At 45.1% G+C, this 136,507-nt stretch overlaps 4 protein-coding genes and 3 long non-coding RNA genes across 45 annotated transcripts; 4 read left to right on the top strand and 3 right to left on the bottom strand.

Annotated features, from left to right (window-relative positions):
* Nucleotides 1-17,653: 17,653 nt before the first annotated feature.
* On the top strand, nucleotides 17,654-24,373 carry NKX2-2 (NK2 homeobox 2). 2 transcript variants are annotated; one of them, XM_085542511.1, is made up of 3 exons: nucleotides 17,654-17,923; nucleotides 22,442-23,151; nucleotides 23,285-24,373. In XM_085542511.1, exons 2-3 carry the CDS (start codon nucleotides 22,893-22,895, stop codon nucleotides 23,842-23,844), a joined length of 819 nt encoding a protein of 272 aa, XP_085398637.1. In that variant the 5' UTR covers nucleotides 17,654-17,923; nucleotides 22,442-22,892; the 3' UTR covers nucleotides 23,845-24,373. The 2 variants fall into 2 exon arrangements, with proteins under 2 accessions (XP_085398637.1, XP_015705639.2); XM_015850153.3 differs by lacking the exon at nucleotides 17,654-17,923 and having other exon boundaries at nucleotides 22,385-23,151; nucleotides 23,285-23,593; nucleotides 23,736-24,373.
* A 3,437-nt stretch (nucleotides 24,374-27,810) lies between these two features.
* LOC116653216 (uncharacterized) lies at nucleotides 27,811-30,582 on the top strand. The gene is made up of 2 exons (XR_004306729.2): nucleotides 27,811-28,228; nucleotides 29,030-30,582. It is a non-coding gene; the product is annotated as an uncharacterized LOC116653216 (long non-coding RNA).
* A 2,465-nt stretch (nucleotides 30,583-33,047) lies between these two features.
* LOC116653217 (uncharacterized) lies at nucleotides 33,048-38,157 on the bottom strand. The gene is made up of 2 exons (XR_014944360.1): nucleotides 38,022-38,157; nucleotides 33,048-33,339 (listed from the first exon to the last, which is right to left on the bottom strand). It is a non-coding gene; the product is annotated as an uncharacterized LOC116653217 (long non-coding RNA).
* A 3,049-nt stretch (nucleotides 38,158-41,206) lies between these two features.
* On the top strand, nucleotides 41,207-43,248 carry NKX2-4 (NK2 homeobox 4). Its single transcript, XM_015856698.3, has 2 exons — nucleotides 41,207-41,699; nucleotides 41,792-43,248. Exons 1-2 carry the CDS (start codon nucleotides 41,333-41,335, stop codon nucleotides 42,436-42,438), a joined length of 1,014 nt encoding a protein of 337 aa, XP_015712184.2. The 5' UTR covers nucleotides 41,207-41,332; the 3' UTR covers nucleotides 42,439-43,248.
* Nucleotides 43,249-44,210: 962 nt separating this feature from the next.
* XRN2 (5'-3' exoribonuclease 2) lies at nucleotides 44,211-81,457 on the bottom strand. 5 transcript variants are annotated; one of them, XM_015856634.3, is made up of 30 exons: nucleotides 81,335-81,457; nucleotides 78,882-79,009; nucleotides 78,690-78,801; nucleotides 78,373-78,484; nucleotides 77,307-77,365; nucleotides 77,139-77,228; nucleotides 76,595-76,667; nucleotides 76,455-76,505; nucleotides 75,985-76,142; nucleotides 75,502-75,576; nucleotides 75,278-75,411; nucleotides 75,138-75,195; nucleotides 74,944-75,051; nucleotides 73,912-73,956; nucleotides 72,828-72,959; nucleotides 71,855-71,970; nucleotides 70,158-70,293; nucleotides 67,153-67,260; nucleotides 66,988-67,077; nucleotides 66,491-66,563; nucleotides 64,366-64,449; nucleotides 63,625-63,722; nucleotides 63,457-63,536; nucleotides 61,779-61,835; nucleotides 59,407-59,475; nucleotides 59,173-59,307; nucleotides 57,772-57,899; nucleotides 52,530-52,590; nucleotides 48,045-48,186; nucleotides 44,211-45,000 (listed from the first exon to the last, which is right to left on the bottom strand). In XM_015856634.3, exons 1-30 carry the CDS (start codon nucleotides 81,407-81,409, stop codon nucleotides 44,938-44,940), a joined length of 2,850 nt encoding a protein of 949 aa, XP_015712120.2. In that variant the 5' UTR covers nucleotides 81,410-81,457; the 3' UTR covers nucleotides 44,211-44,937. The 5 variants fall into 5 exon arrangements, with proteins under 5 accessions (XP_015712120.2, XP_085398597.1, XP_085398596.1 ...); XM_085542471.1 differs by lacking the exon at nucleotides 52,530-52,590; XM_085542470.1 differs by lacking the exon at nucleotides 73,912-73,956.
* A 4,574-nt stretch (nucleotides 81,458-86,031) lies between these two features.
* KIZ (kizuna centrosomal protein) lies at nucleotides 86,032-124,951 on the bottom strand. 34 transcript variants are annotated; one of them, XM_085542486.1, is made up of 13 exons: nucleotides 124,814-124,951; nucleotides 124,533-124,645; nucleotides 123,075-123,137; nucleotides 121,178-121,334; nucleotides 117,760-117,849; nucleotides 113,636-114,140; nucleotides 111,246-111,390; nucleotides 107,777-107,999; nucleotides 105,170-105,329; nucleotides 104,094-104,159; nucleotides 96,575-96,674; nucleotides 88,622-88,665; nucleotides 86,032-86,256 (listed from the first exon to the last, which is right to left on the bottom strand). In XM_085542486.1, the coding sequence occupies exons 3-13, from the start codon at nucleotides 123,101-123,103 to the stop codon at nucleotides 86,153-86,155; spliced, it is 1,623 nt and encodes a 540-aa protein (XP_085398612.1). In that variant the 5' UTR covers nucleotides 123,104-123,137; nucleotides 124,533-124,645; nucleotides 124,814-124,951; the 3' UTR covers nucleotides 86,032-86,152. The 34 variants fall into 34 exon arrangements, with proteins under 34 accessions (XP_085398612.1, XP_085398614.1, XP_085398620.1 ...); XM_085542488.1 differs by having other exon boundaries at nucleotides 96,575-96,671; XM_085542494.1 differs by lacking the exon at nucleotides 104,094-104,159.
* A 5,585-nt stretch (nucleotides 124,952-130,536) lies between these two features.
* On the top strand, nucleotides 130,537-135,424 carry LOC146761237 (uncharacterized). The gene is made up of 2 exons (XR_014944359.1): nucleotides 130,537-130,666; nucleotides 133,270-135,424. It is a non-coding gene; the product is annotated as an uncharacterized LOC146761237 (long non-coding RNA).
* Nucleotides 135,425-136,507: the final 1,083 nt, after the last annotated feature.

Below are 136,507 nucleotides of genomic sequence, written 5' to 3'. Positions count from 1 at the left end.
ATGATTTTATGATACAGACTCGTCTTAATCAGATGCTGTGTGAGATTCATTGCAACATGTTGGGTAAAAGCTGTGGGACTCCCAGGTCCATAGCTGAACACAGAGCCCCTTTCTTGCTCTATATCACCCAAGCAACCCTCAGAACATTGAGACTTGCTGATTTTTCCTAAAACACACCTAGGGATTTAACCTGTATTACTTTGCCCAGTCCGGAGGAACAGGGCCAGGATCTGTCTGGGACATGAAGCAGTGACAGTGCAGGGGAATCCCTGCATCTCTTGCTTTCAAACATCACCCAGTCTTGCCTTCTCATCCCTGGGTGATGCCCCCATAAATCAGACATTGATGTTACAGAGCGAATCTCCCTGATAGCTGGGGGCTGTGGGTCAGAAATTCAGATGCATTGTGAGAGACACCAAGTAAGATGAAACATCAGGACAATTTGTAAAGGCTGTACACAAACAATGCTTCCTGCTATTAATTCAAAGACATCAATAGCCGAGTGCTTTCAGGGCACAGTATCTATTCTGTTTTCCATTTAAATGCTAGAATTGTGGTAGATGTCAGGAGAATTTAATACACATGATGTAGGCATATGAATGAGCTAGATCCTTTTTCTGGGAACAAGTATTCATAAGTCTCCATGTGGTTCCACATCTACAAAGATGTGGGTATTTATTTCATGAGATCTGGACTCCATTTCAGGCAAGAAAATCCCACTAAAGCTGATGGGGAATCTCTCTGTTCACGTCAACAGATCTCAGAGCCCCAATTCAGGAATGCGCTTAAAACACATGCTCAGCTTTAAAGCCAGTCTTAAGTCTCACCGAAGGCCATTAGATGTAAGAGCACGCTTGTGCTGAAAGATGAGGAATTTAAATGAGAGTTTATGTGCTTACCTGAATCGGAGCTTGGCTCAAGCTCACAGCACAGCAAAGCTGGGGCTCGTAAAAGAAATAATGCAGAAAGAAAGAGCATTTGAAGTTTTATGGTTCCAGGTTGTTGGGCTGAGTTATCTGGTTGGTTGCAGGGGAAAGGCCCTGCTGCAGATGAAGTCATGGGTGGACACATGATGGCATCTGCTTCAACGTCAAAGAGCTGCAGTTCCCACCTGTATGGCCAGCACTGCATTGCTGGGTGCATGGCCCTGTAAAGCTTTGGTGATCCCTGAAATAAGGTGCTTCCCAAAATATCATGCCCTCTGACGAGCTGATAATGATGCTGTGGGGCTGAGAGCCATAGGTCAGTGGGGAATGCAGCCTGGACAATGGTCCTCTCCCAAAGCATCAGTGTTTGGGATCTGTTTGGTTTCTTTATCAGAAAAGGGTGATTCATCAAAATCAACAATATGAGGGAGGTGGAGGTCCTGCTGAGCTCAGCACGAGCTCTTGTGGCTGGGGAAATGGGAACAGCAGCTCCCAGTAGAGCTGGGCACCACCAGCCCCGTGCTGTCCCTGTCTGTTTTCTCTACCATGAGCCCCAGCTCTCTCTTTTCACAGCCTGCAATGAGAGGGTGACCGGTTCCAGCTCTGGGATCCAACATCTGCAGTGATTAATTTCCTCAGGATTAAGTTCCTCTGATTTAAAACAACTGATAATGGCTAATAAGGGGAAACATCCCTATCATAAACACTGCTTTGGCATTTACCATTTGAAATAATTTATATTCTCTGGTCTAGTGGGTTTGTATCACCAGACTTAATGACTGTTTCTGTTTAATTTTCAGATGCTTAATTGCAGTAGAACACTTCAACACCATTAAATTAAAACAAGCTACCAGCTTTTCCTTGCTTATGCTCCTGGCCTGGCTCCAAGTGAGATTTAAAGCGATCTCAGATGTTTTATCCCTGCCACACAGGCTGCTTGCTGATGAACAAAAATGCATGTGCAGAGCCACTGCCATGGGAGCAGTGACATTGACTTCTATCAGTAGGAGTGCTGGCATCGGCTAGTGTGCCACTGCTGTCCCTACTCCAGAGTGACCATCAGTGTGGCCACCTGAGTGATGCTCCATGGGGCTGTGCTGGCACCCAGTGGTCAGGGTGTAGAGGTGGAGGGCACAGAACGAACCCCAAATGGGACCCCAAAAAGGTGTCCTTCATAGAATCATAGAATATGTAAGGTGGGAAAAGACCTCTAAGATCATCATGTCCGACCATCAGCCCATCACCACCATAAATCCACACCATGGAGACCTTCCTCTTTGTCTTGACATGCACTTCACTGGGTCTTGGTGGGGAAAAACCCCATGAAGGGACTTTTGCATGGGCAGTATAAGATCTCAGAGCAGATTTTTCAATGTGGAAGTACTTTGGGTTTCAGGTATCTATTAAAAAGGAGCAAGAGGAAATTGAGTTCCTCTATAAGTTAATATTCTTTGGTAATGGATGTTTAGAGTTAGCATGTGTCTTTACAACATCATTCATTGGGGTATTGTTTGCTTCTGACAGTTTTTCTTTCAAGATTAATGTGCTTATGAAAACCTTGTGCACCACTCTACAAGGCAAGCTCGAAATCCATCAGCAATACCATCGCCATGACACAATGCCGGGAGAGCAAAGCAAATGACAAACAGAATCTGGTCGTTCAGAGACCAGAGTGTGTTGAAGAGAAATGATCTGAAGAGAAATTTGGCCTCCCTCCAGCCACCCTTCCTGCTCTGCTGTTGGCACTACCAGAGAAGAGAGAGAGAGAGTAAAAATATATGCGGGGGAGTGAATGAAAACAAAACTAATTGGTGGAAAAAAATAACTCAAACCTGCTAACGTTTGGCCTCTTTTTAGCAAACAACCATATGGAAAATTCACATAAAGCTTAAAGACTATTTCAGCCAAACACGCTTGTTGTACATATAAATAATTTCATCGAAGATCAGCGGAAACAATGCAATTAGACACGAGTTGCATATAGCATGTTGGGATCACATCCAGCTGACGTGCGTCCTTATGAAAATTCAAACATCATGCAGCATTCTGCTGAAGCTGTGTTGATTTTCTTTCTCATCCATGGTTGGTTTTCGTCAGTAAAGACAAGAGAAGCAGCAGCAGGCAGTGTGAGCAGGAAGCCAGCCTTTGGCCATTGGGCAATGGCTGGGCTGTGCCAATCCTGAGCCTTACATAGAATGAGGCTTGGAAGAAATTTAGAGGAATAAATGACCTTCAAAATGATTTTCATCCTCCCGAATTCTTTAGCAGGGCAAGGAGCAAATAGAGGAGAATCATACAGCCCTTGAGGTTGGAAAAGGCCACTGAGCCCACATCCACCATACCCAGGCTCAGACTTGGCATGGGCTCAGCTCCAGAAGTGTGGGCTTAGCAAAGCATGGGGATCCTTCCCAGTCTGGAGCTGCTTTCCCAATGAAAGCTTGTCAAACTGGATTTAATAAAACCTCTGATAAACCTGAAAATAAACTCTTTCACGGTTCTCTGCTGCTGCTTTGCATGGCATCAGCATTTCTCACTGCCTGGCAAAGGCCCTTCTGAAGAGGATACCTTTCACCTCTTTGTGACTTCTTCCCCAAACACATCATCCTTCAACACCTCAGTGCTGACAAGGATCTCTGTCAATAGAACCTGAGCCTCAAACTTGATACTATCTGTGTGCCCGGAGGAACCGGTTGCACCAGAAGTGCTTCCATGAGAGACATCTGCACAGGCACCCAAACACTGCTCTGTATCTGTGCTCCTACAGCAGGATGCTGAGCTGCTCCAGGAGGGGATTTCTGACATGAAATGCCTTGGAAATGCCCCATTTCTTTGGTAGCATGGACATAAGGCTTTGGAAATCCCCAGCTTATTGCCTCCGGGCTCTAGGATGGATGCTCCATAGCACTTGCTGCATTCATTGCAGAACTAGCAGCAAATACAGATGTGGTTGTGGAAAGGAGGAACCACCAGAAAGCTCATCCAGCTTCCAGAGTGCTGCAGTGCACTGAAAAACAGACTGCTGGAGATGCTTCTGCTATGAAAAATACCTGGATACAGTATATATGTATGTATATTTGTGCTGAAACTTTTTCCTTTGGGATTGAAGGTGAAACGAAAAGGCAGAGGTGCAGGAGGTAATTCATCTCATCAGCCATCATCTCTGTAAAAGGCAAAGATGTGACATTTGGAAATGAAGTTCAGCTGGCTTTGTCTGGTAAAAATTACAAACTTGTGATGCTCGGGGCTGCCCGCAGCTCCCTCTGGTGCCAGACCAGGCTGGGTGCCAGGGATGCTCAGCTCCTGTTGTGCCAACCTTTCAGCATGGGGTCTCTTTTTGAACCTGCTGATTCCAGATAGGAAAAAAGTACTAGAAATAAATAAACAAACAAACAAATAAATAAATAAATAAATAAAAATCTGTTTTAAATAGATCTACTTGTTTCAGCACTCCTGTCACTGCAGCCTGTTTGTTTGAAATTACTTTCCTGCGTTGGCAAATGAGAGTGTTGTCTGACATCTGGTGTCAGGAAAGCTGCCTGTCTCCATTAGGGCAGCCAGCAGAACTCAGCAGGGTAATGCAGACGTGGTCAGTGCCAAGAGCATACTCACCACCACTCTGCAGTACATTGAGGTATCAACATATTTGCCACCAATGGGATGAAAAGACCTGGACCTTACTCTGCAGGAAAGCCAGGGCCATCCCCTCTGTCCTGGTGACCCCAATTTTCAGGCTTCAGAAAGGTGTTCTGGCTCTTCCCAGGTGCATTGGACTGGCTCAGACTTTTGGATCTCTCAGCCAAGCCTACAGCTCCTACCATGCAGAGTCAGGAGTGACAAACACTGTGCATTTCACCCATTTCTGCTTTCTCTGCTCTTTGAGCTTTGCATCTATTTCAAGAAAGTGTTAAAAACCATAGGAAATGACAGGTCTGAGCCCTGGTTTACATACCTTATTATATACCTGCATGCTTGCCAACACACACAGAAGTGCTACATGTCAAATATTTGCCCAGAGAATCTGATTCATTTCATCTGCAAAGAGGCACTAGGACAAATGGGAGAGGTTCACGTGTGCGGCCCACACGAGCAGTAATAAATGCATCCACCAAAATTAATGCAGCTCTGCTGACCAGCTTCAAAACCCAAACCCACTCCAGAACAAGAGGAAATGGAGGTACTTTGCCCTGCTTCAGGCACGGCCTCATCAGCATGTGAAATCCTTTCCAATGAGGGATTCTATGATTCCACTTTTCCATGATTCCGTGATTATGTGATTTCATGTCTCCAAGATTCCATGGTTCCATGATGCCATGATGCCATGATTCCATGGTTCCATGATGCCATGATTCCATGATTCCGTGTTTCCATGATGCCATGATGCCATGATTCTGTGTTTCCATGATGTCATGATTCCATGGTTCCATGATGCCATGATGCCATGATGCCATGATTCTGTGTTTCCATGATGCCATGATGCCATGATTCCATGGCTCCATGATGCCATGATTCCATGGTTCCACGATGTCATGATTCCATGTTCCATGATGCCATGATTCCATGGTTCCCTGATGCCATGATGCCATGATGCCATGATTCCATGGTTCCCTGATGCCATGATGCCATGATTCTGTGTTTCCATGATGCCATGATTCCATGGTTCCATGATGCCATGATTCCATGGTTCCACGATGCCATGATTCCATGTTTCCATGATGCCATGATTCCATGGTTCCATGATGCCATGATGCCATGATTCTGTGGTTCCATGATGCCATGATTCCATGGTTCCATGATGCCATGATTCCATGGTTCCATGATGCCATGATGCCATGATTCTGTGTTTCCATGATGCCATGATGCCATGATTCTGTGGTTCCATGATGCCATGATTCCATGGCTCCATGATGCCATGATTCTGTGGTTCCATGATGCCATGATTCCATGGTTCCACGATGCCATGATGCCATGATTCCATAATTCTATGATGTCACATTTCCATGATTCCATGATTCTACAGTTCCATGATGCCACGTTTCCATTATTCTATAATCCCACAATGCCACAATTCCATGATTCTATGATGCCATGATTCCATGATCCCACAGAACCCATCCTTTTAGAGCAGACAATGGGGTGATACGGACTGGTGAGCCCTCCAAGATGGCCTCTGAAATGTTTTCAAATGACTGGGGATTATTTTTTCTTTTGTTTAAAGTAATAATATGTATTTGCCCTGCAGCGCATTATCTGCTTCTATATTCTCAAATAAACTACAGAAAATTAGAGTGTCTCTGTTATCTGTTTGCTATCTGAGGCAGGATTAGAGGCGTCATGAGCTAAGCTTTGAATCAACAACGTTTTATTGGCTCATGTTGCCAAAGGTTGGTTATGGTTACACTAAATAAGACATCAAGCTGTCCTCCTGCTGCAGTCTGCACTGCCAGTGCTCCTCATTTTGGAGAGAAGAGAAAAGGAAAAGCACCATTATTTCCAGAGCCACGCCCCTCCCTTGGGGCCACATGGAAATGAGGAAGGGGATGACCACAGCTTGTTTGCAAACAGAGTGATCAGGCTGTGAAAACTTTAGTTTGAATGTTACTTTATCGTTGTGTATAGAGAAAGAGACCTAAATACATGCTTGTGTGCACCTCTGTGCATTTATGTACAGATAAATGTATGTAAACAGAAGGGAGGGTGATGGTTGTGTGTGCTTGGCAAGCACAAACACAGACGAACATGTGTGTTTTGGGATATACATATGTTTATTTCAGATTAATTTTAACTCCTTGGGCTTAAAACAAAACCACTTCCAATGCTAAGCAGCTGAAAAAGCCATGCCCAGAACAGAATCAGCAGGGGGATCCTGCAGCAAACCTCAAACCCACAAGGAGTGACGGGGAAGAGACAGTGAAAGGGTTGTCTCTTTGGAGCACCAGAGCCAGACTGCACGAGGACAACACGCAGTCATGTTGCCTTCCTCCAGGAATAATGTCACATCAGGTTTCTGAACAACTCAGTGCCCAGAAATGGGGAAGTGGCCCAGAAATGGAGAGATGGACAAGAGACTGGGAGATGGCCCAGAAATGGGGAGGTGGCTCAGAGTTGAGGAGCGAGTTAAGAAATGGGGAGGCAGTCAAGACATGAGGAGCAGGCCCAGAAATGGGGAGATAGTCCAAACAATGGGGAGGTGGCCCAGAATTCAGGAGAAGGCTCATAAATGGCAAAATGTCTCAGAGATGGGAAGATGGCCCAAAAATGGGGAGATGGTTCAGAGACGACGAGGGAGCCTAGTAGTAGGAAGATAATCTAGAAACTGGAAGTGGGGAGATGGCCCAGAAATAGGTACATCTCTGCAACCACCTGGATATTAACGTTTGGATGTCTGTGCTCAGTGTGTCACACCAGAGAGGAGTGAGTTTTATTCCACATTAAATAACCTTTGGTTCTTCGCATATAAGAAATGCATCCAGGCTGTTTCCTCAATAAGATGTCCTTACTTCGTTTTTCTATTACTGTTATCAGAGAGGATCAAAATAGACAGATGCATTTACTGTTTTCCATCAAAAGATAATAAAAAGAAACAGTTTATAAAATCAGATTGTATGAAAAATTGCCTAATGATTATAATTTCTAAACCCATTGCTGAATAATGATGTATTCAAGAGTTGTCATCGAGTGATGAAAGAAACCTAATATGAAAGATTTTCCCTATGAAGAATGACTACAGATGAATTGCATAGAGATACAATCCTCCGATAAAGGACAATAAGAGCCTCTAGAACACTTAATAATAGACTACTCAGGATGAATTGAGTATTGCAATAAAGGCCCATAAATTAAAAAGTTTCAAAATGATTTCTGATAAAAGACATGCCAAGGTGAAAGAAAAGCAAAAAATAAAGCCTTGAAATCAACAGATAGACCGGTTGTGCCATGTTAGCTAATAGAAAATGCACTTTGCAAACTCAAAATAATTGATTTTCATGAGGATATTATCACAACCCACGCACAGTGAGCTTCTGCTCAGTGAATCTCCTACCATCCCAATGGGGACCCTGAACAACACCTTGGGGATTCACAGACCTGGGCATGGGGCTTCTGGGAGGAAGGAAGAAAAAGTGTTTTGAAGATGCTGGGAGGGGTATGTGGTGCAGATGGATGTACTCAGAATAGCTGCGTTTGCTCACTGGTGCACAGAGAACAGAGATGATTTATTATAAGCTGTGCCAGCATATATTATTCATGTTGGAGGCAAGAAAAGGGTTTTGATATGTATCTGAAAAAGCTTCAAATCCGTAAAAGAGATAAATCTGTATGAATAGTGTCACCCAGAGCGTAGATGAAACTCTCAGACACATCTTTGTATCACGTAATGTGGCGTAGCACTACTATACTTATACAATCTATGCATTAATTTCACTTAAAAGCAAAATTCATTACCATATCTCTACACAATGAGGGCTGACCCAGCCCTGGGCTTTTCAGGCACATGATGAAGCTTTTGTTTGCTTCTGATGCACACCGCAGACTGTGTTTGTATGCATAACCTGGGAGCCTGGTTTATTTACAAACTCTTGAGCTCATCATTTGGGGGCCAACATGACATTAGTCCACCCCAAATCCCACGTCATTTAACTTGTGAGTGAGGGAATGACAGTGTTTGCTAAGGGCCCCTGGCTCCTCGCAGGTCTCCCGTCAGCACTGGGATTAGGCTGAGACTAATCATGGCTTTATTTCCTTTAATAAAAAGACACCCAAGTGTTTGGCACAATTGCATTAGAAAACAATGATCATAAAGCCCCCCACTAAATGTCTGCAATTAGAGCATCCACTATCAATTGTGCTAATTAACCCCACACACAGAGCAGCTGGCAACAGGGAGAGGCGGCTGTGTGGTGGCTAATAGCATCCCTGCATCCCAACATCCCTGCATCCCTGTAACCCAGCATCCCTACATCCCTGCATCCCAGCACCCCAGCATCCCTGCATCCCAACATTCCAGTATCTCAACATCCCAGCATCCCTGCACACAGCATCCACGCAACCCTGCACTTCTACATCCCTGCATCCCAACATCTCAGCATCCCAGCAACCCAACATCCCAATGTCCTAAGCATTCCAGCATCTCTTCATCCCAGCATCCCAGCATCCTTGCTTTCTCTAAGGATGCATGGAGCTGACTGCAGCTGCAGTCATGGTTCCTCTCCAGAGCTTCACAGCAGCCAAAACCCAAGATAAAAGCCCCTTGTCCTTGCAAAATGAGCTCGCTTTTGAGCATGTGGCACTTGTGATGACTGCAACAAGGATGAAATACGAATATTTGGGAGGGGACAAGGTTATCCAGACAAGCCTTTTGTGGAAAATCCTGGATCCGATTCATTTCTAGCAAAATGGGAACAAATTGAAGCGATTTTCCTGGCAGCTGACGGGGTACAGGAGAAAAAACCGGGCCCCTCCCGGCGGAGACGCTGGGATACGGAGAAGCAGAGATGGAGAGATGCGGGGCCCGGCCACAAGATGTCAGCGGAGATCGCAGCATCGCGACCGTCCGAACGTCGCATCCCACGGTCTCGCAGCGCTCCGCCGGCGGCTGCGGATTGCAGGGCCGGGTCTTGCCCTGGGTTGGGTACTCCCCCGCTCAGCCCCACTGCTGAGCCGCCCCACACAGGGGCAGAAATTCGACAATAGGCATTTCAGCAACGTGCAGAGACAGTAGTGCCTCCCAGATGGTGGTTTCTTTTCCTTTCTCCCCTTCTCTGCACACTACTTGTTATTTATTCATTCTCCACTGTGCATCTTATCCCAGTAGTTTTCCTATGTTGACACCCCCAGAGCATCCCTTTCCATGCACCAGGAGCAACGTTACTAGTTTCAGTTTTAAGCTGCCTGCTCAGCCAGCCACTGTGTCAATAAAGTTTAGCAGCACTATGTTTGAACCATAGGTGCTACCAAAGTAAATCATTCATGTTTTGCTTTGGAACTCAGTGGAAATATAGACCTGAGATATAACACCCTTCTATTTATCCATGCCAACTCTATACTGGTAAAACGTCAGAGGCACCACTGAATGGGCAGAACTTTCCAAGCAGAGTGTTCCTATGATGCACTAGTGTTACCAAAGCAGCATTGATATGGAAGGCCACACAGTACAGCGATAGCCATTGCTGTGTGGAAGGGACTGCCTGGCTGGCAGCGTGACTTTCCATGGGTGTTTTCTTCCAACAAGACTTTACAGCACAGAGCAATGGCCAGCACAAGTGCTATCACCGCACCAGTGCACAGAAAGAGAGACAAACAGGCTATGACTATCTTTTTACCCCCAATTTTACCCAAACACGTCATAGAAAGCCCTGAAAAAAACAATGAGATTGGCTTCAAACATAACACCATTAAAAGAAATGCAGTTTTTCAGCACTCATCTTCAGGTGACCATGCCCTCTGCATGCACCTACTTCAGTTTCTCCACTGCGAGCAGCAATGTTGGCAGCTTTTCTCCCCCTTTAAACCAGAGCAGAGATCACACAAGAATGTAATTGCATGAATCCAGCAAACGAGGTCTAAATCTAGAAGTGTATTCTGAGTTCTCTGATAAAAGGGATCGATAAGCCTTATAATACATATATCCATTTTTCAGGTTGGAAAGGGCTCCCCTACACAACATTTCAGTGGGCTCAATTGGAATTTTCACACTGGAGAATCCAATATTGTGAAGCCGAGATGAGTGGAAAATGGGGCTGAGCCACAGCAGAGTAACCTTTTGGTGCATCCACTGGGACTCTCTCCTCTCCAACACGAGCATAAACACACTTCACATAATGCTATTCGCCGTCAGAAGATTGTCTGTGAACTCGTGCGGGCATAAAGAGGAGGTCTGCTCCACAATGAGACACCTTGAACAAACAACGTGATGAACCCTCACCTCCGTGCCGAAGGCTGCTGAGATGCAGGTCGGCACTGCTGCAGGCTCTGCCTACACACAAAAGTCATAATTCTGACACACAATTACTGACAAGGCAGCAGGAAAGCACTCACACCAGTAAAAGCAAGGATGAACTGCACCAGCACAAAGGAGGCTGCGCTGCTGGGGTAACAGTGATGGTACTGGGGCTGCTTTAGTTTGAAAATACTGCTTTTCAGATCCAGTTGGTTATAGCACTACAAAAACGACATCCTGAACAAACACCTGTTTATAGGGCACAGGAATTAAACCTAAGTGTGCTGCCTTCACCATGTAGAATGCTGCTGAGATGCTGGAATTAAACCCAAACCATCTCCCAGCTAGTAAAAGAGTATCTTCAGTTATTAAAGGAGAATAGAGCTTTATAAAACGCTTATGGTATGACACAGAACTGAGGACAGCAGACAGCCAGAGATCCATACCACCTTCCTGGACCACGGACAGCTACCCAAATAGCAGCTGTATGCATCCTAGGGAGGATCCAACACTCACTAGTAGTGCGACAAGTGTCCCATCCTTTGGCCCTATTTGAGCCCCCATATTGCGTCCTCCCTCCCTCCCCCCAGTGTGGCAGCAAAGCCTTACAGGAATGTGCCAAAGCCCATTTCAGAGCAATATGGCTGGAGAGCCACATTCAGACTGGCGTGCTGTAATGTGTCTGACAACATTATATTCTGATCCAGCTCTTCACGTAACCTTCAATTTATTTCTAAGCCCCTGTGTTTATTTAACCGAATCTGCCTTCCGTCGTGTGGAGCAGGAGCACTCAACCTTTAAACAGCCCAAGAGCCACTTCAGCATGGAACAGATGCAGAGAGCTCCTGTGACAGAGGCACAAAGGAGCCAGGCACATTGTGCACTGCATCCCATACACAGCCAGCTCCTATTCCTCACCCAGCCAGCTTCCATCCCACACCCAGCCCAGTCCCACCCCACACCCAGTCGGGTCCCATCCTGCACCCAGCTAGATCCCATTCCTCACCCAACTGCATTGCATCTTGTACTCAGCCAGGCTCCATCCTGCACCCAGTTGGCTCACGACTCACACCCAGCCAGGTCCCATGCCACATCCAGTAGGGTCCTATCCTTTGCACAGCTGAGTGACAGCCAGCACTCAGCTGGATCCCATTCTGCACTGAATCAGGTCCCATCCCACATTCCACCCAGGTACATACAGAACCAGCTAGGTTCCATCTCAGATCAAACCAGGGTGCATTGTGCACCCAGCCAAATGGCATCCAGCACCGTGTGAGGATATTCAGCATTTCCCCCCTTCCCTGGCCTTTGAGGTGAGGCTGGACAGGCTGTTCGTGGCTTTTCCAGATGGAGAATTTGGGGCTTTGGTGCCAGTGGCCATGGAGATCCCACCAGTTGCATTTGGGTGTACAAGTACATCCTTTTTCTGGTTGGGATTATGGATCTTTGGTGCCAGTGGCCATGGAGATCCCACCAGTTGCATTTGGGTGTGCCAGTGCATCCATTTTCTGGTTGGGATTTTGGTCCTTCATGCCATGTTCCCTAAGGGCACAGAGCCACCCAGCAGCTGAAGCTCCCCACTTTGAGCTATCCTCAGATGCTTTCCAAGGTTGTGGGATGAAGCATTGCTCCCCAAAGCCAGGAGCTGCAGGAGGCAAGAAAATCCAGGCCAAAAAAAGCATTTGTGACAAACCCATTTGCCCACCTCCATACTCTTGTCACCTTCAGAACAAAACACCAATGGTTTCCCATTGCTTTTCCTTTCAGTTCACCAGAGTTTTCTGTTGGCTTTGGGTTTGCCACACGTCGTTTAGAAACATAATGCAATTTACAGGAAAAAATCCTTGGCTTGCTTTTCTGTTTACCGTTCCCGAGCATAATGAAAATGTTAAAATGCTAAGTCACTTGACATCTGCAACCCCAGTAATGCACTTGCTTTACTTTTTTTTGTAGTTACAAGAGTTGGTGAATATATTCAAAGCTCTTCAATTCACTTAAGTCGAGAAAGACGTGCTGCATATTCAATGAAATGCCACAGTTGTGACATGTTCCATCTCCTCTGCTGTGTTAAGTCTCTTCATTTATTCTTTTACAGACAGTTGCAGAATTTATTCTGAGATGAATAAAATTATCTCTGATGTCCTTCAGAAAATAATGTGGGGCTTTCGACTGAATGCTGGAAGTTCAAGGAAAACATCCCAGGTGCCCAGGACATGAAGAACAAGTCATTGAACCTCTTCCATTGAGCTGTCATCTGTTCCTCCTGCCTGCGCACAGCACCCCCTGCTCCAGACAGCCTTCTGCTTTAGTGAATAATGATTAACAGCACTGGCCCTAATTTAACATGACCGGGCTTCTGTCCTTCTAAAAACAAGTTCTGAGAAGAAATAGCTCAAGCAAAAGTTGATTGTTGCATTAATTTGGATTGTGTATATACATAGGTGCTCCCTGAGCAGCAGAATAAAGCTTAGGGATATGGATTCATTTTTTTCTGTGCCGAGCAATGTAATTTTTTCCTCTATTGTCAGCATCATTGTTGATCCTGAAATTATAGTGTCTGAGGAGTTATTCAACAGGAGATGTTCGACATGAAAAGAGTCTCAGAAAATAACCTCAACAAGAACATTTAAATAAACCCAGAGATTACAGAGACAAAATACAAAAATCACTCCAAGAAGCTCATTTGGTTTCATTCCACTACATTTGAGTGTTATCTGAGAGCGGGAGAAAGAAATCCCCAATTGGTTGGTGCGATGGGAGGAAAACAGGCATTTCCCTACCCACATCACAGCCTATTAATTACCCTCAGATTACAGCATGGGTCAGGCATGGAGCATTCAGCTAAATCGCTAGTCAAAAGCTTGATCGCCTTCCCCTGTCTCTTCTCCAAGGAGGAGCTTGGCTTCTATAGAGGACTAGAGCAGAATTTACCTTCTGTGTCTCAGGGTATTTGTGCTGGGTTTGATATATTTTTCCCCTTTTTAGTTAATCCCCTCTTTTTCAAGGCCTGCCTGCTGACTTCCTTGGCACACTCATCACAGGGCACGATCTTCAGTTCCCCCCCTTACCCCAAATATCTCCAGCAGTGGGGTCTGACCCATGGGCTCCAAGGCCAGCATGTTGGTGAGCCTCAGCGCTGGGACCAAGCTTGCTGATGCTCAGAGAAAATCAGACCACCGCTATTTGTGGGAATCATATTTTGAGATAAGTAAATCTTCTAGGTTTACTTCCAATTATTTTTCTTTTAAACATCAGGGTTTTATCTTAAAAAGAATCAGTGTTTCTCTGCCTTTGAAGAGCAGAACCCTCCTGATATTCATTACTTGACTCAGCTGTTCGCTCAGGTCTTTTCCTTTGATGAGAAACTTGGATTTACAGGCAGTATTTAGCATTGTGATTAGTATATAATGTGACCTATTACTGGAATAAATGGGATGCATGGCGCTATCTCAAGCAAAAGAGTTGACTTAGTTGTACTGAGAGGGAAAAAAAAAAAAACACAACAGCTTGAGAACTATTATCTAGGATAACTGCTTAAAAAGGAAAGAAAGGAACAACACTGAAATGGGCATTTTCTTTTCCTTCAGAGCAAAGGAGGATCATATCACAACTTGTCATGCCAGCCAGTGGCATGTCCTACTTCCTCCATGGCTTTCCAACACATTAACCACCTAGGAAAAACAAAACACATATCTAAAAGGCATCTCAACACCAAAGAAAAGTGCTGACCAAGGCCTTCTGGGTCATTGTCGTGGCAACACCCATGACTAGCAATAGCTGAAGGAACATATTGATCCCAACATCTATAAGCCATAACTCCAGTCAGCCTCAGCACTCTATGGCAGCCACAGCACACATTCACTATGCTGTTCAATGCCAGCAGCTAAGTGGTTGGGATTCCACCCCAAAATTTTCCTCATGAACCTGGAATCAACAGGAACACTGCATCTGAGCATGCCTGGGAAACTCTGGTGTCTTGTCAATCGTGCTTCGGCTACAGGACAGCTCATTGTGAGCCAACTTCAATTCCCCAGCTCCCCAGAGGGAAACATTTAGGGCTGCTAGAAGAATATTTATTCATAGGGATCATCACCACCAAACATTCTCCCTATCCACCAACACGGAATCAGACCACCACTCTCTGAGCCATCCTGCCCATGGGACATCCCCGTAGATCAGAACAGGGAAGATATGGGGTTACACATTAGCCAGAGCAGCCACACGGAGGCCCCCAGTAATGGGGAGGGTTACGAGACAGCAGTCGGGCAAGCTGTTAATGTGTAACATCTGTGCCACCTTCCCCTCACCTTCTGCTTGCCTGCTTGGTGGTGTCAGCATTCTATCTTCCCACTGTCTTCTTCCTGTTCTATTCTTTCCTCTTTTCCATTATCTTTCTTCTTCTCACTCTATTTCTATCCTACTCTGCAGAGCACTGTCAGGCCATTGACCAGCTCCAGACTTCCAATGGTCCCCAACACTCCAGCACTGTGAGAACATATGGCTGACGTACCTGAACCCAGTGGGAATACTTTTTCCTGATAGAAAGGTAGGGGTGCCAGTACTCAGCTCGGAGATGCCAAACTGGATGGACTTGGATTTGTGGGGCAGCTTCCACCTGGAGTGAGGTGCACCAGGGACGCAGCTCAGAGGGTTTTGGATCCAGTTTCCATGGAAACTGAAGAAAACAGTCAGACTCCTCCAAAACCAACTTTGAACAAGTCTTCCAGTATTATCTGAATATGTCGCATTTTTTCCCAGATAGATCCTAGAAACACATCATTGTACTGGGGCAGCATTGGGTCAGATCTGCTCCTGGACCTCTGTAAAGGAGCCTGGCAGCTGCAACATCCCCACCATCACCAGCACATCCTCCCTGATCTCAGCTGACAGCGATGTTCCCACCCACTCAGTCTGGGCACCCAGAGATGGATGAATGATTGACGGGATGCCCGCGATACGCCGCCATTCGCTCCTTATCTGTGCCTTCCCAGTTGGCTCCCGTGTCGCTCACAGGGTTTACAGCATCAATGTCAGTGTCTTTCCCTGGGCTTTATTTAAAAATAAAAGCCTTCTTTGACTCTTCCGCACCTGATGGATCTGTTTCAGGATGAGTCAAGTGGGATGAGCTCATGGGGCACAAATAAAATGGAGCAAAACTTGCCTTTCCCATCTGCCCACATGAATGGGAACTGGTTGGCACCTATTTTTCGTGGCAGGTCATCAAGAGTTGAATCCTTTTGAAGTACTTTCCACAGCAATTCATGGCTAGATGTCACAACACCAAGCTTCCTACATGGAAGACCTGGGAAGGCCAATGTTATCTACAGAGAAAAAGAGGTGGACAAACAAACCTCCATAAGAGGAGAGCAGAATTTTTTTACTGGAGGGAAAATTGTGGGTACCACTTGGAAATGCCAACCTCTGCTCCTTCTTGTGTTGAACTGGGGATGCCACCATCCCAGTGAGAGAACTGGGAATCCCCTTAGGAGATACCTCCCTCTGTCCCTTCTTGGGTTGACATTGGGGTACCTACCTGCCCCTAGGACAGGTTTGGTGCCTCTCCTTCACAGAGCCCAACAACCAGTGCATCTCCAAATAGCTCTCCAAAAAAAGGTTTGGTTTTGCCAATGAGGCAAAAGCACTAGCTTGGGTTCATGCAGCTGTACCTAGGAGATGTAGTAAAACATGGCCTAGATATTCAGAGTGAATTTCTTGTTAGGAAAGCTAAGGATTTTGTGTGTATTCAAAGAAATAATGAACTATTTATGTTACTATTTTGATACAGGCAATGGATCATTTTTTCCCCAAAGTTCCCTCTCGCAGTCAGCACTGTGGGCACTTTGTTATCCAAGCAAAGCAAGTTTGGCAAAGTTATTAACTGCTCAGAACAAGATCTTTATTGATTTCCTTCTGAGGATCAATCTCCTTATCTGCGGGCTGCTCTGTTAGAGCTGCCTGTGACCAGGGTATTTAGCTAGGAGATATCTGTCCTGGGCCCTGGAGACTTTCACAGAGGAGTCCAAGGTCTCTCTAGAGTGGTTTTAAACATACGGCAGGTGGTTGGGAGAACTGAGCTGTGATGGAGAGGCATCCCCAGCTGGCTTCCCGCTGGCCCTGACCGGTGACACCTGTTGGGCTGGTGTCGGGCTTTGTGCCTATTGCACGAACAGGTATCGCTTTCCATCCCCACCGTCAGGAAATTCGGAAGGCACCATTCCTTCCCTTCCCTTCCCCTCCCCTCCTTCCCCCTTCCCAACCCCCCCAACCCCCCCGGCTGCTCCGTCAGCTTTGTCTTTAGCAGCATCCTAAAAATAAAGTAAATAAATAAATAGAAGAGGGTGGAGGGTGGGGGGTAGGGGTGGTGTGCGTGTGTGTGTGTGGGGGGGGGGGGGGGGGGTGGAATTGAAGTGTATAAACAGATATAATTAACATTAAAAGAAAAAGAAACCCAAAAAGGGGCAGCGGAGGGGGGCTGCAGCTGGAGCTGGCTATGGAAACCCAGCTCTAATCTCTCGCAAACCCCTGCTATCAAAGCTTGGATCAGCATATCTAATGTAAACGAGCTTTCACACATAAATAACGTGCCACATCTGGCTATTTGGTTTTTATAGCGTCTTAGCTACCGAGCGATTTATAGAGGGCAGGCTCGGCGCGGGGCAGCCCGGTCGAGTTGCGGAGCGGGCTGGGGCTGCGGGGAGCGAGGGCGGATCGGGGCAGCGTGGGGAGGGGGGCAAAGAACGGCTCCGCGCATCTTTGGGGAGGGGGCGGGAGGAGGGCTCTGCCCCCCGGGGGAAGAGGGCCGGCTCAGCAGCGGGGCCGGGGCCGGCTTAAAAGAGCCATCCAGGAACCGGCGTGTTTGCGCTTATAACCAATTTATTACCGCCGAACATATGGCCAGTATTTCGCCTGGCGTCACACGCCGGAGAGGAAAGCAAACAGAGCGGGCGATGTAAAGCCGGAGGAAGGAGCGGCCGCCCCGCACACGGCGGAGACAATGCGAGAGGCGCGGAGCCGCCGCCGCCGCCGCGCTCAACCCCCGCCCGCTTAGCACGGCCCGGCCCAGGTGAGCCCGCGGGGCCGGGGGCCGCCAGCCGGGAGGGGACGGATGTGGGAACGGGGAGGGCTGCGTCTGGGAGCGGCGAGCTCGGGGACGCGTGCTGGGGCGGGGGGGTGGGGGTGCGCAAAGCTGGAAGGTGAGGCCGCCCCGACGGCAGCGCGGCTCCCCTCGCCCCGACGGCGGGGGGCCCGTCCCGCCCCGGCTCACCTCGGGGCGGGGACCCCGGCCCGGCGGCGGGGCGACACTTCTCGGCTGCGACGGCAGAGTCCGCCAGAGGACCGGGAATGGCCCGGGTCGGGCCGGGCTGCTCGGCGGGGGCCGGCCCGGCTCTGCCCGCCGCCCCGCTCCTTCCCTCCCTATTGACGCTTTCCTTCTCGGTCGCCCCCCCACCCCCGTCCTGGCCGTTCTTCCCCTGCGTCCCCACACCTGTGACTGCGGCCCGACTCGTGCCCTGTGCGTTTCGCGTGGGAGAAACCCACGCAGATAAGAAAGTGCTGCCGGGGCCGCGTTTCATAAAGGGCTCTAAATCTCCCGCATTCAGATCGCCGTTATCGAAACGAGTTGGGTTTTTCTTCGCCGGCAGGAACATTTGTGACAAAGCTTAATCTCATTGGGACACGTTTCATCATTAGAGAGATGGGAACGAATGCAGCCGAGGGGTTTGCCGGGGGGGACGAGGCGTTCTGCTGGTGAATAAAACGCTTGGAATAGACTTGAACGGGAAGGGAGGCCTCGGGCTGGGCTTACAGCTCGGATTCGGCGGAAAAAATTAAATAAGAGAAACAAATAGAGGGGCCGGGGGCGGCGGGGCTCCCATCTCCGCTTTGTGCCGACACGCATCGCGTTGCCGAACCGGCGCTGCCGCAGACTCTCTCGGCAATATTTTCAAAGATCTCATTAAAGTGCATTTATCAAAGCCCTAACATGTGCCCTCCGGCACCGACATAACCTCATTAGCCTCCAGGGAGGAGAAGGAAAATCCCCATTTCTATTCCGATTCGCCACCTCGGGAGCTCGGTGGCGGGGCTGGCTCTATCTAGATCTCCAAATTTCGAAGGAAGAGAGCTGAATTGGAAGGATTTCTCCGGCTTTGAAGCTTCGGGGGAAAGGAGATAGAGTGAGCGAGAGAATAGGGGAGGCTCATTGAGATTCCTACGTCCTGGAGAAGGTTTCGTTGTCTGCGGGAAAAGGGCAGGCCGGAGCTGGAATTTTGGGGCTTTCGTAGGGAAGAATGCAGCCGGCTCCGTTTTCAGATGCAGGGAAATTTAGCCTCATTCCTTATTGCTGTAGTTTATTTCGGTTTTGGTTTTTTGGGGGGTTTGGGTTTTTTTTTCATCGCCCCTCCACCTAAACCCCATTAACGCCTTTGTTAACGCAATCATTTTTCCAGCCGCCAACAGCGAAGGGAATTTCCCCCTGCAGAAACTCCGAACCCCGCAGCTCACCATTAAGTTCCTGCAATGCACGGAGGATGCGGGGCAGCTCCCGCATTTCAGGCGATGCCAGTAGTGCCAGCTGCCCCCGTGCAGGGGCCGGAGCCGGGAGCGACCACGCAGGGGGAAATGCTCCTTAGAGCTCTGCCAGGGGACATTTCGGAGTAGTGGGGGACGTTGTTGTTGTTGTTGTTTTGATCCCTGACAAAAGATGTCCTCTCCTAATGACTCAGCTCTCCGTCCCTCGCCACCCTCTAACACAAAGCTGGGATTGCTTACGGGGAGGCTCCGAAGGTGAATTAATAACAATTATCGGGAGCCGCGTTTCCCTTGCCCTCTTTATTTCAAGCGTAGCTCGTTCCAAGGGATAAAGCCAACCTGTCCCCCTAACAAAGGCTTTGTACGGCTTCGCTAATCCTCGCCGAGCGGCAAGGTGAGGTGCTTTTTATTTGTTTCCTTGCTGTCTAGAGCGAAGGAAAACAATAAGCTCGCACCTTTGGTCCGATCAGACAATGAGCAGAGCAACTCGGAGGCTGTTATGGGCTCTGGGTGAGAAGGAGGTCGGGGAGAGAGAGTGAGCTGAAGGGAGAGGGATAGCGGGGAGACTCCTGGAAACACCTTAACATGCACTTGTTTGGGTGGTGTATTAGGAATAGGGTAGGGGTAATGCTGCTAAAACCCACCGCCGGTGCGGGGCTCCCCACAGCTCGAGCGGGGGGGGGGGGGGCGGCTGTTTGAGCTACCTGCGAAAGTAAACAGGTAAACACTCCTAGAGGGCACTTGTCCTGAAGTGCGGCCACTTAGCCTGTGTACACGCACCTCTCCTTCAGCCTCTTGTTCTCTTGTGCAAATAACCCTTCGGCTTAAATTCAGCACGGCCGGCCTGGAGCACCCAGCCTCTCGTCCCCCCCGTCGGGTTTTAAGCGGCTGCTCTCGGCCCCGAGGCCTCCCCTGACGTCAGAGGGCTCTGACGTCACCATGCATGTGACGTCACGACATCAGCTCCCCACGGCCCCTCACGCTCTGTGCCCCGCACCCCCCGCATTGCTGCGGGGCGCCGCCTCCGTTCCCAATCCCGGCCATCGGCTCTTTGGGGAGCCTGGGTACCCTCAAAGTATTCGAGTGGCTCTTTTTCTTTCTTTTTGTCTATGTATTCTTTTATTATTATTGTTATGCATATATAATTCTTATTACACCTTCTTTTTCCCCCTTTATTTTTTTTTGTCCCTTGCTTGCTTGGCTCCCATCGGCATAAAGCTGACTTTGGGACTTTTTCTCGCCATCACCGTTCTCTCTTCTATCCTTTTCCCTCTCGCCCTCCGCAGTGGGGAGGAATGAAAACCCCATTCCGACCCCATCCTACCCCATCCGAACTCCCCCGCTCCATCCAGGTGGGGCAGAGGGAACGCATCCATCTATAAGGCCGAGATTTGCCGGCCACGAAGCATCGAGATGGATGCGAACGACCCAGGCCCCTCCCCGCAGAGGAAAGGGAGAGGAGCCCGCACGAAGGGGTTCCCTTCGTATCGAGGAAGGACTCCGAAATGGATGAAGAGATAGCCATTGAGAGCGGTTGAATACCATGACAACTAGGAACAACCTCAGATTTATTCCCAACAGTTAGGACACATTGAAAGAGGGCGTCAATCACGTATTATTTCGCCACTGAAATAAATGCAAAAACTGCGCCGAGACAAAGGGTTCCAACAGAAGCCGGACATTTGTCTACATTGCGGACATTGTCTCCAGCTTAGCCATAGGGTTGTATTTGTGTTTGCGCGGCTCCGACCACCCAGGATGTGCTCAGGGGCTCGCTTTAAGAAAAAAAAATCCCTGGGCATTGTCAGCCACATCACATACTTTATGGGAGGCAGGCTGGGGGCTGGGGGAGCGGGCTGGGGGAGCGGGCTTGGGGGGGGGGGGGAAGGTGCGAATAAATCGATCGAGAGCATCGGAGGGACCGTTTTCCTCTTGGCTCCCTCCTGCGGGAAGGGGAACTCGGGCAACTTTTCTTAGCCTGGAATCGGAGAGGCGGAGGGCAAAAGGAGGCGGCTGTGCGCAGCTCCCTGCGCGGAGCGCAGCACCCGGGTCGGTGCGAGAACGGCCGAGCGGAGCCCTTCGGGGTGCGGGAGAGGGGGAGGACGGAGATGAGAGAAACGGAGGAGGAAAAGCCGGTGGGAGGCTGCTGGGGGCTGGGGAGGGGCTCCTCCCCGCGTCCTGCAAAAGCCATTTTAAAGATTAAAAAAAAAAAGAAATGAAACGAAGGCAGGAACGCTGAGAGTCCGCCGGGCTGCAGCCCGTTACATGAACCGAGCGGGCTGGTTCTCATTCCCCTGCAAGACAGAGGCAAAATCAATGAGACCTCTTCAAATAAAACCTCCCCCCGCCCTCCCCGCCTCCCTTCCCCCCCCTCTGCCCCCCCCCCCCCCCCCCCAGCTAATCACGTCCCGCATCTCTCCGGGTCGTGACTGCAGATCGCGTTTTGCCACTCCGCTTCATTTCGGAACGAACTAGAATCAATTACTTGCTGATTAATTTCCAGCGTTCATCCTTAAGCCTCTACCAAAATATTGACCCAGGCGGTTTAGATAAGTTGGGCTGCTGCCATCTGAGCTCCGTGCCACAGCCGCGCTGTCGCGGGTGGGGACACCGCGAGTGGGGCTGCACGACGAGCGGTTCTCCTTATCCTTCCCACCCCTCTATCTTATTATTATTATTATCTTGTTTTTTTTCTTTTTTCCTGCACTTGGAAAAAAAAAAGAACCACACTTTGGAGTGTGAGGAACGTCGGGTTCTTTGTATATAAATATAGCTTTTATAAAACCAAACCAAACCAAAACACGACAAGCCAGAAAATCACCCAGAGCCTCTCCCCGGCGCACACACACACACGCGAAGGGCCCTCCCCACGCCGGTAATTAACTGACACGTTATACCACTCATCACCAATGGTGGAAGCTCGGAGCTCGCCCAAAACCCGCAATTTCACATCTGCAAACACTGTCTTCATCCACTTGACTTCCAAGACCCGCCCACACGTGGCCAACCTTTCCCGGGTTTCATGTCTTTTTTTTCTCCCTCCTCTCGGCAGGTTCATGTGCGGGGACCAGCCTTATATGGACTGTTCGCTCCGGCAATGGCTCGTTTTTTTCACGCTGCAATCGCGGCTCCGGGCTGTGTCAGCCCCATCCAGAAGAACTGATCTTTTTTCCTTCTTTTTTGCTCTTTTTGATCTGTAATTTTCGCCTCGCCTTTTCCCCTTCCCCTGGAGTTACAAACTGTTTCCGAAGCGGCTGCCGCTCCGCTCCCCGAGTCAACCCCCCCCCCAACCCCCACCCCCCCCACCCCGGGCAGAAGGAGCCCGCAGAGATCCGGGGCTCCGCCGGGGCTCCGTTCGTCCCTCGGCACGAAGAGCTCCTCTCCTTTTTCTCCACGTTTTTCCCCGCCGCCCGCGCCCTCCCCTCGCGCTGTCGCCGCTGTCGCTCCGGGTGACAGCTCGGCGAGCTGCTCCTCCAACTTTCCGACCCCGATTTCCCCGGACCATGTCTCTGACCAACACAAAGACGGGTTTTTCCGTCAAGGACATCCTGGACCTCCCCGACACCAACGACGAGGACGGCTCCGCAGCGGAAGGAGGAGAGGAGGAAAGCGAAGCGCCGGAGCCTCCCAAGAAAACGGCGGTGTTGGGCCAAACCCCCTTGGACGCTGTTCAGACGCTGCCTTTGAAGCCCCCTTTCTATGATAATAGCGATAATCCCTACACGCGCTGGCTGGCGAGCGCCGAGGGCATCCAGTACTCCCGTGAGTGCGGGGCCGGGGCCGCGGGGCCGGGCGGGGGGCGCGGGGCCGCGGGGCCGGGAGGGGGCCGGGCGGGGGCCGCGGGGCCGGGCGGGAGGCGCCGTCGGGGCCGCGCTGACGGCACCGCTCTCCGCAGTGCACGGGCTGGCGGCCGGAGCGGGCGGCCCCGAGGCCGGCTCCAAGTCCCCGGAGCCGTCGGCCGACGAATCGCCCGACAACGAGAAGGAGGCGGCGGGCGGAGGGGACGCGGGGAAGAAGAGGAAGAGGAGGGTGCTCTTCTCCAAGGCGCAGACCTACGAGCTGGAGCGGCGGTTCCGGCAGCAGCGGTACCTGTCGGCGCCGGAGCGGGAGCACCTGGCCAGCCTGATCCGCCTGACCCCCACCCAGGTGAAGATCTGGTTCCAGAACCACCGCTACAAGATGAAGCGGGCCCGGGCAGAGAAAGGTATGGAAGTGACTCCTCTCCCCTCCCCGCGGCGGGTGGCCGTGCCGGTCCTGGTGCGGGACGGCAAGCCCTGCCACACGCTCAAAGCTCAGGACTTGGCGGCCGCCACCTTCCAGACGGGCATCCCCTTCTCCGCCTATAGCGCCCAGTCCCTCCAGCATATGCAATACAACGCCCAGTACAGCGCGGCCGGCAGCCCCCAGTACCCCACAGCGCATCACTTGGTACAGGCGCAGCAATGGACTTGGTGAGCGCGGGGTGAGCGCACGCACCCGGCCCCGCACGCACCCACACACGCAGAGAGGAGGAAAAAATAACGATAAAGAGACACGAAAAGGAGTCAAAAATAAATAAGAGAGAGAGAGTGAGAGAGAGAGAGAGAGAGGAAGAGACAGACTGATGCTCCGAAACTAAAATCGAAACGACGGGGGAAGGAGCGGAGAGGGAAGCGCTATTATTATTATTATTATTATTGCTATTATTATTATTATTATGGTTTTTTTGTTTTGTTTTTTTTTTTTTCTTTTTGTTTTTTCCCTCTCCCGTCTCTTTTCCCCTCCATTTTTTGGGGGGTTTCGCTGGGGGGAGGCGGAGGGGAGGGGGGGGGAGCAGGGAGGGGAGGTGTTTTTTGTGCGTCATTGTTTACAGAGATTTTTGCGCCATGCAGAGTGGTCCTGTCTACCTACAACTAAAATAAAAGGGGAGGGGGTGGGGGGCGTGGGGTGGGGGGGGGGAAGGTCGTCAGAATAAACCGACAAGGAAATAAAGAATGAAAAACCCGCTGCTCCTGTGATTTTATGAGGGTTTGTGAGGCTCTGAGACGGAGATCTCGATTCCTTTCCCTTCTGCCCCTACTTTCGGCCGCGGGTTAACGCTGGTAACTGTTCATAGGGGCGTTGGTAGGAATCGCTGCTGCTGTTGGGACCGGCAGCAACACTCGGCGCTCTCGCCCCGGGTTATCTTATCTCTTCCTGGCTTTGCACACAGCCACGCCGGGTACGAAAAACGCGAACTGAACGTCCCGAAGAGCGCAGAGCGATCGTAGTGCCCGGAACTTTAATATTTCGAGACTCATTTGACTCAAAGCGATGGGTTTTGAAAGGGAAAAAAAAAAACACCAAAACCAAAATCCCCCTTGCTTTTTTAAAGCCACTCGAAACTTTTTTTTTTTAAGGCGAAAGCGGCCGTGGAGAGGAGCCGAAAACGGAGGGGAACGGTCTCATTTTGGAGCCGTAACGATGGTTTTACGCGGCGCAGCGCCCCGGTGCAGGCGGAGAGCGGAATGCCGGGGGATGAAGGGGTTCCTACAGCCCGCTCACCCCATAGCGGAGCTCTGGGCAGGCAGCCGGCAGGGCACGGCCGGGGAAAAAGATCGCTCCATCCCCGCCGGTAGCACCAAACCCAAATCGGTTTTTAAGTCTCGTCAGGTGCAGCGGAGCTGCGGCAGAGCCCGTCCCGTCCCAAAGGCAGCGGGGATCCGGAACCCTGAGCAGCCCGACCCGGCCTCCGCAGCCGGGCTGCGTTCTCTTTTTTTCTCTCTTTTCTTTTTCCTAATTTTATTCCCCTCCCCCCCTCTTTTTTTCCCCCTTTCCCTTCTCTTTATTTATTATTATTAATAGCAGCACCTTCTCCTTTTCTTCTTTTCTTTTTCTTTTCTTTTTCTCCAGTTTTCTTTCCTTTTTCCCCCCTTTTCCTTTTGTTTTCTTTTTCTTTCTTTTTTTCCTTCTTTCTTTTTCCTCCCCCACTTTCTTTCCCCTTTTCTCCTTTCATTCTCCCCATTCCCTACCCTCCTTCCTTACCCTCCTTCCTCCACCCAAGGAGCCTGAGGCAGAGGAGCCGCTCGGCCGTGCATCCCTGACTGATGGAGCGGGTTGTAGGGCCGGCAAAGGAGCGGGCACAGTTTGTGCGTTCCCTTTGCCAGCCCAGGGAGAGAGGGAAAACAGTTCCTTTTTTTCCCCCTTTTACTTTCAGTTTTTTTCTTTATATATATATATATCTATATGTATTATTATTTTTTTCCCCAGGCTCTGCTAAGTCTATAAAACCAGTTGTGTGGCCCTAACCTCCGTGGCCTTATATCTCCCATGTTGCCAGGCCAGCTCCGGGCAGTCTATCTTTACACAATATACAGTAGACTTCACAAAACAGCACAATGGGGGAGGCAGGGAGGTGAGCATGTTAGAGGCGTGCATATTAAAGAGACCGAGGCAAAGGCAGTCGGGGGGTGTGGGGTGGGAGGGGGACAGAAAAAGAAGGGAGAGGCAGTTTGGGAGGAGGAGGGGGGGGGGGGGAGACTGTCCTTTCCCTCTTTACCCCCCTTTCCTCTTTTTTTAGGGCCATTCAATCGGTTTCTGGGAGGCAGCACATCTCGGAGTCAGGGAGCAGTGTCCTTTGCGTTTTGTTACGGCTGTCACTCGCTCTCATTGTTAGGCATGTTCTACATGTTGTATCCCATATGGCCAGCTGGGCCGGGGGACCCCTCACAAAACCCAAATTGTGCCCAGCTTTCAAAACCAGCATTGTTGTCTGTGAAAGGAAGGCGAATTAAAAATTCGTGCTATATCTATTCTGGAAAAGGAAGGAAAAAAAAGAGAGAGAGAGAGAAAGAAAGAAGAAAAGAAGAAACCCTCTCTCCTTCTCTCCCTCTCTCCCTCTCTCTTTGAAGAACAACAGAGCCCTCCTTTTCTCCCCGACCCGCTGACAAGTTGGGCTCATGGCGCAGGAAATCGCCCCCCCTCCCCAGCGCATCTCCCGGCCCGCACCTCCCGGCGGCCGCGGCCCGGCCGAGAACAAGGGCGCATTCACCCCCTGTAATGTTATGCAGCGCCGCACTGACCAATTTCTGTTCTTTTTCCAGAGAACTGTCTCTTGTTGTGGCTCCTCGTTGTGCGAGGCAGGCGATTAGGGAGAGAAAAGAGAGAAAGGAAAAGGGAGAAGTAAAAGAATAGGACAAAAAGAAAGGGAGAGAGAAAGAAAAGAAAGGAAGAAAGAGTGAGAAAGGGAGGGAGAGAAGGAAGGAAGGAAGGAAGGAAGGAAGGAAGGAAGGAAGGAAGGAAGGAAGGAAGGAAGGAAGGAAGGAAGGAAGGAAGGAAGGAAGGAAGGAAGGAAGGAAGGAAGGAAGGAAGGAAGGAAGGAAGGAAGGAAGGAAGGAAGGAAGGAAGGAAGGAAGGAAGGAAGGAAGGAAGGAAGGAAGGAAGGAAGGAAGGAAGGAAGGAAGGAAGGAAGGAAGGAAGGAAGGAAGGAAGGAAGGAAGGAAGGAAGGAAGGAAGGAAGGAAGGAAGGAAGGAAGGAAGGAAGGAAGGAAGGAAGGAAGGAAGGAAGGAAGGAGTATAGTGAAAAAGTATTTAAAAAAAAAAAGGAAAGAAAAAAACAACCCTCTCATCCTTGACATTTCTCCCACCCCACTGAGGAGGGGGGAGGCTGTGGGGCTGAGGCGGTGTGGGAGCAGGAAGAGAACCCTCACCTGTGCTCCCTCCTGCTCCCAGCCCCGACCCTGCCCCGCCCGGCCTTCCTCAGCCCCTCGCGGGGCAGGAACTGTTTAGGCGAGTCAGATAACCCGATAATGAGCTGGAAGCCCCGCTAAGCCCTGGAAATAACTTACTTTCGTCACCTATTGACTGTTTGGCTTAGTTTGGAACCGGTGTGGATTTTTCGGGTCTTTTTTCAAGAGAGCCGGTCAATGAAAAGCTAAGCCAATATTTACCAAGTATAAGAGCAATTCTCGGCGGTGTTTATTAAGGGGCCGGTAGGGAAAGGCTGCGGGGGACGCTCGGGGCCGCTCCCCCCCCTCCGCTCCCGGTGCTCTGCGGTGACGGCAGCCGCGATAGCGCCGTAGGCGGAATACCAGGAAATGGGCACTTGTGGCTTCGGGAGAGCGGCACTCCGCCAGCATCAGTGCTTCACGGCTCTTCATCCTCGCATCTCATCTACTCTCCGAGCCCTCTCCCCCGAATCTCCGCTTTCTTTCCGAGAAGGAAACGATTTCGGGGTCTATTTTTTCTGCTGTGATTTATGATTCTGATGGTTTTTCTTTTGCTCCGTGCGCTGCTGGACCGCTGGGAGGCAGCAGAGCCCCGCGCAGGGCGCAGAGCAGCCCCGCAGAGCTGCCCGGGGATGCGGCGCGGAGCCCCGCGGGGAGCCGGGGAGGTGGGCGCCGACCCCGAGCCCCGACGGGGCGGCCGCACGGCGGCGCTGCGGGACAAGGGACGGCCAGGGGTGGGGAGGCCGGGCTGCCATCATCACACCCAGGGCCCCAACCAAGCTGGCCTTGAGAGTATCCAGGGACTGAGCATCCGGCGCTTCACCTGCCCGCTGAAGTGCCAGGGCAATGCCAGGGCATCACCGTCCTTAATATTGAAAGGATAAACAACGCGTTTTCAAGTCCTAAGTGGGGTTGTGTGCGCGGCATTCACCTCTGGTTTGTGTAATTATGAGCACCAATCGAGCCAGAAGAACGACGGAACCGACGGTAGTGAGGAGCACCGCGCAGTGCCAGCATCCCGGAGCGGCCGTGTTTTCCTCTCAGCCCTCCGCCTCTTCTCACCCCTGTGCGAACCACAGGTCAGAGCAGTGCTGGGGACGCAGACGGCTAAAAGTTCACACACAACAAGGTGTTTCTGCAGCTCAGCGTAGCAGGTAGGTGCTTGAAGACTTCACTTCTGTTTGGTTTTGTTTGCTGTTGATGGTGGTGGGGTTTTGTTTTCTTCTGTTTTGTTTTGTTTTTGTCTTTTCGTTTGGTTTTGAACGGTCCAACTCAGAGCTGCTTTGTAACCAACTCTGGAAGGATAAATGAAATTCTGAGCAAATGCCAGCTCTCATTGCAGACAGCAGAGCTGTGTGCTCAACCCATGCAGCTCCAGCAGGAAATGCTCCAGGACAGACCACTCTGTGCTTATTTCCCTCCAGGTGCTGCATAGCTACATCTTGCATTTCCTTTGATCTAACAGGCTTTCATTCAGCAGATTCACTATCCAGTGTAGCACCAAGCACTTGTATTCAGCATCCTCTGCCTCAAAAATTGGATGGCCACATACAATGCCCCCACCTTGCACAACTTGTGCTGGAGACTTTGCAGCTGATGCAGCAGTTGCCACCCACCTGGGGTGACATGGCAGCACCTGCTCAGAGCCTGTCTCCCACCAGGGGAACCCCGGCTCCAACACCCTGGCACATCCCTGCCATGCAAGCCCACATTCCCCTTGTTTCCCTGGCTGGGACAGGTTGGCACCAGGCATAAAACCTTTCCCATTGATCAAGATGAGGGTCTGAGAGAATCAACATGCAGTTCCATCTGGGCACTGCAGGTACACGCTTGCATGTGAATTGGATAATAAATTATTTTTAAATGTTTTAATAGGCAAAAGAAATAATGTACAATGTGAGTTACCGCTTCTCCATTTTAACGTTTAACATGTTTTCTTCTTTTGCACAAATAAGGTTTGAACAGTTAGAGGTAACCAGGATGTATGCAATGACTCTTCATTCCACATACACATTGGGGATTTAACTGCTCGAAACCCTCTCCGTGCTGCTGATAAAAAACCATTCCAGATGAGATGTGCAAGTTGGAGAGCTCACAGGAACCTGCTTGGAGCTGCTGCAGGTTGACTTAGCAAACATCAGCATCCCTCAATTCTGCATAGAGATCTGCTGTATTTCAGGGGGTTTAGCACCACTTCAGGAAGAAAGTCATCCACCAGGAAAACTGCAAGCAAAGCTGCTTAGAATAAATCATTTAAGGTTGTATCATCACCTTCATGGCTTGGACTGGTCAATCAGTCTGAACTGTTTCAACTATTTAAGGAAAACAAAACAAAACAACACACACACACAAATCAGTTATAAATACAATATGGATGTTCAGAATTATTTATTTATTTTAGTGCCAAGAGCACAAAGCAATCACATAGCAGCCTGTAACCCTAACAAAAAAAAAACAACAAAACAATAATACAAACAATTCAGGCATTCAAAGATGTCAAATCCTTCTTCGACCACGTGAAGAAAAAAATTCATCGTCGTTTGTTATCTATGACTGTCAAATAAATATGCAAGGAAGAATAAGACAAACCCCTTCTCCAGTCAAGGAGCTTCACAGCTAGTTTCTTAATAAGGATTTTGTCCCAGTCTCTAGTTGAACATGCCCCACAAAAGCCTGAAGGCCACCAGTTCCATCAAAGCAAACCAAATGAACCAAACCAGCCAACTAACCAATAGTGCCAACAAACCAGCCAACTCACCAACCAACCAAACCAGCCAACCAATCAACCAACCAACTAAACCAGCCAACTCACCAACCAACCAAACCAGCCAACCAATCAACCAACCAACTAAACCAGCCAACCAACCATCCAAGCAACCAATCATGCAACTGAACCACCCAACCCACCAACAAACCAGACAACCAAACAACCAAACCAGCTAACCAGTCAACTAGCCAACCAAACAACTAGCCAGCCAACAGACTAATCAGCCAAGCAAGCAACCAGCCAAATAACTAACCAATCAACCAACCAGCCAAGCCAGTCAACCAAACTTGCCAAACTACCAGCCAACCAGCCAAAACAATTTACCAACCAACCAACCAACCAAACCAGGCAACCAAGAACCAACTAGACAAATTACCACCCAACCAGCCAACCAACCAAGCAATCAACTAAAGAGCATGCTTTGCTGCCCAAGATCAGCTCAAATAATGGAATCCTAGTGTACTTTTGACAAATATGGACTCAGCTTTCCCAGAGCCATCCTTGGGCTCCACACAGTGCAGTCCTGATGCTCTCCTACACCACAGAGGATTTGCTTTTCTTCATCTCCTTTGATTTCTGCATCTATTATCACTCAAGCAGTCCATAAAGTGCAAGCCATGACGCAGTCTCCCCTCCACAGACTCAGTGCAACCTAAACACAAGCTGAAATATACTCACTTGAGGAAATATGGAGTGAATCAGTCTGAAATGTGTACTTTCAAATAAAAATGCAGTAAAGCATCTTGTGTTTTTCTCAAGGTACTTTCACATAAGTCAGTGACAGTGGTGATAACTTAGGTCAAAAAGATTCTATGGTCTGCTTGTCAGGACTGGGTATGGATCAGCCCATGGGTTATCCCAGAAGATCCATTTACACAGTATAAAGGACCAAGGTTTGGGGATGTGGCTGCTACTGTCGCCTTGCCCTGCAGTGCTAAGTGCATGCTCCCACGTGGGAGCTGGAAAGGCATCCTCAGGCTTCAATGGACTGAGGAAATAAAGTGCAGAATGATGCGTTTGTGTTCACTGCTATCCATCCCACCTTCCCTCACAGATCCTTTGCCCCACAGATGCCAGATGGAGCTGGAACACTGAAAGCAGTTTTGCCAGTTATTGATTGCCAGCTTGTAAATATTCACAAAATCATGATCTTATTGCCTTCACTGTCAGCAAAAGATGTTCAACTGGGGCATAGAGAAGGAAATGAATATGGCTGTGCCATACCACCTCTTCAATGAAAAGAACATGAACATCAAGCTCCATCCATGCTGACATTATCCATGTCCTGCTACTCCAAAGCCCAACAGAATCTGAAGACACTGATAAAGTACATTAATGAAGGCTTCTGTCTTTGAAAGACCTAGAGATTAAACCCAAAATACATGGTGCATGCAGGAGGAGCTGAGAATTTTCTAGGCACTCCAGCATCTATAAATCAAATGACACATTCTAAGCCATTTGGCTTAATTTGTCATCACCTGTCTTAATATTGACATTATACATATATATATATATATATATATATATATATATATATAAAGAACGACAAAACAGAACCCTATATTGGTCTAGGCTTTCCATTTGGCTAAAACCATAATGCAAGTGTTTAAGTGGGAAGCTTGGAGTAACTGCTGTTAAACTCTATCCCCCCCCTTCATCTCCAATGTAAAACTGAAGCTCGGCAGACAACAAGAGAAAACTATTTTTTCCATAACCAGACCATTTTGATTGGCTTAAGCTAAAATCCGAGGGCTGCCTTTTCATTTACAGGCATGCTTTCTATCTAGGTTAAGGACTTTAAAGTATGCTAAGGATAGGCTTTTGTTCTCCACCTCCTTGCTGTTCCCTCCTGGTTACCACGGAGGTCAGCTCCTCCATTAGAGCCTGTGGGGTGTGACACTTGCTGCAGCGCAGAGCAAGCTGCCACTGATGCACTCCCTCCTTCACAAATCCCCACAGGTCACAGCTCCCAGGGGCTCTCAGACAACTTTCTGTATAATTCATGATCGCTTCCTGAGGTAAATAATGCATTCTGCGCCTCCGGTTATTGTGCTCCTTCAAAGGCCCAGTCAAATAAAAGTTTGTTGTTTATCTTACTTTAAGAATGACTGTTTGCCCATCTCCCCTGATGTACCTTTATCTTGTTTCTGACTCCCACAATAGTGAGAAGTCACTGCCAGGTAACCCCTTCCATTTCAACCCTCTGAAAAATAATAATGGCATGCTGCCTTCAATTCCATGGGTAAAGTGCCCTGACCCCCCTTGTGTCTCTGAGACTTACGCTGGGCTGTATCCACCTTTTTCCCCTTCAGACACCACACACAGCAGCCAGGATTTATTATTTGCCAAGCAGACACCATCAGATGGATCCTGTAGGGTTTGGGATGTTTGCCACCAGTCACCTGGTCCCTATTTAGCTATGTTCATTGAGAAAGGCTTTGGTATGGTCCAGAAACCGAAGCAAGGATAGGAATTAATCTTTAGGATGAGAAGGGATGGCCTCACGTTGTGCCAGGCGAGGTTCAGGTTGGCTGTTACAAACAATTCCTAGACCTCCCCTTTAGGTACTGATCTCAGGAGGTTCCATCCCAGCCCCAGAGAAGTGGAAACCTTCATCCGTCCTTCCTCCTCCTGCCATAGGCTGTGGGGATCTCCCACATGATCCATGCAAACAGTAATTACACTCCCAAAGATTCAGTTCCTACCCTTTACAGCTTGATTTTAAAGGCAAACAGCAGCTTTCCTAATTTTCATCAATTATTCATGGGCCACTTAAGATAGCCATCAAATATATAATCAAATAAAATTAACATATCTTGAGTTTTGTAACCCAAGATTTCCTGTTTCGGCCCACAGGACGCCTGCTTCTGTTTGGGTTGCCACTTAATCACTGCTTAATATTTGTTTTGGCTTCGTTGTGTGTAAGGAGAGATTTATACCGTTCCATCTGGCTGCAGCACACTAGTCATCAGAGGATAAAAGCTGCCCTTAACTCCTGCACGGGCTGTGTTCATGTAACACCACACTGCAATTGGGAATAACACCACACTGTTATTGGGATATAACACTGGAGTAGAGTAACCTGACCTGCCTCTGCTTCTATCCACCTCCTCTGTCCTTCCCAAACAGGCTATGTGAGCACCTTCCCTATGCCCCATCCTTCTTCTCCCAGCTCCTTACGTTCCCACACAAAGAAAGCTGTCGTGTGATGGTTTCAACTGAATTTATTTAGGATGCAATAGCATTTTCTGGCCTCGATGTAGACAAGGGTCCCATTGTATGAGGTGCAAACTCAGTGCTGAGGCTGCTGTCTCAGACCACAAAGGTCGGCACCCACTGGAATCAATGCGAAGCCTCACACTGACTTCACCAATCAAATCAGTATTGCTCCTTCCCTCAGTCCAGCCAGGCAGACGTGTTGGCTTTCCATGCAGAAACATTCCTGGAAAGTCTGTTCTCTGCAGTGCTCCTGCACAGCTCCTTCCAGCCAGTGCCATGCTACAGGGAAGGAAAGAAAAAGAACTCCATTAAGAGTGTTATTTTAAAGAAGGGAAAGCAGATAGCATCAGGAGACAATCGGCAGAGCTGGGTAACAGCTGAGCAGGAGAAGCTGTTTTACTTCTTGAGTGGCATTTGAGGCACAATGGTTTACATTTTAGATAATTCAGTGTATCAACTGTGCAACAAAAGTAATTCAATGATACCATTTTCAGCCTTTGAGCGGAATGGATCTTAATTGCCAAAGAGACATTTTCCTTCATATCTCTGGATCTGTGCTTCATGATTTTTGTACTCTGAGCCTCAGAAAATTGCATCTCTCTCCTGATTAAGTGCTTAATTGTGGTCAGCGCTTTTCAAAGTATTTGCAGCAGTTAGCTTAAGTTCCACTTCAGACACGCGCGTTATCAACTTCTTTATCAACTCACACCATTTCCCCACATCAAATGCTTTCTGAAGCACGTCGGTGGGCCCAGATCCCCTCCTGTTCTGTGGGGGCTCTAAGCAGAGCCGGGCCATCCTCTGCCCACACCTCCTGCTTCATAGCTCACAGAATGGTTGGGTTGGAAGGAACCTCAAAGCCCCCCCAGCCCCAACCCCAGCCATGGGCTGGCTACTCCCCACCAGCTCAGGCTGCCCAGGGCCCATCCAACCTGGCCTTGGGCACCTCCAGGTATGGGGCACACACAGCTCTCTGGGTGGCTCCTACTGGACAGGAGCACCTTCCCCATCCCTTTGGCTGCACTGGCCAAAAAGAACTTGGCTACAGTTTTAAATCAGGAATTCTGAGCCAATATATACACCCCAATGCATTGCTCACAGGTGGGTTGTGCCAATATTGCTCCAACATCAGTGGACAAAATCACTGCGGATTCTGATGAGGATGCATGCTTTAATCCACAGCACTTTCAAGACCCTGTGTGCATGAGGATGGAGGGTTCCAATGTCCAGCTTTACATCACTAGGAAATTAAACACAGTGTCAGATGCCTTGCTACTGTCACATTTGAAAACTTATGCTGCACTGTAACGATAGAGTGCAGATTGCCATCAGGGGGTCAAACTCTGACATGGTTTCCAGTGCTGTAGCTTTCACAGCTATGAGATAAACAGCACATTGGCTGGAGCACAGCAGACCTTAAGAACAGAGAGAGCATCTCAGCAAGGATTAGAAATGCTTAGGTCTGGGCAAGCATTATGAAACATACAATCATAGACTCAGAGAACATCCAGGCTGGAAAAGAACACTGGGATCATCCAGTCCAACCCCAGCCCACCCCACCGTGCCCACTGCCCACGTCCCTCAGTGCCACATCCCCACGGCTCTGGGACACCTCCATGGACGGTGACCCCACCACTCCTGTGCAGCTGTGCCACTGCATCACCGCTCTGTGGAGAAGGAATTGTTCTAACAGCCAACATGAACCTCCCCTGGCACAACGTGAGGCCATCCCCTCTAGTCCTGTCACTGTTACCAACTCATCACAACCTCCTTTCAGGTCATTGCAGAGAGCAGTAAAGTCTCCCCTGAGCCTCTTCTTTGGCCCAGCTCCTTACCTTGGGCATCCGAGTGATCACAACTGAGATGTAAGAGGGAATCCACACCTGTCCCCACCACTCACATGAAACTGTCCAGGCACAGGAGTTGACCAATCTGGTGTGTCACAGTGATCTGGGACCACGCTCTATCAGGAACCCCTGCTCCAGAGCAGGATCCGTCCCAGCTCTGGGCACATGGCTGACGAAGGCACCAGCAGCTCCTAGATAATATTTTCATTTTGTCATACATGAGAAAAGATAATTACTTTCAGGGTTTAAGAACTGGATGTGTTGATCCAAGTGTAATCTGCGTTTTAGCATTTGATTATTACATTAGAAATACAAATGTCAATGGGCTCTAGTAACCCAAGCTATCCAAAGAAGAAAGACGTGTTATTTAAGTTAGAGGACAGGGGGAAGAGAAGAAGCCAATGAGGGACTTGTAACTTTTGTCTATTAGAAAATATTACATCAAAAAGCATTTCTGGAGCCAAGAGTTTTCATTTTCTTTAAATGCTTTCTTTCTTTTGCTCCATCCAGAACGAGGAAGGCAGGGAGGAGGATGCTTGTAAGCACATGAGTGAAAAACATACAACTTCCTAACCCGGTTTTGTTTCTTATTGCCACCACTTTTAACCACACCAGATGGACAGAAGGGTCTGCAGCTCCTCCAAGGCAGAAAAAAATATAAAGAAGAGCTGAGTTTCATATCAGGAACCCAGCAGCTGAGGACCTGGGAAAATATGGCATTAATAGCAGTTAGCGATAATGGATAAGTGTACTTTGTTACAGCAGAATCCCAGTGAATGCAAATGGAGGTGGAGGTCTGAGCTGATGTTCCCTGTGGGCTCAGGGCCTGAAGATGATTTTGTCTTCCCTTCCCTTAGTTGGGCTGGCAATTTGCTTGTCCCTCTTATCAAAGCCTTCCCTAATGAATCCGCCACGTGGATCATCTCCTTCGCGCTCCAGCCCAACTCAATGCAAAGTGATGTGAAGCAGAACCAGAGGCCACAGCAGAGCAAAGCACATCTATTTACTCATCTCTAGACGCAGTGCTGTCCTCCAGGATCCCCGCTCTGAACTTCTTGCTGAAACCATCTAACACAAACCGAGAGCCAAGACTGCATAATAGTTAATAACACGAGTGCACGCCAAGAATTGATTCAGAATTGTTATTTGCTGTTGAACAAGCTATCGCCTTGATTTCTCAGCAAAGTTCAAGTTTGCAGCTGGTTGATTTGTCCTGCCAGCATTCCTGAAGCACTGCCGTTGTATGAAATATTATTAAATTGCTTTTCAAAGTTTGTGCACCTCATTTCAATTGATGACAGCAAAATAAGGAAATAAAGGGAGGGGGAGGCAGGGGAACCCTGTGAAGGTTTGTTTTTTTCTTTTTTTTTTTCTTCTTCCTTTTCAATAAAGTGTCAACTCCATTATATAGATGTCAACTTCATTACTGTAATGCTCCTTCTGTAACCTCACCACAGAACTACCTGCTAATAAAACAAGTTTCTCAAAGGAAGCGCCGAGGGCAAGCGCACCCACAGTAGCCTTCAATTCGCTTAAGGAAACACCTGTTCATCCCCATAGACACCTATGCCATTTCCATTATCCCATTTTTCCTGGTTATCTTGGCATCCACTTGTTATCCCACAGAGCCTGCAGTGCCACAGACCTCATTGGAGAAGGCAGGAGGTGGGGATGAAGAGCGACGCTGGGTGCGCTGGTGGCACCACTGGGACAGCACCATGGGGACCACAGGGAGCACCTCATGGAATCACAGAATCACTGAACTGAACACTGAGTTGGAATGGACCCCTGAAAGCCATCTGCTCCACTCCCCTGCAGTGCCCAGGGACACCCACAGCTCCATCAGTGCTCAGTGGGGGAAAGATCAACATCACTGCCTCAGGTTTGTCAGCTGTATGCATCAATAACAAAACAAAGATGAGTACATATTTAAAAAAGAATAAAGCAAGCCATTCCAGAATGGGAGTTGTTTAGATAATTGATTTCCCTTGGACTCACAAGCATTAAATAACACACTCTGAGCCTCATCTCCCATATAACCTTTTCCTTCAAATCGCTCTTCCTAAGGACTGGCCTTTGACAGAGGCATCTCGCAAAGTGCAAATCCAGCAAGCTTTAAACCAGCTCGTAGGTAAGACCTTTCCGAGAGAACGCCACTATGATTCCTCAAGCAATTATTTTTTCTTGGTATCCTTCGTATAGAGAGAGCTAATTAACTGCCTGCCAGGTTCTGTGGATTCACAGCAAAAAATGAAGTAGTACAAATGTCATAATTAATTAGCGGTTTAATGCTAGAATGAACACAGCAAAGGTGCTATAAATATTCAGGCAATGGGACCTCTATACCAGCACGTGCTTGTGGCACAAACCTGTCTTGTGGGACCCTGGACCGACCCCCATATCTGAACCCAACAGCCCCAGCCAAGAGCCCAAGCACTGCTTGCCCAGCACGGGGCGTGCGTGAGCCTTGCTCCCATGGAGCTCCTCCTCTCCCCTGCTGGATGCCCCCTGCTCAGCTCAGCCTCCCGGAGCGAGGGCTCCCAGTAACTATGGTTACTTCTAATTGTGCAGGGAAAATTATTCCGACTTCAAAGGTAATGGAGAGGATCCTTCAGGAAGTCAACACTCTGTCATTTCCTCCTGCTGCATCTACCCCTAACCCAAGGAGTCACCTTGACCGCACGCTGACTTCAGGATGCCAACAAAGGAAACCAAGGGATGTCATCAAACGAGAATCAAGGTTTTTCCCCCTCTTCTTTTTTTCTCCCTCTTTCCAAAGAGAGCCCACGTGATGCTAGATGCCAATCTGCAGTTCTGTCTGCAGGGAGTGGTGGGGTCACCATCCCTGGAGGTATCCCAGAGCCGTGGGGATGTGGCACTAAGGGATGTCAGTGGGCATGGTGGGTGTTGGATGGGGTTGGACTGGATGATCTTAGTGGTCTTCTCCACTTTCTATGATTCTATGGTTCTAAACCAACCAGGAGAGAAAGTTAGCAGGGAGGTGCTAAGCCAGAAGCCACGCATGTGGGGATACAACACCGACTGCATCCAGCCTGGTCCCGGGGGGTTCTGCTGAGCATAGAACCAGCTCCAGCTGGAACCATGGCAACCCACCTTAATGCAATCAGCATCCTGCCTCCGTGCTTGCATCCCTTGCCAACACGCAGCCCGTTTCCAGCGGGCTTTGGAGCTGTCCAGCACCTTCCCCAGCGATGCGGTAGAAAATTTGGAAGTTTCATTTTCGGCCACCCTCCAAATGAACAGATTAACAGCTTGGAAACGGCTCCAGGAACAGGTTATTGCCACGGGGTGCAAGAGGAACGCAGCACCCAGTGTGGGCGTGCAGAAAGAGGTGGGCACACAACCCATCGTGAGGATGAGGGGCACAAAGAAGGTCCCACAGCTGCAAAATGCTCTGAAAACAACACCCTGACAGAATGCACAGCTTTCAGGGAAGGATTTGAGAAGTCCAATACATTTGGCTTTTGTTCCAAGCAGGGACACGTGCAACACCTATAGTCACTACAGCAGAAAGTAATTATTGAGTGGTAATTGACATCAAGTGAAGGCAGGCAGCCAGAGGGTGGGGGGGATTAGGGAGGGAAGGGTTTAGGGGTGGGTGGTGAGACCAGGACCCCACCATACAACTCCACTGTTGACTTTATCTCCTTAAAAGCAACTCCCCCAAAAAACACAAAACCTTCTCCAGTGCAGGAAGCAGGCACCCAGCCCGTTAATTGCTGCCTGTAATTAATTCCTAAGGGCCTGGTTCCTCCCGGACATGGTGGTGTGGGCAGTGGGAGCAACACGTGCAGATGAAGATGTACAGACATCACTCCTTCCCTCTGAACAGGGGGGGAAGAGCCACCACACCCGGGGTTCATAGGGAAATGATGTCAGAGCAACCTGGAAACCCTGGGTTCCTTTTTTAATCAAACAATGTCTTTAGAAAGCAATGCCTTAAGCCCCCATTCCTGACCCCCTTTTTAATCTCTGCAAATCATTGGTAGGAGGTGAATCAAGGCAATCTGCCATCAGCCCTAGCACAGCGCCGTACGTAACTCAGCAATGGGTGGATATGGCTGATGAGCTGGAGGAAACTACAGCTTGTAGGTGAGCGGCCGCAGCAATAAATTAGCATTTATACAGGGTTATTGAAACGTGGCCCCCCAAAATCAGCCCTGAGCGTCGTGTCAATTGTGTCTCACCAAGGTCAGTATCTTCACTGTAATAGAGCCAGACTAAAACAGCAAGAACAACTCAGCGGTGGAAATGAGCGCCGTCCACCCCAAATATGCCATCATTATCAGAAAGATAACCTGAGCTCTGAAATAACACCTGCACTTTGCAGTGATAAATAGTGGTGACCTCCTATGCTGTGTGTGTCAGTGGGGAGATACGAAATAACCCCCAAATTAAAACCCCATCATCGGACTTGTCAGTGGGCTCTTCTCTATCACTGCCTGCCTTATCACACCTCCTTTTTTAATGCCTTTTTAACATCTCCCTTTGGAATTACTTGGCAGGAATTCTGCAGCTCGGTCAGCCCATGCTATGGGAGGGCAGGGTCCAATTTTGCTTCTCACTTCCAGGTATGGGACAATTCAGTTAGAAAATACACATTCTATGGTTAAGGATGACTAAGGGCTGGTTTGGGTTGATGTTAGTTGTGGTTTTGGTGTGAAAATGTGCCCCATCAACTGGATTTTCATCAGTATCAGTCGCATGCATTCTAAAGCAGTGGAACCTTTTTCTTCCTATTAGAAAATTCCAACTCACCACAGTAAGGAAACAAAGGCACGTGTTGGGTTGCTGCAAAGAGTAGAGCAGCAAAGGGATAAAGCACCTCAATACTGCATTCCAACCCGGACCTGCTGCTTCATACCGCCCTTGCCAACATGCTTTCTTTCAGTAAAGTTGAGATGGGCAACTTAGGAAATGATGGAAGAATCATCACAGTGCTGTGGGGTTGGCCTGTATAGATATATAGATATATGAGTGAAGAATTGCAGGTGGGAGCAGCATACGGGCTGCGTTACTCCGGGCTGCATTCATTCTTTGGGGCTCAGAGCTGTTGGGAGCACTCTGCATTCTGGCAGCCAGGCTGTGGGATGGCCCCACTCTGTCCCTGCCAGGCATCCTTAGGGCCAGTCCCTGTAGGACATCCTTAGGGCAGGAGGGTTTGGACTCTGCGGCTCTCCAGTCCTCTCCATACTTGGGCAATGGGGCTGAGGATGTGGAGAGGGTAGGAATGCCCGAGAAAAAGAATAAATGGGAACACCAGGAATTCTGCTTAAAGTCTGGAAAATTCGTAAATGTACCAAGTTTTGTAGGTAAACTTGGTGGGGATAAAGAGTTTAGGATGGATGAGCCAGGAAGAGAATTAATACACCCACATCCCTCTCTGTGCTGAACTACTGTGGGGCTCTGAGGATGGAGGATCAGAAAAAGGATGGGGAGACAGAGGAGATGGGATGTGGGGAGAGGATGATGAGATGGGATAAGGGAAAGGGAATAGAGGAAGGGAAAGGGAAAAAGAAAAGGGATGGTGGTGGGGAGGGGGGGGGGCTGAGAGGTTATGGAAGAGATGGAGAAGTGTAAGAGAAACGTGAAGGGGAAGAGAAGGGAAGGGTCCCACAGCCCCCAGGCCACCCTGCAGCGCGGGAGCAGCCTACAGCACCCTGCACCGGGCACCTGAGTGCTCGTCGAGGGGCTGCGTACGGCTGTGCAATGCCCGACTGCCCGTCCTCACCCAGGGAAGGGGCGGCAGCGGAGCGGGCGCACGCCGAGAGCTCAGCCCGTACTCGCGGCAGCGGCCGTCCCGTCGGGTTGCCCGGAGTGGGGAGCAGAGCCCGGTCGCAGTTCCCCCGACGGCTCCGCAGCCCAGCGGCAGACCCGAAGGGACATTTCATAATCGCAGAACGAACGAAATCCCAAATCCCCGACCGTCCATCGCCTTCCAAACTCCCCCCGGCCAGGCCCGGACCCCACAGAGCGGCGACCCCCGGGCCCCATCCTCACCGCGCTCACGCCAGGAGCGACGCGGCTTTCGGGAGAGGCGTTCGCCGTCAGGGCCGCGCCGTCGGGTCGCGGTACTTACGGGCGAGGGCCGGGAACGAGCTGCTGCGGCCGTGCCCCGGGTCGGCCGGGCTTAAGAGCCCGACGGCGACCGCGGGACAATGCCGGGAGGAGGGGGCCGGGGCCGGGCGGCGGCGGGAGGCGGGGGCGCTCCCCGGCGGCGGGGAGGGGACGGGGCCGCCCGCCGTCGCTGTCCCCCTCCGGGCCGTCGCTCCGCCCCTCGGTGTCTGGCGTAAAGCTGGCGCCGGGCTAAAAGAAACGGCGAGCTACGAGCGCCCAGGGGCTGGTAGCCGCCAGCGCACGGCTCGCCGGTGGCGGCGGGAGCGGAGGGCCCGGCCCGCCCCGCCATGTCGCTGAGCCCCAAGCACACGACGCCCTTCTCCGTCACCGACATCCTCAGCCCCATGGAGGAGAGCTACAAGAAGTTCGGCGGCATGGACGGGGCGCCCGGGCTGGGGCCCTACAGGCAGCCCGCGGTGCCCGGCGCCGCCGCAGCCGCCGTCCCGCAGCACGTCGTGGCGGGCCCCGCCGGGGCGGCCGCCTACCACATGCCGCACGGCGTCTCCCAGTTCCCGCACGGCGCCGTCGGGGGGTACTGCGGCGGCGGGCTGGGCAACGTGGGCGAGCTGCCAGCCTACCCCGACGGCATGAGGAGCGGAGCGGCCGCGGGCGGCGGCTGGTACGGGGCCGGCGGAGACCCGCGTTACCCCGGCAGTAAGTGCGGGCGCGGGGCGGAGGGCGGCGGGACGGGGGGCGGCCGCGCTCCGACGGGGCGGCCCCGGCTCTGAGCCGCGCGTCCCGCTCAGTTTCCAGGTTCGTGGGCCCGGCGGCGGGGATGAACGTGGCCGGGATGGGCGGCCTGAGCGGCCTCGGCGAGGGAGCCAAGGGCATCGTGCCGCTGCACGCGGCCCCGCGGAGGAAGAGGAGAGTGCTGTTCTCGCAGGCGCAGGTCTACGAGTTGGAGCGGCGCTTCAAGCAGCAGAAGTACCTGTCGGCGCCGGAACGGGAGCACCTGGCCAGCCTCATCCACCTCACGCCCACCCAGGTGAAGATCTGGTTCCAGAACCACCGCTACAAGATGAAGCGGCAGGCCAAGGACAAGGCGGCCGCCCAGCAGCTGCACCCCGACGGCTCCGGTGGCCTCTGCCAGCAGCCCTCGCCCCGCCGCGTCGCCGTGCCAGTGCTGGTGAAGGACGGCAAGCCCTGCCCGCCGCCGGGCAGCGGCACCCCGGCCCCCGGGCAGCCCGCGGCCTCCAGCGGCCCCGGGGGCTCGCTGCCCGCTTCCCACCCGCACCCCGGCTCGCTGGGACAGGCGGCGGACCTGGAGGAGCTGGCGCCCAGCCCGCCGCCGCTGCACGGCCAGGTGGCCCCCCTGGCTCCCATGGACTCGGCCGGCGTCGATTACAACGGCGGCATGGTCAGCCCCAACCTGCTCTACGGCAGGACGTGGTAATCCGACGGGGCGGGCGGCTCGGGGTGTCCGCTCCCAGCCCGGCCCCGCCGTCCCGCGGAGCCCCAGAGCCGCCGTGCGCGTACCTTGGCGGCCCCGCTGAGCGCGAACAATAAACCTTCTGAAGTGCAACTTAGCCCGGCAGAATTAATTTTACAAGGGTGCCCCCGAAGTGCGATTTCATTATCGGTTGATTGGAGGGAAATTGAGCCGTAAGCGGAGGTCGAGGAGGCGGCGAGAGGTGCGGGCGGGAGCGGCCGCTGCCTTCCGCAGGACGGGGAGAGCCGGCAGCGCCGAGAGGACGCGGAACTTTTCCGATGGAGCTCGTCGGCTTCGAAACTCTCATTGCAGGGGGAGGAAAAAGAGAGTCGCGTTCGTTATTGTGAATTACGGCTTAGGAAATTAACGGTCGCGCACGGACAGAAAAACCCCCCGACGGCAGCGGGCAGCTCCAGCCGGGCCGCCTCGGGGCTGCGAACGGCGGGCGGGCGGGGAGCGCCGCGGGTGCCGGTGTGCGCGCAGCTTCCTTTCTCGAGTTCACGTTTTCTTTCCTCTTTTGGTTTTGTTTCCCTTTATTTTTATTCATTTTCCCCTTTATTTTCGTTATTTTTTCCCTTTTTTTTTTTTTTTTGGTGTGTGTGTGTTTTATTTTTTCGTTCTTTTTATAGTTCTTGTGTTGTTTTCCTTCCCGATTTCTTTCTTCCCTTCTCTTTCTTTTCTCTTTCTTTTTATTTATTTATTATTTATTTCCCCTTTCTTTTTTTTCCCCCCCCTTTCCCCTTTTTCTACAATAAAGACAAACGTTGTTCTCAACCTTTTTGCTTCCTTCCTTCCCATTCCGTTCCCTCGGCCGCCGCCTCCCTCCCTCAAAGCTGGGCTGGGATTTCATCCTGTTTTGCTGCCTGGGGTTGTTCCGTTGTTAAAACGGCTTTTGGGTCTCCCTGCACCGTGCAGGAGTGAAGGGGATGCTGTGACCACGCAGCCACACAGCTCTGCCCGGCTCCAAGGGGAACACAAGCCTTGAGAAGCACAGGTGGCAGCCTGCGGGCAAAGAGCTGCACAGGGGGATGCTGCTCCCATAGGAGCTCCCTTTCACCCTAAGCTTTCTCCCCTTAACCCAGAAAGAAGTGAGGGACAAGAGCATGTCTGCAGTCGGTGTTCAAACCCAGGAGCACCGTCAGCAGGGTAAAAGCAGGAGCTCCTTCCCCACCAGCCTCCCTCCCAGCACTGCACTTGCATGAAGAGTCAATACTTGCTGGTTGTGTTCGGCTCAAAAACTTTTGGAGACCAATGTGTTTTTATAGAGGGGGGAGAAAGGCGCTGGGGAGCACCGACAGCATTTCCCAGCTCCAGGTAGGACAGCAATTGCATTGCAATGAAGGGTATTACAGCACTCCCCACCACTTGACAATAAAGAACCTGGTTTCACCCTCCAAGGTTACAGGGCTCAAGGTCCTGCTGCTGGTAATTAAGGTGCAGGGCCTAAAAAGAGGGGTGCTGCCAAAACATTCCCAGGAGATGGCCAAAGCAATGTTGAGCTCTCATGGCTGTGCATGCAAAAGGAACACGAGCAAGAGGTGCTACGGCAGCATTAACAGCGCTGCTTTTACCTGCGTGCTCCCCGGCAGCAGAAACACGCTCCGTTTTTGGTTAAACAATGAAATTGAATTGAAATGCTGTGGTTTGAGGCCGTGTGAAATGACTGTGCTGCAAGTAATTAATATCAACCGCGTGCACGCAAATACAGAGGGGAGAAATAAAGCAATGGGCAGCGCTCCGAATTTCAAAAGCCACTTTATAAAGCAAATAAAAATATTTACTGATTTGGTACACTCACATGGAAAAAAACCCCTAGAAAGAGTACTAAAAATGAATGGAAACTCCATACAGGGCAGCAAGTTTAAATTAGATATCGAAACAGACAGATAAACCTTCCGTGCTTGTTTTGTGTTGCAAAAACCAAGTCAGAAAACAGGCAACAAGCTGCAGAAGTGGAAACGTTCTGCTTCAAAGTCCAAATAATCTCCTGTTTTCCCCTCTGAGAAATCCAAAACAGCATCAGAACAGCGTTGCTGGCTGCATCCTTAACCCCTGTGCGCTCCATGCTGCCCGCTGCGTCCTCTCCGAGTTCATCACATCTGATTTCTATGCATTCTTTACAACTCCGGGTCTGTTTTCAGGCTCTTGTGTGTGTGAAGTAGAGGATGGCTGAGGCTCTCGCATTGACAGGGCGGTGCGGCACAGCTTGGGGATGCCATGAGGACAAAACAGCGCTCCCAGCTCGGCCCAAAGGTTTGTAGATGGAGGCGCCTCGTGGGCCGCAGTGACAAAACATAATGGGCTCGGTAAGAAACGGACACATTTAAAACAAGCAGAGTTTAAAAACTACAAGAAGGTTTCTCCATCATTTCCTTTCCTAACCCCCCTCCTAACAACCCCCTCCCCCAGTATAATAAAAACAAAACCAAAACCCAGATGTTTTCAGCGCCTGGAAGAGCAGAGTTAATTCCAGCTGTATCTTCCCGAGGGTGGGGGCAGCAGGTAGGGCCTCCCGGGGCCGTATGCCTACAAACAAACAAAAGCAAGCATTTATTTTTTGGATTAACAGCACAGCAAACAAGTTAGCGGGGCTCCAGGCGCCTTACAGCAATGAAACAATGCATCTTCAGCACAGAAAGGTACCGCGCCGCAGCCGCTCTCAGCAGAGCTTTGGCCTCCATTCGGTACCCACGCACCAGTAGAAGCAATGCTGCTCAATAAACGGCTCCTTTTCTGGTTGAGCTGTTTGTATGCTGAAGGTAAAAGAGTCAGATGTTGGTACGGAGGGACAATTAAAGCAAAACATGAAAACATTTGGTTTTGTGATGGAAGCGTTTTTCAGCACTCGTTTGCTTTTAATAGCAGGTGAAATATCCTGACATCTCACGCTGAGACTCGGCACAAATGAAGATATTTTTGGCTCTGAGTGGAGCCTTCTATACACTACGTAAGGGGGGAAAAAAAGATGGATAAAGTGTCCTTGAAGCATTTCAAACTGACGCTCTGCGGGGCCCGCAAAGTTCATTCTGTTGGCAGCCACGGGGTTTTTGTTGGCTTTTCCTGGGGGAGGGAATGGGGAGCAGGGGGTGATGAAGAGGCTTCGTTTTGTTCTTTAAAAGAGAAAACCATCTTTACCCTATGGGCGATAGCTGCATGAAAAGACAGAAGGTTTGGGCTCCACGTGTTTGTGGCAGGCGAGCAAAAAGGCTTTGACAGAAAACATTTACACCCCGTTTTTAAGCAGGATCTGAAGAGAGATGTGCAGAATGTCCTGCTTTAGGGAGATCTTGAGCTTGTTTTTAATCGCAGTCGATACTAAACCCACCAATTCAACGAGCTAAGTTGCCTGCAAGCCCCGAGAAATCCTTCCAGTTGCACAAAGAGCAGAGAGCTCTGCCTGTCTGTGTGTCCAAGTGAGGTTCAGGAGGGCTCTTAACAGCTACACAAGGCATTTATCTGGACGTTCGGTTACGTATTAGTGCAGCCTAAAATCAGGATGTCAAACAGCTCCACAACACGAGTGCATTTATGCTTTATTTCTCTGTGCCAGCTCCGAGGCACAGGGAACGTGCACCACCCCCGAGCAGCCCCTATCTGTGGCAGCTGCATTAATTTTGTAAGCACTTTGCAGCAGCGTGTTTATTAACCTCTTCACGCCATGTTCTGGATGCTGTAAAATAAGAATTCAGAGGTGAAAGGGACCAAAGATGATTATTTATGCTGCTCTGTGTCACCGCTTCCACTTGAATCCCTTTTCAGGGCTTTAAAGCTTTGAGATGTGCAGGCAGCAATGCTAGATTCAATTATTGGTTTCGCATCCTAAACCTTTTCAGGTAGAGGCTAATTTTATTTCACTGCCATCAGCCCCAAGGAAATAATTACATCTGAAAGTTCATTCAAAAATAACATTAAAAAGACCCAAACAACCAACAAAAATGAAAGGCATGGTTGCCATCCTGCCTCCTATTTCACCACTGGGGCAGCAGGCAGCTATAGAGCTGCAGAGGTTGTATGCCACTGCACATGTAGATGCACACAGTGCTCCGAGATCTCAGTTCCAACCTTCCAAACAGGCACTGACCCCCATTCCTCCCTGCACCCACACTGCTCTAAAACAATTCCTGTATACTTCTGTGCTGCCTGGCAGCAACTGTTAATCATGAAGACTTAAGGTTGGGAATAAACTACTTGAAGCATTGACTTTCTTCACAAAAATGCCAGGATTCAGCTCCTAGCTAGAACAACATTTCCCCACTGAGGATAACGTGATAAAGATCCGTGCTGTCTAATTTTGCTTACAGTCAAAACCGTGCTGGAAGGATTAGCACTGGCCATGCCTCCTCTGCGTACTCAAAGAGTGCACGGTATACTTGCCTCTCTTTTCCTCATTTCCTGCTGCAATACTAAACACTACAGCTGAATGAGCTGGAGACAGTTCTTCCTCCAGCCTTAAAGCCTCCTCTGCACTAAAAATGCTTTAGGGTAGGAGATGAGGGTGTGAGGGGGAGGGGTGGTGTGGACAGAAGGGAGATCTCACCGCTGCAAAGAAGGGTTCAGCCAAACACGAGTTGAAGAGTTGGGAGCAGTGGGGCAGGCTGCTTGTTGGCTATAGATCTTTTCAGCAGCAAGATGTAATCCTGCAGCCCAGGGACAATGCTGAGGACGGTATTAGTGGCTCGCAGGCTGTTTCTGCTGGGCTCCAGTCCTGACAAGCTGAACCGGCGACAGAAGCACAAGGCACTCTGCAAAAAGCTTCCCCAGCAAAGGCCAAAGGCTTTTCTGTTACAAACTGGATTTGACAGTACGTGCCTTTATTGTATTAACTGCTTTAGAAAACTCAGAGCTAACAATGTCACAGTGCAAAGTGGTTGTGATGGATTCTGCTACCTGAGTCTCCCAGTCGGTATAGAAAAGAAAAATATGAAGTGGACAAAGAACCAGAAGTGGCAAAAAAAATGTAAGACTTTCAAGTACGTTATGTGACATTACATGTTAAATGGATCGTGCTTGCATCCCCTGCTGTGTAAGCGAAGGAGACTGGGATGTTATTCAACACGTTACAGGACAGAATTCAGATCTAAGAGAAAATCACTACTGGAAGCACAAGGGGAACAGCCCTAGGAATCAAACATCAAATCTGACGCCGTGTCACGCTGTGCAACAAATGGTTGCGGGCTGGGATGGTCACGAGGAGAACTAAGAGCAAAAAAGAATGTCCAAACTGAGATTTTACAGGGAACACACACACAAAAATACCATTTTCATACATTTCCTTACAGAAGGGGAAGGCCCTGGTTAAAAAACTCACTTCCAGATTCTATTATCTCAAGCTGCAAGAGGTGTGTGACTTGGTAAGACACTTGATCTGCTTTTAATGAAACGCAGCAGCTGCACAGTGATGGCATGGGCCTCGTGCCACAAGCACACACAGAGGGGCTGGGCAGGGTGAGGAGGCTTCTTTGTCAGTGCTTGCACTGGTGGCACAGCCACGGGACTAAAAGCAGCAGGGAAGGCCCACTCAAACCCCTGCAGCCACACACTTAGAAGATGTACAGACAGCATTTTCATACCTGCCTTCCCCGGTCCATCCGATCCTCAGGTCTCTGTGGGTAATTCATGGGCCCACCCAGCCCCTGGTACTGGCCCGGTGGGTACTGACTTTGGGCTGGCAGCATGCGGTTCCAGGCGAGCAACGGGGCGGCCCCAGCAGACCTGCAATAAAGAATAAAGCATGACCTCAAGAGTTCAGCGCTACAAAACACACATTGCTGTGCTGCTGTTTGATATGTGCTACCATTTGACTCAAGGTTGGAAGCTACAGATCCACGCACTACCTACCATCAGCAGCAAACTCTAAACTTCACAAACCAGAAATCCCCAAATATTCCTTGGAAGGATTCTGCCCAGCTTTTATTCTGGGAGCAAATCTGCCAATTCATCCACAGCGATCCTGAACATCGATTAAAACCCAGATATCACCAAGCCAGCTAAACGTAACGCACCGTCCAAAGAGTAAACATGTGCAATATGGGAGAATGAGGCTTTCTTTTCTAAATGTCCAGACTCTTTCTGGGAGTCCATTCTTTCTAGTTAATTGCAGGTTGCAAATGAATTCTTACTGCGAGTATTCTGAATCTAGGGTAGGGGCCTTGGCTGCTTTTTCCCATCCATTATTCTGCTCAATATGTCAGAAGGTCTGATCGGGAAGAAACCTTTTCAAGTTCTATTGATGCCGTTTTCAATTGACCACGGTGACCTAGCAACATAAGCACTAATTGGCATGGACTGACTGACATTTGGTGTACAGTTTATATGGGAACGCAAATTCAACATCCATTATAGCCCAGTTTGCTATCCAAGATTACTAACAGCAAGAAATGTTTTAATTGCCTTCAAGTACCTATTCTAACGTTACAATTATAAAGCAACAGGTATAATACATCCAATCATTGTTTGATTAAAAATATTTAGAAAAATGATACAGCCATGATATAGTCTTCAGAGCTAAACACTGGTAAGGGTACAACTGCTCACAGAATTCACAGCAGTTACGTTTTGCTGTGCAATATGTTGTTGTAATGAGACAGTTCATCTTTTACGACCCATATTCAAGAGGGCCAGCTGAACACAGAAACAGGAGCATAGTGAGCACAAGTACCACGTTTCACATGTACCTGTGGCACTTCTTAACTGAGTTACTGTGCATATCTTCAAAGAGTCTTCCCCTAGTTCTGTTGGAGCTCTTTGGTGGGATTTTGTCTTTGGCCAAACAACCTGATGCAGGGGCACAATGTGATACACGCTGTCAAACACACACAGCTTAATGAGGTGGTGTGACTTCAGGAATGAGGCTGACCCGAACAGGAGGATGCTCTGATGGGAGCAGAGGCAAAGTTTCAATTGGCCTCAAAACTCCTATCAGCTCCCAGAATGAAACAAATAACACCTACTTATTACAATGATTGGTTTTATCTGATAAATACACAACAGGTAAACACGATGTGCAATAAATATACTAAAAAGGAACATGCATGAAAGCTAAATGGCAATAGGCAGATTTATTATTAGTAGCAGAGATGCCTAGAAAATGCACAGAGTTATCTGAAGTATTCAGCAGGAAGAGCAATATCATCTTCTGAGTTTACAGCACATTATACTTCCTAATCTGAACACTCAAAAATCAGTATTGTGCCGAGGATGTTCCTTTTGATTAAGGGTTTTGAATACTAACTTCATTTTGTTATTATTCTCAGCAGGCTCTTTGGGAAGAACACACTGTTCTGCCTTATGGAAAAATCCATTGGATTACCCACATAACCCCAGTTCTAGAGCTCATCAGTCATTCAGTTTCTACAGCTTTGTCAGTGTCCTTGTGAGAAATACCCACTGCCCTGAGGATTACAGGTCAAATGTTGTGTTATATACCTGGAATGGGAAAGTTCAAAACACATTTCATTTGATGTTAACATGCATTCTGCACACAGTTTAAATGTCACAGTTATATAAAGTGATGTTTATTATCAGGACCCACAACATCTTGGTTTCGAGTCCCTCTCAAGGTGTGAAACTGATAACAATCAGTTATAACTATCATGTGTTCCAAGGGATAAACCTGGTATGGAAAGATATACTGCAGTGCATATTCTGATCTTCAAGCTACAAAAATAGTTTAAACCTTTTCTGCTGCACTATAAGTAATTGAGCTATTTATTATTTTTAATCAGTCAACTTTTTAGATCATCATCTGCTAAACAACTCAGCGACCTATATGGTTCATGGCAGTCTACTTCATGCTCCTCCAATGACTGCATTAATGGGTGATTTAAGCAACCCAAGGGTAGAGATAGCAAAGCTGTGCCCCAGCAGTAACAAAAATTGTGTGCTATTTGGAATATCACATGAATTCCCATTGGCAGTCACTCAAATGCAGTGCCCACAGTCATGCTGACTCAGAATCAAACTAATATATACAAATATAAAAATATATATACATATATATGTATCTACACACACACACACACACACTACACATATGGACTGAATAGCTAACACAGTGTCAGGAAGCTTTATGTAAAAAAGAAGAAATCTTATGCTGGACACAAGATCATCTGGATTATAAGGAAAAAGCTTTACACTACTGATTTCCACCCCCTCACAGAGGCCTATGAAACAAGAGCCAGTTTAGCACCAGCTGCACTACTCTATCCCAGAAACAGCACAAAGGCTCAAAGCTTTACTGTCAGGGACAGGCTCCTTGCTTATCCTTTGCTTGATCAAGGATATCGTAGCCTCCTGCCAACCCACTTCATCCGAAAAGGCTGGAGCAGGGGCTGGCCTCTCCCTCTGCTGCTTTCTTCCTGGGAGTCAAAGTGGCAGAGAGCAGAAATTCCTTGCAGATTTTGCTGTTGGAGCACTTGAAGCAGCAGCAGCACGCAGAAACAGCCCCAGAGCCAGCAGTACATGCAACAGCAGCTCTGTAGCACCCAGGCTGCTAGCAGGAAAGTCTTGTAAATAGACTAGCTAGGACAGCTAGAATCACATATTCCAAGCAGCACCGTTCATCTGCAAAAATGGTGCATCTGGAGAGTGTGTGATCAATTCTAAAGGTATTAGTGAGAATCGCATGCAGCAATCCTATGATAGGATTCTAAATAGAGACGGTCCTCTCTGACAGTTATGTGAGAAGATGCATTTCAAGTGGGAAACAAAACAATTTCTGCCTGAAAGGAATTATTTAGACGTGAATTGAGAAAGCCTTTCGCTTTCCAAAAATAAAGGACCCAATGACAAAAGCATAGCAGTGTTAAAAAAAATATAATTACGAGTTACAGAACTGTGGCAATATTTCACTCAATGACACAATACAGACTGTATTCAATTAAGGTGCGGGAACAGCAACTCTCACAGACAAAGTGATATTAAAGTTTGTAATGCGCCATTCAATTATAATGCAATATTTCCCATTGACACGACACAGGACAAGGGAGCTGAACTTCCACAGGGATCAAAACGGTTGCCATGGAAAGCCTGATCACAGAGAGCTCGACAAATTCTACTGGAGCTGATACTTCCCATGGTTAACATTTGCAAATAAAAACGTGGGGAAAGAAAAAACTTCTGCTTAACAGGAGCAGAAACTTCAAGGACTTCACACACAGTCCCATTCCTCCATAAATATAAACAAGTGTAATTATTCATAGCTTTCACAGGTACGCTGAAGTTTGTGAAGTCTGCCTGACTTAAGGGCATACAACCTATCAATGAGAGAACGCATGTAAAACATCCCTTATTATCAAACCATGTCACATTCCTTCTATTCGATGGCACTTATTGGACTGCGGATTCCATAATCCTCCTCTGAGTCCCTTCTGCATTTAATTCAGTTCAGTCTTAAGTAGTTAAAGAAACTGTTTTCAGTGGCAACTAATAACTACTGACCTACAGTGACACTGCCCTACAATAGGCTTGTCAGGCCTGAAAAACTTGTACCAAAGAAGCTGATTAGGACTTCAAGAGGTTTGTAGCAAGAATCAATGGCTGGTCTGTACTAATGCTCTGGTTGCGGCACAGAAATGATAAAAGTGGAACACCATTAGTTATGCCTCATTAAGCTCCACAGCCCTCCTAAAAAGAAATTTGTTTAGCCTGTCCAAAATCTAATGCAGTTTTAAGCTCTCTGTGTTCAATTTCATAGTATCTCAAAAGCTTCAATAAGATAAAGGCCAAAGAACCAAGAACGGTACCAAAGCACCAACAGTAAAGTTAATTTTGAAGTCTGAGTTTTAATGGAAAGTGTTTTTTGCCTTCCTTTTTTAATACAAAGTACTCAAACCTTTTAAAGGATGAACGCCACGCAGTGCGCTCGCAAAATATAAATAAATCATGGACATTAATTAACTTCAAAAAAGACCCAACTGTCGGACAACACGATTAGAACTAATTTAAACAACTGAGTTCAAAACAATGAGGTAAAAGTGTTGTGAAAGCCAAACAGAAATAAGTACGTACTCTTAACCATGCTTTACAATTGTAAATGTCGGTGCCACCTGCCTTACCTTTGTGGTGCTTGCTGAAATAAGGGCGTAGGGCCTCGCCAAGAATCCTGGGGTCTAAGATCTATAGGGTAAAACAAGAAGTTAGGAGTAAATATACTCAAAGAACCATGCTCTGATTTCTATACTACATCACTCGTTCATAAACTAAATAGACCCAAAATACACGTCACTAAGTCTTTGGTTACCACTGCTGGTTTTGATGGATCTCATTTACATTGGTCCCTGACGAGCTCAATGCTAATAAAAGGCAACCTTTAAAAATACATTCAAAAAGCTTCCAACTACAGGAATTAATTTTAAGCAGTTGATGCTTAAACATTTCTCAGGCGTCCAACATTTCAACATGCAAAACCAAGCCTGCTGTTGTAAAACTGAAGACTTTAATGTATCCCACAAGTATGTTTGTCACTACATTATAGGAAAGAACTCTGCATTAATAGAAATAAATCTAAACTTAGGATTTTGGGATCCTAGAAGTGCAAATAGGTGAGATTATAAAGATATTTACAAGTCTATTAATTAAAACTATTAATGATCTCTCAGATCATATAATTAGATTGAGTTAAATCTTTTGGCCGAAGGCATAGCCCTGCAGTTATAAGAAACTGGAATGAAGAGGACCACCCACTTCTCAATTGTGCCTTCTACCCAAACCTCCTCTTTACAAAGATGTAGCAGTAACAACATTGCTTTAACAGGACACGCAATTAAACGGTTGTTGTTCTTCTAAATAAACTGGTCAGTAAACAGGATGAAAGAGACAGCTCATCAATAGCTCCGCGGTCAGGTCACAACACTCAAATTGTGTAGCAACCAAAAGCTTCAGTTTCAGTGACACCTTTGATTCTTTTCAATGGTGTTTAAGTGTGACCTAATTTTAACAGCTGGTTCCAGAAGCTGACTAATGGATATGCTATGATGGGACAGTAAGACCCTGTTAAACCGCCAATATTCAAGCACACTGAAGCCCTGCAATCGTTTGAAAGAAACAGAGAAACAGATAGAGGCAGATATGTGCCTCTCTCCTAACTCTGGCTGGATTGTCTGCATGCTTTAATGGCCTGACCTGAACAGAAAGCTTTCACAGCAGCACTTGAGAGCTCAGCACACAGTGTGGGCAGGCCCTACTGAAGACAACACACACTTGGGTCAGTGAAAATCAATTGTGATGCCCAGCAGCTCCGTCATTTGTGTCTGGCCACCTCTAGCCACAGCTAATCCCCCCCAGCCCCCCGACCAGTGGTATGTATACTTTATATGTAAATATATTGTATGTCTATATATATACAGACATAGGTGCATATTGTTACCAACCGATGCTCATAATCAGGTATAAGTGGTTATCTCATACATAAAACACCACAAGGACCAAAAAGATGGATGTATGGCATACTTACACTGATTAAGCCTATCAGAATTGCAAGGGTTTTCACATGCATAAGCAGGCTGCACAAACATGATATTACCATGAATCTCTTGAAGCCCAAGAGCGTCCCCCATTCCAAACAAAAAATAATCCGGCAAGACTTTTCATTTCTAATAATTTCCAAGCTCTAATAATACAAGCACCACAGAAAAATAAGCAACAGAGCAGAACTGACTAACATGAACTGACATGCTAACAATGTTTGCAATTAAAAATCCTCCACCTGTAGCTAGCACATCTAGGTCTTTACCTGCAGCCACCAGGATGACTGCTGGGTTTGGGATCTAGCGTAGCTCAGGTCTAGGAGACCTAAAGATCCACTTATCTTGATAAACAGTGACATTTTCAAGCTATAGCTTCTTATGCATAGATGCCTTTGTCACACTGCAACGTAGCAGACACCATAGAAGTGGGAGGAGGCAACTGAGTTCTCTGGCTGCTTGCTGGAAGACAGACTTGCAGAAAAGAGACACCAGTCTTACCCTGGCATTGTGTTCCCCATTGCTGCAGATCCCTGAATAAGGGCTAGTTACAGTTTTATCTCGTACTTAAACTGCTTCTTTTCCATCTGAAAGAAGCCGCATTACCCTGCTGTAAGCACATCTTTATCTAACTGTTCCCTAGAGCTGCAAAGAGTTTAATGAAATCACCACGAACACATGTAAAGCCACCTTATTACTGTCCATTTGTATGGCTCCGGCAAAGAACAGTCTTTGAAGGGGGGGAAAAGCTTGGAACAGTAAATTACACTTCAAAAAGTGACAGAGCTGGAAGAGAAACGACAATATTTTATTTAGTCTTCAAAACAGAGGCATTTCCTAGAGCCATAAGGCCAAATAAACCGCCTTCCTCAGCAGCTCCTCAAGTAACAATTTATCTAATCAGCGCGGCAATCAAAGATGAGATTTTCTGTTTACTGATTGCACTAATCAAAAATCACTTTTCAAATGCAGCTAATCGACAAGTTTACTGACTGAAATGGAAGTCATAAATCAGATACTTTGTGTTGCAGAAACCAAATATGCCATTCATAGAGTGCTACCGTTCCGCACTTGACTCCCCCAAGTTATCAGCGCAGACAATTATTCATCAGCTGAAAATTGGCACATCAAAGTCAAATCAGAGAACAGCAGTCAGGAACACCCACGGCAGGTCCTTGAAGGAGAGGTGGCACTTTGCTTGACCGCGTTGCCCTTCGAGAGTCTAATTTTTCTTCATCATCCATATAAAAACGTTATATGTAAAACGAAAAGTTGCTTTGCATCAATCCAGTGAGAAGTGGGCATTATAACCACATCAGTGCTCCTTTTGCTTGAATGAGTCAATGTGCATTTTCAGAGAGCTTCCCCATCTAGTTATTCTGTATCATACAGGTGTCCTCTCACATTCTGCCTTCTACACTCTCACGAGGATGTAGCTGATGAGCATCATCCTGACACGAGACAATCTGCCCCAGTAAGAAAATGCTGCTTACACCTTCACAATGCTTTGTGATTTGGTTTTCTGGTTGAAGACATCTGCCCTTTGATAGTGGCAATTGAGCTTGGACTGAAAGGTGTGGCTGCAAAGACAAGGAGCTGGCTGTGCTCTCCTATCCAGGAATACCTTTTGATACTCCTAGATACAGTGCTGTCTGGGTGAAACTGGTGGCAAGGAGAAGTAAGCCTTACCTAATTCTATCCATGTGTGCCTGTTCAGAATGATGACTGCCACCTACTAAAGCAGGGTACAGAGAGATGCTGATGTGCTCCCACCTCAACAATTTGCAATCCCTGACACGTAAAAGTGTGTGTGGGGGTCCCAATTGCAAAAACATCCTTTCAGAATGAGCTTAAGAAGCTGATCTCGGTACAAGTTATGATAACTGAAGATATTTTCACAAGTGCCTTTGAATAGTTTAAGCAGATCCCATTCTTAAGTTGGTAGGAGAGAAGCTGAGGCACACAGTGTACTGCCAGGTCCTCCCGACCCACCAGCCAGATGGCAGCATAGGAGGCAACACACTGCAATGGAGCTGGAAGGAGCAGCAGGTTGACCTGGCAACCCTCTAATGCACAAACAGTAAATCAATCCCTGCCTGATGGAAAATGAAGCATGAAGGAAAAGGCACAAGAGGGAAGGAAAAGAAAGAAAGGCTTTTAGGTTTGTCAAGCATACCCACAGAACAGCAACTGGGGATGCAAGGACTCCATGATGCCTGAAGCAATTTGAGGGTGAGGAAGGGGCAGGAGATGAGGAGAAAATAGAATGTGTGAAAGAAAGCCCCCGGATAATTTCTGTGAGCAACAGATGTGCTGAGATTCCACGCTGATCAGCGGATTCAAGCCTCCTCAATTTGAAAAAACGATGGCATTGGGGCATATTTGCATTTGGAGTGTTTCCTGCACAACACAAGGTGCTCAGATGCCTCAAGGATGAGAGATTTTATAAGTACCTAATTGGCAAGATAAGCTCCATATACATAAGGCTCACAAAACTGCTTTGAAATAACTTTTTCAGAAAGCATAAAGATTCAAGTTTCAGAAGACATGAAGAACAGCATGGGGGGGACCTACGGACTCACAGAATCCTTTAACTCCCCACAAGACCACACATTCTCTATTATTGGAGAGAAATACAAAAATATGATGCCAGTCTGTTAGTCCCACTCCTTTCTTCTTTAAAGACCATATTTTTGCTCACTTCAAAAATCCACTTGTTTTCTTCTCAACAAAGTTCAGAGCTCCAAAGTCATACTTGATCTGTACCTCCAGCCAATCCAGTTCCTCACACAGGAAGATTCTCACATGTCCCACTCAAGCATATATCATCCACTTTGGATCTGGGCAATAAGTTTAACTCAGTATGGCCAATGATATCATTTGTTCCCTATACAGTCAAGAAATACAGGCCAGCTATGAGAAGCATGAAGGCTTCACTATGCAGCAATCTGGTTTTCTACATATGACCAGATGCTGGAGCCTGAACTTCAGCTATCTCAGCTGTTGAAACTTCAAACATATGAGTAAGTTTAATACTGCAAGAATTCTGCTAAATAATTACTACTTTGAAGTTTAAAGCACCTTTTTAGGCAGTTTAGTGATGTTTTCTCCTGTTTCAATCCCACCATTACAGAAATGCAGCTCCTGATCACATGAGAAGAGACAAGATTAACAACTCTCCTGTGCTTCTTAAGTAGCTGAAGCAGATGGTGCAAAATAAGACTGGTATAGAGGAAAGGACAGAACCAAACACCTCCAAAAGGGCAGTCCACACGTAGCAGGAACAAACATCGCAAGACACCATACTTCTTCATTCCAAACACAAGACATCAATATTCTAAGTCCTAAGTAACGCCAAGATTTTCCCCACTGAACAACACACACTATGTTGTGTCATTCCAACAAGTTTAAAGAGAATAATAAAGAGTGGTGCTAATTCATAGGAAAAATAAAGTCTCTTCTGCAAAAAGCAGAAGGTGGCCAGGCAAAAGGAGGACATGGTGTTTGCTTCTTGGCAGGATCTCTGCAACAAAACATCAAATGAAGCAATATAAATTAAGGCTTCCCATTCACTGATGTGAAAAGTGTTTAAAATTCAGCACCTCATTGGGCGAGGGCACCAAACAGACCATATCTGAGTACGGCCATCTGAAACTTAAAGAGAGGAGAAAAACGCATTGCCTGAACTCCCACTGTTGTCAGAACATCAAAGCAGTCAAAATGCACCTCCTGCAGGATGGATTCCTGATTCTACTTGTTACCTGTAGCAGCACAACAGACCAAAAATCCAACTCATTTTTCAAACTCAGAAATGTATAAAGCAGAACTCACTTACTTGAGAGCAATTTAGGAATCTGCTGCTGCCCACTCATAAGCGGCCGGGCGTATGGGCTCCCATAAGCTCCAAGAGGTACTGCATTGGCATACATCCCTGGCATCCCTCTTTCCCTTGGCATTGCATGGCTGTTATGGGTAAGAAATGAAGAGGAGAATGAATAGGATGTTTTCACGAATGCCATCTTACAGCACAGCTGCTACCAAGTCCATTAAACACCCAGCTCTCTCCAGTGCATCAGTGATGTGCACAAACATGATGTGGTGACATACAATGGTGCCAGGCACACCACAAACAAAGCATACACTTTGTGAGCTGGTTCTAGCACAAACACTCAGGGTTCTATAGCAAGCCCCAGTAAATAGGAGGAAAAAAACACTTTCTGCAAACTATGTAAGAGTTCAGTATGAGTGAATTGCTAACACTAAAGGCAATGTTTGTCAAGCTTGGGGTGTCTTTTCCTGTGCAGAATTACATTCACATTAAGACTTTAATGTTCCTTGTGTCTGCCACCCTGAAATGCAATTTATTAAGACATATGTGATCAGGAATGTAACTTTTTGGTTCAAAAATATAGTAGTGGAACAAATTATGCTTTCTAATGTATGGATATAAGAAAGGTTGTTACTTTTTCTTCTTCCAGCTCCTCTACGGCCTTAAGATGTGGTAAAATAAGAGAAAAAATAGTATTTTCTCCTCCTAGAGAGACTCACAGTTTACTTTTATTGGATAGTATTACAATCTACTTTAAAACATTTTCTGTTCAGGCTCTGAGAGACATATGGCTCCCTGTACTTCCCAGTAAGGGAACGCTTCATTTTATCTGTAATACACAGCCCCAGCTCATTCTCTCTTAGTTGTCATACAATAATGCTTCAGAGCACAGAATGAAAGTTATCTTGACTTTTGGAGAACTAATAAAAACTGACTGTGAAAACGCCTTGAAAAATGACAATCAAACGGATTGTAGGGTGTAACACAAGTGCTTTAAATAAAGGTTTGTAAACCCCCCCCTCATTTTTAAAAGCATGAAAGACATTCCTGGCTTTGTAATAGTATTAGCTACCACTTGTGTGCAATATCCTCATTGTATCTTCTGTACTTCAAGGGAGGATCTGCCAAACAAGTTGGAAAAAAAAAGGAAAAAAAAACTAGGAAAGCTATTAAGAAATATTTTGTAGAAGAGACAACCCTCAATATATGCAGGGTATTACTGCAAAATTGTCATGCAAGATTTTTATTAACACTGAATCTATATAATCACACACCAAAGTTTCCAGTTTCAATCAGCTGTTGTTTGTTTTTTCTTCTCCCAGTCCCTAGATGTTTGTTTGGGTTTTTGCTTAATTGTATTTAAAAAGGGAAATAAGGGAGTGTAGTCAGTAGTACTGCCAGGCTTACCCTAACGTTCTAAATGCCGACTGGTCCAGGTGGACTGGTTTTCTGTCTCGATTAAAACCAAGCTGTGGTCTCCAAGGCCTGCCATCATTGTTGGTCTTCTCCCAGTCCCCGGGCTTCAGAACTGGAGGTGGTTTCCTGAATATCAAAAAATAGTTGCACAAGTAGTTACCAGAGCAAACACTCAGATTAATGAAAGTAAATTCAATTACCTGAAATCTCACAACCAATACTTACTTTGCACCAGGTAATACCGTAGCCTTGAAAATGAAGTCTTCATCAAACTGCGGATCTTTGAAAGAAATACTGCAAGGAAATATTTGAGAAATGCGTTTAATTGAGAATAGACAAGATGAAAAAAGTACTTGCTGGTCAATTAACACTGACATGCACAACAGAAAAGACAGAAGAACTCATGACTTAAACTGTACAGTGCCTGGTTATGCTGACTACAGGGCGCTGTTGTTGGTTTCTACAGGACAGTGTTTTTCCTCCACTGTGTCAGTATTCCATCCAAAAGAAAATGTGATGTTTAGAAAACAGTTAATCCTACATATGGTAATGAAAGTATCTTCTGCAGACCTGTGACTATAAATCTTGCAGTAAAAGCACTTGCACTTGATTAAGGTCAAAGGACAGCATAGCAAGGATGGGAAACTTAAGTGATTGCTATGCAGTCTACTCAAAAACATATAAAACTTGGAAGCAGAATTTCCTGGAGCAGGGACTTTTTATTCCCAAACACTACGTACTACTTGTATGTAGTTCCATCAGTGAGATATATACGTTCTTTTCAGTGACATCTCAAAGAACTCCCATTTTGAGCTGCCTAGCTTCACCCAAACAAAGAACAAAATATGGCTGGAAAACTATTTTATGCTGGTAGAATGCATTCTATAGCAATCTGGGTTTGCTTTTGGTTAGATTTGTCCAGACTCCAGTCTCCTGGTTTAAGAATCCACACTCCATCAGCTGCCAGGAAGAATTCTGAAGTACACAGTACCAGCTTGCTTGCTTCCTGTTCTCTCACTATCAAACATTTGATACAGAAGAATGTTAGGGATGTTAGGGATGCCAGGACAGACAAAAGCTAATCACAAAGCAGGCTAATCTCACTCTTCCAGATGAAATAAACCTATTTTCCCCCCAAAAAAACAGAGAATGAATTAGACTGCAAGGAAAGAGAATAACGGTCCCTTGGAAAATTCAATCAGAGTCAAAAGAACTGAAGAGTAGAATCATGACTACTCACACCATCTTAAAACACAGGAAGAAAAATCTTTGCAACAAAGGAATAGACAGAAGCATAAAACAATTCAAACCTCCTGACAGTGGCAGATTGAAAGCGAAGAGCAACTACTCATCGCTCAGTGATGTTCTCATTTCAGAACATCCTTTCAACAATACCCTGACAATCCACAATTTAACATTTCTTATAGCCTCTAAGTAGTTGCACTAGTTGAACCAAGTTATGCCTCTTTTGAGGAAAAAAAAATTACTCAAGCAGATCACAAGTGATTTTCAGTGTCTCAAGTATCTTACGTGGCACAAGACATGAGAAGTTACAGGCTCAAGTATTAAATACCTACTCTATTGTGCCAAATTAAGTGAGAAAGACACATATCACACTGGGTGTACAGAAATTTGCTGTTAAGTACAAGAGTCATTCAGATCATTTGTGACCACAAGATTTACCCTTGCAAAAACTCTACATGATTTTAATTCATCATGAAGTTTCCCAGTATCCTCCCAAACAATACAGTCAGGCAAAGGCAGTATTACTGCTATATATTCAGCAAATAGAAGGAGGACAAAAAGGAAAAACCAAACCACATTGTTGGGCTGATACTTTTAATCTAACACATTAGGATCTGATTTTTAAAGAGACTGACATGCCTCACAAAGAACATTCAATACTTGCAGGGCTGAAATATGCTATTAGGTGGGTTTGACCCAAGAATAACATGCGAATGGAAAAGGTTCACTTGATCAGGAGAACCTCTTTGTTAACCAAGAATTCTAAGACAGGTAGCTGATGAATACCAGAGAGCAGGTACTACAATAAGCAATAGCAAAGAAAATCCTAGCAGTGGAAGCAGCTTATATAAAGAGAGTTCCCTCCTACAAGGCAGGGAACCCAGCCATTCAGGGAGAGAAAAAGGAAACAAGCCCTCATTGCTGACTCAAAGATACAAAAGTTTACATTCTCAGACATCGTCTGGGAATAGTTAGTAATTAAAGTAGATAAAAATCCAACCAGGAAAAAAAAACATCTGCATCCAATTCTTTCTCAGGGTCTTGTCTCACGGAAGTTAGGTTTTGTTTCATTTAAAGGGCTTGATAGAGAGTGCAGAGTTCTACTGGTGCTGCTCTTTGCTTGCCCAAAGATCCAGAAGTCACAGAAAACAAGCAAAGTAAAAGCAGGCAAGGTAAGGCATTTCTGAAGGGATGTAAACCACTGGGTTTAATGCACTGAGAAGCAACCACTCCAGATATCCCTGCAATGGGCATGCTACCACACTCTCTGCTTTACCGTCAACCTGAGTTTTCTCACTGCAATCTGTACACTCTAAAAACTTACATTTTTTACTGTACATTCTAAAACTTACCTGACTGCAGAATTTTGTGTAATATCACGCAGCATCGGAACAGGAGACTCTACTGTCCTGGTAAGAGAAAAGGCTCTGTTAAAACGTCACAAAGGCTCTATTAAAACAAGTCACAAACTTCTCAGCATCTGTTCCACTTTCTCTGTGGCTGTCAATTAAGTCTATGTCAAGCAAAAGACTTCAAAGTTAGCTTGTCATTTCTCTACACCAAATTGCTGTGTAAGCAGTGGAATTACTGAATTCTCATTTTTTATAACCTTACTTTTGTAGCTGATCATTCATGTGCATTCTCACTGAGGTCCAACGGTGGATTTGCATATTTTCCACGGCCCAAGTGTTTAAGAGCTAAACCTGTTCTGCACCTCAGAAACCTCTCCATGTACATTTGATTATTATAAACCAACAGGTTCTGAGAGGCCAGGAGAAGAGCAGAGCAACAGATACACACAGACACCACGCAGACACAAACTGACTTCTCAGGGAAAAAATGATTAAATAGGCTGGGATGCAGCTGTTCCTTAACCCCTTCCTTCTTCCCTCCAGAGAACTTACATCCTCATGTTGATTAGACAAACAAAATGATAGAGAATATTAACCTTATCAATCAGAAGGTGGATCCCTTAGTTCACGTTACCACACACAACCATCACACAGCTGTGGGCACACAAATCAAACTGGACACGTGCTTTGCTAAAAAGGTCTGGATGAAATTCAGAGAGCTAGATGCACTCTTAAAGTGGTGATACAAATGCTTATCTTCACAGAATTCCTAGCAAACAGTACCTCTCTAGGTAAAACAAACAAGAAACCCCACACATTTCTCACGCCCTAGATAGGCAGGGCAATAAGAGTTTTTTCTTGTTCCTGCATTGCTATTCTCTCCAAGAACAGCTCTGACTTGCTCATATTCTCCACAAGCCATGACAAGAATAGAGAAGCATATATTAGTGGATGTGATTGAGGATATATTATCCATCCAACAAAATCGGAGTATTTTTGTATTTAATAGAAATGAGTTACAGAACACCTGCTTATACCTCTAAGCAAAGTTAGATTAATGAATGCATATCCAACAAAGCGAAGATGACACTGATGATTTCCCAAAATAAATGCATTATCCTGAAAGAGGTTAAAAAATAAGCTTATTTTCTGTATGTAGTTGGTTAACGTATATTCCTGAGTTTAGTACCACAACGTAAACAGAAAACAGCAAAGTACATCCCTATTTGGATTTTTCTTTAACACAATGAAAATCAGCATGCAGGAAACAGGTGGTTTTTGATTTGAACAGCATGTCCTACTGGAAATCACATAAGACTCTTAAATCAGAATTTGTACAAAAGCACAAGACCAAAGCAATATGATGGTATTGAGGAAAGCTATTGCTTTCACTACTACTTTTAATACATAACCCTGTTCTAACTATAATAAGCTAGTAAAACTCAGTATTCTTCCTTAGAGTACGATACTGATCATAGTACATACCTACTCTGAATCCTAGCAGAAAGCACACTTGGCTTCAACCTAGATACACCATCTTATCAGGAATTTTAGGTTTCTCATTGTTTTTTTTTGTTGCTGTTTTTCAGCTTAAATGTAGGTAATGTATTTCAGCTTAAATGTAACTGAAGAAAGTACCCTTTACCAGCACACAGCTGATGCTGAGAGCTATACTCACTTATCTGGAAGAACAGCATTCTCATTCAGTGTAAGCTTTCCCTGGATTCCATAACATAACTCTGGGGGCAAATCCACTGGCTACAGAAAAAAATAACATTTCAGATGAAGTACGTAATAAGAACTCTACCACCATCTATAAAATCCCATAAGAGCAAATATAACCTACCTCTGTATTTTTAGACTTGTACTGCTCTACAATAAAGTCACAAAGTGGATGGTGTTTTCCAACAAAAAGAACATCGCCACCAAGGCTATTTCTTCTGTCTAGGAAAAAACAGTAAGAAAACAGGTAACAGTTCAGAAGAAGGAAGTGAGGAACACAGCACACCAATTTCATTGCTATCTACAGCAGTGCTCCTCCAGAGGAAAGCTTCATTGTGATTTATGAGAAAGCTCTCAAAGTTCTTCATATCTCTGCCCAAAACCGGATGCCCCCTGGTCACAAAGACCAGCAGCACGTAGTAGGAGAATGGAAATCTTATGCTTAGTGGGAAGAATCTTGAATTCAGAATGAAGCGATGGGAAGGACATTGGTTGAAATGGAATCTCCCACATCTGCTTTACCTACAAGAACTGTCTAACCAGGTTTAATTTTTGTACAGTGCTGAAAGTAAGGCACAATTTTGCTTATATAGATTGAATACGAAGCTCCACACACTGTAACTGGACACAATACAAGTTTACTCTTTGATTCCAACATATTCATTTACCAATTACTTTGACAACATATACTAGTAGAAGATACTGACATGACTAAGCTGCCATCGCATTTTCAGTTTAGATCTCATGCAAGTCTACTTCATTAAAATAAAAGCAAAAATGAAAGTTATAAAAGTTGTGGGAAACTGTAGTAAAAGCAATTTCTGATGAATACACCACAGTGACAACAAAACAGTGTAAGTCTTACTTTCTTCAGGAGTCAGGTCAGGATAGACTTCTTCCAAGGCAGCTCTAAGGCGTCGCTCATCAACGAATGGCAATAACGCAACACCTATGAAAATCAAATAATCCCATTTCAACAAGCAACTAATGATGCTTTAAACCAAGCTCTCAAAACTGACTGACTGGGAAAAGCTTGAAATAGACAGCCCAAACATTTCAGCTTTCTAAGGCACTGTAGTAAAGAGCAAAGAAAAGATGAGTCTGAACTGATGTGTTCTGAGCAGCTATGGTTTCAGGAATGATAAATGGGTGTTTGTGAATGGCTATCCATGTAAAGATATTAGCATGGAAAGTCTGAATAAATGCTTTACCTTACAGTTCCATCAGTATGATAAAATAATAATAACAATAAAATCGGTTTCTGGGACCCTGCAGGCTGCCAAGGAGAGGAGGAAAAGTAGTATAGGATAGAAGAGAATACTCATGTCTGAGCACTCCTTTATCCTCCTCCCTTCCCACAGTCTGTGGAGAGAGACACTTAGAAGCAGCATCCCCTACCCATATCTGCTTCATTTAGGAATAAGATGAGGTCATTAAGACAGTCATTATTTATCTCATTTGCTAAAGATACTCTCCCCACAGAATTCGATTCTACTTTATTCAATTTATTAGGAGATAACAACAGAAGAAATCACTGTGTTCAGACATGTGGTGATGCAGATTATATAATTCATTAGGGACTATTCATATTAGCTATTAGTTTCACTCCCAAGTAACATGGAGGCTCCTCTCAGGACCAAAATTCCTCACTAAGCAGCACATCTCGCAACACTTCTCTGAGCCCATTCTTCATCATATTTGATAAAACTGGAGAACAGTTATCCCCGGGGTGTTCCAGTATTTTTCTTCAATTATCAGCTCTAAAAAGCACTGAGAAGTTTACCATAGAAATTCTTTAAAAGATTTACTTCCGTCACCTTTACTATAGGTTTTAATCTAGAGTTCTTATTCTAGTTTTTAATTTCATTTCCCTTACCACAAACAGCAGAGCTTTATCTGACCATGACAACAGCTTGCTTCTACTGATGAGCTTCCTACCGATGATACCCAATAGTTTCCTACTACTTAAAATACTGTTTTAAACTGTACATTTGATAACCAGACAAAAGGAATAAAGACAATTGCCTGAACTGCATCAGGGGGTAAAAAAGACCTTCACGTCACAGAGCAAGAACATGCTAAGCAACATATAGCACTCAGGTCTATTCTCTTTGATTTTGGTTCACTATCTGGATTTAAGTCACTGGTGTCTCTAGCTGGCTATTTCAAAGCACAGATGAAATGATTTAGAGAAGGAATCACAGCAGCATAGATGTTAGCAGAAACCTCCGGAGACAATCTTATCCAAACCCCTCCTCAAGCACAATCATAGGTTGTCCAAGACTATGTCCAGTTGGCTTAGAAGCATCTGTGACAATAGAGAATCTACAACTTCTCTAGGTTAGCATGTACCAGTGTTAGACCACCCTCAAAGGAAAAATAAAAGTGTGCTTTATTACGTTCAGATGGAACTTCCTGAGTTTCAGTTTGTGCCCCAATCATGATTTATACATCTAACAGAGCTGTTACACTGCTGGCTGAATACCAGATAGAAAAAATTGGCAGCTCATTAAAACTAATATTGTCTAAAGGAAGAGACTCTAATACCGTATCTATTTCCTCATTCTCTGTACACATTCAAGTATTTCTGTATTACTAAGCATTTTTCACTAGGCACTAACAAGCTGTTGATCAAACACAATAAGATCTATTAGTTAAATGCAAGGACAAGAGACAATAACATAGTACGACTAATGAAAACAGAAAAGTGATTAATCTAACTCAGGACAAATTAACAAATCTAGAACAACTGCTGAAATAACTGCTAACCACTCCCATTCCCATATCAGTTTCTAAATCATAATTTGTTACTCACGGAAATTCCTTCTCAAAAATACAGCTGCTGCAAAATACCTCTCCCCCACACCAGGTAAGACAAGTTACCCTTGTTACTTAGTATGTCATTATCTCACTAGCATCATTTCCCATTTTCCTTCATATTTTTGCAGGCCAACGTATAGTAGTTCAAAAGAAGAAACCTCAAGTTTCACCTTGCCAAGCGTACTTCTTTCCATTCAGATCAATAGCAAAGTCCTCAGGGTAGAAGTCAATTATGCTTGATTCCTGTATTTGAGAAAAATTTATCATTAAAACCAATTATGGAATTGACTGAGAATGCCACGTGTTAACTGTTAGCTCACACTCAGTAAGGAACATGCAAAGAACTTTGACTAAGAGAAACACCCTTTACTAAATACCATTTAAATAAGAAGTCTGGTAGGGCATTCCCATTGCCTACAATATCAGAACAAGAAATTAAGTGGGATAGGAGAACTCCTGACAACTGGTCTCTGCTCCCCAGATGAGTTTCAGAGAAGTCACAGAATAATTCTTCCTTGTTGAAAACTCCGATTCAAAAAAGAAATTGCCTGTAAGGATCTTTAAATAGTCTCTTTTCTGCCTGAAGTCAAAAGCAGCAAGTAATGATCACATAAAAACTGCAAGGCAGCAAAACCCTCACAGAGAGGAATAAACCAAGGAATCTTACCGGATCTGTCATGAGCTTCCTCCAGGTTGGGGGTAGAAAATTCCCACTTGCAGCTGGAAATACTCCCATCAGTTGTTCAAGAGGCTTGAACTGTCAAAAGTAAACCAGCAGATGTAGGATATTTCTAGCAAGCTGTTAAATCATAAATAAATAAATATGCCCTACCGGTTTCGAGCCCTTTTCAAAATCTGAGGGCATGTCTGCAATACCCTCAAAGTCAGAAGCGAACGGAGCGTAGTGAAAAGGGTAATACCAGTTCCAAGAGGCACAGCCCTAGGACATCAAAACAAGAGAAATACCATGAGACAACTCAAACGTGCAAAGGAAAAAAAAAAACAACATAGAAATGAAACAGCCCAGTAACTAAACTTGTTAAAACTTAGCCCAGCATCAACCGGGAAAAGAGAAGTCCCCACAATTAGAAAAGAAAGAGCTCTTGCCTCTAAAGGTATTCTGGACTTCAGGTTGGGACTTAATTTTTCATAGCCAGATTAGAGCGAGTGAGTTCAGTGGATAGTGAATGGAGACCTCGGGCATTTCCTTGGCAGCACAGAACAGCAGATAGACTTCTCTGCCAGAGTACTCCTGCTATGTGCTAGGTCTGAGTCACTAAGGGAGACAGCCAAAGAGATAGACCTAGCACCATAACAATACAAAAGACCTTACAGCATAATCTTAACCTTAACTTCAGGACGCTGCAACATACCTCATGCTTATTTCCTCCCCCTTGAGAGAGAACACAAACATACACAAAAAAGCATCCAATAAAACCAAACACAAAAATGTCTTGCCAAGAGCAGGTGATCACAGTCTATCCACACAGTTAACAATGCCCTGGGGTGACTTAGAGCAACTAGACACATTTTAAACCTGTGTAGAGTTTCTAGCATATCTGAGAGTGAGAGAACTAATCCAAAGGTTCTCCATAATAGCATAACTGCACAAGTCAAAGCCATAACAGAGATCTTAAGAGGAGTAGTAGTAGTATTTCTCTGGCAGCATACAATTTGCAGCACTGTTTTTCCAAGCTAAATCCCACTGTTAGCTTGAGAATATGAGGGACCAGAAAACCCTGATATGATGCACTCCACATTATATGAGTATCTGAACAGTATTTGTTGCAGGCTGAGAAGGTATTGCTTTAATTAGTTACTTTTGTACTCTGTAGAAGTACAGACATGAGCACATCAGGTAACATTTTGTTTTTCCTTCTTACTATTCCACCTTGAACACTGTGAAATACAAAGTGCATTTCACTTGAAAGTGGCAAAATAATACTCAACAAGAAGAAAAGAAAGTCAACTCAAACACCAGTACACAATACACTTTAAAGGAAATGCGTCTCTAGAAGGTCTAAGTCAAGTTTTCACCTCCTCAGCTATTTTTCTTAGCAGTACCACTTGAAACAAAAGCCTACTGCTTTGACTTGCAATGCTGAATACGTAAATGTCAACGAGGCTTCTCCAGCGATATTTTGGGTATAAAGCTACAGAGACTTTAATTATCGGATGCAATTCTTCAGTGTATGTCAGGAACCAGCTGGATTGGGGATCTTTTTTGCCCCTCAGACAGATGTTCCTACCAGTGGAACACATTCTCCATCATTATGTTTTTATGGGAGAAGAAAAGCATATCAGATTCTTTCTGATGTTTTATGGACAATGAGCAGTGGTTGATTACTGGAAGGAGTTTGTATTCCGACCAACAGTTTAAAAACAAAAAGAAACAAACCTAACTTGAAATTCTTACATTCCAACAGTCAACTAATGCAACCTGGCAGGTGTATGGGCAGAAGGTTACGACTGTTACATAGTATTAGAACAGCAGACTCCCCACATACAGCAACTTATAGTATCTTAACTATACAATAATGGCCCTGTAATTCAAGTACAGATGACAGCAGCACATGCATGTATTCCATTGCTGCATTACTTTAAGTCTGCAATATCATTTTTTATCAAGTCTGGAGAGAGATTTGCTTTCTTTTAGAGACACAAAGCAAACCAGCAAGGAAAACATTAACTATCTGTGTTTGTTCATGAAGTTTTTCTTTGGAACCTTAGTAAAGCAGATATACTTTCTATGCAGGCACTATTCCTTGAGATCTTATTTGCAGTCCTCAATTTACTTGAGAGCACTGTGGTCCTGCATGAAGCCTCAAGTTATCAACCTCACTGATTTATTTTCTTTGCAACTGTAATCACCTATTGCTCCTATATGTATCCATCACCTCGGTCTACAAACTCTAAAGGACAACAAGCTATCTCATATACACATCGCATTAACTAAGCTGGTTTCATATGCTAAACTAGGCAACATTGCAGAAGGGCTTGTCCATATGGCTCTGAGTTCGAGTATAACTCAGCCTATCAGTTCTTACAATTTAAAGCCACAAATATCTCAGTAGTGCAAGTGCAACTGAGGTTTGAATAGTTACAAAACCCCATGCCTTTTGCACAAGGCTACAGCACGCTCACCAAAGAGCAATGAATGCACATCCTGCACTCACTCCTTTGAATACAATAGCCCTAATGTTACAGCCTTCAAATGAAATCAGCCCGGTATTTGCCTTGCCTGTGCTTCAAGTCAGACAGGTGTGAGCCTCCTACAAAGAGTGTGTGGGCAAAGCTTTGGAGCTACAAAACCACACTGAGACAGATGAACTTCATTTGCCCAAGCAGATTCTATTCCAAGCTCACATACAAAATACGACTTACTTTACCTGCAGAGCACGAAACTGGTTATTAACCAGCAGTGCAACAAAGGCCAATCTGACATCTCAATTATCAAAAGATTTAAATCAGATACAGATTACTTCAATCACAGTGCACTTCATGGAACATCACTGTAATCTATAGAGCAGACCAACAATTCTGTTCCTTGCTAGTATTTCACATGCTCTGTGCTTTATGTGCTCGTTGCCATTTGCCATTTCACCAGCCACTGCACCGCTATCTACTACAAAGGGGAAACACATCAGTTCTTAACAAATTAACAAGCACTGATGCTGTATGTAAGGGATGAACTGCATTTAAATCTTAAGCATCAAACAGAATGGCTACTTACATCTCCAGAAAAGCAATGCTTTTCAGAAATAAGCTTTGGGAAGTTATTATTTCCTGAAACAAGGTGGGGTGCAGACAAAACTGAAGTTTCAGTGAAGAAAGTACCTGGTAATAATATCTGAGGACCCAGCAAAGCCCTTCGACATAGGACTGTACAACTTTACGACGAAATTTCTCATCAGATGCATCAACATCAAACTTGTTTTTATAGTAGCGTTGCTTCCAACCAGATTCCCATAACCTGCACAATAAACAGATGTCAGTACATGTTAACGTTGTATGCCTGTTTATGTTTCTGCATTAAAATCCTCAGCAAGTAACTTGCTACTTCAGTCCCACTTCTCTATATTAAGAGTTCCCCTCCTACTAAAACACAATCTAATTGTTACTTTATTAACAATAACCAGTTGGTTTCCTATTGCTGTTGAGACAAGCTGTGGTTACCAGCAGAATTATCTGGAACTCTGGAAGCCAGCATTCACTTACTTACATTACATGAGTTCCTTTTTATACATGGATTTCCAGCCTTTTGTGCAAGGCAGAGATATCAAGTCAAAAACACAACCACAGACACTGTTAATCCTTACTTCACGTAGCTCCCCCTTATGTCTACCTAGGGATGGGGCAGGGAAAACAGCCACCGGCTCAACACAACAGATGTGCAACTGAATCCCTCAGTTCCAATGCAGTATTATCATCATAAAGGTTGCAACCTGTTCGGTCTCAACAGCTGACTCCAGGAGTTCCCCACAGATGGATACTTGGGCAAGTTTCAAAACCTTTTCAATAAGGCAACAACCACCAAGAAGTTTGCTAGGGGTCTAGAACTACTAAATCCAGCTTGGAACTCATTCTCAATAGAAGATGTATTTCTGTCAGCAACTTTCGCATTAAGTTCATTTATGAGTTTTTACTAGTAAGCTGAAAATGATTCCATTTTACATTGATTTCCACTCCCATCTAAACACAACTCAATACAAAGGACACTTAATAAAGCTGTTCATTTCTTAACACGATGAATAGCACCCAAGTACTTTTCACTCAGAAAAGGATCTGAATACGTATTCCAAGAGATCTAAGAGCTTAAATAATTACAGACAAATGTAGTATATTCACTTGCTTGATAGCACTACCTTTGTCAAATCCCGACTACAGAAAACAGAAACCCATTGGCTGCACTTATCAGGATACCGACTTTAACAAAAATTATAAGGTCTTCACCCTTGAGGTAAAGGGTAATGGCTTGATTTGAACCTTTGATAAATTCAAACTCACTCGTAATTCACTGTCACTTAATTCTTATCAAATTCCAACCCTTAATCACCCAGGGAACAACAGTTAAAAGAAACTCATCATGGCCAAAGACAGGGCTTTGCTTCCAATCAAAGATGGAGGAAAACATCGTGACAGTAAAAAATAAGGAATGCTGCACATGCAATTGTAACTGAATGTTATGGGTTAAATAGCTCAAAAATTCAACTGCAGAGCAGTGGCATTCAGCTCACATAATCAAAGCTGAACAGTGGATGTCTAGCCAATCTAGCGCGTGGTCTCACAGGGAGTAGTGGCTTGCAGGATGAAAACCTGCACGCATACTAATCTAGATACTTAGATTTAACAGCTATAGCTTACACATCTCACTGGAATTTACTGAATATTCTAACCCTCCACATTAATTACCGGTGGATAAAAAGATCATAGGAAAGCATCTGAAGGCACTGCTGTGCTAAGCTAGATGCAGTCTAATTAATGCCATTTATTTCAGCAATTTGCTAACAAAGTGCTACATAAAATGGCTTCACCTGATATTATCCTCTGGCTCAGGTTCACTGTCACTGTCTTCAGGTTTTCGCTTAATTCCTCGTGCTGGGGACGGGGAGCCATCAGAATTGAGACTGGTATTTGGAGACTGCATCATCTAGGGTCATAATTATTATAGATGAATAGAGGAGAAGATTCATTAGACATTTTAATTCAAGTTAAAACTAACTGTTATGTGATAAAGCAGAATCACATTCATTCTGATCTCCAGAAACTCAAGGCAAAAGTTACATGGTCCTTAAACTATTAAGTCAGACAGCAAAGGAAAAGAACAACTCCAAAGGCACTGATTCCCACTGCCAAAAATCTCATTGCATTTGAGAATGAAAAAGACGCAATGAACAAGACAGTTTAAAACGATAAGACATGCTGTTTTGATGTATTCCAACTCTGGAATACAGTTGATGTCTTTAGTCCTACAGACTACGTTATGACTTCATTTTATATCGACAGTGAAAAATGAGTATGCAGAGCACCATACAAATGTAATATAAAACCAGCAGAGATACTGTTTCCTCGCTACTGATCCTTTAAACTCCTTCCAAATGCATGTATTTTTAATATTACAGATTTAATATTACATTTTCACCTCTACAAAGCTAAGACAAATAATTGCAATTAAACAATAATAGACCTAGTAAACGTAACTCCATAAAGTAACTGATCTGCTTAACCCATGTGCAGAAGCCTCAAGATTAAATGGAAGACTAGCAGAAAGTACCCTTAAATAAAGTGAGTTATATTTACTCAGATTTATATATATGTGTATTATTATGGGAATTTGGAGCTGAAGGTTTCAGCACAACCAAACTATGCCCCAACTCCCACATTCTTTTCCCCCAGTCTTCAACAGCAGCGGAAATAAGAAGTCCCCACAGAAAAAAGAACCAAACAGGTAGACAGGACGTGATTATAGCTCCTTCTATCTGTAAATACCTTTAAACATCTACTTACAGAGTTCTGTCTGTCATGCATTCTCATTTCAAAGGCGGTTTGCCTGGGGTTACTGATTGCCTGAGGACTGGTGCGATTTCCCAGAGCTTGAGGAGAAAACTGCCCACCAGGAATAAATGAAGGATGATCTCTCTAGAAAATAAACGTGTACAGGTATGCTGAAAAAGAAATGTCATCTCCACAGCAATGTGGTGATGCTCTCACAATTTTCAGATTAGCATGTTAAATAGAACATAGTTACGTAGGTACACAGTTAGCCCCTCAGTTCAGCTTTAATTAGTTACATTTAACAATCTTAATTCAATATAAGATCTTGACGGATTCAGCTTATATAGACTACAAAGGGCAGACACGTTCAAACACCAGTTAATGCTTCCCTAACAAATTTATGAAACATCTGACAGCACTGACTTGCTTGCACACAGAATTGTGTAGTAACTGTAGTTTGGGGTATGTCTTTTTCATGTTTGATAGAAACATGTCTGTACCCAAACAGATCAATTTAATGCAAATCAGTATGCATATTTAAACCCAGTGAGTTGGTTGAGTCACCATCCCTGGATGTGTTTAAGAGCCGTTTGGATGTGGTGCTCAGGGATATGATTTAGTAGAGGGTTGTTAAGAGTTAGGGTACTATGGTTAGGCTGTGGGTGGACTTGATGATCTTCAAGGTCTTTTCCAACCTGGGTAATTGTACGTTTCTAAAATATTAAGTCAAACCCCATCTCCCTAGCACAACTTCTAAGAAGACTTATGTCAACCCATAGGAAAGTAATTCTTGTACTGTGACCATCAAGAATCACTGAATCATCATGAAAGTGTTTAACTATGGGCACTTGAATAACATATACAGGTATCAGCTATAACATTCAACTCTCCTTTTCCTTTTAAGAAGTCTTTAACATGCAATTCCCTCAAAGCCCCAGTTTACAAAAAGTCATGAAAATACAACCCTAAAATAGTTCACACACGGCCCAGAAAATGCCATGATCACAACTACAGCCTCAGCCACCACGTTCACTGGAAGCTATAGCACATATTTTAATTCTTGCTAGTTTTTGCATTGAGAAAGAAGTGATTTTACCTTCATTCTTTTCTTTTTTTCTTTTTGTCGTCTTTTAAAGTTATCCTAGGTAAGGAATAAAGAGGAAAATGTCACACAGACTTCTTGGAAACCTGTTTTGTTATACTCCTCAGCCAAAAGACTGTCAGGTTTTTGAGTAATGCTCTGAATAATACCTCAATCAGTTCTTTTACCTGTAAACCCAATGCAAGGTAGAAGTTTCTAGCTAACTTACCCTGAAAACCTATAGAAAAGAGTTGCTGCTTATTCAAAGGCCCCTAATTTTGATCATGACTTTAATCACCTAATAAGCCGGTTCAAGGTAACATCAGGGTCAAAGGACTAAGTAATAACACATGCCTGAGCTCCCTGACTGGTGTGGAACATCTGCCAAAAGGCCAAGAGAGACTAAGTCCCAGAAGAGGAAAAAGACAGGGTACAAGGAAAGATCTCGGGATCTTGCACATCAAGTCAGTATTTCCACTTCAAGAGAAGCACAGGCTGAAGCAATTAGAAATCAAACGTTTTGGCAACACTTGCAGAGCACTTTTTGACTGAACAGTAAATACAGTTATCTTCTTTCATTCACAAGTGTTTTAGCCCTCACCCTCAATGAATAAACCACAGCCCGTCTGCCAAAACTGCATGAATGACTGCAGAGATAGACCAAAAGAACAACAATTCCTGGACAAAACTCAAGGTAAGAGGTACTGAAAGGCAAGAACGCACTTTTAACTCATATTTAGTATTCCATCCCTGCACAGAAAAAAATAATCCGTTTAGTTTACATAGTAGCTATTCAAAGAGTGGCACAACTCACATACAGTTCTTGTTTTGTTGCTACTTGAGATAGCGACCAGAAGAAAATGCCCTGCTCTACTAGGAAAAGCAAATCAACTGGAAGCACTTGGCTAATTTTCAACCATGGACAAAGCCGCTGCAGATATTAACAAGATATAAATGTGGATTTTCCCCCCCTCATATCCTATTAAGGATTGTCACAGTAACAGAAGTGATGAAAACAAAATTCCAAGAACAAAACACTGAATTTACATCATCGTCTTTTCGCTTTTTGAATATACTATCTTCAACTTCTCCAACAGCCAACATGATCATCTGGACTCGCTGCAGGTTGACAAAACCACTTTCTGTGAGATAGCCCTGTAAAACACAAGGTAACATGGTTGAAAAACAAATCTACATTGGTAGCAAACAAAGAGACCTTTAAAAAGAACAAAAAACATTACCCCAGTTTTGTGCACCACGTTTTTATATATGTTTACCAAGCGATCAATTGCTCCCTCCCTAGAAAGCAAACACAAAAGCATGAGACTTGTCATTTAAAGCTACAGGAGGTATACTTGAAGGAAAGTATATTCTCACATACCTGATCTCCAGAGATGGCAGATGAGGAAGAAAGTCATTTCCAACAAAGAAGCACATAAAGACCCAGTCATCAACACTTCTTTCAAAATCAAAAGTGAAAGGTAAACTGGCCATAGTGAGTTCTCTTTCTAAATACTGCAACACAGGCAAAAGACACCAAGAACCTTTGTCAACAAAGTTTAATATTACTAATATATATGGGATTTATTAACTGCTTCAACATACCTCTCGCAAAACACATAAGCGGATGAAGATAAATTCTTGTTCAGAGGCAGGAAGACTGTCTGCAAACTGATCGTGCTAAAATGAAAAGAAATAACTGAATTGCATCCAAGCTCACTTTTAAGTTTATCCTGCTCCATTTTAAAGCATACTTGGAAAAGAGCTAAGAGATACACAAGCACGGTTCTCAAGTTCTTTATGCCAAGCATGCATCTCACTACTTTGTGTGTCTTAAGTTAATGATTATCCTCCCTTGCCAGTGGGAAAAAGAAAGAAAACTAATAAGTGAGAAAGTTAGATTCCACATAGTATTTATATGCTACAGAAGTATCATTTTATTAATATAAAACGAAAGCCAGGCAATTCCAGTAGCATAATTTGTATTACGCTTCAGACAAAACTGACAGCAAGAATAATGTGAGGATATCATTAAGAAACAAATTAGTTCACACTGAGAAGAATTTGTAGAAAGATCAGGATTCTTACCTTGCCTTGTTTTTCTCTAGGCAAACCTTGACAATCCTTAACCTCATGACCCATCTGGTTACAAAGAGCACATGGCTTAGGTTTATTTGGTTTAAACTCTTCCCTAATGATGGTGAAATGTGGCTCATGAGTGGCTAATCCAAGCATTATTAGATCAGCTACCAATCAAAAGAGAAGAAGAAAATCTAATGAGAGATAGCATTAAGCACTTTCTTCAAACAAACAACTATAAAGCCACGTTCATTGTGCTTTAAGCAAGCATGACCACAACTATGGGCTCACCCACAAACTACCCAGATAGTACAACTAAGTGAAAGTCAGCCCTTCAGCCACAGACAGCAGCCGTCAAAAGCAGATACACTGGATTATTTATACAAATGCAAACCAAATTCTAAATGCTACAGCTGAACACAGTCGAAAAACAGCACAAGAAAGTTTAACGCGAGATATACTGTCAGCAAAGAACTCACCATCTGCCCCACACAGACAATGATGAGTGTTCGGGTCATGGTTTGGTTGAGCTACATGAAAGAAAATCACACAGCTTTGGTTCAATAAATGCAAAACAGGTGAGAAATAAGTGTCATACCGCAGCCTGTTACAAGTATACCTCTTTGTCTTCTAATGTAATCCATGATTTTATGTTCACCTTCACCAGGAGCACTAGCATCAGACAGGATTACCTAAGAAGATGTACAGATTAGGTGATCAATTTATGCTGCCAGCCTTAAAAAAAACAAAAATCCCACCAACAGTAGGTAGTTCAAGTATTCTTAAGTCACATTCAGTATATGAAATCCTAATTTGCAGTGTCAAGTCTCATATTATGACTCAAAAATCGATTATTTAAGAGTTTGGGTCCTCTGAGCAGACCTTAATTTTTCTCTAATTTTCAGGATCAAGCTGACATATTGATTCAAATACACTGCAATTATCATAACATTAGCTTCCTGATACATTATACAGACAACTGATGAAACACGGGGCTGTAAGAAACAGAACTTGATGGGAGTGGAGTGGTTGAGTAGCAGCATAAGAGAATCTCAAAGTCAAGAAAAGCATGAAAGCTGCTATGAATAATTTTTATTGACTGACATCTATTGTGCATCATTCGGATAATAAAAACAATGCATGTATCAAACTGTGAAACTTACCGTCAAATTTTTCCACCCTGGGTCATTGTTCAAACGGTCAGCGATGTAATAGCGGAGACATTTGGCAAGATTGTCCATAAACTCAGTTCCCTAAAAACAGAAAGATGAAAAGAAATTAAGCCATAATCCAGATACTGACAATTGGTGGTTAAGGGCAAGATCACTCACTGGGGTAATACAGTTGCTGTCAAATCTTTCCTTCACTTCTTCTGGAGGAAGAATGCCACCTAGAGCGATAAAGACATTTAACAGGAGTAAATCAATATGGAACATTAGAAGTATTTTTGCATGACAAACACCCTGATGGCTACCCTGATAGTAATTAACTAGTAATTAATTACATTACTTTCATCCTAAAATTAGGTACTGGTACTCTTAGAGATGTTGTTTATTGCTTCAGAGCAGTGATTTCACTACCTGCTTTGCCAGAAATTAGAAGAAGCCTCAAAGAAACTAAACTTGCTAAATGAGATAAAACATTAGGAAATAGTTCTTGTATTGTTCTCTATGTTTCCACTACTTGTTCACTTGAGCTCCCAAACAAAGTTACTCTAACAACTTCTCTCTGAACTTCATGAAGAGTCTCCATAGTCTTGAAATGCAACAAAAAAAGCATGCCCTGCCTTTTTAACTTCTAACAAGGCTATGCCTCCATTTGGAAGGCCACATTAATTCAGGTGACTGTGCAGGAAGAAGTAATTCCTCCAGCACACTCAGCATTCTTCAGCTACAAACACTGCTTTCACTCGAGTCATATTACTGTCACTCTCAGACTGCACTGAGGTCACCCTGTTCCTGAGTTTAAATTTCCAATCTAAGTACCTACCCTTGCTTGCAGTATATTCCTTATTCCTGTGCAGCAACACCTTCACACGATTTCCATTGCTAAGCCTCAACTAACTTTTTGTTAGGACCCAGAAACATTCATTCCTTTCTGTAATAGTAGTGGGAGGCTAAGCAAAACTATGTTTATCCCTGTTCTTCTGTTCACTTTCTTCCTGAAGGAATTAAAAGAACACAAATCCATTTCAGGCAGGAAGACAGAAAACAAAAGTGACATTTTATCTTGGATCTTAACTTTGGGGAGAAAAAAGATCCACTACACCCTCCCTCTCTGTAATTTACAGAGATATTTGAGAGCACAACATCCCTTTTCTAACCCTTACTGAAACAATAAAAACATAAAAGGCAATTCTCACTTGAAAAACAACGTCAGGTATGGCCACAGCTTTACCTTTTGCCAGAATTTCTTGTCTTATTTTTTGCTTCTCTTCAGCAGCTTCCATGCCCTCCTTCGATGCTCTGAATCTTCTTGACCGCTGCTGGTTCATTTTTGCACGTGGAGCCTAATCACAGAATCACAAGGTTGGAAAGGACCTACAAGATAATCTAGTCCAACCATCCTCCCTTTACCATACCTACAGTACCATATCTCCTAGCTCCCTATCCAGACAAAAAGCAGGTATCACAATGCATGGGTCAGTTACTACATCCATAGAGTTATTTTCCATCTGTTTCAGAAACCAGGAATTAAATACAGTCAATACTTACTACTCCATCTATAGCCATGTAGAGAAGTCGCCTTGGTCTTACAATGTTGAAGATCCTGTCAATGTACTCAAATATTGCAACCATCATTTCATCTTCATTTTTAGGTGCTGGCCTACAATGTAGCACATTCAATTTAATACATGAAATGCTACAAATGAGTCCTATTTATAGAAATAAAGGAAACTGCCTTACTTGTCTTCTGGATGTGTACAAGGGTGAATGATACCATTCATATCCAAGTACAGATTGTCAAACTCCACCTCATTAGGGTTTGGTTTGCTTGTATCAACCGGAGCCTTGACACCATTGCATTCTTTGGCCTGTGAAAGCAGTTGGAGCAATTACTTCAGGACTCAGTCATGCAAGTAGAACAACTGATCTACAGAGTATTAACACACAGACCCACAAGGAATCACAGAATCATTAAGGTTGGAAGAGACCACTGAGATACACTATTTAATACAGTAACATCCATGCTAGAAGAGACACTCTTTGACCAAGAGGAAGTGGAATTCATCATAAAGACTTTATGGCTTATGGGAGGAGTTATAATGTATCACAGAGTTGCAGTGAGGTGTACAGCCCAGCAAGGAATGTAATGCTATTCCATCCAGGCTGTGATCAGAGGGTTCAAGGAGGCAGCAGGAAAAGTGTTCCCCTGCTGCTCTTCCCACCCAAGTGATACTTGTTAGAAGCTGACCAACATGCACCCAGCACCTCCTCTGAGCTTACACAGCCCCTGCAGCTGCAGGAGCATGGGATGTAGAATCAAGACCAGCTTGGTTCCTTCAGAACTCACTAAACAAGAAACACATTACCACACTTAACAGGACACAAGAGCAATGCCTTGTTTATAGCAAGAACTAATTGCCAGGTGCAAACACTATTTTGCAGCTTATGATTTTTATCAAGTTCCTCTGGACAACTGAAGCCCTGATTTTAAAAGAAGAGCACACGTTCTGGTTTACATCAGATAACAGGACAAGCAGCTTGTCTCGTGTTCTACTTGATCTCCCCATCAAACCTCTTGCCAAAGCTAACTGTGGCATCAAAGGCTTACAACTACGTGATATGGAAAATAAAACTGCCCTCTCCACAGATCTTATTTCCCATCTTGAAGGTAAAGCAAAATAAGCACTATCTCCCTTAGACGGCTATGAAAGCCATTTAGTTTTCATCTGCATACTGCTATGTCAGCAGCTTCACCATTACCCGCTCATAAACCTATCAGCTTTTTAATGCAAACGTCTTGTAAAAGGTTTAAGTATCTGGGAGCGATATCTCTTGTGATAGAACTAAACTGTTCACTTCTAATCTACGGCTGCTTTTGAAACCATTGAAAACAGATCTTCAAATACGATACTTTAGTTGCAGCTTTATTAATTTGTATGAATTTGATTAAGCACATTCTCTCCTGGATTTTATATCATCTTCGAGATCTTCCTCTTATTCTTCCTGCTCAGCTTAAGGAAAAGATTAATCAGATTTAAGAGGAAGAAATTAGCTGGCAAGGTAAGAGAACAAGGATCAACTGTGGCGTATCTCAAAGAGACAAGCTACCCACAGATACAAAACTTCTGATTAGGAAGATTTATAAGCAGTCCTAAGATACACAGAGAACTGATTACAGTGCGAGAGAAATTCACATTCCAGACAAAGCACAGCCTCTCACCACTGTCAGCTCTCAAGTCCATAACCACATATGAATATCAGAACCTGTACTTAGATGATCACCCAGTTCCAACCCCCTGCTATGTGCAGGGTTCACCAACCAGCAGCCCAAGCTGCCCAGAGCCACATCCAGCCTGGCCTTGAATGCCTGCAGGGATGGGGCATCCACAGCCTCCTTGGGCAACCTGTTCCACAATAAGCCTAAATGTGACATACTGAAGGATTTGCTGATGAAAAGCTCAGACCCCAAAGCCTGTTATGATGCTGGCTGCAAGCAGAACAAACCATTCACATTCAAGTTCCCCACAGGTGACTGTGAACAGCCTGCTCCAGGGCAAGCATTCATCCGAGCAGCTATTAAGCAACGCTTGTAAATCAGAAGCCACCGTGTTTGGTGTTAGTTCCTCAAACCTCAGGCAATGCACTGCAGTGATCAACTCACACTGCAGCTATAGGTAACACAAACCCCTCAGGCTGTGCTGAGAATCACAGGATTATCAAGGTTGGAAAAGACCTAGAAGATCATCTAGTCCAACCATTACCAATACTTCCAGGCTAAATCATATTCCTCAGCACCACATCCAAGCGTTTCTTGAACACTCCCATGAGAGGCTAAAGAGCCATAAAGACAACAGGGAGAGTTCCTTGCAAGTTCAACACGCGATTAACCCAAATCTAAAGCATCACCTCACTGCCTAAAGTGAGAAGCAAAGGAGTTCTGACTGTGAAAGAACCGACTGCCAACCCTGACTTAAAGCCCTATTACCTATGGTAAACAGGTAATACGTGAAGTCTATGGCACTGTCCCACCGCTCTGCCGGAGGAGGAATTGTCCCCATCAGCCCAGCGGACCGTCCCGGGCCCAGCACGCGGAGGGCCCAGCTCCCGGAGCCGGCCCAGACCCGAGCGGCCACAACGGGAACCACGCCGCCTCCCTCCCGCACTTCCACACCGCGCTGCCCGGCCCCCTTCACCTTCTCCTCCACGCAGTTGACGATGATGGACGGGTACTTGCGGCTGAGCCAGCGGAAAAAGGCCGGTACTCCCATAGCGGCGCTGGGCCGCGGCGGACGGCAACGAACGGCCCCAAGCGAAGCGGCGCCCAACGCTTCCGGGGCCGGAGAACGGCGCGGGGCAGCATGGGGGCCGGGCCGCCATCTTAGGGGCGGAGCGGCTGCAACGCATGTGTACGGAGCGGCTGTAGTGCCGTTGGAAGGGGGGGTTACCCTGGGATCGCCAGCTGTAATCGTAACTCAGCCCCACCGTGCCCACTGCCCACGTCCCTCAGTGCCACATCCCCACGGCTCTGGGACACCTCCATGGACGGTGACCCCACCACTCCTGTGCAGCTGTGCCACTGCATCACCGCTCTATGGAGAAGGAATTGTTCTAACAGCCAACATGAACCTCCCCTGGCACAACGTGAGGCCATCCCCTCTCGTCCCATGGCTGTTCCCTGGGGGCAGAGGCCGACCCCACCTCACACAGCCTCCTGTCAGGCTGTAGAGAGCCATGAGAGCAGGCATAAAGAAACCCTTAGCTGTTGGTTTGCCATCTTCTGTTGTCACATCCTTTATACAATCTGTGACTGGAATAAATATCCCCATCAACTTTGCGCTGGCGCTACATCTGTTGTATCAGCTCATCCTTTATCTGCTCCTTACAAAACCTATCTTGATTGAAGCTTCCTATTATATCGCCGCTCCTGCTGCAACTTAGTGCGTAGTACGACAAACTTAGTACGAATGCTTTGCATTGAGGGGCAATCAATTGTTTTTTTCCCTGATAATACCAAAACAGAGACAAATGCAAATGAAATATAATCATCTTATCTCATAATTCCTTGTGTAAACAAGCTTTGTTGCAGTATTATTATTATTATTATTTTTCAAACATTTCCTTCAAAAGTTAATCTATATTTTGCAGGGCGAATGAAAGCAAATAAATCTTGCAAAATATCCTGGTATGAAGATGGTGTTTTAGTTGGGTCATTGCTCTTGTTTTCTGTAACCATTTGAGGGCATGATGCTCTTCATATCTTGGCATCCACCTGGCTGTGAAGAGGGAACTATTCCTGTAGGAAGAGCCTTAGGGAGAGTCACTGGAGTCTTAGACCCACTTACTGGTTTAGTTTTATATTATTATTATTTACTGTCCTGTAAAATTGTTTATTGTCCTGTCTTGGCAAATAGTCCTAATGAAGTAACTGGAATGGACTTTTGTGTGGAACTTCAATGCTTCCTCCTGCCCAAACCAAGATCTTCTGCTTCTCAAGAGGAACCAGCTGCATCTGTAGCTTCTCTAACACCACCTGGATGCCGCAGGGAGCTCACATGGCAGCTCAGAGGACACCAGTCCCAGTCCTGCCCTCTTCCTCAGGGCTCACCTGGAAGCCACAGGGAGCTCAAGACTGTGCTGGGCTCCTCCTGTGGTCTTGGCATGGCAGCAGCTTGGAGGACACCAGTCTAAGTCCTTCCCTTTTCTTTAGGGCTCAGGAAAGAAGGGGTGAGAGCCCTTGGGTTAATAGGGAACAGCAGCTGGTGCTGGAGCTCTCTGGCAGATGGTGACATTTCAATGCTGAGATGGAAATCAAGAGCCTCTGGAGCGTAGCCAGTGGATATACTGACGTCTCCAGGTAAGCATGATGTTGTAGTGCTTGCCTGGCTGTGATGGAGGTGGGTCCACCTCCATCAGTTCTTCCTCCAGAGGCACATCCACCTCCATGGGCTCAGCATCGCCCCTGGGTGGATCAACATCCATTGGCTCAGGTTTGCCATTGCTCCCCTAAACCCTGCACTTCTTGGATGGGGGAGGATCCATGGTGGGAAGGGGGGGAAGACTCCTTGTAAATTGCTGCTTCTTGTGCCAGAAGGCTGCACCAGGACACAAGTCTGTTAGAAACTGGAGTTCTGTTGTCAGGGTCCTCACCCCAAGATCTTGACAAATTCGAGGGTGGTCACCATCTGTATGAAGAAGAGAAATGCTGGTTCTGCACCTGGGATGGGGCAACCCCAGCTCTTTGTACAGATGGGGGGGATGAAGGGCTGGAGAGCAGCTCTAAGTGACTGCAAATACACAGCAGGAATACGTGAAGACTTCTCGTTGCAGTATTCTCAGTGGATGAGTGGCATGCTGATTTAAATCTGTTCAGGCTGTATTGATTACAGTCCTGCTGTCCATCAGCATCACCTGTCATCATCTTCAGGCTGCTGGTATGACAGCTGTCAAGGAGCAGAATAAAGTTGACTGGCAGAACGTTTTGCATCTAATGAGTCTGTGCACAATAAAAGTATAATATATATAAAAAAAATGCTCTGGAGGAACTCAGCTATCGCTTAAATAGCAGAAGAGAGATATTGCCTTAGCAGAAACTCCCGAAGCCATCTGTCATCTGTCATTAGCTGCATGTCTGAGGCTGAGCTGGACTGAGGGAATGAAAAGCACCAGAGACTAGTGATGGGTGCCTTGTGTCATGCAAGGAGATTTAAAGTGGGCTGACATCAAGAACCCAGAATCACTCAGAAAGAGCTTAAAAACTACAAAGGCGCTGCAGATTTGATGCAGCGTTACTTCACAGCACAGCTCGCAGAGACTTCTTCCAGATGAACTTTGGTGTGATGATCATTGGAAATCACATAGCAATGGTCCATCCGTGACGTGACAAGGTGAGCTTATGTTTAGTAGATGGGCAGAGCCCTCAGGAATGAATTACCATGGCTAGATAGGCAGAACGAAGCACCGAGGGGCAACAAACCAGGCACCGGCATGGTGGGGTCACACACTCATTGTGCTGCAAGTCTCCTGGGTGACACTGAGACTGCAGATAAAGAAGGAAAATAAGCTTCCAACGTGCTGCTAGAAGACTACTGAGAAGTTCCTAGAAATACCTTGTAGTCTACCAGGACCAGCAGCAGGACAGCGTTAATGCTTCTGGTTCTGCCACCACTACAGTGCAAAACTGGTTTTCAAGCCCAACCTAAAGTAGCCTGTGGTCCAACATGCATGGAAACTCTGGCACAGTGGAGGACACTGAAGCCTTTACTGAAGAGCTTCCCTTGTGCAGATGCATGCAGGCTGAGAGTCGCTCTTCCTCTTGGCACAGAAACAGAGCGGCCACTCTGACCCAGACAAACCCATGATGCTGGCTGGGATCCTGTGACTGCAGAGTCCGGCTGCCTCCCACTCCAACAAGCCCGCTGATGCACTCCATCCTTAGCAGCACTCACTTTCCAGTCATTGGAATAATCAACACTGCACCGCTGCCAAACTGGGAACCTGTAAGATGAAACAAGTATCTATACTAACCATTTCTTCTCATTTTCAAGCCTTCTTCAAAGCTCGACTCGGGCTCCATGTTCTTTTTATTAAATAGAATATTGTTACCATTTCAAAATTGTTTTTGATAGGCCAGACCCAAAGATTGGTGGCTATATTCAAAGCTGCAGTGCTGCTTTGCAGCAGAGTTTAATTGGGGTGCTGTTTTTTGCTTTTGAACTTATCATAATTATGAACAGATTTTTTTTTAATATGTCCCCTGGTTTCTCCCTTCGAAAGCAAATCTCGTGTTTAATGAACTTCATTTTAGATAAAAGGAATTAAAAGAAGAAAATTAAAAATGCATGAAGCTCCTAGAGTCATCCAATTATTGTGATGTCCATGCAGCAATGCCAGCGTGGATCTTACAAAGCAACTAAAAGCAGAAAATCACTGAGGATCACCACATGTAAATTCCGTTCTGTTCCAAAACGTGCTGAATTAGAAACGTACACTTTATGCATTTCTTCTTCTTGATCTGTTGCAGAAGATGATAAAGATCAAACATGCCAGGCAGCCCCGTGTAGCGTATGTATGCATACCCAGAATGCTTGCTTTCTTTTTGCAAAACCAGTTAGCTCTGTAGCCAAAATATTAGAACACATATAAGCATGAGGATATGCTGTTTTTTGCACTCAGACTGCAACAAAAGCAGCTGCCAAGCTGGTCAGAAGTAGCCTTACTACTAAGCACACTCGTGGCCTACAGAGCTTCCAGAAGAACACTGGTGATGTGGTCATTAAGCACTACAGCCCCACCACGGTCCTCCTGCAGCACAAAATGATGTATTTGGATCACATACGACCAAGGAACAGAAATGGATTTGGCTCCCCAGTGGTCAATGCCTCTTCTAGATCTTGGTCTGAATCACAGAGAGAAATAAACATGCACAGCATGATGACGTTGCATCATGGACAGCAGCATCACCCAGTGCCACATTTCATGCTTACAGTAGCTGGGACCGCTCTCAGAGTAAGTGTAATTCTGTCAGGCTGGCAAGTTTTTGACCCAGGAGGTGTAATTTCCCGATCGCTGCTGACTGACACCTTGTTTGTGACAACCCATTCATCTCTGTCACGCAGGATTAGCCACTGCACAGATGCATCCCTTGCATTTTATATGGCACTGGACAGGGGGTGCTTGCTGTGAGCAAGGACCTGCAGACCAATCAGCTCCAATCCCCAGTAACAGAAAGAAATGGGGAACTCGTCAGTGGCTTCCAGCAGCCTTCTTGAGAAAGCTGTACAACCACCACGGGGTAAACGAACATCTGAGGACATACCTTCAGTTGGGTTTCCTTCAGAAAAGGAAAAACACTTGGTGGTTAAAGAGAACACATGCATGCAAGGAGGCCGTGTAGAATACCAAGTCATCTTTATTCTGTATTTAAACCGATGAGGTGCGCTTCCGAGACAGCAGCGTTGAAGTTGTGGAAGATGATACTGTTGATTTGCTTCCCAAAAGCAAGCGGTAGAACTTCAGTCATAGAAGTCATCAAAGTCATCTGCTTCTGGGCTGTGAACTTGAGGACGCAAAACATCCAGAGCCTCAGAGCTGCTATCGTCAGATTCACCCCAGAAAGCTGAGAGTGAAGAGAAGAATAACGGGAGAATTATAAACATTCTTTTCCATGCCCATGTCACAGCACTGGCATCGTCATTCTACAGCACTTTTGAGGTAGCCAGACACTGTGGTTTATAGAGGAGCTCAGGGTTTGGGCTGTTTTGAGGACCCCCCCAGCAGAGGTGTGCATTTCTGGCACTGCACTGTCACCAAGTTGTGGTCTCCTAACTGTGCTGCCATGGAGGAACAGTGAGTCATTTACATGGCTGACTTCATTGTTCCTCAAGGTAGTTTGACAGAATATTTCCACTCCAAGCAATTTACTTGACCATCTGCTGCCTGAATTACAGCTTTGTCTATTATGTTCCACTTTCTTCCTCTACTTGACCCTACAGTGAAGTCACAGGATGACCATGACATCACAGAGCTGGCATAAAAATGGCAATGATGTCACAGATGGGGAAAAAAAACAACACCACTCTGTGACAGGACCACATACAGGCAAAAACGACTTCAAAGAACTGGATGGCTTTAACAAAAGGACCTGGTAATTAGCAAGCAATTTCACTGAAAAACAGAATCACATTTAAATTTGAAGTGCTTGAGAGATTCCTCGATATGTAAATTCCTTTGACCCGTGGAAGGAAAAAAAAGCAGCAGACAGACAGGGAAGTACACAGAGCTCTTCACAACGAAGGCCTGATGAGATGATTCAGGTGTGAAGGTTGCCAGCTCAGTCGTGCAGTAACTGTTAATTTTTCTTTGTCCCTTGATTAAAAAAAGAAGGAAACCACAACAAAAAGCCACGCTTTTATCTCTGGAAAAAATAGCTGCTTCACCACAGAAGGGCCATTGAGGAGTGCTGCTGACCAGCAACCACACTGGGCTCCACATCAACAGTGTTTGAATGTTGAACTGCACCCATGGCAGCAACAAGCACAGGCTGAGGGAGTCAGGGGAAACAGAAGCACAGGTGGGAACAACATTCCTGGGCACAAATTCCTTTCTTCCTTGGGTTCGTGGTTCCCCATGGCAGTATGTGGGAAGGGCAGGGGCACGGACATCCTACCTCACACCTCCCCCTGTCCTGCTCTGATGAAGCCTCTCTGCGGGTTGTCCACACACGTGACATATTTCCCTCTCTCAGCCCACTATAAGAAGCAGTTGCAAGCTAGAATGTCAAGCCTACAGTTTGACTTCCAGAGCCGCACTGCCTGTTCCTAAGGGTTTTCAGAGAGTCCTCATTTCTCCAGAGTTATAAAGTTGATGCCCCAAAATGAGGCAAAAGCCTGACAAATACAGATTCAGACGGCAGGAGAGAGGCAGACTGTCAAACCTCATACAGAAATTACAGCTCATGTTCCACTGAAGCACCATTCACTATTTTGTGCTTTTGATGGCACAAGCTATATAAAATACCTTATCTACAAATGCAGCAGCTGCACCTTTCATCCTCTATCCCCAGACCCCTGGGCTGCAGGTCTGCCATGAGCAGCAGAGCAGGGCAGGCTGTACCCTGTGCTTGCTCCCATGCTGAATGCGTGGGAGGAGAGCAAACTTGCTGAAGGGCTCCACAACACGCAGCTCCCCAGCAGAGAGCTAAGCAGGCTAGAGATGCGACAGAGGCCTTTCAAACGGCATCAAAGCAGCCATGGTTAATGGTATCCTGAAATCAGCTCAGATTCCATAGCTCTGAAATAAGCTTGGTATCATTCAGGACTGCATAGCTCCTGAGGCTGGGCTCCCAGTACAAAAAGCTCCCTGCCTTCCATTACAGAGTTACAGGTGACTTCAGACACCAGCAGTTATGGCAACTAGAAGTAAAATCAAATGTAGGGGAGAACGAAAACATGCAGGGCCCAGACACTGATTTAAGAGAAAGCCTGCACATGGAAAAAAATGGTTTGATGCACATGCATGTACAGACGCTGCTGAGTGCCCACCTATGGTAACCACACAAAGACACACACTGCTGCCCATCCGCTTCTGAACTCAGTGTTTCAAAGAGGGATAATGGAAAAAAAATGTCAGATTTTTCCTCCACGAGGTGTGAAGGACATGGTTTAATATGGGAATATTGGTGGTAGGTGGACCAGATGGTCTTGGAGGTCTTTTCCATCCTTGGTGATTCTATGATCCTCCTGCTCCTATTTAGTTTAATCACCAAGTGCAAAGATCACTGCCCTTCCAAATCATGCTCTGTGAAACACGTCATCTCTGATGCAGAATTTCCCATCAATAGCTATTTGCCTGCTCCTATGCTGAGTCAGGGAAATACCACATTTCCCCCATCTCCTTAATAATGTTGTAATTAAGGGGCTTTCTGCCACTTAAACTTCCCTAAGACAGACGTGGGTTTTTATAACGTAACAGTTGGTTCTTACCTTTGGATTTTATAGCAGTTATTGCTCCCTTCCTGAATTCAGGCCTGCAAACAGGGAAAGACTGTAAATACTCAGCACAATGGTCACAAAACTCAAAGACGTTCAGTTGACATTTTTCTAAGCTATGAGATGATTAAAAAATCATTAACTTCAGTAACTCTTTTTTTTTTTTTTTTTTTAAAGTACTTGGTTGCTGTTTTCCCCACTTTTATGTATTATAAAAGGTGGAGAAATTATCATGTAACGGGGACATTGGTCCAGATGTTCAGGCAGCGTGATCTGGAAGCAGCCATTGCTAGCACTGCTGATGTACACCAGTAGTGAATTAAAGGGACAAAGCATCAGAGCTTCATCTATCTTTTGCAGCCTTCCAGATATGCAAAGAAAGTAAAAGAAAAAAATCCAAACAAAAATAAAAGCAACCCCCACCCCCCATTGATGCTCACTGAACTTCCTTATTTCCCGTCCTGCCAGCGCACTCCTCCAAGTCAGCTACTGGGTTCCCATAGCATCACCCACGTCCCTATGTAAATGTGCAATCTTCCAGCTGCCTTTGATCTACCTTGATGTATATGCAGTTGCGATTCTGTTCTGTTAAATGACTGCTCTTGTGTCTAGAGCATCACAGGCCCTTTTGAATCTCTCAAACAAGCTGGAATCATTTTGATCTTTTGTGTGTAGCGTGTGCATTGTGTTGGTGCTGTGAAATAATCACATAGGGGCAATGATGTAGGAGAATTAACTGTTATATTAACAATCCTGCAATAAGCTCTAAAAATAAAGCTTCAGCTGATTTTAATAGGGAAGATCAAATAGGAGATATTTGTGACATTACTGTGTGAACTAGTCCCATATAAGCAAATGTCAAGCTGCAGTTTGAAGCTGTCACTACAGTCAGAACTCAATCAGCTGTCAACATTTCACACAATTTGCTGCATTTCATTTAGAGACACGGCAGCTAATACATAATTACTTGAAGCGGGGAGTTAAAACTATTCTAACTACTATCAATGAAGGCATTTGTGAAGGAGATACAAAAAGGCGGATGATTCATCGCTTGTGTCACGCCACCGTATTCAGTGAGCACTTGTGATTACAGCTGGAAAGTTCAACTTAAAGCAGGGGGAGGTTTCATTACGTTACAGCTACCTATGTAACAGCAGCTTCTCCTTTTAAGAGGAAGCCCATGTTAGTTGTATTCATTTTCTACAGGCTGTGAACGCCATCAGCCCCAGTGTCGCTTCTCTAAAGGGACACACAAATTCCCAGAAGTAGAACATTAAACATAGCTCAACTACAATACCAAAAGAACATTTAAGTACTAGTAACAAATAGCAGTTCTAGTTAAGTACAAAAATAACTAGAAATATGTTCTTTAAGTAATTAACTCAAAAATGTGTTAGCCTTAAACAGTGCATCTGACAGTCGTCAGCGTGCCATCCAAATCCCTTTCGGTTTTATTCAGTCAAATCCCACCCTCTACTACACTCCAACGTCTGATGCAAATTCACTCACTCCAAATGCTTGCTGAACACACTGCAGAAGTCAGGTCCTCCAGGCTGAGGCCTCAAACACACCAACCATGCTGAGCTCCTGCTCGTTGTGTTGAGATTGCCTGACCCTCAGCACTCCCCAGCAGGTGCCCCACGGATCCCAAGCTCAGCCCACAGCTTGTGCTTAAGAGGAGGCAACTCCATCAAGCCACATAGTTTTCCCCCGGGGTGTAGAGTGAGAAACCACTTGTTGCTGAGCTGCAGATGGAGAGGTGACTTCCGTGGCAGACTGCACAAGAACCATTTTGCCTTCAAGTATTTCATTCAAACAAGCTCACACGGCTGACAGCTACCATTTACACTGCCTGCTGCTTTGTCTTCCACTGTCGGGAAAGGAGGTGGAAAGGCTTTATCATACAGCCTCAAAGCGACCCTTTTCTCCGCTTTGGTTCAGGCCATGACTGGACATGTGAGGGCTGTTCAGGTGGATCCAAAGCCCCTGCTGAGCTGAGGACCACCATGCAATAGCAGGACCACAGGATGAGCAGTGGAAGAGCACCCACAGCCTTACACAACCCTGAGCACTTCCAACTGCTCCAGAACCGCCTGAAGGCCTCACCGAGAAGTTGTTGTGGGCAAGGACCACCATGGCCAAAAGATGAAGCAGCCTGGTCTAATGGGTGGCAACTCTGCCTACAGCAAATGAGCTGGAGCTGGATGGCCTTTCAGGTCCCTTCCAATACAAGTCATTCTGTGATTCTAAGATTCTAAATATCGAAAAACCTTTCCCCATCCTTCCCATGAAGAAAACCACCAGTGCTGACAAAACGGGTGGGGGGCAAAGACAGAAGTTCATGTTCTACCAAAAAGCCAGAATTCACTACCAAAGCAGCCCACATGACAAGAGCAAGGTATCAGTGCCACAGATCAGGCAGAGAAAGGAGATGCCAGGAAACAGTTTGGCATGGGAGCTGGTGGCATACAGAGAAATGCTAGAGGGGATACAGAAAATGGCACCAGGATAACTGAAAGGCCAGGGCGGAAATAGCAACTCAGTCAAACCAAGACTGAAATAGTGCAAGATAGCTTTGTCACAGGGAATAAAATTCTTGAATTATGTCTGAAGTGTTAGTCGAGATGCAAGACAACCTTTACATTGCAAAACACCCATATTGAAAAGTCAGGAAATTCAATCGTGAAAGTTATCGTCTGTTACACAGAGGGCACAATAACCACACAGACCTCCAAGGAGAAATTTTAGGGCTATAAATGAAGTAAGGCCAGTTTCCCTGCCTTGACTAATCCCCTGTAGTGACCCTTCGATATCCATTTACACATTTGCTTCTTCCCTAAAATAATGCCAAACTCAACCCAGGCTCTAACAAAGAAATAACCCAAACCGGTTTAACATCAAAGGGCCTTTTAATCTCTCCTTTACTCTGTTGAAATAGGCTTTTTTGTGTATGTGTGTGTGCTGAAGATTCTGCAACAATAAGAAATGAAAAAGCTCCAAGAAAATATCTTTTTTGACCCCCTCTGTAAGGAAAATTAATATTAAGAGGAAAGGAAAACTAGGACAGCAAAAAAGGGCGAGTTAATAGATGTGGCACAGGGGAAAATCAAGAGAAAATGTTTCCTCTAGTCTGGGTATCTTTGTGCCACAGCACTTTTGTTGAACTTCAGTGTTTCAGTAGCAAAAAAACCGAACAAAAGATAAATAAAAAGGACACCCAAATACCTTAAAAAAAAGGAAAAAAAACCTCAAACCCACACAGCTCACACCCACAACGTGACCCAAATAGCAAATAGTAAAAACCACCCACCTCCCAAGCATCAAGAAAAACAAAACAATGTCAAGTTTCATCAGAAAGACAAACAAACTGAGAAGCGTGGGGGCTTCAGGAACACCGACGCTGTGTCTGATATTGCCAGAGGTTTCAAGGCTGTGCGCCTCTTCTGCATGAAAGCAGTGCTAAGGCACCAGAAAACAAATAGAGCATTTATATTTCACAGGGCAGTGCTTCATAACCCTCAGTGAACGAAGCTTCTCCCCAATGACACGTGAGGATGCAAAGCTGCAGATTTATCTTTAAAAATCGTTTTCTGGAAACATCTAAAAGCCTTTTAGGAGTATCAAGGCAGGCTACTCGGTGCCGGTGCTTCTGATGTGACAGTCGCAGCTCAGCGTGACTCTGTGTGATAAATACACTTTGCTGTGAGCTGCAGGACAGCTCTGATGGCACCATCATTTTCTGCTGATAAGTTTACTAGAATATGGGCAGCACAGAAACGCAGTGAAGTTGCAGAGTTGGAAATGCACTAATAAATCTATTCATCATGCCATTATTTGCTGAGGAACTGAAATGGTAACACCGAATTTAAGTAATTACACATGATCACTCTTACTGTAGGATACAAAGATTGACATCAAGTTACATTTAAGATCGCTCCCTGCTTCAGTGTACCATGCGGATGAAGAAACAGACCAAGATCCATCACAGTGCAAGATCCCTGCATACCACCCTTGCTAATGGCCCTCGAGCATGGCTGCTACAGCATCACTGTTCCTGTGGTTGGGGCTCTTAGGATTGAGACAAGATGTGATAGCTGCAGGACTTGTAGAAAAACATCCCTGAATTACAGCCCACCTCTGTGAGAGGTGATTTGACAACTGAAGCACTGCAGAAGGATACAACCATCAGGCAGGGACTCACCTACCTACACACACGTGGCTCTAAAGGTGCAGGACACTGGACGCAGCACCCCACTCTGCCTCGCGTTCTCTAGCTTTCATTGCTCTCAATGGCAGTTCCCTTGTCCTGCTTAATGCACACCCTGGAAAATCCTGACCCTGAAGCTTTGGCATCTCTTGTCAGAGCTGCAGCCTAAACAGCCATTCTGCCTCACAAGTCCCACAAAACACCATCGAGATTTAAAATGATAGCAATAACAACACCAGGTCGAAGATGCAAAACGAATTGGAGAGCTCCTACATCAGCAAAGTCTGAGTGCCCCCTGATGGCCAACCTGCTGCTCTGCACGGCGAGCCAAGCATCCCATTAGTTATAGCCAGTTGATTATTAAATATTTCCTCCGAGAATAATTAAGAGGATAAATTACAATCCCAAAACTTTTATTTACATCTCATTAAATCTGAGTTTGTTAGAGGCAGCTTTTGACTAAAAAAAAAACAGCCTCAGGGGACGGGGCTGGATTACTTCCAGAACGCAGATTAATCAAAGTTGAAAATACTTTACACCACGTTTACGTCCTGACAAATTACATTTTTCATTTGCTTCTCGGTCAGTAACGCAGCTTTAATCTTCAGATTATTTGGAAGCCAGACAGAGCAAACAAGTCCTGAAGTAAAGAAAAAGATAAATGGCTTGCATCAAAACCACAGAATGATCCCGAAAGCTAGTGACCTCCTCTGGCTGCAGCCATCGCTACAGGGCCGCCCAATGCCACACACATCGCCTTCTGCCTGCTCTTTCGGGGAGACTCAGGCCTGACTTATGATACCTTCTCCCCCCGAGTGGTTATAGAATTTAACATGCTCTTTCCTCTAGCAAAACCTTCGCTCTTCTGGCTAAAGTTGCATCTACAAGCAGCTCAATAAAGTAAATTAGTCCAAGGGGAAAAAAAACAACAAAAAATCTCACAACAAAAACAAAGCAAGCCAGTTTGATACCTAAGGCAGAAGCAGACAATATTTGTGGGAGAAGAGGAAGCTCTGGCATGCACCTCCGAACAAAAGGGAACAAGTGGTCTTTACTCAGAGAGCAGCTTCCTATTAAGACTCAGTCCTTCGTACATTATGCCTTTCATCCCCACTCAACCACAAAATGATTTTGCTGTAGGAAATACAATGGCCGAAAAAGATTTACATTGAAAGAATCTTTAATAATAAACTGTTGCAGATCTGCCTACTTCCCCGTGATTTATAATACAATAAACATCGGATTCTATTAAGTCTCATGCACTGAAGACATGCACTGAAAAACCGAATATGAAAGAGCTCAATTCTTCCCATCTCCAGTACCATAATAGTGAAATGAGCATGTATAAATGTGCTAAGAGTATCTCTTTGCATCTTTTATAGCTTGTGTGTATTAATCTGTAAAGCTTATTAAGAAAGTCATTGCTATGCAAAGCAGCACCCAATCTCTTTCTCTTGCTTTTCAACAGAGTGCAGTGTTTAGCCAATAGGACCGGTCCCCTGCCCCTCATTCTGCATTCATAACATGCAACATTTGCACAATGTATCTCTCAAAGGCTGCTGAATAGAAAGCCTTAATACTCATGTAAACAACTGCAAACCAATTACTTAATGAATCAGGCCCACACATAATGAGGTGCCAGACAAAGAGCTATAAATGCATTTTTGCGCCCAAGCCTCCGCTTTAAAGTAAAATCCCTCAGCTGTAGTTTGGGCTTAACTGGCACATCATAATTATTGTCTCCAGGACATCAGAGGAAGCCATTTTTTTTTATTTAGGTCCAGCAGGGTCTTTTTCGAGGTCACTCATCAGCTCAGTGACAAAACAGAGCAAAGAAGAATTTATAAAAAGTACCACAGCAGTACTACACAGTTATGTTTATTCTCAAGTAGTGGGTTTCGAGACCACTTGTAAAAGCAATAAAGCACGAGAAGTGACTGCACTAAGTGGAGAGCTCACATGTGAGCGGCCAAGAAATTTCACTGCGTCCTGAGCGCAAAGCAGCACCCAGACGCTGCCACCGCGCTTCCTTCACCGCTCCTGCCTTGCTACCTCTGTGCAAAGTCCCCACATCAAGCAGCCAAAACAAGCAGTGCTCAGAAACTTCACATTGCAAAGGGAGGATTGCTTTCCTATGCATTTTGAGCTGCTGTAAGACTGGTTGTTTTTTAAAGGAGCACCGTCGTGTACCAGTGCACTTACTGCTGCTCAGCGCCAGAAGGCATGAAGCTACAGGGCAGAGTGATGCTAAAATCTATCACAAGTGAGAATTAAAAAGAGCATTAAAGAAAAGGACATCATCTGAAAAACCACAGAAGACGCCAAACAGTACCCAGGGTTTATTAATTAAACAGTTGTCATCATTAATTCTGTGTATTTTACATGCTTATTTAGGTGCTTATGCACATATTTAGGTGCTTAACAGAAATATTGTAAGCAAGTTTCCCAGGGCTCTGTCCTCTGCCTGCTGTCCTGGGCTTCTGTGAATGACTAAATATAGCATTTCAAAATTCATCTACAGGGAAACCCTTAAACTTCCTGACATCAAGCATTATAATTCGGAATCTCATTCTCAAGCAAAAAGAGTTCCAAGAAAATAGATTGAAAAATAAAGAGGAAAAAATAAATAAATCAGAGTTGGAGTCACGAGACCTAATCCTAAACAAAAGCACAAACATCCTTCATCAGTAAGTTATTACAGCCTGTCTTTATGAACCGTACTGAAGAACTGCAGGAAGATCGTGTTTTAATTCAGAAGGCGGAACAAAACTTGCCAAATCAGAATAGCGGTCTGCGTCAAAACTGGCCTCATCAATAACAATACAAAGAAAGCACAGAAAGATATCAATGTCTTATCAGTAGGATGAGTTAGAAATTTATCAGGATGCTTTAAAGTCTTTTCCTGAGTGCTATTAATGGCTGTCTTCAGCTGAGGAGCCACGCAACAGCAGAGCCCACTTGCAAGGCTGTTCTAATAAGAGCAGATAAGAATCTAAAGCCAAGCCAATATTTCATGAGATGGCTGTGCTATATCCTATTTTCTGCCGCTGCTTGACCACTAATTTGATTGTCGCTGTTTGATTACCGTTACACGCCCATGAAGAACACAGGGAATATCTGACACTGCTCAGGGACCCAAAGCAAAGTACTGCAGCGCTGAAAATAAAGAGGTGGTTTTTGTCTGTTTGTGTTTAAAATCAAATAAACAGCATCCTTTAGGTAACTACAAGGCCATCAATTAAACACAGTCAGTGCGAAAGCAAGACAGACATGCTGTAAATATCCCAGTATCAAAACAAGAGGGGGAAAAAACCCCCACCAACCTGCAGACTGGGAAAAGCATGATCCAGTTACAACTAGTTTACATCTCAGCTACACTGAGAAGAAACCCATCACTTTATTTCTTGAAGACTTTATGTTTTCTGTCTGCCCTTTTCCTGACAACTTCTATTGTCTGGCCTCTGAGTAGCCCTACTGAGAGCAGCTGTACACGCTAATTTGTGGTTCACTGAGATGTCAATTGAGTCTTAAAATGAGAAAACAACAGCTGCAAAACAATACTTGGCTTTGGTGCAAATATTTTCTAAGGTGTAACAGAGTTTAAGTTGTTTTATTAGATAAACATAAATACAAGCCTTAACCTGAGATCGAGTAAAAATCATCAGACATTCAGTCACATTCTGCAGGCATTTCTCATTCCACTGAAACATTTCAAATGTTAAATCCTTAAATAACTTTACCTTGAGAGGTCACCGCTTCTTTCACTGGATGAACTCCTTTCGGAGCACATTTCTTGGCTTTCTTTCACTTCGGAACCATTATTTCCAATAACACAACCTGCTAAGTGAAAAACACAGAGTATAAATGTTCTAACAGCAGATCTGAAGACATCACAGCTGCTGTTCTCAGTGAGGGTGAATTCTGATGGTATTTTTCTGCAAGCTGCAAAATGAACATAAAGAAAGAAAGAAAAAAAAAAGCATCTACACATCTTGCAGCATCTATCAGTACCAACTCAGAATAAGTATTTAGAAAAGCACGCAGGAGTATTGGCAGCAACATTGGCAGCAGCTGCATGGAGCGAGCACTGCTTGGGCCAGGTGCTTCTGGCATGGAGAGGCCAAGGCTGTCTGCACAGATGGACGGAGGAGCCCTCATCCCTGGGCAAGGATGCAGCAATGGCTGCACACCTCGAGATATTTTGTTCACCATGGTGAAGATGAGTTAAAGGAATATAGAAAACAAGTCTCCTTTAATATCACTTCAGTGATCTGATGATGGCTTCTTGTGAACCCAGAAACGTTGGTGTGTTTTGACCTATTCTAGAACAAAAGAGCAAACACTGGGTTTAAGAACTGTATTGCATCACACATCAACTTTAAGCAAAACTTCAAGGATTTACGTTTTTTCTTCATTTTCTTTCTAATCCTTAAGTTCTAATTTGCTTGCCTTAATCAGGAAGGGCTACTTTCATTCTCCTCCCCTTTAAATGCATTAGTTCACATTAACGTCTCTTAATACTATTTGATACACGAGTATTTTTAACCATTCACTTTCAAATAGAGAGCTACATTCAGGAGACACAAACCTTATATTTTTTATGATTTAACAGTCAATCATTCCCAAATCTTTTATCCACACTTTCCTTTACTTCCTCCCTGTTCTATGCATCTCATTCCCATTCTGTATGGACTGATTTAAGAAAGTAAATAGATTAAATTCTTTCATTGGGATGGTACAATTGCTCACCTCTGTGTTTATTTCCATAGACCGTGATGCTTAAGTACAAATCATCCCACTTTACAAGGTTACTTTGCACTACAAATTATAACTGGGACACAACGAGACCTCTACATACACGTATCTCTACAGATGTGACTGAAATGCTAAGCAAGCCCAGACCATGGAGGAATTCCAGGATGCAAGACTGGCAGTAGCTCAGAGCTGCAGACTGGGTGACGCAGGCATGCACTGAGAAAGCACTTACCATAAAGGAACCAGTATTTGTGTTTGTTTGCACATGACTTCAGGAAAGTAAAAATAATAATAAAATAATCTAACTCAGTGTAATCAGTTCAAAACCTCTAGAAATTGCTTTTGACTCCAACACCGCTCTTCAGGAGGACAACAAACATCTGGGCTTCTACCAGAGTGGTTGCATTACCATAGGGATCCCACTGGGCCTGCACCACCCTTACATCAAATGGGAGCACGACCTACTTGTTCTTCACCTTTGAGACCCTCTGGAGCCTAGCTTTGCCCTGTCTGTCAATTATAAAACAATACTGAGCTATCAATCCCCACATCTGCCTAAGTTACATCAGACTTCTAGCCAATTAGTCCAACTGTTCCTCTCAAGCCTGTATGAGTCTGCTTACACACCCACATCAATGGGGAACCCTTCCAAGCCCACCAACTCACCTTTAAAGCTGAGCTTGGTATTTCATCTGGGTTGTGATACCTATAAAGCATCCAAGGAACTTTAAGCACTCAGTGCACCGAGCTCTTGCCTCATCTCCACACCTCAACAATGTGCCTGCATTGTAGCAGAAGAGACTGCCAAGTGGAAAGAGGCACTGCTTTATGATTCCCTTCAGCCAGTTCAAATGGTGATAAAGCATGAGGGCTGCTCTGAAAGTAATGTTGTGATGCTACGTTATGATGTTGGCCCATGATGCCAGAGGCAGATGTTGGTGGTACAGTAGAGGTTGAACTTTCCCACCAACATCTCATCATGTGTTGTTGCTGTGTGGCAGATGGCAGCAGAGGGGCACTGTGATAGAGTGGTGTCTGACATGGAAGTGCAGATGAAGCCAAGGTGTGTCACTGAATTCCTCCATGCAGAAAAAAGAATGGCACCACTGACATTCATCAGTGCTTGCTGAACACAGACAGGGACCAAAGAGTAGATGAGCACAGGGAGATGGGTGGTGCATTTCAACAGTGGTGACAGTGATGTGATAGACAAGCCAGGTTATGGATGGCAGCATGCAGGTTCCTGCAGGCTACTGGCAAATATGCACAGCTAATGGTGGTGACTGTTGAAAAACTGTTATGTAGCTGCAAACGTGCTTTATCAAACAGTGTTACTGTGCCCTCTACAGCTGTTGTAGTTTCCTTAGAAATAAATAGGAGGCATTATTTTCAGAGCAATCCACATATTTTGGAGCTCCCCAGCTCCATGCTATAAACATGGTGTTTGGTATTTACTCCATGGACAGCCAGTGCCTACTGCACAGACACAACTGAAAAAGCTTGATAAAACAGCCTTTAAGCTCAAACCGGGACGTTAATAATGAAAAGTTCTTAATCCAATTGTTCAAGCAATACTGCCAGAGAAGGGAAGCTGTTTTGCCACAGATGACACAGCTCTCCTTACATCTTTTTCCCCAGTGTATTCTTCCTTCCACTCAGAATTAGCGAAGGATCTGAGATACCACTATTAATTAAAAACACTCCACACTTTTCAACTTGGAATTAATTGTGCAGTCTGTGTGGGTCAAAGCAGCTTTCATGTCAGCTTTTACAATTTTGTTCCAAACAAAATGGGTGTATTTTTCTTCATTAGCCACCAGTTCCAGGAAAAACTGCCATGGTTGCATAATGACACGCTGTTATTTTGTTCTGTTGAACAGCTGAAATGATCTTTGACCCAGAACTGTACCAGAGCAGAACCAGGAAGAAGATATCTTCTCCAAGCACTGCCCTATGGCCAAGGTTTCAGTGTTAATCAATGTTCAGCCTTTGTGACAAGAAAGTGATGCGATGTAACCTTCTGCAAAGAGAGAAGGCTCCTGGTTGTGTATTTACAGTGTTGCTAACTGTACTACCTGAGAAAAAAAGCCACACTTTTTGACCATCAAAACCAGCATCTCTGCTATGCTTAAAGCCCTTTGCTCTGCAGGGAGGGGAAAGAAGGGCAACTGGAATGCCAACTTTAAGCTATCAAGAGCAATTAGTCATTATTTCCAATAACAGTCAAGAATCACATATGTAAACACAAGTAGCTGGAGGGCAAATGATCCCTGCACCTTTGCAAGCTCAACTCAGACACAGATCTGTACCTCCCTTGTATGCAAGTGAGTATTCCACAAAAAGGAACTTTGACTTTTCTGTGTACTTTTGGCAACAATCAAATAGTTAGCAGCTTGGGTATTTCAGCTGTCACTACACTACAAAGTTAATAATGCCTTGAAAAGAATATTATCAGGATCAGCTGAGCCTGCAAGCTGTGTAGTTTTAGTTACCTTGGCAATATTTATTATATTCACATTCAGGAGTGCTGCTCGGTCCAGGCTACCACGCTGCTAGCTGTGGCACGAAAATAGGGAACTAACAATAGCTCCTGCCCAGAGGAACTTCAAATCTGAACAGCCTCCTCCACCACATTAACACTAATTACGGCACTTGCTGATCATCCACAAAGAGCCATCTGGGATTAAACATAGGATATCGGCTGCCTTGCCACTGCCAGAACACAAACAGCCACTGTGCAAACCTCTGCCTTGGGACCAGAGGCTTGAGTGATTCCTACACACAGCTTTTATACGTGCTGATTTCCCTTGTGATAAAGCAGAAAACTTGCTTACAGGGAGAGGATAAAGGCTACCTGCGAATCTGATAGATGCATGTGCTCTTCTGATAAAAGGAGGCGATAGGAGGATGAGCAAACAGATAAAAAGATCTCCACATTAAGAGTGAGCAGAACTCTGCAGTGGCCAGTAGCCAGAAGGAGGTCAAATACCAACAAATATTGCCCCTGCTTTCCTTTGAACGAAGAAAGGATAGAACACTCTCAGCATAACAATACACCAATGCATGATGCTGCCCTCTCAAGAGGGTACACACCTGATGACCAGAGGGCTCATGGAATCCTGATGGTGCAAGCCATCCCAGTGAGAGCACTTCCAAAAGTTGCTCCCTCCATTTGAAGACTGAACAAAGCTTTACACTCAGAATTCACAACAGAAGCACTTAAGACATCTTCCCCAAACTTACTTAAGTTGAGCAGTGTAAAATATCACCTGTTGGAGAATGTAATCCAAACTAATTTAAGCAAAACATACAATTTGATGCTGTGCCAAGGCACTTCTGTCAAACCAACAGTGATTAATCATGTATAGATGAACTTCTTTTATTTTTTGGCAACAGCAGCTTGTAATGGATTGATATCAAATGAAGCAAAACGTTGGGTAGACTTAATAATGCTTTGTTAGCACACTCCAAGTGGAAACTCAGGACCCTTTCAAGTCCAACTCAAAGAAGGACCACACGGGGAATGATGTGTGGGCGTGGGAAACGTGTTGGTAGGATTACTGGCTCGTTAGAGGTGACCTAAAAAGGAAAACAGAATTGGTTTTGTGCCCTTTCATGTCTCCCTATGATACGTGAGAAGGACCGTTTTATTATTATATACATACACACATGTATGTTTTTAATACTATTATTATCCTCTAGAGGGTTTTTCCTCGTTTCTTCATTAGAGATTTTTCTACCTGGAGTAGAAATGCCTGATGAGCAGAGAAGTAACGCCATTTTTATTCCAGTACTTTACAGCTTCAGCATCTATTTAAATCAAAGACATAAATAGGAAGAGAATCTGTTTTTGTTGAAGGTTTAACAAACATACTCCTTCACTTAAACCAGCAGTTTCCTACTCATGAGACATTTAAACCATCATCTGCAAAACCCAAAATAATGGATTTTATCATTTTTAATCTCCCATCACTTGCCTACCTGAGGAACAGGTGAAAGGCAAACCATTTTGTTATGTGTCTTCCCAAGATAAAAAAAAAACAAAGCATCCAGCAGGAGAAGCAGAATGGATCCATATACACTCCTCTATCCTTAAGCAGTTTCAGGAACAGCAAGGTTGCCACTAATAAAATGTAAGTGAGATCATAGGCTGAACGGTACCTTACACAACACAAAACTCTTTTTGAAGTCTCTCAGTACAACGTGGCTCTGCAGGATTAAGAAGGGGCTCTATGAAGGAAATCATCTTGAAGTAGAAGCTGGTACAAGGTGGATCAATCTTGAGCCCTGAGCTAACAGCAGGCTTGGAAAGAAAGAAATCTTTATTGCCACAAACAGAAATATTTACAGAATATTAAAATATAGTATGTGGTTTTGTTGTGTTCCCCCCTGCCCTGTAACAGAACAAAAAAAGAATAAACCAGAACTATAGATGCACCTGTGAATTCCTATTGGGAAAGACTCTCAGCTCTCACAATGAAGTCTGGGAGCATTGAGGTTTTGACAATGTTTAAATCAAAACTTACAGCCCTTAAGGGATGCAGTAAGCACTGAAAATAAATGGAGTTTATACCCATTATATATACAAAATATGTATATATAAATTAAACAAAACGATCGTGTGTAGCAGACCATCTAAAGACAAAAAACTAAACCCCACACAAGTCATTGGAGCCCCAAAGGCAAGGCTGAACAATTTCAGTGCTGCAGGGCTTGTAATGGTGAGCACAAGTCAGAGAGTGACAGGCGGGGAGAAAGAACAAGAAGCCTGGAGAAGATGATGGGCTGAAGATGAATCGTGGCTAAAAGGAGCAACTTTGCTTTCAAGTGAAATATGAAAAGCTTCACTCCTAGAGACAACAAGAATGCTGGCCACTGCAAACATGCTGCCAAAAAAAAAGTACCTAATAAAGCAGATTCAAGAAGAAAGCATTTGTAACTTCAGTTACCATTTGCAGTAGGAGGAGTTTCTCAGCACTTTTACAATTAGGAAATATCGGTACTTGCACATCTGTTCCATGAGAAGCTATGAGAGTGATGCGGTTCAGCTCTAGACCAGCTGCAGCCCAGCCTGAGAGCCATGTTCCTAGAAGGAATTGCCAATATGGAAAAGCTGCTGGGCTTCATGGCTTAAAACAGCCATGCTATGTCCTGAATCCAGCATGGGTAGAAGCAAGCCAGGAGCCTGGGCAGCTACACACGTCCAAATTCAAGCCTCTGTTCTCCCTTAAAAAATAAAAACACATCTGCGATGGCATTAATTAGAAGAAGCCACCATTCCTCTCACTGTTCTTGCTGGTGATGTCTGCAGATGACAAAGCTTAAACCAAAATCCTCTTAAATCACAGACAAAATCAGAACAGTCCCAAATTCTGCCAAACCTCTGATGAATTTTCAAGTAAGTGTGCTTTATATCAGGAGAACCATTTAAGTGGCCTGTGTGCTTTTAATTCACCCCCCCAAAAAATAATGCTAATCGGCGCAGCTCATGTTTTACAATGTGCAACTGAAGGACATTTTAAGCAGCAAGAAAAACGAAAGCGTGTTGCCCTCAAAGCCTCAGAGAAAGCAAAAATATTCTAAGTTTTATGTGGCTAACACAGTAATATTATAGCTGCAGTATAATTCCGGGATACGAGAAGCACGTTTTTATATTTCAGCTGCAAATTAGGCTCAAAAAGCAGTGGAGGAAAACCTCCATAGAGAAATGAATTGCCCTCCGATAGACAGGCTATTTTTAAGTCGTAAAACAGCAGGAAAGCAACAGCAAGCGCTGTATAAACAGATGCCCTCGCACCTTTCTGTCGGAGTACACACCTGCATCAATAAACAGTTAGCCAAACATGCCCATTTATAAGGAAGCAGCCCACGACTTTGCAAAATATCAGGCAAAAGCAAATTGAGACTTATTGCAAAAAGCTCTGCCCGGAATACTAACGCGTTATTGATACTTCACAACGCAAGGATCCTAAGCCAGCCTAATGCATCTGCTGCGGGGAGATCTGAACATGGCTTGATAAAACCTTATTGCTCAAAATTTGGTGTTATCAGGCAGCTTTTGTAACGGAGGCAAAAGCACAGCTTCCTGTCTAGCGGGATTTTTCCCCCACGCTTATTCTAATGATACACATTCAATTACGAGAGAAAAGAAAAGAATCAAATCAGAAACATCTGTAGTTTGCCATATAATTACTGGATCTTCCCCACGGAGACTGACCTCTGTAACACCGATACGAGGACCTGAAAGGCTCAATGACGGGATATTCGCACGGTTTAAATGTGTAACATGATTACAAGGAATTAAATAGGCACCGTTATTTTCCATCTTGGTTTACGTGAAGATGAGTGCGTACTTTATGATCCCGCGTTTAATCTTTGTGCTCAGTATGTAGGAGCTGAATTTACTCACTATTAGCGGACCCAAGCCCCTAAAAATGCTGTGTTTTGATTATATAATAAAGTTGAATACCACATTTGAGGTTAATATGCAGCCATTACTTTTACCTGTAATAGGAATCTTTCCTACCACGCTTTCTTCCCCGCTCTCATCTTCACACCAGCTTGTGACTTCTGTATGTGAACACACCATAATGAAACCCATTTCAAAGTGGCAGCGATCAGACTGGTTTGTTTTCTTTTAAGCCCTACTCCCTTTAATTTCTCACTTTTGTTATCTCTTATTTATTGATCTAAACTATCCATTACCGTTCTTAAAAGAGTCGCCTACTGTGAACTTTACTCGAATGCGGAGCTGCTGTGTCTCTGTAGCTCCCAGAGAAAAGGAAAAGCTAACCAAATGTCTTAAATAATTTAAGACCCAATGGGATTTCAGAAACAAACAGCCAACAGTAACTCTGCGATCTTGTCCAGCAGCCCGACAGCCACGGCATAGATCATACCCACCGCTGAAAATTAGTTTAAATCAAAGTCTCAGTCTCCTCCGTGGATAAAAGTGGCGTGGATTTAGGGGGCCTAAATCAGTTTGTTTACATGTGCTGTGTGAAGAGCGTTGCAACCTAATTGCCTGTCTCTTCTGGACTTTGATGTGAGGGATGCTCTGAGAGCAGGCTGAGCAAGTTCCCATCACCAGTTACTACACAGCACTAATACATTACTTCCTTATCTGAAGAAATTAACTGGATTTTCACAAACATCCACCTTCTAAGAATGGTACTGCACACCTCTCTTAGCACCAACCCTTTCACAGAGGAAAATCTGCTCTGCATTCCAGCTTCATAAAAAAACCAAACCAAAGCACAGCTAAGATATCACACCATTTCTAAACAGCAGGCATTTTCAATATACACCTATGCATAGGGAACCTATAACTGCCACAAGGTTTGATTTTCTAACTCAATTGAGAAAAATAGTCCCAGTACATAGAGTTCACATTATGAAGTAACAAGAATGACCAAAATACTGAGATGTTTAAGGCAATCACCAGAAGCTCGTTACAAATATTAATTCCCGGTAGCTCTAACAAAGTCCCTGGCAGATTCGGATGGAAAACACACTTATATCTCCCAGCAGAGCTTGGTGGCAGCTCAGAGCACACAGACAGAGCTTTTAGCACTTGTTACCTTGTTTTCCTATGCTGTCGAGCCACGGAACATGTTTTGCCTGCTCCATTTCCCTGCCGTCATTTGGGATCGATGGCAAGCTGTAAGATGATTCATTACTCTGAACAGATGACCTATCTCCACACTCTTCTGCAAGGACCTCTCTCAGCAGCGGTGGAGCCTGCAGCATTAAAAAATAAAAACAAGCACAGCCCTATTATTCTGAGTCTCGAGAGGCAACGGTTTCCAACGTACATTTAGGCTAATCTATACTTCACAGAGTAATCTGCTTGCAGGGTATTTCTGCTAGATGCTGAATTACCTCTGAGTTAAATCAGTGCTAGCACAGGTACTGCATTCTGCCTTTGAGTAACATAAAATTGGAATTCTTCTTTTGCTAACTAGGTTTTCTGGAAGTTGCGGTCTGTGCTACATGTACCCACTGCAAGCACAAGAGACTAAATAAAAAGTTTCCCTTTTCTCATTTTGGGTACAGCAGTAAGGCAAGTTAGCACGCATTGCCAGCAACAGCTGCAACAAAAACCACCACCAAGGTCAATGAAGCTGAAGCCAGAAGATCCAATCTGACATCAGCTTCTGATAGACTCGACTCAGATTTTAACCTGTATTGTCACAGCATGTTCCTCAAGTTCAGTTTCTCCTGTCAGTGTGCAGATCCATGCAGCAGCTCTAGCCTGACCTCTGTTAATTGAATATTACTTTTGATGTCCCCAAAAAACTAAGCAGGAAGTAGATGCTTTTATAGGGAGCAGAACCAAGCGTAAATATGGGCAAGTTATACAGCTTTGGGGGCATTATTCTTTTGTCTTTGTTACTCACAGGGCATCCTTTTGTTTTCCTTCTGTGTCACAAAGTACAGACCTGATTCTTCAAATCTACAAGTTTTTTTTCTCTTATCATCTGTTTAATAAATGAGCCAGCTTTCAGCAACACAAACCAACATCTCAGAGATAATCCCAACTACTTTAACTTCCTCTATTTACGCTTATCTGAGAAACTGGAAAGGCTTTGAGACCAAAACCATGTGGGGCTTGTGAGAAGAGTTTTCTTTCCAGCATCCACCCCCTCCTCATCCACGTTTATTTGGGAGCACATCATGGCAGCATTTAAGTCTCAACTTGCACTGCTGCTGTTCTGTGCTTGGAAATCAGATGTTTCAATGAAGAAAACACATCATTTAACATACATTTAACAGGATAGATTTTCTAAAATATAAAAGTAGATGTTGAAGGGATATGTGTGGGCCACAGTAACGCGTAGCAATAAGCAGATCATTACATATATTTATGCATAAAGCTTGTGTTGCCAAACTTTGACTTAGGAAAAATCTCTGTATAGGATTTTAAATGCATATTTACTATTTATCTGCCACACCAGCAGTTATTTTTCTAATATTATTAAAACAAAAACATTAAAAAAAAGAAAACAACCGAACAGATTGGACTGCTTTGCTAATGTCTCACTAGAAATTAGAGGGGAAAATGTTTGAGGAATATTTTTGCTCTGGTGTTATTTCATATTATATATACACATGTATGTATGTGTATGTACATGTTTTTCTTTCCATGTAAAGGTAATGCATTTCAGGATTACTTGGTTCTTCAGTTTCCCACTTCCTCTGGAAATGATCTCCCTCTTTCCTTTTGCATAGACATAAAGAAGAAAATGTCCAACAAAAATTGAAGTTAGTTTATAAACACCCAGTTAGAGATTAAAAAGAGCACACGTGCAGCTATCTGTAAAATGCCCTGCATATTTAACATACCAAACATAATTCTGTTTCTCTAAAAAGAAAAAAACCCACTATCACTCATGATAAAAAGCTATTAAGCCACAGAGAAAGACAGATGATATAAGCCTCACGATAAATTTGCACCATGGCAAAACGCATTAGCTTCTTAAATCAGTAACAGGCCCAAAGGGTGGAAAAGATGTTGCAATGATCTTTGTGGGCTGCTTTCTTCATGGGGCGAAGCCCACAGACCCATAGAAAATCTAGGTTCTCTCTACAGACACTTCCTAGCCATCTCAAAGATGGATTAATGAGTGCTACTCGCTCATCCTCCCTGGGTATACCCAAGTAATGGGCAGAGCTAAGAGGCACAGGGCTGCTTCACTTTAACTGCATGTGCATTTTAGTCTCTTGCTGCCAATTATTTAGATGCTCATTTACATACATTTATATAGATATACACAGAAACATGCATGTATGTTCATATATCACTCCCTACAACCTGACAGGAGGCTGTGTGAGGTGAGTTGGCCTCCACTCCCAGGGAACAGCAGACATGGGAGAAGAGGGGATGGCCTCACGTTGTGCCAGGGGAGGTTCAGGTTGGCTGTTAGGAATAATTCCTTCTCCCAAAGAGCGATGAGGCAGTGGCACAGCTGCACAGGAGTGGTGGGGTCACTGTCCATGGAGGTGTCCCATGGCCATGGGGATGTGGCACCGAGGGATGTGGGCAGTGGGAATGGTGGGGGTGAGTTGGGGCTGGACAGAATGATTTTAGTGGTCTTCTCCAACCATAATAATTCTATGACTTAACAAACATACTTAAAGCCTCAGGACACATCATCACAGAGGCTCCCTGCACCCCCAAAACTGACCTGGCTTCCTGGTGCCTCCTCACCCGAATCCAGCGTACTGTGTAACACAGGTGCCAGCTTCTCAGTGCACAGGTGCTCATGCTCCTCCACGAAGACAGCGTGGCTGTTCACCAAGGCCTGCAGTGTGGCCACATCTGACTGCTGTCCTGCCTTAGCCCTGGGGAGCTCACAGAGGTCACTGGCCTCCAGGTCTTCCTTCAGACTCCCATCCAGGCTGCAGAAGCTACAAAATAAAGCAAGCGAAAAGTTTATTTAAAGCCCAGAGAGACAGCCAGAATAGGTATGGAGGTCAAGTTCACCTGCAGGCCCTTCCTCAGTTCTCCCTCAGAATCCTCCAACAATTAGGTCTTTATGAGAACCCTACCGTCAGAAGTCTGAAATTTAATTTTAAGCACAACTACAAAGCCCTTCCCAACTTGTGCAATTAGGTGAACAGTGCCACAGAGTGACAGCCAGGGTAACCTGGTCCTACTTTTGTTAACATGGGGGAGGTCGGTGACTTCTTTGCTCTTTTACCCCAAATATATTGTTTTTCCTGTTGTTATTCTGTACCCCGGCAAAACATTATTAGCCACTGAGTGGATGCTCTCCCTCTTGGGAATTTACTGCATATGCAGAGAGCAGGGCTGCAAAAAGTGATAAATTGAGGAACAAGCATTTGTTGGCAGCACCTAGCATCAACTTCACTGCAAATCCTGACTTAGAGAAACAAACAAGTAGAAAATAAACCATCAAAGCAACCCACGGACTTCTTTGGTTTTTTTTCTTTTTTTTTTAAGACTGAAGTGTTTTCCTCTCATATTCCCTCCTCCCAGCTGAGGAGCCAGGCAGCTCCTGTATCCCCAGTCATTTCTTTCCAGCTGTTGGGAAATGGAATATTTCAAAGTCATACAGTATTTGCTGAAAATAATAATAATCATGAATACCTCAGAAAAATAGTGAAACTGCTGTAAATCACAAGGAGGTTCAAATGGTTGCAAGCAGTAAGAGAGGGATCAGGATTTTGCTTTTTCCTTTCATTTATATGAACTATACAGAGCACACAAGCCTGGAAAAGGCATGTTACATCTTCCTACAATGTGCTATTTTCCTTCGATGGTCAAACATCAGCTTCTTTATCCCCATATTCCCTGCAGCATTTCCCCATCAGCTGCTCAGGACATCAACACAGTGGAGCTGGACCTGACACTGAGCTCTGCAGCAGGGAGAACCAAAGCCCTGGAAGGAGGAGTGCTCCATAGTATGGCAGAGCAGGACCTCAGAGAGCTCTTCCTGAAGGTGTACCTCCACAACGACCCAAACACAGACTTCAGCAGTGAAGCAAAGCAGACTGAGCCTTCCCAAGGGTAAATCTGCCCGCTTTGTGTGGCAGTTTCCAGCTCAGGCCTCCAGCAGCACTGAGGATCCTGGCTTCACACTCAGGTTTTTGTGCAGAAGCCGACAGCTACGCAGCCAGCCTCGCTTCATCGACTAAAAGCTCTGCACTATTTTGTAATTACGTTAAGATACAGCAGAAGTTTTGCTTTCTATCAGTCTGTTCAGCAACGGCCAACAATTAAGCGAGAGCTGCTCTGCATTGAGCGGAGTTTCCTAGACATCTGATCAGCTAAACAATGCCAGGGAGATCGCATACACAGTTAAACAGTGCTTTTTCTTCCCCCAAAGTCTTACAAAACCTGTATTTCAGCGGCCAGCTCGTTTCCTATTGTTTCCCTCCCCCTGGGTGGTCCTTCCAGGGTGCCACTTGAGAGGGATACAATAATAAAAAGGGAAGGGGAAGGAAGGGACACCAGCATAAAGAAAAACAAAATGTATGACAATCTGCAGCAGGCTACGGATCAGAGGTCAGCAAACAAGAGGTCCTTCTCTTTTACAGGTTGCTTCCTGGAAACAGTCTGATTAAGCTGACAGCTTGAATTATGTGTTACATTTTGTAATGCACAATCCATCTGTGCTAAGTCCTCTTCAATGCAGCTGAAGCAGCACAGGCATAAGCTCTGCCTTTTTCCACCCCTTCAACACCGGCCTTAAAATAGTCATCATCTTTCTGCACGCTAATTCTCAGAGACCCTTTCCCCATCCATTTTTAAGCCCCGGAATAAAGGGCAGGGTACCCTGAGGAATGCCAAAAGGACAGGGCCCACCAGAGGGGTGAGGCAAAAAACGAACAGACCCGCAGGGCCGGCATCCCATCAAGCTCTGCAGATGCAGCGCAGGGTGTGGAGATGCCCCACGGTACAAATGGGCTTTGGTTCAGCCACCATTTTTAATAACTGTGATAGCAAAGTGGCATCGCCCCACCAGGAGCTGTCAGCGAGCCTCACAGCCTGCACAGAGTGACCTTTCCCTGCAGCATCGCCTCTCCTTGGTTAGCAACCTGACAGTGTTATCAGGATTAGTGCTCCTCCAGCTGCTAAAGGCAGGCTGAAACTCAGTTTAAAAAAAAAGAGGAAAAAAAAAAGCCTTGCCCTGTGGTAAAATACAACAAACAAACACTTCCCAGGGGAAAAAATAAAAGCCAACTTCTTTTCCTTATGCCTCAAAAAAGACCTTGTTACAACAATGTCTCTGAAGTAAAGCACTTCCCCCAAAAACCTGGGATACACAGTGCAGATTTTACTTGCTGTTGATTGAGCTAAGACATCAAAACCGCCTCCATAGCAGTATACGTAAACGAAGCCCACGCTCTAATTACTTGGAAACTTCTCCTCAAGACTTCCAGCTCATGAATTACTTTGCAAGACTCAGGAACACGCACTGAATTTCAAGTGCATCGAAACGACAGACTTTGAAAGAACTTGTTACCAACTCAGCAACAGAGAGGCTACGTATCACTCCTTGGCATCTTTCATGCCTGCCATTTCTGAAACTTTATCTGCATTTCAGTTTTCCATTGAAACAAATTTAAATTTGGATCTCTTCTGCAGATACACACAGCAGTGGAGATGGCACTTTCACGGCCTTGAGAAACTAAGGTATTCAGCCTAGCATGATGTGAGAGGAGATACTCCCCATTCTGGTTTTAGTCATGCTCCAGAGATAAAGCGAACAGTAAATCCTTTATTATAATTTAGCTGGCTTCAGGAGCACTGCACAGTATTTTTGTCAGCTCCTGAACAACTAGGCATCGCTAGCATCTACCAGGAGAGAACAAAAGGTTAAATTGCCACCGCTCAGCTGTGACTTCTCCAGCAAAGACAAGTACCCTGTGCAACTTCCCTGCAAAATGTTATGATTAACAGGTGTCATGCAAAACAAAAACTGTGTGTAAGCTATTTAGATGTAAATTAGATGATGTTTCCGTAGTGAGCAGCCTGATGCAAATGTGAAATGATAAAGTTGCACAAGTGTATATTGGTGGCCATTAGTAGCTGCTCAAATGGCATCTATTAAAATAGGGACTGACAGTGAAAGCAGTCCCTAACATGACGCGAACACAAATATAGGAAGAAGAGATGTGAGGACATACCCATCAGACACTGAGCTGCCCAAGGGCTCATCCTCTGCCGTACAGCAGCTGGGTAGCTGCAAAGAGGAGCTCTCTGCTGGGTGGGTACTGCTGCTGCTGTCGTCCTGGCTGGCTGCCTGCTGGGTGTTCAGGTTATATTGGGGTCCTGGAAAAACAAGTAATAATAAGATTACTCCCAGAACATTAGCAGAATTTGTAAATTGTGATGTATGGAATTAGGACAGGATGAGCTACTTAGTGCACTCTCCCACCCCAAAGGTGGCAGCCAGCATGCCTGGGATTGCATTGGGCTTTCCATGCCCCCTCCCAACATTTCATGTCCTTCTGCGCTTCCCTCGCAAGGGGGAGTTCAGGCAGGCCCTGGCCATGCTCCCAAGTTTGAGTTTGAAACCAGAGCTCAAAACCAGCCACAATCAACCCTGCCATGAAAATCACTACCCCAAAATCATCTCCTACCTCCCCACATTGCCTTGGGAGATGCAAAGAAACAGACAAGCTTGAAAAAGGTTTTTCAGGATAAAGCTTCAGAATAGTTTCCCCGTGTTGGGAGGAGTAGGGTGGGAAATGGAGCAAGGAGAAATACACCTGGAGAGCCTTCTTTCTGACACATCTTCTAAATCTTGCAGAAGAAACACAAGCTTCAGTGGCTTTTATATTCAGCATATTAGTTATCTTCTTGAAAGAAGAAGAGTACAGACATAAACTGTGCCTAATAATAAGATTTTTTCTTTAAACAACAAAAATTAAATGGGCCAACCATTGCAGTTGTATATTAGCATTGCCACAGAAATTCCCATGGTTTTGAATGAAACAGTATTCACAGCTAGTGGAACAGCACCCAACAATTCAGCTCATCTCAGGCATAGGTTCCCTGAAGCCCCAATTCTTGAGGGCTGTGACAAATGGCAGCTCACACCAGGACCTTCTGTCCCCATGCAAAGCCTGACAGTGTTGACATGGAAGCACGTAAGATGAAAGACAACATCAGGACAGAAGTTATTTAGGAATGAATAAAGAAATGGAAAAAATAATAATAAAGAAAAAAAATTAAGAAAGGAGGCCAGAAAAAATAAATCCACAGAAGATCATCTGATGGAGATGCCCGTTATTGACTATAAAGAAGACCATGATCGTTACAGGATAGGAGTCCCTTCATATTAGGGTTGCCACTAGTTTCCACTAGGAAAAACTCAATTTTAGCATTTCCTACATAGCTTGGAAAACTTAAAAGCTAGAAATTGCTGTATCAACTGGCAGGGCAAGGGAAGGTATTTCTGCTAGGTCTTACAGAAAAAAGCCAAAGAAACAGTTACTTAGAGACAAATCTTCATTGCTGAGATTTCAAGAACAAGTCTGTTAGCTTACTTCAAAGTGAAGCAGGAAAGAAAACATTTTGCCATGATATCAAAAGAAAAGGTGAGAAGCAGCCTTTAAGCGCAGCCTTCCATTCTCATACATGTACATCCCAGCTGGAAGACAAGCATCACATCCCTCAAGAAAGTAGGGAACAAGTCAGAACAAATAATAGTTAATCTAGCCTCCTGCATGGAAGTGATGATTCTTGGTCTACATTTGCAAATTCACTTTTCAGAACTATTCTGAATAAGCATTTGAAGAATGAAATCAATCCAAAATAGAGATTTCCTATTTTGCCAGTAAATTAAGTTGACATTAAACCTCTTAAAAACGGGCTCAAACAACTTCAAGATAATTGTAGGCACAGCAGTGAAGAAATTTTCGCTTTCTTTTAGCTCCCAAGTTAGACTTGACCAAGCCTCGCATCAACTAGAAAAGTAGTGTGCCTTGGATGAATGAAGGACATTCATTTTACTTTACTGAATAATCATCCAGTGGGGTAGAGATCCCTCTCATATTTGGGGTCCATCTTAAGCAGGCTGCCAGGACAAGGCAGCCTTGTAGAAGGTACTGCAGGACTGACACCAGCGCAAAAGGTCCAGGTTCAGCTGCTCGCTGCTAGTTTTTGCTTTACACATCCCCATCCTCCTCCTCTCCCCTACTTTGGTCTGCTCAGATTGAAAAGCAAAAAGCTAAGACCCTGAAGATGGAGCAGGGGATATTCAGCAGGTATTCTGCTGTCAGGGGTGAGCAAAAAGAGCAGGAGCCTCAAAATGCCCCAGCTAAGGAATGAAAATCCAGCAGCTTTCATCACCAGTGAGCCTTTGATGAAAAGCCTAGGAGGAAACAGACAAGAAAAAAAAAAAAAAAAAGAAAATTGGAAAACAAACAAAAAAAGGAGAAAACAAATGAGAGTTCTACTGTTCTTCAACCAAAGTATAAGAGCTGTAGGCAAAAACCCAGCAGCTGCATGCATGTGTGTGTTTGGGATGTGTGTGTGTGCTGCAGCACACTGGAGCAGAGGTTCCACATACCAGAGATGCTGGGCTCAGGGGCAGGTGCCAAGAGGACAGGCTGCTCACAGACTTCTTTTGCACTTGTTACCAGGTGCTTGTGGGTCATCACCTCCTCCACTGATGTATCACTTGCTAAGTCAGCAGTGCTGCTCTGCACACGTCCTCCATTGGGTAATGCTGAGCAGAGTTCACTGGAATTTTTGTCTTCTTTAAAATTCAGAAGACTGTTGTGCAAGCTGCTGTCTCTGATGGGCATCTCCTCCATGGGGAGGCCCAACTTGCCACCTTGCTCATCAGGCTTATTGTCACGCTCCGTGTCACCACCAACTTGTGTGGGATGCCTGTCTGTATCATCACCATGCAAGGCTGTCAGTCTGCTGGGGCGGGCAGCAGGCTGCGGGGGTTCCTGCTGCACACTGCAGGCAGACATGCAGCGGCCTGTGAAGAACGGCACCGGATGATGCAACCTTCTGGACACAGCTGTCTTGACATGAATTCCTGCCTGCCTTGCAGCCTGTGGCATCTGGAAGACACAGGTGCAAGATGGTTAAAGAATCAAACAGGTAGCATGCTGCAAATGAAGCTTCTTGAGGATTGTGTGCTAGTTTCTGAAGGCATAGACAACACATTCTTCTGTCCATTTGCTTTAAAGTAAATGGAAATAGCAAATGCCCTCTCTGTGAAATTCTACAGCCCAATTTGTCATCTGCTCCCACTAGAGATCAGCAAAGGTAGAACCCAATACATCTGGTACAGGTTACCCCATCACATCCGAAAATAAGCACAACTCATTGAAAGCATCTGCCAAAAAATAATCCTTCAATATGGCTAATACTACCATTAGATGATGAGCACCATCTCCCCCCTCTGCAGGAATAGTGTCAGCTGCCAGCAAGTTGTCATTTCATTCTGTGCACCCTTTTTGTTGGACCAGCTGCAGAGCTGATGCTGGAGTACCAGATCCCACCTCTGACACTGCAGAACCCATTGGTTGCTGAATGAAGCCATAGCCACTAAGAGCCACCCTCCTTGGCCAACACAAGCCAGTGTGAAGTATGCGCTAGAATTTGACTTTGCTTTCCACTTATGTCTTGTCTACTAATGGACCAGCAGCAGCAAGAGTTCTTGGGCATGCAACATGGCAGAGATGGGTCTTCTTGAGCAAGCAACAGGATAAGGAGGGATCCCAGAGAGACTGAAATCTCCATCTGCCATCATCTATCTATATATCCAGCTCAGCTCACTGCACATTAACATAGCAAGGAAGACTGAGGCAAACAAAAACAAAGCCAAAACAAAAACACCAAAAAAAAAAACCAACAACACAGCCAAACAAGAATTTGATTCATTGCCTTCTGTTCTTCCTTCCAGCCGACCCGCACCAAACAGGAAGAATGAGCTAACAGGCAGGTGGAGCTGTATTTCGCACAAGACAACTTTGGGAACTGAGCAGAAACATTTCAAATGACACTTTCACCCTAGAACTCTGCTGAACCTGCATAAAAATCATTCCAACACTATAAATGCTCCACTTCTACATTCATGTGTCTTGGCACTTTTATCCCCCCCCCCCCCCCCACTCTTTGAAAGCTTACTCAACCAGAAAAAAAAACTTAGAAGGAACTGCTACCACTACCAGAAGGTCACTGCCAGTTTATGCAAAGCCAAAATTAGCTACCACAATGCCATTGTTTATACTAAGGACAGGTTGCTTTTCAGCTCCAAATCACAGCAGGGCAATTAACAGTCACCTCCACACCCCTCTCCTCTCTCTTGCTGGCTGACCTCCTCCTACCACACAAAGTCAGCTGCCAAGCCCAGCTTAAGGGGAACAAAGGCATCTTGTCTAGTGTGCGTCCGTTTCATTAAAAAGCTCAAATTCCACCTAACAAGAAGCAGAACAAAAAGCCATGAAGTTATTTTAAGAAGTAAAGGTTTGCTACTGAGATCAAGTTCACAGCTTATTCTATCACCACCGCTCTTGGATTCCTCCTAATTACTTCTGGGGGCTTGGACTTGCTGCTTTGAAACACATCTAGCAGGTATTGTGTGGATTTAGCAGCTCCTGAGTTTAGTGTTCCAAAACAAATGCAATTCAATCAGGTCCAAGTGCTTTACAGAGCTTTAGCAGAAGTACATCTCCAGCAGCCTCCTTCTTGTTTACAGGGAAAAACAACAACTCTTCACTGCCTTTGTGTCCTTGGAGCAACTGTATAACAGATAAAGTTGGCCTAGGTACAGCTTTTACCACCAAAAGCAAAACGTGTAGATGACCTACCTAAAACAGTGAACAAAACCATCAGTTTCATGTCACTCCAGCTGGGAGCTAAATGAAACCTCTCACAAAGCACACTCATAGTACACTTTTTGGCTCTGGAGTGGAGGGAATGAGCAGGCTCCTCACTTGTTCCTCCACTAACAGCCTTTTTTATTATTATTATTAAAGTATTTTGAAGAGAATAAAGACGATTAAAAAAATCCCTCCTATCAGGGCAACCTGATCCAGTAAACACGGAAGTTTGGTGGCCCTGCCAGGCAAGGGATTGGAGCTTCATGATCCTTGAGGTCCCTTCCAACCCAGGTCATTCTGTGATCACTATGTGTAAGAAGGTATCTAAGAATAGAGATAAGAAGCAAGAAACAGGGAGTGAAGAAAGTTCACCAACAAGATTACTGTAACTCAATGTACATATCTGGGTACACACCAAGATCTTGCATTGCCCACAATATTTTCAATCCCATGATGTTCCAGTATTGATGTGAAAACAACTTTTCTATAGGTCAGAAACTGCATGTCCCTTACCAGCCACTTTTAATTGTAGAATCCAGCATTCAGAACTGAAGTCACCTTTTCCACACGTCTGAATTAAAAACCTAATTCACAAACTGCTGGAGGCCTGCCTATATAGGTCAAGGTTGCTCGGGTTCATTGCTTTGTATATTACAGTTTAAAGAATGCTCTAAATTCAAGGTTTTTAACTTTTTAATCTATGGGGAAAACTTCCTATAAACTCAGATTAACGACTGCTAATGCACTGAAGAAAGAAAACCAAAAACCTTCCTCCTACTATAAAAACAAAATAGTGTGGCCTCTGTTTCTTTTCTGATAAGAGTCTTAAATACCAAACATTTAACTGCATAATAACATTTACTGGCAGCCAGGCAGCCTGCTTAGCAGATATATAAAGCAGGTAAAAGGAGAAAAAGTTAATTTCTTGGCTGAATGATTCCATCGGTAGCTATAGGGCAAACTAGAAAGTCTTTTAGTAAAGTAGCAGTTGATTCTTCTATCAATCTGCAGCACACATACTCTTCCAAGGAATGCATTAAATATGAAAATCATATCCCGTTATCATCTGTTTCCAGCTTTCAGCCCAGTAAGCTTTTCTTAATGAATGCTGTAGCCTAAGGGACAAGCATGCTGTTGGCTTTTCTGAATAATGGAGTGATGCTACCATTTTTGCTTATTACAATATCGACTAGCTGAGGGGGTTTCACACATAGTCACAAGTGACTACTCTTGCCAGCATGCTCCAAGTTATTACAAGATGTTTTTAGACATTTCATCTAAAAGAGCTTTACTGCTTTTAGTGAAGAAAACAGCTATGGTCTTGAACTGTATCATTTATATGGAGATAGGAGGAGGGATTAGAAGTCTGCATTACTGCAGATATATATAGCAGAATATATTTAAGTATTCCTTGTCAGTCTTTTTGTCTGTTACTTAGATAGGCAATCTCTTTTTGCTTCTTCTGAGAAAAGGTCAAAACACAGAATTATAAATACACTATGAGAATCAATAGCTGCATTTTTTAAATTACTGTTCATTAAGAACAATTCCTGCTTGGTCAATACCTTTACCACATTATGCAGCACAGAAATTACAAAAACCGACACAAAGACGACAATGAACACTCGGAGTTCCCCTTCCTTTTTAATTCTAGCTCTTTGATTGAAATAATTGCACTTTTTACCCACGTTCTCTACTTCACTCAGGCTCTAAACAATATTTCACACTACAGCTGACAACACAAAATCCCCACGTAAAGGCTGCTTAGCAGCATCTGCCTCTTAATGCAGTCACTCGGTGGAAAGAACATCATAGGAATAACACACATTTTTATCCCCCACCACCACATTACCTGCTCATTGCATCCTTCTTCCTTGTCACCGTGTGTCAAGTCACCCTCTTGAAACGACAGCCCACTTTTAATTTCTCCTCCATACCGTACCTAAACGTGAACAAATCCATTACGTTACATGGAAGGCCAAAAGAAACGAAGCACAAATGAGCAAATATCGCTTTGCAAATGGTGTATTTCTGAACGTAAAGCCCCAGCATCCTTTTTCACTTGGTCTTTGTTCTCACTCCCCTGAACAACTGACAAGGCTTGTAAATAAACAACTAACTGCTGGAGATCATATACCATTATTCACTCATCTAAAAGCCTACAAAATAGCAATAACTTGTTGACTCAAATGTTACAAAGCCAAGTTCTGACTGAGTACATCAAGTTATTCCTGCTCTATCAGACAACTCCACTGCTTTGGAACCCAATGAAATTCAGAATTTGGGTTGTGTACTTCACCTTGTAACTCTTGGAGATACTTTAAGGAAAAAAATATATGGCAGATATATGGCAGATGAAGAGCAACCCAGCATAAAAGGCAACTTGCTGTAGTGATACTAACAAACAACGGCATAAATCGTCCTCACCTCCACTACATTGCTTAATTGACCAAATGTAATGCATTCATAGTAGGACTACTGCTTAAAAGCCGGGCATATGCAGCACCTATAATTAATCCTGTTTGTTAGTAATTGTAAACACCAATAACAAGTTACACTGGTACTGAATGAAAGCACTTCAATACCTATTCTGCATCAGGTAATATGCATGAAGATAAATCTTCAGAACAATTAACTTAACCAGCCTCTCACTTCATTCCAACTGTGCACTCAGCAAGCCTCGCTTTTCAGGTAATAGGGGCCGCTCATAGAATCATAAACATTAACTTCTAAGATACAGAAATTCATCACAAGAGAACTAAAGATGCTCAAAAGAAACTCAAATATAAGTCCTGGATTTTCCTGAAAGCTTATGTGATTTTACACAGACTCCCAAAAACTACTGAACAAAATGCAGGCACACAAATGGGAAAGAAAAACAAACATCACCAAATCTCTCACAACCAAGTTGTTGGCCTCCTCGCCCCCCAAATTACCCAAAAGGTAATTCCTGTCAGAGCAACTTCCCTAATAGATTAAATGATGATACTTCATAATTCTTAAACAATCCACAACGAGGGGGCTTTTCATAACTGCAGCACTGAAGGTACGTAATCTGTGCTTTGTTCAGCAGCTCAGAGATAAAATAAGCCTAAACTAAGAAAAGCAAAATAGATGGCACAGAAGCACCAACATGGAAGCACCGAATAAAAACACTGTGGGTAGATGAGCCCAATGCACAACTGGGATTCACACCAACACAACCTATTGAAGAGGGAAAGGCAAACAAGTAGGCGTTAGGGCTGCTCAGGAAGGAGAAAATAAATAAATGAATAAATAAATCTAGCATCAAGATATTCCCAGCCTCACAAAAATGCAGCACAGATGACTCGCATGCCCACATCTGAGACAGTCGCTAAACTATACATTACCAAGCTGAAGCTAGGAAAAGTTGTTCTGTGAATGTCACCAAACCCAGCAGGCTTAAAAAGGAAGTTAGCAGGCACTGACTGAGACATAGCTGGGTGAGGCAGTTAAGAACATGGTTTGCAGCCATGGGATGGGGCTGCCTGACTGGTTTTGAGAGTAGAAATCAATCAGCACCATAGGAGAGATCTACACCTTCAGAGAGCTTCCTTACTTCCAGCAGCAGGGAGGGCAGCTATCACAGCCTCAGGTCACCTCTTCTGTGCACTGAGGTCAGTGATGACACAAAAGCGACCTTCTGAACCAGAAACCTCAGTGCAAAGCCAATGGTGTTTTAAAGGAGTGTTAATCAACACAAGAAGTTCTCATTGTCCCTTCTCTAAAAGCATTCCAGAAGAAGCATTAAAAATTATTACAACCATAAAAATCTTCTATATGAAGAGAGAGAAAAGAGATTGGGGCTATTTACTTTAACAGTGGAGGGCAGGTTAATATATTGCATTAGGACTAACATGGGCCAACTACTCATTCTTCTTAATGCAAAAACAAGGTTTCCTGAATCAGAGACAACTAACTTGAAAAAAGAAATATTTTTAAACCATGGTACAAAGTTTTCTTATAGGATTTATCACATTAGACTGGCATGACAAAGCTTATAAAGATTCAAAGAGGAGTAAACACTCCATTAACATTAATATCAATAAAGGATTAAAGATTTTTTTCCGAAGAACAGGCTTGCATTTCAAGTTGCACATTTATCTATCAAAATGAACTTTTCTAAGTACTGCATGCACTGGCTTTCTTCCCTTTGCTGCAATGCAATGAGTGAAAGCCAAACCAGACAGTAAGGAAGAAAAAATAAAGCATGCTGCTGCTGTTGCTACATTCCTACTTCGGGTTATGTTCTAATAGTGCTTCCAAAAATAATAGTTCCTTTTAAAAGGATTGCAGGCTACGTTTTGCTATCTCAGATGAATCTGCATGGATCATCCCTGAATAGGGAATAGGAGGAAAACAGTGTGCTGGGATACGGTTGCTCCAGTTTGAATTCAAAGTAATCACAACTGAATTGTAGACAAGCACACAGTATTGTGTCAGCATCAAACGGGCTTAAAACACATCACCTGTTTCCTCTCCTCCCTTATTCTAGCAAGTCTAAAAAGAAAAGCAAAACACCTGCAGCTGCATGAACACCACTGCCAAATGCTTTTAAAGAATACTAATTCTATTAGCAGGAGTATAGAACACTTCTTTCCCCAGTAAAACGTTTTTACTTTTAGCTCTCTGAAATCTGACTCCATCTCCATCTATCAGTGGCATATCATCTTCCCTTTTTTACACCTAGAAGCACTTCCAATCCATATTACCTTGCAGCATCCCTTAGTAAAGTGACACAAAATAATTACATTCCAATTATGCAAGGTGATGAAACACCACTGCTTGACTTTTACTTCACCGACCCAGAATAAAAGTTCAACACTTTTCAGCTCTGAAACCAAGTGAACCAGATCTGTTTACATACAAAACTATTAAACAACCTGAGAGATGCAATGGTTCTGAAAGAAGCTGTTTTTCTTACCACTATTCAAGTATCACTAACTAATTGTTTAGTAAATAGAACCAATAGCAACTCATAGATCTACTTCAGCCCAAACTTTTTAAGTAATAAAATCATATCTTACTAAGGCTTTTATAACAAAGTCTTTATGAAAACATTACAACTCAAGTCCTTTTCCTGACCTAACCTAGGATAACGTTAATGATAACTCCCAAATGTTGCCACTTAGAGTGCTCTAAAATAGGGGATGAAGTGAGACCAACATCCAAAACAGACAGACAAAACCAGTTTAGCAACCCCTGTAACAACAGTAAGTACTATATTAGTAAGTCTTCTAGAAAGTTACTTCCATCTTCTCAATCAGCTTTGAACTGGAAGCTTTCACGCGAGCTTCAAACTCGTTGAATTCATTTAAGAACATCTGATTTCGTAGAAGAGCTCTTTTTTGTCGATCATTTACTTCTTCCAAGTACTTTTTCAGCTTCACATATTTTAGTTTCATTCTACAGGGGGGAAAAAGAAACTGTATTTAAACAGTAGGAAATTAAAACCAACACATCTATTACAACCACTTCTCTTCAGACACAGACAGAATTCTGGCATAGGGACTGCCCAAAGCTACGTTATAAAACAAGCTGTATAACCTACAGTTTAAACAACTTTTGCTGTTCAAAAGGATAGATATTTATTTAAATTTTCTTAAGTTTCTTTGGCATGAACGCAATATACGTGTCTAAAATGAAAGTGATATTTAGAAGAACGCATACTGTGAGTCAAAGTGTGAATTAAGGCTGCCAACCTAAATCCATGTTGCACCAGCTCCAAGCCTTTCTTCTTTCATTGTGCTGATACTACCTGCTCTGCACCCACATAGTAAATTGGGCCAAGAGCAATCCAGGTGAAAATCCACCTAAATTATTTCTCACCCACCCAAACAAACAGATTCGCTTTCAACCAGACCTATCTTCTTGTCTGATCACAAAGCAGACGGATGAGTATTAACGTCTACAAAGGGGAAGTGTGAAGCAGGGGCAGCCAATCCATTGGATTAAAATAAATAACTCCAAAAATAAAGCACCTTATATAGCCACAGCTGCTCAGAATCACAGAATGACCCAGGTTGGAAAGGACCTCAAGGATCATGTAGTTCCAGCCCCCCTGCCTGGCAGGGCCACCAAACATACACATTTACTAGATCAGGTTGCCCAGGGCCCCGTCCAACCTGGTCTTGAACACCTCCAAGGACGGGGCAAAGACTTACTTCCTTCTTGTATTTACATTTCGATGTTTTAAAGGCCCTCATTCAGAAGAGCCCTGAAGGATTCAGCCATGACTGTACCTACCTACCATACATTTGAGCTACAATTGAAAAGCCACTTCTATGAACAAACAAACAAACCCAAAGCACTATAAACAAGAATGCCTGAAATTCTGCCCCTCACTAGAATTCCAGATGCCTTTCCCAGCATCTTAGGAGACTTCCATCCACGCAGACACCACAGCCGCTGTTTCAAAGAAACAACATGCCCCTTTCATACTATTTTCCTTTACAAATACACCTATGTTTCAATACTTCAAGCTCATAACCCCCTCAGAACTACACAGGACATGGGAGAGGTAGGATCTTTTGATGCTCCTAAGCTCACTGGGAGTGCTATCAGTTCCAGAAACTGCTACCCTTCTGTCTAAGCTGCTTGGGACAGAAATTTCACGGCTTATGTGTAAAAGAAGAGAGGAAAAGAGGAGAAGCCTTGAGATAAAACACAATTATTAAGAGACTACATGGCTTTTTAAGCTCCTTTTTTTTTGTGTGTGTGTGTGTGTGTAACTTACATTAAAGAGATAATGCAGAAACAATCCAGGGAGCAAACTTAGAACCTAGAATATTCTTTATCACTTCCTAAAACTTTCAGGCATCCTGTGACACGATAACTGTAGCACAGAGCACGAGAGAGGAAACACTTCCTATATTTCACACTACAATGACTTCACATTGGCGTGCATGTTAGTTTTGTGCAGTTGTTAAGATAGTAACATTCAGTATTAACATAGCAAGGTAGCTATGTTGTCATAAGCTATTTCACCAATAACTTCAAGGCTTGAATCTTCCGTTGCACTTAAAAATATCAATATAAAATCAGTTATAGAAGTCCTTTGAGTGCCACTCCGTAAGCACTCCATGATACTGAAGTCTTTGTAAGTGAAATAAAACAACCAGTGAGAAGTCTTTCAATCAGGCTTACAGGTATGCATCGGAACTTTTATATTCCATCAGCTTCCTTTCCAATTGTAGCCTTCTGGTTTCACTGAAAGAAAACATACCACATAGGATAAGACACAATTATTTCATAACTTAAATACCCAAAGCACACATGGGCATAGGCCCACGGGGAGGATAGGGCTGCTTAAGAAAAAAAAACCCTCTGTTTTCAGAAGGAGAAATGAATAATGGTGATAATATTATTTAATAACCACGGACCATTTCTGACAGCAAGAAACCATCCCATGAGCAAAAATAAACAAAGTCAAGGGCTTCCAGTAAACTCGCATTGTAAACCCTGCATGTTATTAAATCAAAGCATGTTCCTTATGGGTTTTTTGTTTGCTTCTTCTATTAAAAAATGATCACACATTTGTACTAGCTAGGAAGGCTGCACATGTGAGTGTGATGTGGACAAGTCTGTATGCACACACGTAGCTAGGCATGCTTTTCCATGTGCCTGTGCTCCCCTATGAACAGCCTCATGTCACAGCCACACACGTTCACCTCCTCCCAGCTGCCCTGCACAGAGGAAAGCAAGGAAAGGCTTCCTCCTCCACAGCCCGTGAGATCAAGGCATCCATTTTACCCATCTGATCCTGCCACGGTCTGAAGCAAGATTACGTTTTCATGTCATGTATGCAATTTAAAAGCCACGCTTCATCTGGGATCTCATCCTTTCAATTTCCTTTTACACGATGGACAGCTAAGCAAAACTAGATTTCAAGATCTTGTTTTTACACTTCTAGAAGTAATTTTCCTGACTCGATGAAGAACACTGTGATATCCTGATGGATGTAAAAGTCAGCAGATGCCATTGGCATCTCTCCTATTTCTCATTCCCCAGTACCATAGGCAGCGCGTTGTTAGTTCATCAAAGATTGCTTTCTTTCTCCCAGTGTGCTTTGCCAGCATCCCACTCACCGGCCTGTCCTGCAGATACACAGGTAGCACCTGAGTATGTAATTCAGATCTTCTCTAGAAGGAAGATAGAGAAATGTAGCAACTGTCATGTGAGAGCCTCTCAGCATCTGAGTATTATAAATGCCTGGAACAGCAAACCACAAGGCTCATGCTGCTTTGCTCTATTCATGCAATGAAGTGGAAGCCCTGGAGTTGTTCTAATACAACTTTGGTGTCATTCACAGGTGTGAAGCCTGAAGGAATACAAGGGTTACTTTTGGCCGCTCTGTTACTACATCACCTTTTTTACCTGAAGAACAAAGCTCTCAGCCTGGGATTTTTATTCACATTAGGTTAAAGCAAATGATCAGTTATAAAATTCCTTCTCAAACAGGCAAGAACTGCTGAACCCTGATTCTTCAGCCTAAAGAAAAAGAGGGTCAGCTTGGGATTTGAAAGCAGAATTAAAACTCCCTGCTCAGCTACAAGCTCTGGCATTCCACCAGGCATTGACCTGCAGCGATATCTGATCCCTCACCTCTCATTTAAACCAGCAGGACTAAGATGCCTCAATGCTTCCTGCAATACCAGGCCTCAGCCTCTCAGTGCTTCAGCCCCGCATCCATAATGCAGGAGGAGCAGTATGACACCCTGTAGAGATAAATACACAGAGAACCATGAAGCACTTGGATACGACGCAATAAGAACCACCGTAGAACCAGACACGGAATCAACTACCGAGCCCTGCCTCACCACACGCGTTCTCCTCAGCATCCAAACCCGGCCCCACAGCTCCACCCGCGGCCTGCTCCCCCTCACCTGTCTCGGAGGCACCGCATGAGGCCGCGGAGCTGCCGGCTGTGGGACGGGGAACCCTCCGGGCCCGATGCTCGGCCCGCTCCGCTCATGCCGCGCTGTTTACGACCGTGGCCAACGCAACGGCTCCCGCCCTGCCCCGCGCCGCCCGCCCGCCCCGCCCCGGAAGGCCGCGCTGTGTGGATTGAGGGGGAAGGGAAGCGGGCTGGAGCTGTGTGTGGAGTCGAGCTGCGGGTTGGAGCGTAGTTAACTGCAGTGTGGGGCCTGGAGTGTGTCCAGAGAAGGGCAGCGGAGCTGTGAGGGGTCTGGATGCGGAGCTCATCAGCCCCAGAGCCTCAGCAGAGGGATGATCCCCCACAGTGATAACCCCATTCCAGCTGCTGTGCCCACAGGGCAGCATTTGCCTACAGCCTTAAACTCAGTCCTCCAAGCTTAAATGTACAGCAGAACCTCTGCCGGAGTGATGCAGCAGTACTTATAATACCCCCCAAATTAGCTTCTGTCACTTGAATAATCATAACTACTCTCTGGCTTAGCCTCTGTATATCCACTATAAATAAATGGCTCTATAAGATACAGAAGGCTGTAGGTGCTGTAAGAGCTTGTCTACTGAAGAAAATCCATATGCAAAGTGTTTGCAGATTTGGGAGCCTTTTGTTATTGAATTCACACGAAACGCACTCGTAATAAAGGGTGCACTGTTCTTTCTCGCTCTTCTAGCTATTGAAAGCAAGTATGTGTTATTGAGACCTCACCACAGCCCCTGTTTCACATCTTAACAAAAGACAACAGAAGAAATGTAGATCTGGCCTTGCTTGAGTTTCCAAAGCTGGATAGTTTTAACCCCAAGATATGGATGGAAGCCACCCTGCCTCAGCCACCGCTTCTCAGTGTGGGGTCTTGCCACTCCAACTGGAGCCGCTCCTTGGCTGCTTGGAAATAATAAGGTTTTCATAGCAGCTTCATAGTTAAATTGCTTGCAAGAGCTCGTATTGCTAATATCTACGTCAAAGTAAATAATCTCCCCTCTGACACTGAGGTGAGACACTAAAAACTTGCTATTTACAAATGTCAGCCATGAAACACCCTGTCAGCCTGACACATACTTTGAATGCATCGCTGATTGTCGGTGCAGAAAACTGTCAAATGCTACATGGCATTTGAACAAGAAAACACTTTTCATATACTACAATTTTGTTATTTTTCAAAACAGGCAAAGAATTTGGCTTTGTCAGGGCCGTACTGGTGACAAACCAGGCTTGGTTCTGGAAGACTAAACTGCTTTGGAAAATATTTGTGCTTGCTAAAATAATATCAAAACTTTCAAACGCTTCTATTGCCATCAGAAGCTCTGAACGTATATTATATTTACCTACTGGAAAATGTTATTCCCCCAACCATGACTTCCAGGTCTCTGCTGAAAGGGAATCAACTGTCCAGTCTCAGAGATGGGACCTGTAGGACCGCATGGTTTGTCTCACAGCCCACACCAGCCCTGCTGATGGTGACCCAGTGCCAAGCAAACATGAGGCCAGGGGTCCTGAGGAGCTGTTGCCTGGCCCCTCCAGTGTATTTCCCACCTTATGCCCCTTGACCATTTATTCAGTGGGTGCGGGGTGTGCTTGCATCCTCTGAGGCTTTCTAAGCCAGGTCTGTGATGTGATCCTCCGTGCTGACACTGATGGGCTCATAATTGACTGAAGAATAATCTTATTACTCACATCCCTGATAACTAACGTCAGTACCCCGTCCCTGAAAGCCTTACAAAGAGAAGTGTTTTGTTTGTGCTCTCCCTTTAGTACTTAACACTTCTTTTAGATTGTTTTAATTTAATTTTAATGTAATCTGATAAGAGCTGTAAAACTGTCAAAGAAATCTGTCTCATTCTGTCTTATTAAATGTACTTTGAATGAAATGATGTTGGGTTTCTTCCCCCCCCCCAGTAGCTGCCAAATGAAGGTATCTCTCAATTCAAATGAAGGGATTGATGTGCACTAATCTTACAGCTTTATCCATCAGTTTTAATTTAGGAAGGAAGCCACATGCGCTTTCAGCATCCTGCTTTCCCCTGGAGGTTTAACAGCACCCTGAAAGGTGCAGGCTGTACCTCACTACAGCAATGGGATCTCAGTTCTTCCCCAGAGGTTTTGTTTGATTTCACTGCAGAAAGCCAGCAGTCTTCTGAGAAGAGATTTTCCCTCTGTGCTCTGCCTTGGTTTCTGAAGCTGCTGTACGTATGGCTGAAGCTTGCCCACAAGCCAGGACAGACCTGAATATATTTCCCTTTCTTTTTTTTTTTTCCAATTAGATTTATAATGCAGGCCCTGGTAGCTATGTAAAAGGCATAGAGACATTTGCATAATGCCCATATACGTCTTTTTGTTAATGAATCAAGTCCCAAATGAAGAGCACTAATAATACATTAGTAATCAAAGAGCAAATAACACCAGCAAACATATCTCAGCAGAGCAGTTGTGTGGATCCATTTCTGACTGCCGGTGTCAACGCGTGGAAGCAGTAATTAACATGTTGAATTTAATGTTTAAATTTTAATAAATTTAAATGTAATAAAATGCTTTTATTGAACGTTGCGGTTTCTTGAAACCTATTATTCCCCACGTCTGATGCATAAATAGAAAAGACATTGTCTTACTCAAGAGCACAGTGTTTGCTGCCAGCAGGACAGGTGAAATGAGTTCCTCTAGCAAGAACCTGTTAACACGGGAGCCACTGATGACAGCTGATTTAATACTAAGCTTAAGAACAAGAATACAGTGTTTAAAGCCATACAGTGTTTATTAAGAATATAAGGGCCTTATCCAGGGCCTGTTGAAATCATTGAAAGTCTCTAGTAATGTTGTTGTCAGTGGACCAGAAGGGATCCTATATGCCCAGCCCTTCTCTGGCTGCTCCAAGGCCTAAGAGGGTATCGAGGAGATCCAGGGTCTCAGTGATTCACGGTCACTGCAGTTTGAGATGTAGACGTGAGGAATTAACCAGCAGCTTCTAGTTTCCATTGAAGTGGCTACTGTTGTCTGAAGAGGGACGAGTCGATTGACAGTGCTGAGCTCCCCCGTCCCTGGAGAAATAAGAACTGAATTTAGGTTTTCTGAGATGCGAGACGCGAAGCTGAATTTGAGCCAGGACCACGCAGAGCAAACCACCAAAGGGCTTAAGTCCTTTCTTATCTTAAATCATCTGCCTGCTTTGCACCATGGAGTGCCCCGTGCAACAGCTACTTGGACTTCTGTTGCTCCAACCGAAACAATGCTGATGTCCTTCTGTGCAGAACTTGTGCCACTCTGGGTCATTGCAGGAGGACAGGAGACTGCACCTGAGAGTGTTCCTATCAATGGGAGCACCCTACCTCTCTTTCAGATCCTCGGTGCCAAGGCGAGTTGGTACTGTATTATTGTTGCCCGCATCCTCTCTCTGGAAAACAGCAGTTCTATGAGCACATTCCCCTCCTGCCTGCTGCCTGTCCCACTTTTACTCCACAAATCATGTAAAACTGAAAGAAGGATATAAAACAAGCGAGAAATTCTTTCAACAGAACACGATAACATTTCCCTTTTAGCACCGCATTTGAGAGTGATCTGTTCTGAAGAGTTGCCTTTCCATGCTGGCAGGGATGAGGCATTTAGGTAAGGTGAAAAGACTGAAGATCCAAAACTCCCTGCTCAAAGGGAGAATGCCTGGCCCATTGTCTGGTGTGATTAATGAAGCCTTTTTGCATAGCGAGATAATGTGATGTGTGCTGAGTATGGAATGCTACTGCACAGCAGAAATATCAGCAGTATGAATAATATTCGGCACGATAACAACATCAATAAGCTAATCTATGTATTACTGGATTCGGCTCCAAAATGCCTCAAATGATATTTGTTTATTTCATAATTGCCAGCCACTTTGATGCACTTGTCGTCAGGTTCAACAAGTGCTCCAAGCTACAAGGGCTTGAAACAAAGGGAGGCACTTGGATGAGCTTTGCAGGTTGGTGCAGTTTGGGACGATGGAGGTGAAGTTCTGTGGCTGCTCCTCTCTGCTGCCCTGGGCATCCAGGTGCTGCTCTCTGCATGGGTTTACAAACACATCCTCTCTCCGGAGGACTGTAGTAAACCAAAATACTTCAACCCTCTTAAAAGACATTTGTATTTCAGCATGAGCCTTTGGGAGTCATCGGCGACTTTAGGACAAAAAGTGAGCACAGCAGCAAACAGCATGCATGAAAAAGAAGTGTGTTCCCTCATGCTGGAGTGATGTTCAGGTCAGAACTGCATTCCGGTGATGGTGGGCTCTCTGTCTTTCCCCCTTCTGGTTTTCCTTCTGCATGAGGTGTGGAGCTGTGTGTGTGGACCCCATGGTCTGAATGTCACTTAGGGTGACAGCTCTATGCCATCTCTTAATTTCTTTCTCTGAAATCTAGTTTTGAGAAGACATGATATATATATATATTTTCACTCTCATGCTGGTTTACTGTGATTTATTACTTTTCCCCTCCATTCTGTATAGAATATTATTCCTGGGATGAATGAAATGGTCCATACGTATAAAGCACTCATTCATTCGAAAAGCAGAACAAGCGTAGGACTGTTAAATTAATTAAACTGTGTCTGTTCGGTGCTCAACATCACCGGGCCCTGCCCTCTGCACTCCATTTTCTGGCTCGCACTGGTAAAAAAATCACACCAAATCTCAACAGGAACCTGAAGCAGAGGCCCTTAAAACACCTTGAGAACAGACTGAAAATATTCCAACGGTGGTTTGTGCGGGGCTGAAACTAATTTCAGAGCACTCTCTAAGTAGTAGAAAGGATAACCAGGTTGGATCTGTGAATAGCAAGGGTCTGCCTCGCTGGGCTGACTTTACAAGCTTAAAGTCCAACATGCTTTGCCTGGAAGTAGATGTGCACAGCGCCGGTGCTGATGGGGACACTCATGTCCAACAGCAGCGGTCCAGCAAACTTTGCAAGGAACGAGTCTTTGTTCTCCCTCCAGACATAAAAATCATCTTTCCTATTTTATTTTGGCTTTTTTTTTTCTTTTTATTTTGCAGAAAAATAAGCCCAGAACTCACGTGCAACAGTCACCGTCTGGCTTATCCCGACCCCCTTTTCTCACATCCTAAAGATTACATCCCTGCTTCTTATTTCCAAACTGACTTAAAAGCGGGCGTTTCGCGAACCTACACATTTGCCTACGGGGATTGTGGATGAATATCTTTATTTTGTCAATAAATGGAAGCGTGGAATCAAACAAACAAACAAAGTTCAAGGCAACTTAAGAAGCTCTTCAGGGGCAACACCCCGATGGTTTAATCACAATTGTGCGACCGTTTATAGGAGAGATAGGGAGCCGGAAACCTCGCAGTGCCCCGGGCAATCTCCCCGACACCCCCAGGGCTGCTTTCTGCAGTAGGGGATGAGCGGAACGGGTGCTGGGTCGGGCAAAGGCTTTTTCTTTAAGCTTATGCTAAAAGCAAAGAGAGAGAGAAGGAAAGGAAAGAAAAGAAAAGCAACCAGACAACTCCCTCTCAACCCCGAACAAGAGACCAGAAGGAAAAAGAAAAAGAAAGAAAGGGGGGGAAAAATCCTCCACCCGAAAATCGACGTGAGGGTAATTTTCGGGAGCGACGGCAAAACCGCCTCCCGCACCTCCGCTCTTAAAGCTTCTCGGTGTAGCAGAGCCGCGAGCGTTTTAATCCCGTCTGTTGTAATGGTGATTATCGAAAGAGGAAAGAAACCAACGAAAGGAACCCCCCGAGCCGCGGGCGGGGGCTGAGGCGGCGCGGCGGTGCGGTGCGATGCGGTGCGATGCGGGCAGACAGGGCTCGGCAGCGCCCGGGGCAGCGGCTCAGGTAGGTCCCGCTCGCTTCTCTCCTCCTCTTCTCTGGGAACCGCGATCACCGCTTTTTGGTTTTGCTTTTTTCCCCCCCTTCCTCTTCTGCTTGCCTTTACCTTCTCTCTCTTTATTTTTTATTATTTTTTAAAAATTAATTAATTAAATTTCCTTTCTCCCACGTTTACCCGCAGCGATTTCATTCGGGAGTCTTTTAGCTTTAGGGCAGCGCGGTCGGGGAGAGAGCCGCAGCGAAAGCAGTCAGCAAAAGGGACGCTCTCGCTCCTTTAAACCCCGACTGTTTCCCCGAGGCAACGCGCTGCTGGGCACAGGCGTTGAGGGAAAGGACGAGCGCCTTAACCCTGCTGCTTCTCGGCTGTTGTCGCACCTGGGCGCCCACGGGCACACGGGGAACGGAGACCAGGGGCCGCTCTACTCGAAACCCTCCCTCCCCCTCCGCTTACCTGGGCACCGCAGCAGCGCCGGGGCCGTGTCTGGCTGCAGGAGGAGCTCGGGCAGCCTGGGGGAGCCGCAGGATCCCATCGGTAACGAGAGAATAGCAGCAAACAAACAAACAAAAAGGCAGTTAGGATGTTGCCCGATCCTCCCTGCGCATCCCACCCGGGCGGGGATGAACACCTCGCGGTTTTCACGCTGGGGACCCCCGAGCATCACCCCCCGGCTCCCCCCCCCCTTCGCCCCATGCCGGCAGCCCCCGGTTAGGCCGGGACCGGGTTGTAATGGCGATATCATCAGGAACCAATTACCTTTTCAGAGCGTTCGCTTCTCCTCACGGACACTGTTATTTGAGAAATAGGATCATTTGATTTCATATTGCACTAAATAACACCCAGCCGTCTCAAATTGCCAGCTTCTTAAAAGCCACCCATTGGAATAAATTGCAGAGCGACTCCTTTGGCTCTGGCTTCTTCTTCTTCATTTTTTTTTCCCTTTCTTTTTTTGCTTTCTTTTGTTTTATTCTCCCTCCACCCCTCCCGAAGTTCGCCGTGAAGCGGAGCGCCGGGCCCGCTAATTCCTGCCCGGATTACTAACCCCGACGTGCGCTGCTTTGTGCCCATTCTTCCTTCCTTCCTTCCTATCCCGATGCCACTTTGTTATTTCTTTCTTTTTCCTCCTTTCTTCTTCTTCTATTTTTTTTTAATTCCTCCCACCCCCCCCTTTTTTTTTTTTAATTTCCCCCTTATTTCTCTTTTTTAAACTATTTTTGTACCTTTCCCTCTCTATTACCTTTCCCTTTCCCTCATTAAACGTGAGATAAACGAAACAAGCCGGGAAGGCGAACCAGCCACAGGCTGGGACGTTGCTTTATTACTCTTAGGATTTTCCTTCCTTAAAGCCAGTTTATTGTTCCGCTGTTTGAAGCTTCGGGAGACCCCGGCTGGACTCCCCCCGGGGCGAACCGGCCGCAGAAAAGCCGGGCTTCCCCCGCACAGGGCGAAGGCAGCCAGCCCTGCTCCCCTCCCCCCGCAGCCCCTTCCCGTTCCCCGGACTCGCGTCCCGAGCGCCTTCTCCTCCGGCAGCCGCTAATCAAGTAATTTCCCGATCCCAGCCCCATCAAATTGCTCTTTAGCTGTTGAACTGTGGAGTTTTGCTCCTCTTTTCTCATGCTAATCAAGCCCATTCAGCGTCTCTCTGTGAGGCTATTTGTAGTGGAATAAATCTCCTTGTTTGCCTGCTGCATGATTAATTGATATTGTTGTATGGCTTTTGTTTGGGCTGCGGAGAGCTGAAAGGCAGCGCATATTGGATGTGACGAAAGGAGCTCGAAACATCATTTCGCTGCTGAGGTCTTTCAGAGGTCGGGGGGGAGACCGCTCGCATTATTCGCCCTATTTATTTATCCGTATTAGAAAATATGATGAAAGAATAAGGAGCGGAGTCCTTTCTAAGCATTGACTAAACGGCGCGTACACAACCCCAATTAAGAAAAAAAGTGCCGAAGACGAGGCCTTTTCTCCATCTTAGAAAAATAGCTCTTCTTAACGAGGACCAATTAAATCGTCCTTCATTCTACCTGGGATTCACAATGGACTCACCGACGGATCGTCTTTCTCCTTCGCCGTTAATTACGGCGGCTCCGACTCCTCTCCCCCCTGGGATGCGATGCCCAACCCGGGCACCCAAAGCCGCCCTGCCCGACGTTTCCCACCGCACCGAGGGCCTCTCTCGGTCCCATCCCCTTCCATTGCCAACGTGTGGAGCTATTTGGGCTGGCCTCTGTTCCCAGCTCCCCCCCTTCCCCCCTCCCCAGCCTATTTTAAAAACAGTTCCGTGCTCCCCGAGGACGTTGCTACAACCAGGGGATTCAATTAAATCATCCCAGCGCTTGGTTTCTCCCACTGATGGCTTTTTGGGGGGGGGGTTGTTTTGGTTTGGTTGTTTTTTCTTTCCCAAGTTCCTTTTCAAAAAGAAAGAAAAATAGAACAGGGAAAAAAAGAAAAGAAATAGCAGGGAGAGGGGGGAAAAGAATGAAACTGTTCTCCTTTCTTTTCCCTGTATGCAGGGTAATTGATAGGCTCTATCAGAGGTCAGGATTTGCATAAGAATTAAGAGCAGTAAATTAATTTAATATTCCATGCACATCTCCAATTATTCCTGCAGACCTTTGTCTCCACGGCTGGCAGAGAGAAGGTTCAGCTGCTCTTCAACCAAACAACATCTGTGCAGTTAATAATTTGATAAACAGCTCATACAAATAGTTTCTGAATTATCTGCCAACCCAATGACTATTCAGTTCTGAAACACTTGGCAAGGTCTGCTACGTGCGTGCCGAGCCGCGGAGCCTTGTTCCCGTGATTTAACTGCCTGGGCTGCCTTCAGCTGCTGCCTTCTCCTCATCTTGTACATATAATCAGCTACCTTCAGCAAAAAGCCACCAATAACAGTGCGTAAAATAAGTCGTTATCGGTAATTAATAACAGTGCCCCCACCCCCCCTTGTTTCAGGTGATTTTTAGCCCCGCAGAGGAGCCGGGCTGGCTGCGGGAGGGCTTTGCTGAGGTGAATATCCCGTACCACGGGGTGGGACCTGCTGCCACCTCGAGGTTTTTCAGCCCCATTTAATCTGCATCGAGTTTTATGGGTAACTCAAAGCGTGCACAAATAGAGGCTCCTTGCTTTTCCATAGGGAAGCAACGAAGGTACCTCTTAATGCCTGTTGTGGTTCAGTCTGATTTTCCCCACTGATTTCCAGTGGAAATCCAGTCTTAGAGAGCCAAAGCAGCTCCTTCCTCCATCCTACATGGGTGCAGAAGCCCAGCTCCATGTCGGCCCACGGCACCAGGCTTGTCAGATGTATTTCTAAATGCACACATTTAATGCACGACCAACACTGATAACTACAGGGGTAATACCCCGACACTCCACTCCCAGCTGCGTCATCAGGACAATAACAGCACACAGACATGGATGGTTCCCACTAATTTCCTCATCTGCATGGCGTGTGTACTGAGCATTGCTTCTGGCACGTGTTAATAAACACAAGTGGATACATGGAGGAAGGCAGAGATTTACATAGATATTGGGAATCCACTTGTAGCGAGCTCAGATCCAGTGGAACCGTGTGGATAATGAAGATGAACGGAAGGGCCAATTTGTTCCGGTGTGTGGCAACATGCTGCTTTATTGCCAGCACAGAGAGCCTGCAGGATCCAACCCCGCTCCACAGTTGGTCTCTTATAGAAATTGGCTGCCCAGCCAGGCAGCCTCACTGTGTTTCAAACTGCTGCTCCAGCTCTTGTATTCACAGCTTTAAACTGAATGCACGGGACCATTCCTTTTTTTCTGTTTCCTGTAATGCTTGCAGCAAAAGTGCTTGAAGCAGTTGAAAACTACACTAATGGTGGTAAGAAGTCATAGAATCATAGGATTATAGAGTTGTTAAGGTTGAAAAAGATCGCTAAGATCATCGAGTCCAACCAGGCTCCCTCAATAGTAAAGACCAGAGCCAGGAGCTGGGAGCTCAGAGAGGGGCAGAGCCCTGTGCCTGTCCTGCCATGTGCAGCCCCTCCCAGTCCCCCTGTCATCATGCCTTGAACAGGAGTATCTGGATGCTGCCCATGGGACACCTGGCTTGGCCTCTGTGGTGCCATGGTGGACCCTGAAGGACCCTGAGCCCAGGATGGTGCTTTTTAGAGGCAGGAAGATGCAGTGAACCACAGTGCTGGGGACCTGTGTCCTTTCTGCCTTTGGCTCATCCTTGGAGACCGTAAGTCCCTTTGGGTCCTGAGCTTAGCCACAACAAGAGCATTTCAGCACCAGCACTTGCCAGGGGGTGTTAGGCAACTTAATTAATGTTTGCAGAGCCTTGAGCAGACAGTGCTACATGTGCATACATCAGGCCACGTTCCAGCCAGGCCATGGGGCACTGCAGGTGCACAACACACACAGGCCCAAGGCTGTGGGGCCATATCCCATGGGCACAGATACCGTGGGCACTACGCTGTGGGATCATACCCCATGGGCACGATGCTGTAGGATCACATCCCATAGGCATCCCGCAGGGCTGCAGGACCACATCTCACAAGCACATTGCCTCTTACCCAACCCACCCATTCCACGCTGCACTAGCAAACACTGAGGATAATCATCACTAAAGATGGGGAAGAGCAAATGGAGTCATTTAAGGTGCTTTTTGGAACGATCTGTCTTTACAGACTTTCTGATCGAGTTGCTCTTCTGCTCTTTTTTTCCTTTTTATTGAGCCATAGAAGTGTCTGTAATGAGAGATTAAAATAGTAGTCGTGCTCTGTGATTTACTTCTAGAATTCTCATGTCCGTGTGTGCGCGCACCATGCCGTCACCCCGCTGCAGGCTGAGGATAAATAACACAGTGTCATACAGTGAGCAAACGGTCATACAAACAGCAGAAAAATATGGAGAAAAGGAAAATACATTTGTAAGTTATTGAACCTTTGGAGCCAGGGAAGAGGGAGGCTGGGGAGTGGGCTCTGCTTCTGCCTTCCCTCCGGTGAATAAATCAGTGGCCGGGCGCTGCTGGTGCCGAATAAAATATGGCAGGGCTCGGGAAGCAGCCCCGCTCCCATCGCACACACTGACTGCAAATCGTGCAGGTTATCAGACGGTGCCATAAAAAAAAAAAAAATAGAAATCTCTTCCCCCAACCGATGATGAACCTCATGCATAGCAAATGACAGAGCAATAATGCTCAGATTTCCCGTCGCAGAGGTAGGGGGAAAAAAAAAAGAAAGAAAGAAAGAAAGGAAGAAAAAAATTTACACACTGACAGGCTAATGGACACTTTCCCAAAGAGCGGTTAGGAAGAAGTAGTAAATGGGACTGTGCTGATGCGGGGCCGCGGGCCTGGTCAGGGATCAAGCCACACAGCAACATATCGGATAACACATAATTGGCAGGTCACATCCAAATGAGTGTAGTCATGCATCATCCGGAAGGCTTTTGCTGGTTATAAAGACACTTGTAAACAATTCAGTCGCTGAACATGGCAATAATATGTTGATCCGGCATGTAATGAGGTGTTCCTGGAATCAATAAACTAGTCATGAAGAGCAGGGAGCGAGGTCAGAGCCTGCCTTTTTGATGACCTTTCCTGGCGGGTAAGGACATCACATACTCTGAAGAGGACTTTTCTCATATTGCAGAAGGCGCCGAGTGTCAGAACTTCCATTCGCGGCAAGCAAATGAACAGCCGGGCGCTGCATGCTAATGAAGTCCAGGCTATTTTCCACCTTTTCATCTGCACATTATGCTCTTGACTTTGGAGAAGGTGGGAATTAGGTTGGACCCTCGTGTCAGACTGCCTGATGGCTCGGCTCCGGAAAACTGGTAATTGAAGCTGATGACTGATGCGGAGGAGGCCT

This window comes from Coturnix japonica, chromosome 3, assembly GCF_054131305.1.
Source record: "Coturnix japonica strain WE chromosome 3, WE-NBRP24, whole genome shotgun sequence".
NCBI lineage: Eukaryota > Metazoa > Chordata > Aves > Galliformes > Phasianidae > Coturnix > Coturnix japonica.
Note: the sequence above shows the minus strand (reverse complement) of the source record. Positions and strands in the feature narration are given on the sequence as shown.

Bases quoted from the DNA above. Each gene is read 5' to 3' on its own strand.
- NKX2-2 (XM_085542511.1), top strand. From the start codon at position 22,893: ATGTCTCTGACCAACACAAAGACGGGTTTTTCCGTCAAGGACATCCTG. The intron at 23,152-23,284 runs GTGAGTGCGGGG...CGCTCTCCGCAG, and splicing joins CGAGGGCATCCAGTACTCCC to TGCACGGGCTGGCGGCCGGA.
- NKX2-4 (XM_015856698.3), top strand. From the start codon at position 41,333: ATGTCGCTGAGCCCCAAGCACACGACGCCCTTCTCCGTCACCGACATC. The intron at 41,700-41,791 runs GTAAGTGCGGGC...CGTCCCGCTCAG, and splicing joins AGACCCGCGTTACCCCGGCA to TTTCCAGGTTCGTGGGCCCG.
- XRN2 (XM_015856634.3), bottom strand. From the start codon at position 81,409: ATGGGAGTACCGGCCTTTTTCCGCTGGCTCAGCCGCAAGTACCCGTCC. The intron at 78,485-78,689 runs GTAAGTATTGAC...TTCTGTGATTAG, and splicing joins ACATGGCTATAGATGGAGTA to GCTCCACGTGCAAAAATGAA. The intron at 52,591-57,771 runs GTAAGTGAGTTC...TTTACCCTATAG, and splicing joins GATTCCTAAATTGCTCTCAA to ATCTTAGACCCCAGGATTCT.
- KIZ (XM_085542474.1), bottom strand. From the start codon at position 124,902: ATGAGCGGAGCGGGCCGAGCATCGGGCCCGGAGGGTTCCCCGTCCCAC. The intron at 111,391-113,635 runs GTATGTGGAACC...TTGTTTTTCCAG, and splicing joins CCCTGAGCCCAGCATCTCTG to GACCCCAATATAACCTGAAC. The intron at 96,675-104,093 runs GTAAAAGTAATG...TTTTTCACTTAG, and splicing joins AGGAAAGATTCCTATTACAG to CAGGTTGTGTTATTGGAAAT.